Genomic DNA, 144179 nt, shown 5'->3' with positions numbered 1-144179 from the left:
TTATAGAATTTGTAGCTAGACTTGTGGAAAATCTATAAACATCTTACAGAAGATTTTTGATAGGGAAAATCATGCTCACTGGAAAGCTTTTGGGGTTTTTAATTCTTAGTGGAAAGCTTTTTGGGGTTTTTAATGCAGCCATTGATCTCCCCTTCTTAAAATTTAAAACTACAAAGAGCCCATCTGTCAAAACCTACTGAAATACAAACTTTGCAAAAGGTCTAGCCACAATCGTACATCCTATGAAGATTTCAAAATGCATTCTATATCTTCCCTGCAAAAATACTTTCTGAAGAATAATGTTTAACTAACCTTTTTTTATGCTAGTGACCCAAAGACTTTGAAAAACATCCTCAAGAAGCTACTACAGGAACTTCCAATTTAATGAATTTTAACAGCTGTTTCTGCTAGTAGGCCTATAAGTGGAATTTGATTTCCCTTGAGGCGATTTCATTAATTTGTTTTTATTATTTTAGGATAGCTAATGTGCTGTAGCTGGCTGGGCTCTGAACCTAGGAATGGTGTGGGTGACATGGCAATTCTGGTCCTCCTCAGTACTCTGTGGAGGGCTCCTCTTAAAGACCACCCAGGTGGGTGGATGGTGCAAGAGCTAGCATGACTGAGGTATGAGTGGTGCTGCATGTTGCCCCCACTCTGCACTCAGGGGCAGAGCATTCATGCCAAGGACTCTGGAGAAGTGCTAGGGATATCAGAACACTCAGCAGTTTCCTGAGGTGGTAGAGGAATTATTTCCGCTCAGCTTTTTAAGGGCAGACCAGACCACCCCTAAGGTATTTAAGCCCTTACCTGTTGGAACACACTTGCAGTGGGAGGTCAGGAAAGGTGAATACAGCTAGGCTTCAAGAGGACTCAGTTGTGACTTCAGATTCTATATCAGAAAATTAAGGATAACAGCCTCTGCAGTTCTGATTTCTCAGGGCTATTACATATATAAGATTGTGGAAATAAAGGTGAACACATTTGAAAAAGAAATACTTCTATGCACTCAAAAGTTTTCTCTAAGATGGAAATCTAATTTAAAACATACCTAAAAACTGTGTTGTATAGATCATTTCTCTTTCCATACAGAGAGGTTGAGGTCAGGTTTCTCTTTTTATAATTTATTGCCAAACGTTCATTTCAAAGCAAAAGAAGTTAGCATATTTCCTTGAAGAATCTGAACAGTTTGGTCAATAGGAATTCTCTGAGTAATGTGTTTCTAATTTAATGATTCTAGTCCATTTAAAAAATATTTACATGATGGAACAAGTCATAGTATGACCAGTTCAGTTCTTTTGGCCAAATTAAGTTTTTAGCTTCAAACATAATCAATTAAACCAACAGTGATGCACTTGAATTGCTAATTAAAAGTACAAATGGTTGAACTAGTGCATTTTGTCATAAGGACATGGCTTTGTATGTAAAATACATATGTTCATGAGAGTATATAAGGAAAGAATCCAATTGTACAGTTGGATGGGCAACCTATGGTTTGTGTTGCATTACATCTCTACCATAAGTCAAATCCTGAGTTTGTAGGACTGAGAGCATCAAGCCTTAGAAGCCAATTCACTCAATTGTAAGTGATTTCTACATGAGCAAAACAATGCTGTTATTTTCATTTTTATCCCCCTATATGCAAACCTGACTAAGCTTTTGATTATGGTTGCTGACTTTTGGAACAGACAGATCTGGAAAGGGGTGGATGTGTCTACAGATTTCTAAAAATATATTTGTTTTCTAATTTCAAAAATTGTACCTACTCATGGCAGAAAATGTAAAAAATTCAACAAAGCTTGAGGAGGGGAAAAAAAAAAGTCACTCAAAATGGAACTATTCAGAGCCAGCCATTTCTAACACTCTGATACAATTATTTTCTTTTTAAAAAATTTCCTATATTTTAATTTTAAAAATGTGTACTACTCTGTGACCTGTTTTTTTCCTTAACATTAAACTTGTTTACTTGTCCTCCTGATAAATATTTATTGTGTGTCTTTGGTTATGTTTTTGAATACCTACAAGATATAATATTTTACTAACTCATGACCAACAAAGGAGAAAAGGTGTGGTTTTTTCCTTTCTACCATGTGTGTTGCCCTGATTCTTTCAGTGATATAAACTGAGTCATCCCAGTTGAATTTCTAAGAACTCTAAAGTTTGAAGAAGTCATAAAAATCAAGAAGTATTGTAATTGCCATTGTCAATGAGTATATAAAACATTTTATGTTAATCTCTTTGAATTTAAAAAACTGCCAGCTATCATCAGTAAATAGGAAAAGAATCTATACTACAATAAATACCTTATGGCAACAAACTTTCTTTTCTACAATTCTAATAACTTTAATTCATTAAATATTTTATTTTTAAAATGTTTTATTGATTGTGCTGTTATAGTTGACCCAATTCCCTCTTTGTCCCCCTCACCCAGCATTCCTCATTCCCCTCAGGCAATCCTCCAACCTTTGTTCATGTCCATGGGTCATGCATATAAGTTCTTTGGCTTCTCCATTTCCTATGTTGTACTTTACATCTTCATGGCTATTCTGTGACTACCTATTTATACTTCTCAATCCCCTCATCTCTTCCCCTATATTCACATATCCTCTTCATACTTGGTAACCATCTAAATGCTCTTTGTATCCATGATTCTGTCTCTGTTCTTCCTGTTTGCTTTGATTTTTAGATTCAATTGTGAATAGGTATGTGTATATTGCCATTTTATTACTCATAATTTTGATCTTTTAAATAAGTCTCTTGAACATTTCGTATAATAATAGTTTGGTGATGATGAACTACTTTCATTTTTTCTTGTCTGGGAAGCTCTTTATCTGCCCTTCGATTCTAAATGATAGCTTTGTTGGGTAGAGCAATCTTAGACATAGATCCCTGCTTTTCATAACTTTGAATATTTCTTTCTAACCCCTCCGGTCTGCAAAGTTTCTTTTGAGAAATCAGCTGACAGTCTTATGGGAACTCCCCGGTAGATAATTATCTGCTTTTCTGTTGCTGCTTTTAAGATTCTCTCTTTATCATTAACTTTTGGCATTTTAATGATGATGTGTCTTGATATGGACCTGTTTGTGTTCATCTTGTTGGGACTCTCTGTTCTTCCTGGACTTAAATGTCTATTTCCTTTACCAAATTAGGAAGGATTTCTTTCATTATTGTTTCAAACAGATTTCTAATTTCATGCTATTTCTCTTCTCCTTCTGGCACTCTTATGATGAGAATGTTTGTTCACTTGAAATTGTCCTAAAGGCTTCTTACGCTATACTCATTTTTTTTTAATTATTTTTTTCTTCTTGTTGTTCTGATTGGTTGTTTTTTGTTTCTTTATGTTCCATATCATTGATTTGATTCTCTGCTTCATCCACCCTACTGTTGATTCCCTGTAAATTGTTTCTTTCCATTAATATACCCTTCATTTTTGCCTGGTTCCTTTTATTCTCTATAAGTACTCACTGAGATCCTTGAGCATCCATATAACCAGTATTTTGAATTCTGCATCTAATAGAGTGCTCATCTCGATTTTATTTAGTTCTTTTTCCAGAGTTTTGATATTTTCTTTTGTTTGAGCCATGTTTCTTTCTCTCCTCATTTTGGCAGCCTCCCTGTGTTTGTTTCTATGTATAAGGTAGAGGCATTGACTCCCTGTCTTGGTAGTGTGACCTGTAGGCTCCAGTGGCACAGCCTTTCCCATCACCCAAACTAGGTACTTGAGGTACACCCTATGTGTGGGCTGAGTACATCCTCCTCTTGTAGTTGAGCCTTGGTTGCTGTTGGCAGGTCTATGGGAGAGATTTACCCAGGCCACTCAGCTTTAAGAACTGGCTGAGACCACTGACCACCAATCTCCACCCTCCTTGGAGGATCAGCTGTGTAGGGGAAGGGTGTTGGTGCTCTGATGTGTTCTGTAGCTGTCCACTGGGTACACAGGCTGTAAGGTTTCCTGGGTGGTGCAGGTCAGGATTAGCCACCACCTATATTTCTCCCAGGGCCACCCAGTGTGAGCTACAAAGCAATTTTCAGATGGCTGCTACTTGTGCTGGGCTTAAACATTCCCAGGCAGAGCTAAACTGTGATCTAAAACTGGCCGCTGCCAGTGCTGGGCCTAGGGCTGCTCAGACAAAGGTATGAGGCTGGGGGTTGGCCTGTAAGTTGGGTAGGACAGAGCCTCAGGTAAATGGCAGGTCAGGGCAAACAGTATAAGCCAGGTTGATGGAGGCTCAGATATGGCTCCCATCTGCCAGTTCTGTGGCTCTATAGGGGGAGGGCTCAGGAAAGGCACAATGGTCTCTGCCTGCCTTTCTGTCTGGGAGAAAACTGTCCCCCAGCTCTCACTCTGATGCCAGATACTTCAGTTCCTCCCTATATGCCACTGATGCCTTTCAAACTGCTACCCTGGTGGGGCTGGCCCTGAGAGGAGTGCGTTGTAGAAGTTCAGCCTGGGCCCTTTAGGAGGAACTGTCAGGGAATCCTGTAGATTTTTTCACCAGCTCCAATCCTGCTGGATTGACAGCCAGAAGTTATGGGGCCTATCTTCCTGTCACTGGTAACCTGGGCTGGGAGGGTCTGGTGTAGGGCTGGGACCCCTTGCTCCTGATATATCCCTCCCAAACTTTTATCTGCCACATGTGGGTGTGGGACCTGCCCATCTACATCTCTGCATCACCTAGCCTTCTGGATATATGAGGTTTCTTTAGTTCTGTAGTTTCATTTAGTTGTCAGATTTCCATTCAACTCCATTTCTGACAGTTTTGAGTAATCACTGATCTATAGTTTAGTTGTAATTTTGATGTGGCTGTGTGAGGAGGCCTCCATCTCGACCAGAAGTCCATTTCATTACATATTTTATTTAAAATGATTAAAAAGTCATTATGTCCATTTCTCCTTTATATTGAAATAAATTCACCAAACATTTTAGACTTATAACACATAAGACATCGAGCAAGAGGATACAAGGATGAATATGACATGATCCCTACTTGTAAATAGCTCACATTCTAGTGGGGAACCTGGCCATGAATGTAATTGTCTCACCCTTACTTGGTGATGTATTAGAGATAGTAATCAAGTGCTATAGTAACTGAGAGGAATTAGAGATTAAGTCTGAGTAGGGACTGAGAAAAACTTCACAGAAGAATCAGCATTTTAGTTTGTCTTAGAATTACCTAGACACACACTTTGATACCTTGATGTGAGGATTTATATGTAAGTGATTTTACCCAGGAAATGTTCCCAAGAGAGATTTGTACAGAGGTGGAAGGAGTAGGACCAGGAAGGGAAAGAAGCCAAGCACAGGGGCAAGATTTAGGCAAAGTCCAGCAGAAGGTAGCGTCAGCCTGATATTGCAGGGAATTCAGGAGTCTGAGTTCTACCTCAGAGTTGGCCTAAGTTGGAGAGAGTTGTGTTTTCATACCCCTGCACCCATTCATCTGGGATGGAGGGCTGCCCTGAGTATGGGGGTGGGGAAGTAACACAGGACACAAAGTCCCAGGTTCTCTGACTTTTTCCCCATCATGCATAATGACTCCAGTAGATTCAGGAAAATCCTCTGAAGAAAGTCATATACACAGGCAATTAGAAACAAAAGCTGAGAGGCAAGAGGGAAGCACACAGAAACAGTAAAAGGAATCTGAGAGGCTCTAGGTGGAACACTGATAATATTTACTCTAGTATTGGTTATTGAAAGGAAATGAGTAGTGTTTTAACAGATTTGGAAATAGGGAAGGGCATTCTAGATTTGTCCGTCTAACTACATTGTACTCTAGTCACATATGGTTAGTGGCTACTAAATGAACATATGAATGGAGAATATTCCCATCAACAGAAAAAGTTCTGTTGGACAGTGCTGTATCTAGACTGAGAACAGTAAAAATAAAATCATGGAAATGTGAAGGAGCAAATAGTTTAGTGGGGAGATTCCTGGAATACAGGATGTGAGCAAATTGTAAAAAGCTTTGGAATCATTGATCCTTTGATAGTAGCATCTACAACATACCTGTTGTTCAATGAGAGGAACTCTCATTTTTCCTCATTCTTATTGTTACTACTTAAAGGATCCACCTTGAAAACATATATAAAAATTTGTCAGTAGTGCATGTTTGTACCCACTATTGTCTCCATACCTGGCTTTATGCTAGGTCTCTTTTTGCCTTTAGCTGAAGACTTTGTCTGTAATTTGCAATTTGGTCTTTTGGCCTCTCTTTTCCTTTGGCTCCTCCCCAGTCATTTCTCCAACACTAGTCCATTGCTTCCTCTCTCAGCTCCAGGCTTAAATCTTTAATCCTGATTCAACAAAGTTTAGACTCTACCTAGCATTTTGAATTTTCTATCCTCTATTACCAACTATTTCCAAGTTAGTCCCTACATATATATATATATATATATATATATATATATATATATATATATATATAAAATCATATATATATATCTAATATATATATTAGATATATATCTTATATATATATATATCCCCAATGAAGAATTGAGGAAGATAGGAGGTAGATTGAGGCAAATCAAATTAACAGATTCAGGAGTCCTGAGGATATTGGGAAGACTGAGGTAAAAGAGTCAGTGGGGAGAGAAAAATGAAAGAAAAAAACAATGGGAAGATAATTAATGGAATAAAAAAATTTAGGGAGCAAGTTTTAGGAAAATAACCTCTACATTGATTTCTGGGGTAAATAATGTATTCTTCATTAATACTATCTGCTATAAAAGGGAAACCAAGGCTACTGTATTGTTAAGACCTTGTTCCACATACTTCTTGTAGAGTAAAATCTTAACTCTATCCTCTTCTTAACCTACATTTTCTTCTACATATAAATTTATAAAAGAAGAAACTGACAAAACCATAAGCTCAAATCATGGAATATTTTATTTTTAATTAAAAATTTTAAACTGCACTAAAATACACATAACAAAATTTAGCATCTTAACCATTTTTAAGTGTGCACACAGTTCTGTAGTGTTGAGTGCATTTACATTGTTGTGTAACCTGTCTGTGTAACTTCCTCATCTTGCAGAATGGAAACTCTGTACCCATGAAACAGCAGTTTTCCATCAACCTCCACCCCCACTATTGGCAATCATCATTTGACTTTCTTCTCTATGAATTTGACTGCTCTAAATATATAAGTAGAATCATACAATATTTGTCTTTTTGTGACTGGGGCTTACTTCACTTACTTCATGGATTATCCATGTTATAGTATATGACACGATATCCTTTTTTTCTTTTTCTTTTTAAAGATTTTTTTACTTATTTTTAGAGAGAAGGGAAGGGAGGGAGAAAGAGAGGGAGAGAAGCATCAATGTGTGGTTGCCTCTCATACGCCCCCTACTGGGGACCTGGCCTGTAACCCAGGCATGTGCCCTGACTGGGAATCAAACCAGAGAGCCTTTGGTTCATAGGCCCACCCTCAATTCACTCAGCTACACCAGCCAGGGCACTTCTTTTTTCTTCTTAAAGACTAGATAACATTCCATTGTATGAAGACTCTGAGTAATATTCTATTGTATGTACATATCACATTTTGTTTATTCATTCATCTGTCAATAGTTACTTAGGTTGTTTCTTCTATCTATTATGCATCATGCTATGTATATAAATCATGTAATTTTTACAAGTAGATCTTTTAGATATAGCTTGAGCTGGTAAAAATTATCATATTTTTCAACATCATTTAAGACATATATTTAATAATCATAATGGCAACCTGGTAGCCACTTAAAATCATAAAATCATAACAGGCATTTTTGAGGGAGGCAGAATTCCTATTCAGAAATTTTCTTATTTATGTTCTATTTTTAGGGCCTGCAGTCAGAGTGATCACAGATTCAAAAGGCTATTTTTAAAGATATTTAATAGCTCACTCTGCTTTCAGGTTACCATTATTTAAGAAATAATTAAAATATATTCACTATGCTATGATTTCTATAGTAGAGAAAACTAGTCTAATATATTTTAGCATGATTCTCAAGAAATGCACATTGAAACAAGAATTGATTATAGGTGTCTTTTTATCTAACCAGAATATTCACTTAATCAGAACATAAGTATTCCAATGCTAGTGACTCTATTGCGATTACGATTTGTGCTTTGACGGATGTGAACCCATGTTTTAATCAAATGTTGAAAGATTAAAAATGGCATTAGAGTGTGGTAATCTGGAGTAGTGTGTCCTCAGCCAGATGCAAGAACAACATGATTTCAAATAGGTCCTTTCATGGCTGATCTTAACCCCAATCCATGAGGCAAATCTTTTTAGAAAGATGAGGAATTCCTCAGCCAATTTAACCAAGTTCCACCAACCATAATTTTCACTGTTATGAATGCCTTCTCTCAGAATTTTTGTTCCTTTTTTAGGAATCTGTTAAATTGCATGGTGAGGTCTTTTTTGCACCACATACTCATCCAGTCCCAAACCAGTAAAGGCCTCGCAGTGCGTCTGTGTAGCTGATAAATAAGCTCACAAAAAAGCACAGTAAACAACAGAGAGTCTTAATTTTCCAAGTTACAGTGGTTTCTTCAGTGGGGGAGAAGGAATGTGTGATATTGGATGCAAAGCAAATGTCTAGGCATTTAAATGCAGCATCATTTGGGGAAAAATAATTTAGTCAATACTGTTAATTTCATTAACCAAAAGTGATTCTTAGTAAAGCTTGATTCACAGTTTTATTTTTCCAGTCCTTGTGGATTGCCAAGGCATTTATTTTTGACCTGTAAGTCACCCTTATTTTTTTCTCCATCAAGGAGTAAGTGGTTATTATAATATCCTGATCTTCTACCTCTCTGATTAAACTTCTCAATGTAAAAAGCAGCAGGGCTGCCTTCCTGAATAAAGAGACTTGGTTTTATATTTTCTGTATCTCTGCACTTTTTAAAAAGGAGTATGACTGATATGAGAGACCAGGATGAAAAAAATCAGAGCCTGCTGGCAAAGCTTGTGACCATAACCAGCTAGTGTGCATGGCTTCCTACACTAAACCCGGTCCCTGAGGGGATAATATCTGTTCTCTTTCATTCCAGCTCCTTCCAGAGGGATATAATTTTGTCACATGGGTACTGTCCACTAAACCAGCCCAAACAGATGATGAGTTGTATGACTGTGTACATGGGCAAGGGCCTCAGGAGGAATTTGAGGCTGTGGTACACAGTGACCCCAAATGGGGAGAGATTTCCTGGAAACTGAACTTCAGCCGAAACCCAGGAGTTTAAAAAAGGCAAGAAAGTAAATGTCAGCTCATACCACTGGAATAAATTATTGACAGTGGATCAGGGAAAAAAACACACAAAAAACATAGTGATTATCTACACATCCCTATCAACTATGTCTTATTCGGAATTTAATAATATTTCTCCTGAGTGTTAAAATGGTTTCTCAGTGTTCATGTTTCTGTGTGTATGAAAACAGAATATATTTTTAAAAATCTGTGAAAACATAAAATATAAAAAGTTTGATTGTCTGGTTTATTTTCCTGCTTACCTGTTTTGGGTTCACAAATCTCAGTGGGAATTCTGTAAGCAAATTTGTCACATGATTCTTACTGCCTTGAGAAAGGCAAAGGAAAGATACTTGCGAAAGCTGGAGCATATCCGTCATTTCTTTCTCCTTTTCTGTGCTCTGAAGCTATCTAGTTGCTTTCAGAAAAAAACTTACTTTGTTTTGCTTTGGTCAATGTAACTTATGACTCTGTGATTCCTGGCCTACCTATACATATCATTAAAAAACTCTCTTGAGAACATTCAGAAGGAACGTGAGAAGCTGTTATAGAAGCCTTTACTCAGGAGATTTGGATTCAAGTTCTAGCTCAAATACTTAGCAACTTTGTGATCTTGGTTAAACCTCCTACCTTTCTTTGCAATTTAAGGGTAGTGATACCTGTCTCACAAAGTTATTTTATGGATTAAATGGGACAATGCATGTGAAGTAAATTATAACACACCAGACAAGTGAAACACATGATCAATATAAGACATGTAGGTAGGTAAACTCAAAAGAGACAAAGCAAAGGAATTTCCATTCTGGACTTTCAAGTATTGAACTGATATGATGACTATATATATGAGTAACTTCTTTAGAGACTCTAGATATTGTTCCAAGCATGATTTTGTTATCCCCTTTTTAATCCTATGAGGTAGTTACCATTCTCCCACTATATAGATGTGGAAAAATGCTCAGCTGGGTTACTTTGGTTACATTTCTACCAGGTGGTAGAATAAGGATTCAAACCTTGGTCTATAGAAACAAATGGCTTAATGGCCTGCCATCTTTTCCCCTCCTTTCTTTCTTTAAATCATATTTTATTGATTGTTCTATTAGAGTTGTCCTGATTCCCCCCCCCCCCCATCCAGCAACCCCTACTCCCTCAGGTAATGCCCTCACCATTGTTCATATCCAAGGGTCACGCATATAAGTTCTTTGGCTACTACATTTCCTGTACTCAACTTTACAACTCCATGGCTATTCTGTAATGACCTTTTTGTACTTCTTAATCCCTTTACCTCTTCATCCATTCCCTCACACCCCCTTTCCATCCGGAAACCATCAAAAGGCTCTCTGCATCCATGATTCTGTCTCTATTCTTCTTGTTTGCTTAGTTTGTTTTTTAGATTCAATGGTTTATTGCCATTTTATTGTTCATAGTTTTGTTGTTCTTTTTTTAAGCCCCTTTAGCATTTCATATAATAGTGTTTGGTGATGTTAAATTCTTTTAGTTTTTTCTTGTCTTGGAAGCTCTTTATCTGCCCTTCAATTCTAAATGATAGCTTTGCTGGGTAGAGCAATCTTGGCTGTAGGTCCCTGCTTTTCATGACTGAAAATTTCTTGACAATCCCTTCTGACCTACAAGTTTATTTTGAGAAATTGACTGACAACCTTATGGGAACTACCCTGTAGGTAAATAACTGATTTTATTTTGATGCTTTTAAGGTTCTCTATTTATCTTTAACTTTTGGCATTTTAATTATGATGTGTCCTGGAGTGGGACTCTTTACATCCATCTTGTTTAAGACTCTGTGATTTCTGAACTTGCATGTCTGTTTCCTTTACCAAATCGGGGGAGTTTTCTTTCATTACTGTTTCAAATAGATTTCCAATATCTCGCTCTTTCTCTTCTACTTCTGGCACCCCTATGATGCAAATGTTGGACCTCTTGAATGGTCCAACATTTGGATCCTTGCAAATGTTGTCCCAGAGGACAACTATGCTATCCTCATCCTTTTTTTTCTTTTTGGATTTTTTTCTTATTGTTATGCTTGGTTGTTTTTTTTTTCCTTTATGTTCTATATCTTCAATTTGATTCTCAGCTTCATCCACTCTACTGCTGACTACCTGTAAATTGTTCTTTATTTAAATTAGTGTATCCTTTGCATCTGATTGGATCTGTTTTATGCTGGTGATGTCCTCACTTAGTTGCTTGAGCATCCTCATAACCAGTGTTTTGAACTCTGCATCTGATAGATTGCTTACCTGCATTTCACTTGATGGCCTGCCATCTTAACCACAATTCTATACTGATTTCCCTCCAGCTATTTATGATGTAGATTGTGTTCCCAGGAACTCTGTGAAATATCTTGGGAACTCCTGAGGCCATCTAATTATACCACCATAGGTTCTGATGGTTAATTTTGTGAGAGGGATTTATAGAATCTTTAAGATAGAGAACTTAAGATAATAAGAGGCAGCATGCTTTAAGTGCTTATTGTAAGCCAGACATAGCTCTAAATAATGTTTATGTATTATTCATTCAATATTTTTAACTGAACAAAGTAATCTGTTCTTTAAAACCATCCCCACTTTCTGAATGAAGAAACTGCAGTGCAAAACCACAGCTCTCAGCTGGTGAGAGGAAGAGGAGCGTGAACATGGGCAGTCTGGCTCCAGAGGCCCATGCTCTGAATCACTACCCTTTGTGTCCCGTGGTCTGTGAGATGAAAGCATATCCACAGAGTAGTTGACTCACATTACTTGATCCTGAGTAGTATCTTTTAATGTTAATGTCATTGTTTTCAGTTAACATTTACATGTGCAGAAAACATACATATTCATCATCTCATGAGATGCTCTTACACAAAATATAAATCATTTTCCTAAGGCTCTACTATTTGTGAAAAATAAATCATGTAAAAAATATGGCTAAAATAAATTGACCCTATTCTTTTCCCTTTTCTATTCTTAGGAAGCCATCTGAGTAGAGAAAAGAAGTGTGGCCTTTGGAGGGAGGCCTGCTTACAAGCAGACAAACATACTGGCCAAGGCAGAATGTGACCTCAGGTGGGTGGCTTCACATCTCTGAATCTTAGTTGCCTCATTTATAAAGGACAGAATGCATAAAGGATTATTGTGAGGGATGAAGAGATCACTTTGTAAAATATCTTCCCTAGAGTAAAGGCCTAATAAATATTGATTCTTTCCATTTTTTTTGCTGCTATTGAAATACATGCCAGTCATCTAAGCCTTTTTACCTTCTGTTTTGAAAAAAACACCTAAAACTACCAACTTATTTTAATTTCTCAGACTATCTGATGCCTGAAAAGGGTTTTAGAACATTAAAACATTCAGTGATCTTTAGGTATCTAGAGTACATGAGCAGTCTCAGATGGTACCCCAGGCTCCAAAGAGCAGCCCCACGACGACACTTGTTTTCAGATTGTTCTGACCATATCAGTGGTGAATTGGTTTAGCTGACATAAGTTACCTTTATTATTAAAAATGTCAAAATCATTTGTTTAGATTAATGTTCTATGTCCTGGCCTACAGAGTCACACTGTTCAGACTCAGAAGACTAGGTTTTCTAATAACAAATCAGGAGATTGTAAAGGAACGATTCTGGCTGCTATTGCTGGACACACCTTTCACTTGTTTGTCTGTTTTTTAGAGAAACTTGATATATTCCTGGACAGAGAGACATTGCTCTCCAGATCTCTGGAAAATTTGCTGAGTGGGGAAGAACAATTTCCTGAACAGAAGAGGCTACTAGAAGTCTCAAAAAAAGGAGATTCCAATGATGATTTTTGCAAGAATATGACCATCACTATCTCAGAAAACTCTGGAGAAAAAAATTGTCTCATGTGGTATGGCCCACAGACTTTCTGCTTAGGAAGGACTACAACAAGGACTACTTCCTTTTTGTTTCTGGCAAAGTGAAGAAAACTAGATTATAAAAGAGACCCTGCGGGAACTAGATCATTTCCAGAATGAGAAAGAAAGCAGAGCAAAATTGGAGAACTCTCATGCCCTCCAACATGCAAAGATAAAAAGGAAATTAAAAAAAGAAAGAAAATGGCAGAGAGGTTATTACACTACCAGAGATGAAAGATAGAAAGAGGCCTCTAGCCAAAAAAGGGACCTTTATATGCGAAACCAACTTTCCCCAGCTACTGACCATTAGTGTGAAAAGTCAACGTACAAAAGAATTTCTGGGCAGCTTAATGTTGACATTAAGGCTCTTAACTGGTAAAATCAGTTTGCAAACAAAGATGAAATTATCTGGGACTTAATCTACAGTCATAAACCAGATAAACTTTGAATATTAACAAACTGAATTACAGTCAAGTAGAAACAGCAGGCTTCCTGGAACATAGGAAATGGCAGACACCCAGTTAAAGCCAATGCAAAAATAAAAGCAGTGTGAAGATCAAGAAGTGGCAAAACCTCGCCACCTCCCCAGACAACCGCAACGGGAAAATGTTGACACTTCAAAGCAAAACAGTAACTGGACCTCAACACAGTGAGAAATTGTGGAGGTGGGGGCACAGTGGTACTTCTGAGAGTAGGATTGTCTGTGTTTTTTGGTGGAGAATCCCAAAGAAACTAAGTTTCGGCAAAAATGTTTTTAAAGGAAAAATTAAAGTGCTTATAACATTGATTTAGGTTTAAATTACATTTTGGAATATGAACAGTGCTCCTTCCAAAACAGAAATGTCTCAATTCTCAACATTTTTCACATAAAATTCTTGATGAAGTTGAGCAACAAGATATGTCGCATGCACAGCAGAATTTCGAATGAGATTAATCCAGATAAAATTAGAATCTTGAATTATCAGTGGCCAACATGAAAGTAAGAAGGCTACTTAACCAGGCAGAATTTTCCAAACATTCCTTGGTCACAATTTTAGCTATGCTTTAACATGTAGAAAACATTGAAAGAGAAAAATGGAACTCTAAGTAAAAATGAATTAAGTAGGAAAACCCTGCTAGATGAAGAAACTGCCCTTCAAAGTGACAGTTGGCTGGGAGATTCCTAAGAGCTTCAAAATATTGCCAAAAACATTAGGATGCCCTTTGGAATACCAAGTCACATTTTATGACCAAGCTCATTTAACACTCTCTGTCAAAAAGTAGAATTGCTCATTTCAATATTTACTCAGTTGGGGAAACATTTATAAAATGCATGAACTTTAACTTCACAAGACTCAGTTTATTTTGGTGAAAACATTATTATTTAGAGATGCAATATTACACATAAAAATAAATAAACCATGATTCCTACCTACATGATAGTACTATGAGGTGTGCTTGATTTGATTTTTTAGAAAATAGGCTGTTTAAACTTGGACAAGAACACACTCTGAAGAATATAGTTTAGGCAGAGATATTGGTTGAAAAGTACTAAATCTGAGTTTGAGATGATAGTGTGCTCACTGCTATTGGACTTCCCAAAGGACAACCTGCAAGGAAAAAATTAATTAGGTGTGGTAAATTATATGTAGCTCACCCTTGAAATGTTAGAAAGACTAAGGATGTTACAGGGAATGTTTATCTTAGCAAGTTTTCCATATAGCCACATAACTCTTGTCACTCAGTAATATCTGGGAAGTCTACTGCTATAGACTGAATATTTGTGTCCCCCCCCACCCCAAATTCCCAATGATGGTGTTAGGGGCCATGGCCTTTGGCAGGTGATTAGTATATACAGTGGATCCTTCGTGAATAAGATTAGTTTCCTTGTAAAAAAGACCCTAGAGTGCTCCCTCATCCCTTTGTGATGTGAAGACACAAGGAGAAGATGGTCATCTTATGAACTGGGAAGCGGGCTTTCATCAGACACTGCAACTGCCAGTGCCTTGATCTTGAACTCCCCAGCCTCTAGAAATTTGAAAAATAAATGTTTGTTATTTAAGCTAGCAGCCCAAATGGACAACCATAGTCCAGAGTCTTAAAACCAAGCAGCAAACACAATGAAATTCAATTAAGGATGGCTGTATTAATTATTAGTAACTTAAAATAATACCTATTCTTTCTAGCTATCTACTTGGTAGGTCAGCAATTTGGGCTAGGCTGAGCTGGGTAGCCCTTATGTTTGCTGATTTTGGCTGGTGTAATGAGCTGAATTGCATCATCCTGCCACCCTTCCTTTCCCCAACCATTCTCTCTCAGATTTGCGCATTGAAGTCCTAACTGTCAGTACCTCAGAATGTTGGCATATTTGGAGGGTCTTTACAGAAGTAATTAAGATAAAGTGAGGTCATTAGCATGTGCCCTAGTCTAATCTGACTGGTGTCCTTATAGGAAGAGGGAATTTGGACACAGATGCATACAGAGGGAAGGCAACATGAAGATATAGGGAGAACACCATGTGAACACAAAGACAGCTGACAATAAGCCAAGGAGAGAGGCCTGGGACAGACTTCCCTCACAGACCTCAAAGGAAACCAACCTGGACAACACTTTGATCTCAGACTTCCAGCCTCCAGAACTGTGAGAAAATAAGTTTCTGTTGTTTAAGCCACCAATCTGGTACTTTGTTATAGCAGCCCTAGCAAACTAACAAAGCTAGGCTGTCTCTGCAGGTAGCTTATGGGTTGGCCAGGCTGGTGGATCATGGGGCCTTCAGCTTAGGTTTGTGAAGGAACTCGGGTCTCTTTCCATGTGCTCTCATCCTCCAGTGGGCTAGCCAAGGTTGTCCACCTGGCATTTGCAGATTTCTAAGAAAACAAGAGCAGAAAGTTGGAAGGCCTTTTGAGGCTGAGACTTAGAAATGGCACAGTATCACTCTTGCTATATTCTCGATCAAAACAAGTAGCAGGGCCAGCACAGATTCAACAGTTAGGAAAATAGGCTCCATCTTGTGATGGAAGGAAATCCCGGGTATTGTGGCCACTTTTGCCATCTACCATAACAGCCATTTGACACTATGGCACAGATCAGAAGTGTGGGTCAAAATTACACCTCAGTTTTAATTCTGGCAGCTTCTTAAATGGACCTTTCTACCAAAATTATACTGAGGTCGATATTCAAATGACTGGGTCGTTAAAATAATCAATGCTTTTAAGTACATTCTGTCCCCATAAGCAAATAGTTTGTTTCAAGCAGATGCTAACGTACAAAACTGAATCAGGAATTAAAAAAAAATAAAGCAAAACCTCCATCCAACTGGCTGGTTATTTTATGAAAGAAATTAAGCAATTAAGGGGGTCATAATGGGTCATTACTTGTTAAAACCCACCTTTTCCATGTTCTAACTATTAAAAGCAGAGTTTGTTTGCTTTGTTTCAACACAACAGATTGTCTAGACCCTTTTTATCTGTCTTGCATTGATCTATAATTATTTAATGCACTTTTATTGAATAAATATCAATTGAGGGCCTTATTACTTGCAATGTCCCGGTTATACATCAGTAAACAAAAGGGACTCGGTCTGTGCTCTCACAGAACGCCAGTAAAGATGATACTAAGTCCATAAAAGCACCCATAAAAATATAATTACAATTGTAAACATTTCTATGAATATAACATAAAGTGTATGATAAAGGGCCACTCGCTCAATAAATATATATTGGGTGGTTTATTTTGAGCCCGTGAAAGGGCTGGGCATAGGGGATACTCATGTGAATGAGTCAGAGATATCCCTTTCATTATGGAGCTCACTGTCTACAATTAGAGATCATTCAAAGGCCAACTAAGTTAATTAATGAAAAATAAACAAAGACTATTATTACTTGTGATAAATGCTATGAGAAAGCACATTATCAAAGAAAAGGACAAAGGTGAGCTCATCTTTGGAAGCTGTGATTTGACCTTGAAGAGCAAGTGATATTTAAGCTGAGACTTAAAGATGAAAGAAGTTGTCATTTTTAGGAATCGGTCACAAATGTCCAGACAGGGGAAACAGGAGGCACAAAGCCCAGGGGGTAAAAGGTCTTGACTTGGTGGAGCTGGAATCTTAACAAGCTGGAGGGTAATGTGCTCCATAGGGCAGGAGCCAGACCATGCAAGACCTCATAGCACAGGAGAAGTTTGGATTTTACTCTAATGAAGTGGGAAGACACTGAAGGATTTTGAGCACAGAGTGATTTGAGCTGGTCTTAAGAACTGTTCTCCATTCTGTGGACAGTGCATTGAGAGGATTAGAAGTAGAACTAATGAGAACAGTTATTTAGTCACTGCAGTGGTTCAGGTAAAGAATGAAGGCAGCCCAGACCCAGGCATTGGATGGAGAAATAGAGAAACAATGTGGGATTTTAACAGCAAAGTGTGATATGGAGTAGGCAGGTCAGGGAAGGCTTCTCTAAACTGGGATAATGTAAGGTGGTGTGACCCATATGTGAAAGGTTAAGAGAGAAGGGTATTCATGGTGTGAAGCAGGACGAAATTAAAACCTAAAAAAGTCTTAAATTCTAAAATGGTTATAGAATGGTTAATTCTTGTCTTCTCCAAAACACACATAATACCTGTTGTGCGTGGGTCACCGGCCAGCAGTGACCACGGAACGCTGTGGATTGCTCGACAAAACACACGAGAAAAAACAACACATGCACAGAGACAGACTAGTTTCTAAGGGGAAGTAGGGATGAAATGGCCACCCCCCCAGTGGGGAGCGCGCTGATTTACCGTCCATACCTGCTTTTATTAGGCTCATTTTGCATAATAATTCAGGTAAAGTACAGTACTCATTAGGGGAAGTAAGGAACTATAGAAAACAAAAAACTCTGCTGGTCTATTAAGTTGGGGGTCAAAGAGCTGTAAGACTGAGGAACAAACTAACTTCCTCCTAAGACCCTTCTCATTCAACTGAGAGCATTCTAAACAAAGAAGGTTTCACAGTAATTTACATATTCTTTCTTAAGCCTGATCACTCCGGGAAATCCACACTTCTCAGTACCGAGCTGTACCACCCTGTCATTGTTTTAGGCTTAGGTGGAGCAAGGGCACTAGGTAACCAAGAGATAAGGAGATTTTCTTCCAGACGCTGAGAACTCAGACTTTGTCAAAGCCGAGGAGTGAGGGTCCATCACCCCCTTTTGCTGCAGCCCCCCAAGTCCTTCTTTTGGGGGGCCTCCCAAAGTGATCGTGCCTGGCTTAGGTCGTCTCCCCCGTGGGGAATCTTACCCGCCTTTGGCTAACCGACCAAGCTTTTGGGGGTTCAGTTATGAATAAAGCAGTAGAAGCAGCATTCCTGCCAGGAAGATAAGCTTTTATCTCCTTGCCAGCTTACGGTTCCAAGGGCGTTCCCTTAGCCTTAGCTAGGCGGGGGTTTCAGCCTCTGATACCAGTCAGGGCGGTTCCAACAATACCCATGTAATTTAAAATTAAAACAGGACTAAAACACAAAATAGGCGTAAGCAGCTTGTGCCAGATTAAAATTATTCCCACCATAACTATGTTCATACTTTTACCTTTGAACTTTCAAATATCAAATAATTTCATCTGACACTGAAAGTATCAGTATCAGATAGTTTGGCTGATACGGATATGCTGAATCTGTTTGTTTAATCTAGCCTTTAACAAAGACCCTGAGAAAGGAAAGTGGCTGGAAGTTTTAGACTGAGAGTAGGCTTCATTCTGTAGACCTAGGAGCAGTAGCCTGGGGCAGATCGTCAGGTGGTGTGCAAGCCCAAATGAGGGCTGGATTTTAAGAACGAAGAATGATGCAAGACAGCAGGAGAGGATTAGAGGAGCTCAGTGAGGACTACACTAACCCCTGTGAGAAGTGAGTGTGGTTGGATTACAGGTGTTGATGGCAGAGGAGGAAATATTTCCACCAGTCAGAAGCCAGGTCAGATATTTCTGGAGGTCAATTCTGATCAAAAGATGAATAGCTTACCTACTCGACTATTTAAAAAAAACATTTATTTTTGTACCATTTCTCTATTTTGACTGGAGAAAAGCAAAGCTGAGTTACTTTAGTTGGTGCAAATAAAATGTCAGAGGCAATGTATCAGTCCAAAGACTTCTTCAAAAAACTAAAAAATGTCATTATTCTTTATATTTGGAAATTCACTCTTTGTTCTATTTTGATCTGTATGGTATGCTTTTAGGATAGTGCTGTAGATACTGTGGCCTGTGTGTCTCCCAGTGGCTTTTAATCAAACACATTAAAATTCTGACCTGTAATAATTCATTTTTGAATGTGCTGACGTATATTTTCTTTTCACATTTTCATTTTTTACTCTTCTATTAGGCTATAAGCTCCTTTTCAATATTTGAACTTTCTAATTCTTTGGTCCAGAGATTTCATGTACTTGAGAAGAGTAACCCATTTATCTCTGTATTGTGAGCAAAATCATAGTGCATGAAACAGAATAGATGCTCAGTCTGCTTGTGGAATGGAATTTAGACCGTCCTGCCCTCAATGAAGTTGCATGTGACTTGGAAGGTCAACTGCCTCAAAAATGACTCATAGTGTTATAAACATAACAGTATGTCATATGACAGAAGTAGGAGAGAGAGAGAGGAGGACTGTTTGTGCACAAGAGGTGGCAGGAAGTTGCTTCCAGAGGAGCAGGTGGGGAAGGATACTCAGGTGGAGGGAATGTCATGCAAAGAAGTAAGAGGTATTCAGAGATTATGAAGTTCCCAAACCCTTAAATGTGCCAAAATGCACTGAGGAGATGGCAATATAGAAAGAGACAAAGTCTAGAGATAAGCAGGAGCAAAAACATAACAGGGTTTGTAGGTCCTGTTATGGAGTTTGGACTTTATTTGGCAGGCAGTGAGCAGGGGGTAGGGGAAAGTCTTAGCATGGATAAGCTGTCTCATAGCTATATGATAAGATTTGTATTCTGCAAAGAACACTTTGGCTGTATAGTTGGAGCAAGTTCAAGTGCACTGTTAGATGAACCTGATAAGGTCTTAGGGCAATAGAGCAGATGAGAGAAGCCTATGCCATTCAATAAAGCAGAAGCCATGGAAATGGAGAACTAAGATAGATTCAAGAGATTTTCAAGAAGAAATGGATAAGACTTGATGATAGGTATGAGGGGGAGAGAAGCATTGGGAAGATTTTAAGAGAGCTGCTCAATAAGGTACAGAATACAGGACCAGTTGTGGAAAAAGTGCCACCACTGCACTTTTATGTGTAAACTTATGGCACCATCCCTGAAGAATTTGTAATCTATGGCCTCTGTTCCAGAGGATGTTTACATATGTTACATTCTTACGGTACTTAATCCAAACCCAATGTTGACAAAGCCACAGCTTCGTCCAAGGGCAAAAAGGACTGTGTGTGTCGGGCATCTCTGAATCACGTCTTTGCCTCCAGCTTATTGGCAAGCTGAGTCCCATGCAGATTCATTTTTTTTTATTAAAAACTATGAAATATTACCTAGACTCATGCTCAGAAAGTTACTCCTCTCTCTTTTTTATCATTGTGATTTACTTTATCAAAGGCATTATATATTTTTTTCTCTGTAGGTGTTACAGGGAGTGATGTTAGAACAAAAGCAGTGAAATTCTGACTTTACCTCAATAAGGACCTTATTCGTATTTGACTCTACTAACTTCATCATTCCTCCCCTCCCCTCCCCCCTTCTCCTCCCCTCCCCTCCCCTCCCTTCCCCTCCTTTTCTTTTTCCTTTTTTCCAGGGTATACTTTACTCTTTCAGATCTCCCTGTTTTTGCATGTGTGGTTCTTCTCACCTAGAATGTATGCCCAATTAATTTCCACCTAAAAAACTACATGACTTCTCTACTTCTGATCACCAGCACTGTCCTGGGTACTACACAGGTATGATCATGTTTTCATTGACAGCACTGTGATTTAGGCTTAGATAGGTTAGAAAAAGGTCGAGGTGGCATTACAACCTAGCTCTTTCAGATCACAGAATCAATGCTCCTGTTTCTTGGCCCCTTACCAAGCCAAAAATCTTTGTTAATTTTCCTAGCCAACTATTCACTTTTCCTTCCATCCTTCTGTAGAACTTGGCACTGAGTTTTATGCTGACTTAGTATATTTTAATTACTTATTTAGGTTTGTAGGTCCAGTTGGTTGAATTCCACAAGGCAAGAAATGGTTCTTTCCATCTGTTTTAATAATGGCACATAGTAGGTAGCCAAGAAGTATTTGTTGAATGGATTACTGCATGCTAAGTAAATGCATGCATGGATTATAGAGTTTTAGCGTTTTTTATTTGACTTTGAACTTCTAAGAGATAGAGACCTTGCCTTTTTAAATTTTGAACCCCTCTAGTTGAGCAAAAGTTTGTTGTTTGAATGAATGATTTGGACAATGAATGAGTACTTGAAAAAATGATTATATCTGACTAGAAGCCTTCCATATTTTACCAGGTTTTGGAGTAAATGATAAAAGATCATACAAGAAGCCAAAATTTTGTTTAATCTCTGTTAACCTCAGATTAAATGCAGCTAATCCAGCTTCATGATGGGGACTACAAGTTAATTTTCTGATCAAGAAAAATAAAGTATTAAAATCAGGAAACATCTTATTCTTTTTTCATTTATTCATTTACTCATTTATTCATTTACTCACTTATACTTGGGAATTGAAAAGCACCCCAGAGCGGAGTAATTCATAGCCTCTTTGATTTTGTTTTTTTTTTCATTGTTGAAAGCCTGAGTTTGGGGAAGCCAAGTGGGCCATCAGGCTGAGTCCCCAAAACAGCCACTGTGGGAGATGCCTTTGGGACCATAGTATGGGGCTAATAAATTACAGCAGTAACTCTCAAAGGCTGGTCCAGGGTCCCATGGGAATTCCCAATATCTTTTTAGGGAGTCACAGATTAGAACAGTTATTGCATCCACATGGAGACCTTATTTGTTTTTTTGACTCCTGTTCAGTGGAGTTTCCCAGGCATTATGTGACAGGTGACATAACACCAGGCTGAACGCAGGAGTCATGCAAATCCAGCTACTAAAGCAAACATTAAAAAGATTTACACAAACGTAAAACAGTGTTTCTCTTCATTATTTTTTGGAAATAGTTATTTTAAATAAAATTATCTCATTTAATATGTAATGGTTTTATAGTAGTTATTTTAAAATAAATACTTATGAAATGTTTCAGCTTTAATTTTGAATATGATAAATATTGATAGATGAAACCCACATAAATAAAAGTATGTTGGGTTCTCATTAATTTTAAGACTGTAAAAAGTCTTCTGAAACCAAAAATGTGAGAACCACTGAATCAGACAAACATGAACTCACAGGAAGTTTCCAAACCCACAGCCCCTGCAGGAAGTATTGCCTAGAGAGTGTTTCCTTCTAGCTGCTGTGTAGGTTGGGTGTAGAGGCAGTAGGCGAATCACTACAAGTTTAAGACATCCACCCCCTTTTCTCTGTTATTTCTCTGAACCTACTCCCTCCAGAATTGTGATATTACTTCTGCTTCCCCAGAAATCTACAGTCAGAGCCGATATTTAATCTCTGGCCTGAGGCCAAACTCTGGCCTCCATTCTTCCTACAGCAAATCCCTTATAGCCTTTCTCGGGCATCATGAAGCCTCAACTCCTACATAAAATCTGTTCAAGGGCGAGTCATTACAATCAGCTACCGGAGAGCCTGCTGATTATGTAGTTCCTGAAATGTTCTCTCACTAAAGGAGCCATTCAGTAACAAGGAAAGCTAAAATAACTCTTAATCACAGTTGCAGAATTTCTAATAAAACTCTACAGTTAAAAATATTGATCCTCAAACATTTTCACTTTTATTTAATTGCCAAAAACCAAAGTGGTGTTTGCCTCTGGTCTTATAGCTAGGCCTAGCAACATTTATGCATCTACTGAAGAAATATTTATTGACCACCCACTCTGTGTTAGGCATACTGTGTGAAAGTTTGTAAATACCCAGCTTAGAAACCGCTGTGTATCCTGTAGCCAGTCACTGATTAATAGTCACTGAACCTTGGCCTTTATAAAATGAAATAACAAGATACCAGAACAAATTGTGCATAAAGTTTTTATTGTGCTCCATTAACAAAGGAACCTGTTTTAACTGGACCACACTGACAATTAAATTGGTAGTTTACTCCCAATTAAGGTCTCCAAAGGGAAGCCAGATGTGTACATTGCAAAATCAGTTAACAAATAAAGCGGTCAGAGAAAAGGAGAGTATCCAGTAGAATAGGTTAATCTGTGGCTATTCCCACTGGCAAGATCAGAAAATAGAAATGAACAGTGACATCTGACAATGTGCTAAGATGGAAGACTTATGTAGTTGTGCTTTACTGGCTTCTTCATGCAACATGCTGGCTAGATATGAACCTAGAGATGATTTATTATTTGCTGTCTTTGAGCAGATGGTTCTTCCTGGCATTGTGGGGTCAAATGAGCTCACTTAGCCGTATACTGTTTACATAAACCAGGCAAAATTTGAAAAACAATTTCACCTATTGAAATACTGAAACTAAATAGGATTCCCAATTACCCTGATTTCAGGGAAATATTATTGCTGACTGATTAAATAAAATTTCTGGTGTCTGGAAGACTTACAAGGAGGAAGAATTAGTTATAGACAGTCTGGGTTTGGGAAATAAGACAACTGTTTATTTGTAGTGAGGTCCTGATAGTTTAAGTTTCTCCTGAATGGTTACATGAAAAGATATATGCAATGTGGTCCAAACCAGGTTTTTGCTGATGAACTGCCAAGATGGGCACATCATAGCCCATATGTACACGGCATAATACTCTAAAAGAACCAAGTGGAAAAAAATAGCATTCAAGTTGTTTTCATTTATCATCATTACTTTGCAGATAAAGTTGTCACTACTTCTAAGTACAAATTAATATTGTAAAAGTCTTCTAAACAACAAACAAAACAAACCAACAAGCAACAACCAGCCATTATTAACACACAGCTTACATGACTCTAGCTATTGCTAGGAAGCCATGGTTGTTCTTTTTGAGTTTATAGCTTAGGCTGCCATTTATAGAGCTGTTGCTGCATGCTATTTCCATTTATTGGTACATGGCATCTGAGTGCCAAAATAGCTAACCCATCTCTAGTTTTTGTATACAAACTTGTTCCGTGGTATGGAATTATTTCCCAGCATTCCAGAGCAATATTGCCTTCTGACTGCAAGTTGTACTTGAGTAGGTATTTAATGTCATTCCTTTATTAATTGATATCCACTGACTGATTGCCACAATGAAGAAGAGCACATCTTGGCCATGTAGGCATTTAGTGATTAATCCTAAAACAGGCACATGAACATATGATTATACCACTGCCTCATAAAAGCTGTGAGACAGGTGAAACCTCAGCCAGGTTCTAACATTAGGGAAATAGGCCTGGGGGCAGCTCAAGACTGTGTGAGTGGATTTCCAGAGTGCAAGCACATACCAAGCATGTATAAAAAGAAGTGTCTTGTTTGCCCTTCCTGCTCTCCTGCACTTTGCACTCAGCTCCAACACAGAATAGAGGAGACCATCACAATCTCTCATCTTCTAATCCTCAAAATCATATTCTTCTTGCATAGATATTTTCCATTAGGCTATAAGCACATCCTAGCCCTTGGACCCCCAAGCCAGTTCAGACCCTGTGGAACTCTGAGCATTACTGGAGTGGCCAGTAAAAGAGATAGGGCCACCCTCTGGGGTCTTGCCACTCCATGATTCATGGACTAGCAGCAGCAGGATCACCTGGGAGCATGTGAAGAATGCAGTGCAGCATCTCAGCTTCATCCCAGACCTATGGAAGCAGTACCTGTGCTGCATTTTTCCACGCTTATTTGTTCCAGCCATAACGGTCTTCCCTCTGGCTCTGAAACTCATCAAACACCCTCTGGTCTGTTGGCCACTTGTGATTCTTTCTGCCTGGCACATTTTTCTCCTAAGTCATGGATGGTGGGTCTTGCTTCATCATTTAGGCTTCACTCAAATGCTCCTTCTTCAGGGAGTTCTTAGGTGACCTCCACATGCAATGTTTGGCATTCTGTTTTATAGTCTCTATAATGTGTGTCAGTATTGGAAAATATCTCTCTTAATCACTTGTTTCTTTTTTCTCTCTCCTTCCCCAGAGTATTTCTTTTATTGAAAAACTCCACTCTCATTTCCCATCTTCCACGGATGCAAATATTCCAATGGCTTCACTTTGTATCTTTCCATTCATATGTGTTTTTACAAAATGTATACTCCTGTATTTTATACATATTTTTAATTTATCTAATGGATATTGTATTATAATACATATCTCAAGATATTTCGTGCATTTTCTCCTAGATACTATATTTTCCATGTATATCATTTTGCTTTGTGAATATCAAAACCATTGTTTCTAAGTGTTGTATCATATTCTGTGGCATATATCCACCAATAGCATACATATCCATCCTCCTAGGGATGGACACCAAGTACTCTCTAGCCCCTGACCATATCAACACAAAAGAAGCTCCAATAAATATTCTTGAATATACATACCTGTATGAACCTGTGTGAGAATTTCTCTGGGGTATATAATGTACCTGTATTCTTGAATACATATTCTTGAATATACCTGTATGAACCTGTGTGAGAACTTCTCTGGGGTATATACAACTCAGAAATGGAATTGCCATTGGGCTGTACATATTTTTAATTGGGGGAGATCATACAAGATAGCTCTCTACAATGATTCCACTGGTCTCATTTCCTACACTTGATCTAGAATTTAAGTCCCATGAGAACAGGGCCTAAATTTGCCTTGTTCCATGAGTACTCACTGTCCAAGTCTAAGAAAGATTAGGTGACAAGTAAGCTTCCACCATGATGAGAGCTTTATCTAGCTACTGCAGGGTACAGTGTTGGGGTAAAGCACTGAGAATGTAAAATAATGCACTGCATGCTTTCCTTTTATTATATAGAGACAGATATATACAGTATCAAAAATACAGTTATTTTAATTTAAAAAAAATTCTCCCACTCTCCACCTCTGGCAACCACCAATAATCTGTTCTCTGTATCTATGAACCTCCCTGCTCAGTGCCCCAGATTCCACACATAAGAGAGACAATATGTTATTTATCTTTCTCTCTGACCTATTTTACTTAACACAATGCCCTCAAGGCCCATTCATTTTTTCATGAGTGGCAAGATTTCATTCTCTTTTATGACTGAATAATATTCCATTAATATATATCCATTTTCTTTATCACTCTATCAATCATTGGACACATAAGTTGTTTCCAAATCCTGGCTATTATAAATAGTATTGCAATGAACATAGGGATGCATATATGTTTTTCAAGTTAGTGTTTTTATTTTCTTCTGATAAATACATAGACGTGTACCTGCTGGATCATATGGTAATTCTATTTTTTTAAGAAACTTCATACTGTTTTTCATAGTGGTTCCATCAATTTACATTCCCATCCTCAGTGCACAGGGTTTCCTTTTCTCCACATTCTCACCAGCACTGGTTTATTCTTGTCTTTTTTTAAAATTTTAAAATAATTTTATTTTATTGATTTTAGAGAGAGAAAGAGGAAGGGAGGGTGTGGAGTGGGGAGAGAGGGAGAGACACTGGTATGTTGTTCCAGCTATCCATGCATTCATTGGTTGACTCTCATACATGCTCTGACTGGGGATCAAACCCATAACCTCGGCATACTGGGAAAATGCTCCAACCAATTAAGCTATGCGGCCAGGGCTTTGTCTTTTTGATAATAGTCCTTCTAACAGGTGTGAGGTGGTCTCATTGTGGCTTTGATATGCATTTCCCTGATGATTAATGATGTTGAGCATCTTTCATGTACCTGTTGGCCATCTGTGTGTCTTCTTTGGAAAAATATTTATTCAGATACACCTGTTTTTAAATTGGATAGTTTTAAATTGGATAAATTGGATAGTCTTCTAGAAGTTTTATGATTTCAGGTATTATGTTCAAGTCTTTACTCTGTTTTGAGTTAATTTTTGTATATGGTATAGGAGAGTCATCCGTTTTCATTCTTTTGCATGTTGCTGTCCAATTTTTCTAATATCATTTATTGAAAAGACTGTCCTTTCTCCTATACATATTTTTGGCTCTTTTGTTGTAAATTAATTGACCAAATATGTGTGGGTTTATTTCTAAACTCTGTATACTGTTCCACTGATATATGTGCTTAATTTTATGCCAATACCATATTGTTTTAACTACTCTGGTTTTGTAAGATAGTTTAAAATATAGTAATATTTAGCATATTATTGTATTCAGTATACTGGTATATTTGGTACATATTCAGTATAGTAGCATTGAATACTGAACTGAGTTGGTTTTTTTCCCCCCCCCCTCTTTCAACTATTCCAGCTTGGTCTCTGCTGGGCTAGTTCAGGTAAAAAAGGAGATCATGTTCCAAGGTTGGGATAGTTAAAAGAAAAAAAAAAGACTTTAATAAGTGATAGAAACTAGCAAATGATATACCCAGAGAGAAACCAGAACTTACTCAGTCTGGCTTGAAAGCTATGGTTTCATCTCCACATTCCATAAGGAACCCTGAGAAGAAATACTTTTTTTCTTCCTGTTTGGCAGGCTCATGCATGTGCCATAGAGTTTCCTAGACTACGTGGGCCATTTTCATCAAGGTCAAGAGGCCCCTGAAGCCTGCCCTATTCAATTTGTATTGTAACATTCCCTCTCACCTCTTTTTTCTTTGTATTCCTCCTGGTGCCTTTCCTTCCCCAGGGACTCTTAAGAAAGAACATGTATGGGTTATAAAACAAAAAGCAATGAATGAACAAATGAGCTCATAGGTTATCAGAGGGGAAGGAGGTGGGGGAACGACAGAGAGTAAAGGGGGTCCAATATATGGTAACAGAAGAAAGCTAGACTTTGAGTGGTGAGTGCACAATTGTCAGACCTGGGAGCACACAGATATGAGGTTGAACACCTGAAGTTTATAAAATGTGATTAGCTTGTGTTACTTCAATAAGTTTAGTAGAAATTTTTAAAAAGACAGGTCCAAAGAGACTAAATGGAAGCTAACTTTATATTAGCCATCTCCACATGTAATCTGGGCCTCTCTTATGGACTGATGTGTACACCCCCAAAATCCATGTTGAAACCTATCTCCAAAGTGGTGGTATTTGAAAGTGGGGTCTTTGGGAGGTGATTAGGTCATGAGGGTAGAGTTCTCATGAGTGGATTTAGTGTCCTTATAAAAGAGACCCCAGAGAGCGCTTTCTCTTTCCACCATGTGGAGACACAAGACAGCTGTCTTTGAACCAGGAAATGGGCTCTCACCAGACAGTGAATGCTCTGGCACCTTGATCTTGGACTTCTCAGGCTCCTGGACTCTGAGAAATAAATTTCTGCTGTTTATTAACCAAAAACAAACAAATAAACAAAAAAAAACTGAACTGAGTAGCAGTAGGGTAAAGACAAAGAGGAAGGAATTAGAGGGTCAAGAAACTAGAAGTTAGCCCTGGCTGGCGCAGCTCAGTGGATTGAGCACGGGCTGCGAACCAGTGTCGCAGGTTTGATTCCCAGCCAGGGTACATGCCTGGGTTGCAGGCCATAACCCCCAGCAACCGCACATTGATGTTTCTCTCTCTCTTTCTATCTCCCTCCCTTCCCTCTCTAAAAATAAATAAACAGAATCTTTAAAAAAAATAAACTAGAAGTTACTTTAAAGTAAAAAAAGTGAAAAACGCACTTGAGCAAATAATCTTAAAGAATGGGAAGTAGTGGTCACAGAATGTGTTCTTATTGTAGGGTGGGTTCTCTAGAAAACAGGGCATGCGATAAAGCTCACCTCCTAATTCTTTTTTTTAACAGTGATAAAATATACTTTTATTTACTTTGTTGAGTCAGGGAGTCATAAAAAAATTATTATTAAAGTAGGTATCAGGCAAACAGAAAAGTGCTTTAGAAGTCCAGTTACCTTGGAGTTTATTTAAACTAAGAGGACAAGGTCATTATATTTTCACGCAATATATACTTCATTCTTCAAATAAAAATTGTGACAAATAACAGAAAAAATTAAGGAATACTGTACTTGTGACCCATACAAAACACCAACATTTTGGATTGTACATAATTTAAAGAACTGTCTCAAACATTTTATGAAGTACTGTAATAGCCAATACATAGAGGTGTGCCTTAGGTGGGCATAGAAATGAAGTTTAGAAAAGAAAGAAAAAAAACACACTGTAACTACTCAATTTCTTCAAAATTACTGAGCAGGAAAAACATCATTGAACCTCTGTTCTGATTTTACACAACTTCTGTATAGTACCTTGACTTTGCATTCAAGGGCAAAAGTTAAGACTCTCCTCCTCTATTTTTGGTAAACAGCTGCAGGGTAAACTTAGTGGTCTTTTAAATTATTTTATTTAAAAGAGGTCAAGTTTGGCACTTTTATATGATGTCACTAATGTTAATATTTCTTGGGATCTCAGGAAGCTTCCTATTCTTTATAGCTGATACAGTGCAGGCTGGAGCTCCTGCAAAGCCAGCCTCAGGTTTCCCCAGTTTATTTTGTGCATCAAGTTGTGTAACTATCTCATTCACGTTGGCCTCTGGTACCATTCCCCCATCACCAGTTCCACAAGAATATGATGAATCTTGTCTACATGGACAATTGAGTACAGTTAACAGACATTTTCAAAACACTTGTCTAATGTTTCCACAGATACTTGAATTAGATCTAAAATGCCAACTTTGCTTCTTGAAGAATCCACATAGAAGGTAAAATATAATGTTGCATAATATCTATAAATCAGGTTATTGTCAGATCCTCCAATTAGTAATCCTCCTTCTGAATTAGGGGATGCTATCTTAATTAAGCAGGAGTGAGGGAGTAAAGGGAAATAAGGGAGAAAAGGAGAAAGAGCATGTTGAAGGTGGTACTTACCAATGTGTCCTCAGTGTCTCTAGAAAACGAAGATGGTTGCTGAGTCATGCTAAAGCAGCTGAAGTCCAGAAGCACTGCATCTTTGAATAGCTCTTAGGTGGGCAGGAAAGCTGAGCAATTATCTGCTGAATTTTTCCTGGCTCCTGTTTCTCAATGGTCAGTCAGCTCCATGGAGCATTAGTTCTACTGTATTTCTGGGGTGTTTGGAACCCCTCCAAATAGCAGCTAAGGAAGCTAGCACTTCTGTGGGTCCCATCAAGTCAGACCTGGGAGCTTGAACTACTGAGGATCCCTCTGTGATGGGTGTCATGCTGGTGTGATCCTCACTCCAGGGGAGGTTGAGGTTGATGACAACATTAGCTTAGGTTTTACAACCATAAGGCATTGCTATGACTATTGTGTCTGAGAAGCATGTAGGGCTGAGCGGATCTGGGGTGCATATACATTATCTAAATTAATAATTTTAGAAGAGATTCCAGGCATGACTGGGAGTTGATGGCTGAAAGTGAGTGGAGATGAAGGATCCTGGATATGTGGTCTAAGGAGCTGAAAGGTCAAAGTGTTGCATGGATGGTCCACAATGGTGGGATGCCAGATGTGGTGAGTCTAATGCATAGTTAGTGTACACTGGCTATATTATTTAATGAACACCCAAAACTAGAATAAAAATCACTATTTAGAAAAGTTAATGCACTATTAACTGAAAAGTATATGAAAAATAGAAAATTAATTATATTTATATATTGGTCTTTTATAGTAAAATTTAGTACTACCTGATTAATTAGATTATTAATTTCTGATCATGTCATTATTCCAAAAAATTGTCTTTGTTCCAAAAAGAAACTCAAGAACATATTCTAATCTTTTTCTTTAGAAATTCAGAAATGTAAGTACAATTCTTCTAATCAATAAAGTCATGATTTTCTCTATCTCAAGGATTTGGACTTATAGTAGGTGCTGTGAACCATGCCCTCCAAGTATTTACGGTCCAAGAAGGATGATAAAAAATGTTGATAGATAGCCATAATACAAAGTAGAAAGTGATAAATTAATAAGAGGGCTGAGATAAAGTGTAGTTTTGTGGAAGTTTTGAAGAAAGGCATATACTTAGAAGTAATAATTGAAGCTAGAGGAGAGAGAAGGAAAGAGCAGGAAGGAGGAAAGGAGGGAAGGAAGGAGGAAAGGAGGCAAGGAAGGAGGAAGGAGGGAAGGAAGGAAAGAAGGAAGAAAAAAAGAAGAAAGGAAGAAAAAAGAAGAAAGGGAGGGAGGAAATCCTGGGAAAATTTAGAATAAGTGTGAGTAGGGGTAAAGGAGGGAGGACATTCAAGAAGAGCATGGGCAAGAGATTGGTCACCTCACAATGGGAATGCACGTAGGCTCTGGATGCTACCTGGAGGGGCTATGAAAATTTCCCAAATATGCCTCCTCCCCACCAGGGATCAGCAGGGAGGCATTTGAGAAATGAGAGTCCATTGTTCCCTTGGAGAGACAGGAGTAGAATGGAAAACAATGCTCCCAGAACTAGGACTGAAAGATTGTGTGGTGTTAGCAATGAGCTCCCATAGAGGAAGGAGAGACACTGAGTATAGAGTTCTTTCTCAAGCCTCTATTATTTTGGTAAATATGATTTTTGTTTTGTTTTGTTTTAAAGAAAATAGGACAATAGATTGAAAAGTGAATGTTTTTATCGTTTGCTCATTGAAAAGGGTTGAACTATGTATCTTCTGAAGATATAAGAACTGATACAACAAAGTCCCTGCTCTGTAGTTCAATAAGGGGGATGTAAAAGTTAACAAGTATTTGTGACTTGGGGTGGCACACTGTTGTTGGATTGAGGAGAACTGCTATCCTGCAGAATCAGCGAGACTTCATGAAAGAAATAAATGGTTTTGAGGTGAATAGAGGGGTTGTTGGCTGCAGAGAGGTTACAAAGCAGAAAAACTGTGGTGGAAACAATGGGCCCAGTTCCATATCCATGTCGAATGATGCTGGCATCTGGAGGGCCGGAACACCAAAGACAAATGCTGGTATTTATCCTGGGTTAGTTAGGGTTATTCAAAACTAATGTACAGGAAAGTAGGGCACAGTGACCTAAGGTTCTAGCCTTAGTAATTGAAATGGCTGCCCATGGGGTCAGTGTAGTGAGATAAGCATATCAGAAGACAAATGAAAGAAGAAAGCTGGAAAGGCAGCGAAACCAAAGAGATAGTGAAAAACTAGAGTGAGAACCATCAAATGGGTGGTTTTGTCCCTTCATATCCTCAGAAAATCTTCTTCTGGTGACATATGGAAGAGAGCTCATCTTTTTCCTTGGGGTTCTCTGATCAGGGGTTCAAATGGGAGCACAAAGCCTGGTCCGATGAGGAAGCCTGACAGAAGTTTGTGTGCAAGGGCAGTTATAGAGCCTTCTGTGAGAGAATGCATCTCAAGAAAACAGAATTCAGGCTGGATGAACTTGAACTAGAATTTAGTCCTGCAGGGACTTGGGAGTCTGAGTTCAGCGTGGAAGCATTACTATAACCTATTCCCAGCTCAGTCTTTCTGATACAGGTCCAGGTAGGAAAGAGAAAATAGGAAAAACAGAGTGATATCTATAAAACACTGAGGGTGGTCGGGGATTGCTCTGTGTAGCACAAAGATGGGCATTTTACTCTCCACTTTCCCACAAGCTATGTTCAAGTTTGGATATCATGAGAACCCTAGCGCTCTAGTGACAGTGCTTGGCAGAGACTTTGGCACCCAGGGAGCTGAGGCACAGCCGGTGGGTGTTTATTCGTGAGCACAGGTCCTACACTACCAGTGGGCCCAGAGCAGTCTTGCCAAGGGGGACTGGAGGAGGCCTATGTTCCTCAGTAAATGACCAGGAAAGGCCAGTGGGTTTGAGCTTTTCACTGTCTCCGTAGAAGCAGAAGTGGTCAAAATTTTAGCCTCTAGAATTGTATAGATTGGCTCTGTGACTTATTAGCTCTGTGAACTTGATCAAGTTACTTAACTCTTTGAGCTTGCTTCAGGTAAACATAGTAAATGAGGAATTGCATGTACGCCTTTAACAGAGTCAGCTCCCACACACACAGCGTTCCTTCTGTCTGAAGGTGCTTCCTCCTCACTCCTTGCTGACTCTTACTCATCTTAAATTTAAATGTCATTTTTCAGAGAAATCATCCCTGGGCCTCGTCTAAAGCAGACTCTGAATTGTCTATCCCACCTTCCATTCCTACCTTCTCTGTTTTGTTTGGGTGTCAGCTCCTGAAAAAACACAATCCTGAAGAGTTCTGGGGTGAGTGTTGAAGAACTTGGAGTAGTTATCTTAACCCCTCGCCCCCATTTCCAGCATTTAGGCATGGGCATGTGACTTGATTTAGACTCAACACAGCTGAGAAGACACCTCCTGGGAGCTTCTGAGAAAGATTTCCCCACTCTTGAAAAGAAACACACTGTGCCACCTTTGGGCACTGTCAGGATTGGCTGTCAGAATGGGGGCTGTTCCAGCCACCCTGGGAACTTGGGTGGGGCAGACCCAGGTACAAAGCGGCATGTTGGAGATGGGAGGGGGGATAGCAGAAACAGTCTGGGCCCTCCCTGATATCACTGAGCTGCTGAATTCACCAGCTAGAGCCTCTCGACCTTTGAACTTCCAGGAACTTCTGGCCATATAAAACTATGAATTTCCTTACTGCTTAAGGCAATTTAAATTGGGTTAATTATTACTTGCCACCTCCCACATCTAAATTATAATCCTATATTTTTTGCTCTCATATTTTCCTTCATAGCATTTATCACAGAGGGTTTCTTTTGTGTTTATTTGCATGATGTCCCTTTCCCCCACAGGACTATAGATTCTAAACCGGTGAGATCACATGTTGATTTTGTTCCCCACTGAATTTCCAGACTTTAGCACCAGGTCTGAGGCCTAGGAGCTCCTAGGAGCTGCGCAAGCACTCTTGTTGAAAGAATGAATAAAGAGCTCTGAAGTGGTCACTGTTTTCCTCCTCCTCCCCTACTTCCTCCTTGTTCTCTGCAGTTCAGTGTGGTGTTGCCGACAGCACACAGGATAGCTGGGGAAGAACCTGTGCTCCTCTCACACTCCAACTGGTTGGGTGGGCCTGGGCAGCACGACATCAATTTTGGCTTTTAAGTTTTTATCGCCAGGAGCAGCAAGAAAATACATACTACATGGTTGACCCAGTGCACATATATTTAACTGAAATGAAAGATCTGTAGAGCACACTCTTGCTATGTGTAATATACTGTGGTACTTTTATTTTATTTCATTCCAAATATACAAGTTTTGACCTAACATATCAATTTTTGGACCCATTAATTAGTAACTCACAGTTTCTCCTAACACTCTTCCCCACTGGACTAAATGATGTGTATGAATTTTGAAAATCTTTGATTTTATCTTCTTTGCTGTTAAACCACATATAAACATTCAGCCCATTAACTTAAAAGTCCACTGTTACAGTGACTTAACAATGGCTTAATTATTTCCCCTTTTCCTGTGGAATTGTTCCCTATCCTCATCTCCTGTAGTTGGGCTATTTTGAAGCCCTACATAAAATGGCACATATTCATTAAAAAGTACTTTGTATTTTTTCTGTTTTTTTTTCCAGCTAGTGTGTGTGTGTGTGTGTGTGTGCATGCGCGCACAGACACACACACAGACTACATTCGTCCTCCGTTCAATATATTTACGCAGGCCTCATTTCTATGTGTTTAGTACATACTAGTGCAGACCAGTGTTACACGAGCCCCACTGCCACCACGTGGCTTAAAACTCAAGAGAGTTGGGGCCTAACATTCTCCAGGAACACAGTGAAGAATAGACCCTCACTGTACTTCCCATTCCTAAACACTAAACTGCCCTTGTTCTCCTGGATTTGCCAGTGAAATTCCTTGGGAGGGGGCAGGAGGAAAGGGAGAAAGGCACAGGAAGATCTCACAACTCCAGAGCACAGCAAATAATGCGGTGGAGTATACATATATTTAGAAAACCATAGTGTAAGCCTCAGGAAAAAACATGTAATCAAAAGGCGACGGGGAGAAAGCTTGGGTGATCAAGAAAGTTCCCTGCCAAAAGACCTTCAGATCCCAAAGGAAGATATAATATCTTTCCTTTGAAACTTGGTTCAAACCACCGCTCCACATCACGTGAACTGGCAAGCTGGATGCACGTTATGGCTTCAGAGTCCGAGAAGAGCATGTCTCCAAGCTGCTCTGGAATCACATTATCTTCCGGAAGGGCAGTGGTGTGACAGAGGACACGTGCAGGATCCGTGCGCCTGTTTGCGCTCTGGGAGGGTAGCAAGGTGGGAGGCAGCCTGCAGTGAAAACAGACTGGAGGGGCGGGGGAAAGGAGGGGATGGAAAATAGGAACACCTCCCTGAACTTTCCTCTCCCCTCGTCTCACATGCTTGAAATAGAAATAATAACATGGGAAAAAATGCTTACAACCACGATGTTATCTTCCTACTTCAGTTGCCTCACTCCTGAAGGTATAGGGTATAAAGTGCAGACTGCGGCTATTGTGGCCGGCTGGTCTCAGGAGTAGAGTCCACGCTGGTGTGGGTGCGCACGCGGGTGACCCCACTTTTAGGGGGCTCCCTGTTCTTCCACGCCAAAGACCGGGCTGACCCCCGCCCCCTCCTTTTCCTCCTCTCCTCCCTTTTTCCTTCCCCTCCCTCCTTGGTGTCTCCTCTGTACCGGCCCCCGCGGAGGAGCCAGGCGGCAGCACCGACGCCGCCACCGCTGCATCTCCTGCCCGAAGCACGTTGGTCCACGCTCCCCCGGCTCCCACATAGTGGGACCGGCAGTGCGGACAGCCCCGGGGTGGTGGTGCGCCCTGCGCACGCCCAGGGCGGTGTGAGCTGACCTGCGCTTCTTCTGGGCGCTGGAGGCTGCCGGGGAGGGCTGCGTGGAGAGGACGCAGAGACGCAGGGGCAGCCGGGCCACAGTGACAAGCTGCGCACCTGGAAAGTTACACGGCTGTCTGGTGAGGTTCACGGGCTGGGGGCTTGGGCGAGAGGGTGCGTCGGGAGGGACGGAGTAGGGATACGTGTGCGTGTGCAGGCTGTGAAAGTCTCTTCTCTGCCCAGCAAGTCTCTTGCTAGTGCTGTTGGCGTGTGGACGTGTGCACGCGTTTGTTTGCTTGGTGTGGCACCCTTTCTGGGCTTCTGGAGGCAGGGAAAGGCTAGTTGATTTTAAGCAACTCAGCTAGGGCAGGAAGGGGAGAACTCAGCGCCAATGGGCATTCCTCGGGGTTCTTACGCCTTTAGCCCCGGAGCAGCCCTGGAGACTTGCCCTGGGCTGGGGGCTTGGTGCTGCTTTCAGGGCTTGCGCTCCTGGCTCCACTTCTCTGCGCTCTGGGTAGCTGCTGGAAGGCAGTATGCGGGCAAGGACTTTAGGAGTCATTGTAAACTTGTGTGGGTGTCCTGTCGCACTCCCAGCACCGTGAGGCGCTTTCACATTTCTTGCTTTATATTTTCTGGTGACGAAGAAACAAGAGCAAACACATAAAAACAATAAATCAGCCACTTGGGGGATGAGAGAAAAAGCCGTGGGTTCGAGTTTAAGGAAAAACTAGAGATGCAAATCCACAGCAGTAGAATCCAGAGCTGAGACTAGACAGAAACGGCGCAGGCAGAATGAACAGGTAGAAAGGCTTGACAAATGCCTTGGTTTCCGTATTTTTATCTTGTCAACTTAGTTTCCAGAATTGTTTTTTTAATAAAGGAACAGGGCAGCATACACCTGCTTCCCCCCTACATAGTTCCTTTGAAATTATTGTCTCTTTTTTTGCAAGTTTCATCTCTGTAAGCTGACCGTCTCACATACGAACAGTATCTGTTGCCAGTACTCCTGTTGCATTTTATACAGGAGGAGTTAATATCGTAGAAAATTCTCTTTGGAGAGTTGGGGTCCATCCTCTTCAATGGAACATTGTGCATCTAAGAATAAAAGACATTAAAAGATGGCACAGAGATATTTTTTTTCTTTTATGTGCACTATTTCAGTACTCTGAAATCCTTACAAGTAGGGATTACACTATAGACTAATTCAGCCAACAGTGAAGGCATTTGTTGCCTGGATGTTGCCCAAGTCTTTTGACCCCCTATTATCTTAATCTACGCCAGTGATTTTCAACCGGTGTGCCTCCAGAATTTTTAAAACATGCAATACCTGGCTTTTTAGTCAGGGGCACTGACCTCTTTTCCCTTAGATTGCCAAATAAAAAATGACAACACAACAATAGCTGTCTGGTGTGAAAGAATCAAAATTATACCCATTTTTTTGGTCAGGTTGGTAAAATACATAGTACATTTTTTTGGTGTGCTGCAGAATTTTAGGAATTCGCTTATGTGTGCCATAGGAGAAAAAAAAGTTGAAAATTGCTGCCGTAGGCCATTTTCCTGTTAATTCTCCCCTCTTTTCCTATGTTTTTATTTTCTCTGTCTTTACTGGTTCATTATTCTGGTGTTACAAATAATTCTCAAGTTTCCACTATTCAAAAATCCATTTCATGACCCATGATACTGTCTTAGGGTCCCTACTCTGAGTTTCACCTCTTCCCATGGTCCTTTGTAATCTGTTTTTTATCTTAACTTGGTCATGAGAGGCTAAATTCAGTGCCTTTCCCCTCCGATCTCGTTTCCTTCGGTATGTCTATGGGATGTGAACTGTAGCCTACTTACCTCTTGAATATCTTATGCTCTTGGCCTCTGTTATACTTCTTCCTAGATATCTTAATTGTACAACTATTCTTTCTGCATCTTTATCATTTGCTTCTCCTTCTTGTCCTATTCACCTGTAGATAATACCTACTAGTAGCATCTAAATGTACATAATAGAGGCGTTCCTTTCTTTTGTCCCTCAGTGATCTCATCTATGAATGCAACTTAGATTCTTATCTCTATGAAGAGGTCTCTTGCCTTGACCTTTCTTCTTTTTTACTATCTACTAGACATTTTCACCTTGATGACCCACAGACACGTCAAATTTAGAATACGAAAACTCATTACTGTCTCCATAAAGCGTGCTCATTCCCTGGACCTTGGTCCGTGTCATAGTACCATAGTAGCCAGTATATTGTACTCTATTCATTTTTGGGTGCATCAATAAGTTCATAGTACTACCTTCCTCCAAGCTTTCTTAGATCAAAACATTGGAATTATTTTTGCCTCCCTATGTAATTACTACATTTAGAAATTTTGTATTCCTCCCACCATTCACATCTTTTACTGTTAATTCTTTCAGATCCTCTTTCACAAAAGCAGTAGCTTCTTCTTACCCTATCTCTAGTTTTTCTTTCAAGCTTCACATAGTCCTAGACACACTTCCTCTACTTATTGCCAGTCTCCTAGGCACTTTCATCTACTTCAGTCTCTACTTCTGTATCAGTACTTACAAAATATTTTCAGTTCCTTTCTTCTCATTTTCTAGTCCTTCATTTCTCATCACCTGAATTTCTTTTTTTTAAATAACTGGCTAGTTATTTTTTAAAATTTTATTTATTTATTTTTAGAGGGGGAAGGGAGGGAGAAAGAGAGAGAGAGAGAAACATCAATGTGCGGTTGCTGGGGGCCGTGGCCTGCAACCCAGGCATGTGCCCTGACTGGGAATCGAACCTGTGACACTTTGGTTCACAGCCTGTGCTCAATTCACTGAGCTACATGCCAGCCAGGGCTGCCTACTGAATTTCTTGACCCTAAAATTTCCACAGGTCCCTCAAACTGAGTGTGTCCAAAATTAAATTCACCATTTTATTCCTTAAAATCTGTTCCTCATTTTGGTTAGTGACATCAACTCTTAACCAGTTGCTCCAATGGCAATTTCCAATCTTATTATTTCTTCTTATCGCCACTCAAATTCTATAAGCTACAGTCTCTTGACCTCCATCTATGAAATTACATTTCTCTGTGTTTGCCTGTTTATCTGATACAGTATCACCCAAAAGTACGATAGCTGAATGGAGCATCTCCAAATCTGTCAGTGAAAATATAGGATATGTGGCTATTATAAAAATCACCATGAACATTCTGCTATGGAAGGGGTGCTTCAAAGGCACAGCCAAACTGTGGAGTAGCTGAAACTGGCACAAATGAGAAGCTTGTATGACTGCCCGACAAGAACAGATTACTCTCCAGATTAAGATGCTGTGGACAGAGAGAACAAGCAGTATATTCAAACCATGGTCACCAGTCACAAGATCAGATGGACAGGTGCTTTTAATGGTGATAATGATATAAAATTGCACTATTTCACACAAGGAAAACTCAGTGATAGTTTATTATTTTCTCAAAAACTTTGGTGAGTCAAAGTTAAGAATAACACCATATACATGTTTTATATGTTCTTTGGAGACTACTTATAAAAAGCCTGTATAGAACTCCTCTAGTTCTAGACTAAACTGCCCATATCATGAAAAAAATCCATTCCACTTTTCATAATTTATTGAAGGGAGGAAAATTGCAATTATCTACAGCCATAGCTTTTTACCAAACTTCTTATAATGATGTTTTTTCTCTTCTGGCTACTGTGGAGATTATTAATTTTCTTCTTGAGTTCAAGAAGTTTAAGACATTAGAAAAAGGGTGGAACTTTGTCTGGCTGTAATCTGGTCCTCACTACCTCCTATGTGGATGGGTACAATAGCCTTTTGCTTTGTCTTTCTTCCTCCAAACTCTTTTCACTCCATTCCACATTTATTGCCAAGAAAGTTATTTTTTAAAGGACAAATCTGACCATATCACTTGAAAGAAACTTGACCTATGCTAAAATCCAGATACTATAATGTGGCATATGATGAAGTTTTTCAGCATCTTACTCAGTGTCTTACTTTTTCAGGTTTATTTCTCATCACTCTCTACCCATCATGCATTTCAGCCTATTCCCTGACTATGCTGTCAGCTTTCTTGCATTCACTCCTTAGTACATACATTTTTAACAAATAATAGACTTTATTTTTTAGAGCAGTTTTAGGTGAAAGGTGAAGAGAGTTTCCATATATTCACCTAATGCCCCCTTTATTCTTAACACCTTGAATTAGTGTGGTATATTTATTACAATTGATGAAGCAATGTTGGCACATACTATTAATTAAAATACATATTTTACAATAGGATTCATTCTTTGTATTTTACATTTGGACAAATGTATGCACATGAGTGTCCACCATTACAGTGTCATACAGAATAGTTTCACTGCCCTAAAATTGCCTTGTGATACACCTATTCGTTCCTTCCTCACTCTCCCCAAGCCCCTGGCAACCACTGATGTTCTTCCTCTCTCCAAGTTTTGTCATTTGCAGAATGTCATGTACTTGGAATCATATAGTATGTGAGTTTCTCAGATTGGCATCTTTCACTTAGTAATATGCATTTAAAGTTCTTCCATGTCTTTTTGTGGCTTACTAGCTATTACTTTGCATCACTGAATAATATTTAATTGTCTGGATGTACCAGTTTATCCATTCATCCTTTTGAAGAACATCGTGGTTGCTTCCAAGTTTTGGCAATTATAAGGTAAAGCTGCTATAAACATCCACGTGCAGGTTTTAGTGTGAATATATGTTTTCATATCAGTTGGTTAAATGCCAGGGAACATGATTGCTGGATTGTATGATTATTTAGCTTTGCAAGAAACTGCCAAACTGTCTTCCCAAGTGGCGGTATCATTTCACATTCCCAGTGGCCACGAGTGAGAATTCCTGCTGCTCTACATCCTCACCAGCATTAGCTGTTGTCAGTGTTTTGGCTTTTGTAATAGGTGTGTAGTAGTATGTCATTGCTGTTTTAATTTGAGATTATCTAATTACATATAATATTAAACTTCTTTTCATATCCTTATTTACCATGTGTGTATCTTCATTGGTGAGGCATCTGTTTATATTTTTGTCCATTTTTCAGCTGGTTATTTTTTTTCCTATGGGTTTGGACAAATGCGTAAAGACGTGTATCCACCATACTGAGTACTGAGTTCTTTGCATATTTTGGATCTCAGTCCTTTATTTGATGTGTTTTGCAAATACTTTCTTCTAGTCTGTCGCTGTTGTTTCATTCTCTTAATAGTCTCTTTTGCTGAATAGACATTTTTAATTTTAATGAAGTCCGACTTACCAATTTTTTCATGGATTGTGCTTTTGGTGTTTTATCTAAAAACATCACCAAACCCAAGGTGACTTAGATTTTCTCTTATATTTCCCACTAGCAGTTTTATAGTTTCCTGGTTTACATTTAGGTCTTTGACCCATTTTGAGCTAATTTTGTGAAAGATATAAAGTCTGTGTGTAGATTCATTTTTTTTTTTAACATATGGATGTCCAGTTGTTTCAATACAATTTGTTAAAAGAGCTATCCTTTGTCCATTGGCTTACCTTTGTTCCTTTGTCAAAGGTCAGTTGACTATATTGTAGGGGTCTATTTCTGGGCTCTCTATTCTGTACCTTCGATCTATTTGTCTGCTCTTTCAACAGAACCACACTGTCTTGATTATTGCAGCTTTACAATAAGTCTTAAAGTATGGTAGTGCCAGCACCCTGACTTTGTTCTCCTACAATATCGTGGTGGTTTAGTACATATATTGTGAGCAATATGTTTTTCTGCTAAGATGATGTTAGTTTTCTACTAAAATGTGTTATTTCATTGGGTAAATAATATTACAGCAATAAAACAGTAAATTTAATATTTATTAAACACACTATATATCAGGCACTGTCCTCCATGCTGCTTGTGGTTTATTTCATTTAACTACCTAGCAGCTCTAAATAATATGCAATAATATTTTATCTATCTGCCTGTTGATCTATCTATGTGTCTATCTCTCTCTTCTATAATTGACCCTCAACCCTAAAATCATACCCAAATGTACATAAACACTACGTGCCAGTAATTGGGTTGGGCTCTGGTTCAGTATCCTTAGCCATCAAGGTACCATGTCCCATATTTACAGATAGATATACAGACATGTATAAATGTGTGTGTGTGTGTGTGTGTGTGTGTGTGTGTGTGTGTGTTTATATCAGGCTCCAGATGGGTAAAGAGAGAAATAGATATTTTCTAGATCAGAGCCAAGATTTGGTTTCCAACTACTTTAGGGCTGGAGGGAAAACAGACAACAAAGCCTAATTCCTCCCACACTGGCTGCCAGGTGTTCTTCTGCCTGCAAGCACCTTCACAGTAAGTTTTGCTTTTCTTGGGTCTTTTCTAGTTACCTCTTATCTATGGCATTTCCTAAATAATGATTAAATTAATGTAATAATTATTGATAATTTTACATAATTCTCCTCTCTTCTTGCTAAATGCCACCTCTCATTCTGTTCCTCTCTCTGGTCCCAGGCTGCAGAATATTGCCTTCACAATGAACCATTGTTTTTGTTGCTGTTGTTGCCTTCAAAGATATTAGTTGGATCCTTTTGGAATAAGGAGTTTACTGCAATATGTGTAAATAGATAGGGGGCACATGAAGGCATCACCAAGGAGGAGGCCCTGCAGTCCTGGAACCTGGGTTGGGTCATTCATGAAGCTTTCTCATCTCCATCTTTTGGCGGGCTTCCCTTAATAGAGAAGGTTTCCCAGGCTGTTTGTTCCAGAATGATTCCTTCTCCTCCTCTCCCTCCCCTTCCCCTTCTTCCTCCCTCTTTTTTTTAAAAAGAGAATTTTATTTGAAATGAAAATATAGATCCTATCCCAATGACTTCTTTTCTTAATGAGTAAGATCCCCCTCCTCCAGGGGGGATCAGTTTGCATCAAGACCCCCAGTTTGCTAGACCACTGTGCCCCCAGCAATGATCCCCTCTGGGCATTTTCTCACACCAAGACACTAAGTGTCTTGTCTTTTCACGTAGTAGAAGAGCTACTTGGTGCTTACTACATGTTAGGCATTGCTAGTGATGCCTTAATAACATACTCTTCATAATAATCCATATGAGATGGATAGAATTTCCACTAGGATCCATTTCCTAGATTAGAAAACTGAGAATTCTATCTAAGTAATTCAGAGAAGATTACACAGCTGGGAAAGGGCAGATTGTTTTTCTACCCTGGATAGCTACCCTTCATTGTTCATGTTAAATCCTGATCTTTATCTCCAAGCTCATTTCTTTTTACCTTATACGCTGCCTTCTGATTATAAGAATGATTCTAATGACATGCAGTTGCTAGATTGATGGAGCAACATCCTGTGGTTCATTTGTCCTTTTGGCTAGCAATACATATTTGAAAAATAGCTTATCTGTCTTAGTGACTGATACGGGAAACAGAGTGAATCCAATTAGGGTTTATGAAGCCAGACACTCGAAGTTTGGCTTGAGGGACGACAAAATTGAAATGGGTGAACTCACTAAGAAATCAGCCTTAGTATTGAGCCTTTTGGTAACTTACATAGCTTAAACTAGTGACTTGAAAGATGAGTTACTCTCATTTCACCCCTTTTTGGAATTCTAAATAACTTGAAAGATTTATACAGCTTTCAAACTGACTTCATTAAAACCAGAGAACAGTTGGTGTTTTGGGAGAATTTAGCATCTTCTACTTAATTTTGCTTCAGGTTTGTGAAATATTGGTTTGGTATATAATGTTTTAAATGCCCTACATAGAGCAAATATTGTTATAAGCCTTTTCATATTTAGAATTCTGCAACTGTCTTCTGTGTCAAATTTGACTGCTAATTCATGGAGCTATGCCCCTGATACAGTCCATGACAGGCCTTAGTTAACAGTTGTTCAATGAATAACAATGAGTTATTAGTTTTATATTAGATTTAAAGTTTTTGTGTTTAGTTTTGTTCTTTATAGGGCAATTCCTTTCCCCCCAACTCCTCTCCTTCCATCCTTCCTTGGTTTAGGAATGCTTGCCCATGAACCAAAAATGTGTGTCTAGAAGAGGACTCACCACTCATGTTAAAATCTTGCACACTGTAATTTCAGAGGCCTTTGGGGGGTACCCTTCTCACGCCTGCCATTCAGAATCTCATTCCAGGTTATTCTTAGGTCCCAATCTAATGTTTTGTGAATTGCTTATTTGGGATACAAGAGTGTCCAGGGCTACTTCTTTGAATTCTAGTCTCTTCAACCTTTTCATATATTCTTAATATCTAAGAACAGTAAATGCTGCCAAGTCAACAGATACTTAAAGATGAAACCTGCCATATCTTTGCAACATATAAAGGCAGTTCTCCAGAAACTAATGTTGACTAATGACTGCTTTGAATCTCGAAGAATATCTGAGTATTTTAAGATTACTCTTATAAGTACATTTATTTTCTGTGTGTATTATCCATCTTAGGCAACCCCAATTGGCTATTTGATGCATCTGTTTGAAACTTAGAGGCTGTTTTACATCTTTATGTCTCTGTCTTCAGTGTTGTTGAGGTCACGATTATTCTGGTAGAGGTAGTGAAATCAGTCTAAAAATTTCATTTCTCTCTGAGTGTGAAATTTGGAGGGAAAAAAGGACAAGAAGGTGTGGGTATATAATGAGAGATAATTCAAACTGAGTTTGTAAGTGTTATAGTGCTTCTCGGGTTGTGGCTGTCAAAAATGCACATGCAGATGTATGAATTTTAAATGGGTAGCCTAAAAAATACTGGAACTTATCATAATTAATCAAAACAGTACTTTCCAAACTTTTTTTTGTTTTTCTTACATGTGCTTATTACCTGCAGATGATTTATTTTCTATTTTCACTGAATTGACTCTAAAGCTAATTACCTAATTTCATTTCCAGTTAAGCAATGATATCAATGAAACCACAACTTAGTGGTGTCCATTATCTATATTCCTAATGAATGTTAAAATAAATGTATAGCCATTAAACTAAAAAGTATTTCTGAATCAACTAAAATAATTCCTCATAATTCTGATCTGCTTTTCACTTCCCAAGACTCACTGTATGAGTGACCACTTTGGGACCTATGCTGAGCACATTCTTAACAGGAAAAAAATAGAGCATTGTCTTGTACCCTAGGTCATCATTTTTGGGCAACCTTGACTTTAGGATATAAAGTAAAAGATGTAGAAAAATGTCCATGTCTCTCTTCTGCATTTTAATAATCACAACCTGGATTTGATTTTTTTTTAACCGAGAAACCTTATCAGAAATGTTGAAACTTAGCAGGTACACACAGCCAGAGAAAAGTGCTAATAAAGCAACCAACACCGACTCTGCCTCCTCCTCCCACAGAATGCAGATGTGTTACTTTCTCAGCGCAGGAGGGTTTCTTAGTGTAGTCACTGGGGAGCTGTGAGAGTTGTCACATTTGTAAGCCTCTGCTGTTGTAGCTGCTCATTGTGTTTTATCTTTGCCATGCTGACATCCAAATCGCAGCTCTGTTGGGATGCTTTTGACAGCTGTCTGGGGAGAATGACCAAAGAGAACAGTAGGTAATGCAGGCTGTTTGTGTAAAAGGCTCAGGTGTGACACTTGTGCTGGCACAGGGACAGGTACAATGAAACCTGGTGCTAGCTCCCCCTCCTCATGGAGGGATAAAGCAAAGGGATTGATAGCTTTCCCCTTGGAAGCATGGGGAATTTAGTGCTTACTGAACAATGGGACACCTTCATTTCTGCTTATGAAACAGATGGGAATGAGAGGAGTGGTGGGGGGTGTTGGGATATAAAACTCCTCTGGGTAATTCTCAGTTATGTGCCTTCTCTCAGGTCCTTGAGCAAAATGGGAAATGGTTCAGTGAAACCCAAACATCCCAAGCATCCCGATGGCCAGTCCGGGACCCTCACTGTCGATGCTCTACGGAACAAGGTGACAGAGCTGGAGAGCGAGCTGAGGAGGAAGGATGCCGAGATCCAGGAGCGGGAGTACCATCTGAAGGAACTGCGGGAGCAGCTCTCGAAGCAGACTGTGGCCATTGCTGAGCTCACGGAGGAGCTTCAGAACAAGTGCATCCAGCTGAACAAGCTTCAGGATGTGGTGCACATCCAGGGAGGAAGCCTGCTGCAGGCCTCTCCAGACAAAGTGCCTCTGGAGGTCCACCGGAAGACCTCGGGATTGGTCTCTCTCCACAGCAGGAGGGGGGCAAAGGCAGGGGTGTCTGCTGAGCCAACCACCCGTACCTACGACCTCAACAAACCCCCTGAATTTTCCTTCGAGAAAGCAAGAGTCAGAAAGGACTCCAGGTAAGAAGTTCCCACACTCTTTCGACTTGGATGGCCTTAGTATTATGAAACACCTGAGTGCTATTTATTAAGTCTCCTCAGTGGTAAACAGCATACTAATCCTTTCAGATTTGGGGACCAGGGGTGTCTAACCTGTGGCCTTCGGGCTGCGTGCATCCCAGGATGACTATGAATTTAGCCCAATACAAATTGTAAATTTAATTAAAACATTATGAGATTTTTTGTGTGTGTGATTACATGTATTTAATGTGTGGCCCAGGACAACTCTTCTTCTCCCAGTATGGCCCAGAGATGCCAAAAGGTTGGACACCCCTGGGAGGGACTTCTAAACTGGTTTTGCTTTGCAAAATGGTCTCCCTTTAGGGAGAACTTTTCTTTAAAGCAGGAACTATGCTTTACTTGGACTTTGATTTATAATATGTACAACTGAAGTGAGTTTATGAAAGTCATTTCCATCTTCTCGAAAACACTAAGGGAGTGAAGAGTTACTTTTAGGATGTCTACCATCCTCTCTTTCTATAAGAGTGAATTTAGAAGTGTACAAAAATCACAATGAATTATGAAGATGTGTAGCAAAACCACTTCCTAGCATTTAGTCTGCTATGAAAAAGGAATAAGGTGGAGGCTCAGAAGAGGATGAATTCATTCATTTACCTCATAGTTCAAATTGAGCACTATTCCACCTTCTTCCCGCCACTGTTGGACACTAAGTACATATCAGTGAGTAAATAGACACAGAGTCTCTGTCAGGGAGAGACAGTAGATATGGAAACAAGTAAACATTGTATAATTATTAATTGGAACACATGATATGGTGGAAACCACTGTATAGCAGATGGTGTCTGGGATCGGGGAGAGAGAAGGGCAAAGAGGCACCAGAATTGGGATTGTCATGGAGGTCTGACTGAGGAGGTGACCTTTAGCTGAGATCCAGAGGAGAAAAAGGAGTGTAAACAAAGTGGAAAGGGCATTTCTGGCAGAGGGAACAATTGAAAGCTAGAATTAGTTTTTAAAATAAGGATTTCTAGAAGAACATGTATTACACGTAGCATTCTGGTGTGTGTGTTCTGTGCATGTGTGCACATGTGTGTACATTTGTTTTATGGCTGAAGTTTGAATTTCCCAACCAGAAAAGATTGACTAGAAACATCATCAGTCAGGGTCTCCTTCCACATTATTTTAGAATGAGAGTTATTTATTATTTGAAATCAGATATTTTCCTTGATAATATCTTGGTTGAGCCTAGATCTCTCATGTAAAATGAAAGATTCGTGAAATTAAAACAAATTTTAATTTATTCACTGACACAAGTAATATAAATTAAGATAAAACATCTGCTTTGAACAAATAAATGATTAATTTCGGCAACAGATATAAAGGGAGGTTTAATTCATCAATTTGTTGATAGTACTTGATGCAATGAATAATCAATAAATATTTGTTAAGGAAACAAATCATGCTGGATTATTAATTATAATATTCTGTGGTTGGAAGACATCTGATAGTTCAGAAGAATGTTTTTAAACCAAGATTTTTTTATTATTAATTGGTTTAGAAAGGCCTTATTTCTAACCTTTAAAAAGGACTTATTTTTGATGGTGTAAATTCAGAAATCATAAATGCTATAAAATTATGCTTGCTTTTTCAAAAATTGAACATCATCCAGGGTTCTCTTCTGATATATCAGAGATACATGTACATACAGCAATATTAAATATTATGCATTATATTAGTATATATGTATACATAGCACAGTATTTTAATTACCCCCCAAAAATGTTTCAAATAGAAATGAGCTTGTATATCTAGGAGAAGAGTGAGAGAATTTAATAGCACTTTACCTTCTCTGACCTTTTCCCTATATACTCTATCAGATTTCTCCTCTAGAACAAAGATTATGTTCAGTTATTTTGTTCCAAAGATTTATGTCCATGTTGAAGCCAAACACCATTCTCCTGATATTAGGTGGCTGAACAATCCAAAATAAATATGTTTCTTTGTGATTCTTTACTAACTCTATTATAACTAGGCAAAAAAAAAAAAAAAAACAACACAAAAAAACAGCAGTTATACACAGCCAGTTTCTGGGTCAGACCTGCTGTCTATAGCGAGTGAGACATAGAGGAAAGGCATTATAGCTCTTGAATAAGGGTCAGCAGTGCTTCCCATCATCACTGAAAGCAAGCCAAATGGGTACAAGTCTGTGTTGAGGTCATGATGAAGACAAGCTAATTGATTCCTTAATGATAAAGTCCTAAGGAGACCAAACTAGATTATTCATGCCTTAACGTTCCCCGTATGCTTTTATAGGGCCTTGTGGTTCTAAATTGAAAATTAATTAAAATATGGGAACCACTCTTTTTTCGTTGACTGATTTGTACCTCATGTGTGAAGTTTGTGCCTCAAATTTTCTTGCAAAATATCTCTTCTTGCCCCTGGAATAACTGGCTAAACACAAGTGGCATCATCAGTTCAGAGATTTCAAATTTTCCAATTTTTTTAAAGTGCTCAATATTACAATTCATTTTTCATGTCAGTTAGTTTTAATTTTAGAGAAAAGCCATAAGTAAACTTTGGATATTTTTATATATCTTTTATACAGTCTATGAAAAATTTTGTAGGAAACAGTTTTCTAGAAGTTAGATCATTTAAGAAGATGGCGGCATAATTCACTGATAAAAGGACGATGTCAGTGTCCATAGGTTTGGCTCCTTTTCCAAGCACTTCTGTTAGATAGTAGAGTATTTAAGATATCTGTCAAGTTTTTCCTTCAGTTGTTTTTAGGTTCCCATGATTTATCTGTGAACTCTCATAAATTTTCCTGGCTGAATTTATGACTAAATTCATTCCTACTAATACCTGTCAACTACATTTTGGGTAGAGTCCCTCCTCCATCCTGAATTGAAAAGCTAGTGAGGCTTTTCAGTCTTTTTATCTAAAAGGATGTCTCTGATGAATACTTAATGGTGAGCAAGAACATGAAAGCAGACTTAGCCCTCCTCCAATCAACAACAGTGGGGAGATAGGAAGTACTGGCAGAAACCAGAGAATACAATTTGGGGGAATGATAGATTTGGAATTTGAAGATTCAGATTCAGTAATTCACCAGAAACCCTAAAATCCATGCCACAGCAGTCTGCGAGTTTGCTGAGGTCCCTGTGCTCAAATGTACAGAAATGGCAAGTGAGCCTCATCGACTGTCAGGCAGTCTGCTCACACCAGCTCTGCTCTCCTGTATCCACCAGGTGTACTTGTACGTCCTGTTCTGCAGGCGTAGCTCAAACCGGATACATAGTTGCATCTCCCTGCTTCATATGAAGGAATTTATATGCTCCATTGGCATTGGGCAACTCTTGAAATTTGTCTTTTACAAAATTCAAGAGCTGACTTTTTAAGATCAGGTTCTAGAATAATTCAGTACTGTCTACGAGAACCTTGTGCAATGCTGAAAGTGTTCTAGAATCTGTGTTTAGAAGCCAATAGGAAAATGTGGCTGTTGAGCACTGGAAATGTATCTAGGGCCACTGAGCAACTGAACTTTTAATTTTAATGAATTTTAAAATTAAATAACCACATGTGTCTAAGGGTTACTGTATTGGATATTGCAACTTTCCATTATGTGTTTGGACCATAACCTCTATCGCTTGAGGTGGGAATTATGACCTAGAGAAGTTTGGGAAAACTTTATAGACAAAATAAGATTTGTGTTTGGTTTTAGGACAAAGCCACAGAAAATGAGTGTGTGCGTGTCAGATTGAGGTGGGCACAATATGGAATCACTCTCAAGCTGCATTACACCTTTGGTGAATGATAAGATTGTGCAGTGCTTTGGCTTTGTGCCTACTGACCATGTTCGATCCTCAGAAGCAAAAAACTCTGTGGGCACGTGGCCCACATCTCTTATAGGTACTCAGCCTTTTTGAAATGCCATAAATCATGATGAGTCAGAGCACTACAGTGTATCAGTCTGATCTCTGATTTAAATTTATTATGGTGATCGTCAGCAGACTTTAGAGCTAGAACCTCAGAGATTGTTTTATGTGACCCCACTCACTGGCAGAGTGAGGACACGGGTGAAGGGGAGTCACGGAGCTAACATTAGAATCCAAGATTCTTGACTTGGAAACCAGTTCTTTCTCTTTACAATCCTAATGTTTCTAGACTTTTTACAAAAATCAAAGGCCTCACTCAAGGAAGGCCAGTTTGGGTACCAGTCTGCTTTATTTTGACATGCTCTATTGATTGGTAGGAAGAATGATGGTGCTTCCTAGCTTCTTCCAAGCAGAGTTGAACAGAGCTTGCCCATTGCATCAGCGCTCACCGAGGGCCGATCCACAAAGCTCAGACCCATGTGAGAAGAACACAGAGCATGGGTTTGATCCATCTGGTGGCACAGACTGATGTACATGGAGGGGCACAAATGTGTTCCCAAATGGGTACCATGCTTTTCAAGGCTGGGAACTGAATATCACTGGCAAAGGAGGGGGAGAAATCTCTGATAGCATTTCTGTTCATGTCTGACTCCGCCTTGAGCACCAAGACAACCGTGCATCCAGAGATCAGATGTTTTACTGAAATGCAATTTTCTGTTTATGTAGACATTATGTAGGAAACTTCAGCACCAGCAGAGCAAAATTATGAGCTCATGTTGAGTATCTGGTGGAACACAGGCAAATTAATCAGAGACATCTGGCAAGTTGCTAGTCTTCCTTCCCTAAGAAGGTCTGAACTATTGTTTAAAACTATTGTTCTTTCAAAAAGGAAAGATAAAACAAAGACTTGCCATCTGACTTCGGATGTTGACTCTAGTTTTAGAAAGGGCAATTAGTTTCATTTGTCACTCTCACTCCAGGAGCAAAATAGGTAAAAGCAGAAAATGCCACTGAGCCATCTTTTTAAATAAGATGTGGAAAAGGAGTGTGTAAGAATGTGTTTGTTATTATTTGTGCTTCCTTTCTAAAGCAGTGCTGAGCATTTGAATGTGCCTTATAGAAATGTGGCTCCTTTATTGAACAGGAGTGTTTCTGTGGAATAATAATAATAGTTATAATAATAACATTTATGCATCACTAATTCTGTGTCAGGAATCACTCTGAATGCATGACAAATATTGGACCATATATCATCCTCACAACAAACCTCTAAGATAGATACTATTGTTATCAGCTCTATTTTACATATGAGAAACTGAGGCATGCAGAATGAAATAACTTGCCTAAGGTTACACTTTTATATTTTGTTATTTTTAATGTCAGAACCAGAATTCCAAGACTACTGTCTAAAGTCTGTTCTAACAACCCTATATACCACTTTTCCAAGATGAAAGTTAAATAACTCTTCACATTTCAACTGGCAGCCATGTAAAAAATTAAATATGTAATTAGAAGAAGATACTTTTCTAATGCTTTTTTTGGTATAATTTCAAATATCTCCCCACTATTGTTATTTCTCCCTGAAAACTATGCTTCCAGAAAGTGTTGTGTTGGCATTAGTTTGTAGTAGGAGAAATTTTGCTGGAAGCAGGAGGGAAAAAAGTTTTTTCTTTTGTATTTTATGAATTAGTGACTTAGATGTGGCTGTATGAGAGGTTCTAGATCTACAATTTATGTTAAAGATTTTTAAGAGTGCATATCCAGACAATTATCGATCAGATAATTAAAAAAATTTGTACATATGCTTATAAATACTATCGCCTTCAGCAAAGCAAAAAGAAGAAGAAGAAGAAGAAGAAAGGAGAAGGAAGAAGAGAAAAGATCAATTGTGTGGTGGTCTGACAGCCAGAAGATGTGGGTGGAGGCAGCTGGCTGATGTGTCTGGTGGAAGTGATCAGAATGTTTGAAAACAGAAGGTTTATTTTTCACGTCAATAACATATGTGTAATTCCCAGTCAGAACTAGCTAGCTGCTCAGGGATGGGGGGAGAAAACAAGGGATCAGCTAACTGCTAGATGTCTGTTGTTTTCAGTACATTACCTTGTGGAGGCTGGAGATTGACTCTATCCAATGAGTAGGGTTTTGCTTCTCTGTTGTACCCAAAGTGAAATGAAAGCTGGGAGTCAACAACTGGTTCAAGGCCGTGCTGTGGTACCTTCCTGAACCATGTTTCCAATCTGAGTGGACTAATGTCAAAGTGTGTTCTCTGCCACAGTGTGCATAGCCCTTACTGGTGGTACTGCTACAATAGGACTGGCCCCCCTGGGAGTTGGGGTGAGGGGGAAGGGTTAGGTGGTGCTGTTAAACTTCAAAAAAAAAAAAGGAGAGATAAGGAGCATGGAGAAAATGAAGAACCTGCCTGAAATTAAGTGGCAACTGCCTTGACATCTTGAAGTTAAAGAGGTTTCATCAGACTTTCTGAGCCCAGGCACCCAGCCCCTCTTACTTCCTGCCCTGCCTTTTCTTCTTTCTCTTTAGGAGGTAAAGACCCCAGGCCTCTCCTCATTCCGCACCCTCACCTCAGTGCTCTGTCAACCTCTCAGATTATCTCCTGCTTGGTTTATAACCAACCTTTGCTCCACACTTTATCCTCAAATCTTTTAGTCTGTCCTTTGCTAGGTGTTGGGGAAAAGGTTAATTAAGCCTCAGAAAACACTCAGGACTCAAAACTTATTGTTCTGAGTAATAACTTATTGTTCTGAGTAAGTCAACAGCCTAAGTGCTCATAAACATTTCAGGTCTTTCTGGACACTGCCCATTTTCTAGCGAGATTCCAAAGAGTGCAATAGAAACAGAATAGCTGAGACGTCAGTGGCCTTCCTCTTTCTTGTCCTATCAGAAGGAAGCCTTGTCACTTACCTTTGCCTCCTAACAAGCAGTGCAGTCCGTTTCCCGGGGAGCCTCCTTTCTCTTTCTGGAAGCCTGAGCAGTTCAGTGTTTGTCACCTTTTTCTAGGGTTTCCTGCAGTAAAATTTTCTGGAACAGGAAAAGATCTGAAGCTAGGAATAATGTCTTTCAGTTTTTAGCTTCTGGAAGTACTTTTTCTGTGAAAGATACAATTCTTGAAATTTTTATCTTTTGACTAAAACTATTTGCTTTCTTAAAATCTCATTTTAAAATAATTTGTCTCCTCCCCTCCATGTAACTCTTCTTAGAATTATTTGTTAACTATAGATTTTTCAGTACAGTCCTGTTTGACAGGTTTTTTTTTTGTTTATTTGTTTGTTTTAAAGATCTACAGCTGGGAGTGACCAAAGAATATCTTACATTAATTCTTACTAAAGTATGAGTGAATAGGAACTCCCAATTTCCTTTTTATTCTTCAAGGAGAATTTGTTTGTCATGCCACATTAATTTTAATTGGTAAATTTAAAGCATCAGTTTTGATGGCCTTTTTGGGGGGTTGTAGATCAAGCTCTGAGAAATATGAAGGAAAGAAAGACCTGTATGGCTTCTAGTTCCTTCTATCCAGATGAGATGAGAAAAAGATACTACTTGAAATTTCTTAGAAATGGAAACTCAGAGAAACCCAGGTATATTAGTTTTCTGTTGCTGCATAACAAGTTACTACACACTTAGCAGCTTAAAAGAATAGCTATTTTTTATCCCAGCATTTCTGTGGGTCCAGAGCTATTTAGGTTATCTGCTCAGTATTTCACAATGCTGTAGTCAAGGCGTCAGCTAACAGTGTTCCTTTCTAGAGCTTTCCAGTAGAAGAAGTACTTCTCTAAGTTCCTGTGATGGTTGACAGTATTCAGTTCCTTGTGGATGTATGACTAAGGTCCCCAGTTTCTTGCTGACAGTCAGCTGAAAGATACTCTCCCCTCCTAGAGGCTGCTCAGTCCCATACTGTATGTCCCTGTATGCAGGCCCTTTCACAGAATGGCACTCACTTCTTTAAGGGCAGCTAGAGAATCTCTTCACAGTTGGCCAAGATGAAGTCTCACACAGCATGTGCTGAGTGACCTTCCCAACACCATTTCCATATTCTGTTGGTGAGGAACAAGTCACAGGCTCCATCCCCACTCAAGGGGAGGGGATGACACAAGGGTGTGACCAGAGGGGTAGAGATCATGAGGCCGTCTTAGAATTCTGTGCACCATGCCCTTTTGCATCTCTGATTAAGATTCTTGGCTAGAGAATCTTGGCCATATTAGATATGTAAAGCCAAGCATAAAAAGTCCAGAGTCTTCAACACACATGTTTAAAAGCAGCATTATTCACAATAGCCAAATGGTGAAACAACCGAAAAGTCTATCAGTGGATGAATGGGTGAACAAAATGCAGTGGATATATACAATACGATATTATTTAGCCTTAAAAAGGAAGGAAATTCCTTCCTTTCATATGCCAGAACATTAGTGAACCTTGAAGACATTATGTTAAGTGAAATAAGCCAGACTCAAAAAGACAAATATTGTATTTTTCCACTTATATGAGGTACCTAGAGCAAATTTATAGAGATATAAAGTAGAATGGCAGTTTCCAGGGGCTGGGAGGAGGGGGAATGAGAAGTTATTCTTTAATGGGTATGGACTTTCAGTTTGGGAAGATGAAAAAGTTCTGGAGAAGGATGATGTCAGTAGTTGCAAAATAATGAGAATATACTTAATGCCACTGAACTGTGCATCTAAAAATGATAAAAATGGTACAGCTTATGTTGTGTATATTTTACCACAATTAAGTCCAGAGTCCTTAGGCTGACTGGACAGCATACCCCTAAGTACAAGGCTCTGTTTCCGGTTTTATACAGGATGCTGGGAGGAGCAGGAGGGGAGTGGTAAGTTCCTCTCTTCTGTATTTATTACTTCTCGTCAAAAGAAAATAAGATAGGACAAAGTCTTGTGACAAACATTAATTGATTTTTGGTAATTACTTAATAGTAATGGATTTGTTGATGAGTCCTCAGCAGAGGCACGTTCCCTGTGCTATGGGAATATGGAGGGAAAGGGCAGCTTGAAACTCCCTGCATTTTCTTGTTTACAGCTGTAATTCTTACTTTAAGTGCACACTGTAGTCACCTGATGAGTATTAAAAAGTACTGATTTTGGGGTCCAGCCCCCAGGTAGTCTGACTACATTGGTTGAGGTAAGGGCCCTGGACATCAGGATTTGTGAAAGCTCCCTTGATGATTCTAATGTGCAGCAACGGTTGAGAGCCCTTTTGTTATAAGAACAGGCTTCCCTGCAGTTGAATCCAGAAATATCCACTTTGACAGTCGGAGAGCAGTACTCCTTACAGGCAGTGAAAGGAACTATTTACCATTTCTACCTAATTACCATGCAGCACAATGATGATTATTCATATCATTGAGTTTGTCAGATTAACTTCCTTGTAAGTGTTGGTTGTTTTCAACATTTGATTATTAAACTCTGTTCTTCGATGCTCATGGGAATAGGATCATCTGCACACTTTTATGAAAGGGGCAGAGGAATGTTTGTTGTAAGCATGAAGTGATAGGAAACATGATTAAATTACAACCGTGCTCCATTACATGGGCAATAGGGTAAGGGAGTTGACAGGAGAATGTCATGTTCATTTTCTGATGACCAAGGAATGACCTCATCTTTCTCATGCTAGTTTCTCAAATTATAACTTGTGCATTTATTAGGTATTTTTTTCTTGTTTATCGCTCAAAATGTTTTTGGGAGAAGGAAATAGATGCTTCCCCTGCTTACTATCTGTGCCTGTTTCCTAGGTGACTGATGTTTCCACCTCCACTCTGGTCTCTGTACCCATGATTTTTAAAGGAGGAGAAAGGATTTGTGTGTCCTTTAGTATTAATTTTGTGGAGTTCCTATTATATGCCAGACACAATTCTAGGTTTTTGGTGTCAGAATATGAATAAAGCATAGTCACACTCTTGAAGGTCACCGTTTCTTTGAGGAAATTTAAATTTATTGCAATCTTTTGGGATTAACATTATAAGGTGTACAAAGGAGGGAGGGAGCACACTTTGGTTAGTGGTGTTAGGGAAACCTCCATAGAAGAGGTGACCTTGAGCTGGGTTTTGAAGGAGGAATAAACATCAGGGAGACAAAGTGGCCTGACATATTTGGGGGCCTGCAAGTAGTTCAGTGGGCCTGGGGTACTCTGGGCATGGGGAGGCCGGCCAGGCACGGGGGCTGGATTGACAGGAATTTTACCAACACTGTGAAGGGGTCCCCCTAAATAAAAACAGGTGTTAAGTATAGCAGTTTTAGAGCTCTTCTAACTGGAAGGTTTTAAAGTTGCTGGTAACTTGCTTACCTACAACAGGAATATATGTCTCTTATATAACATATTTTATATGCCAGGTGCTACTTTTAGAGCTTTATATTGATAACTAATCTAATTTTCATAGAAATCCAGTGACTTGTAGATTGTGTTATTGTCATTTTAGAGCTGAGAAAACTCGAGATTAAGTGACTTGCCCAGGGTTCCACCATTGGTAATGAGAGAATTAGGAATGAGACCCTGGCATTATAGCTCTTGTAGTCTTAACAAACATGCTTTACAATATGATTTTTACAGGTGTATATAATAAAGCTATGAAGTATCACGTAAGTTAAGTTGCCTTGACCTTTGTGTTCACAAGAAATCCCTGATAGATAAGAGGTGCTGGCCCCTGCTTTGCACTAAGCCTTACGCAAAGAGGTCTGCAAGACACGTCCTATGACCCAGCAAAGACAAATAGTGGCCTCTCGTACATACACAGCACTAGAGGAGGAAGATTGAGGGCCCAGCCTAACAAAAACTAACAAACAAAATAGAAACAGAAGCATGGATACAAAGAATAGACTGACAGGTCTCAGAGCAGAGGGGTGGGTGGAGACGATAAAAAAGCAGGTGAGGGGCTAGCCACAGAACACGTGTGTGTAACTCATAGCCACAGACAACAGTGAGGTGCTGACCAGAGGGAAAGGGGGATGGGTGGAGGTGGGCAAAGGGAAGGAAGATGGAAACATCTGTAATAATGTCAACAATGAAAATAAAGTTTAGAAAAAAGAACTGCCAGTGGACTTTGATAAATTGAACTTCCCGAAGCAATTTAGAGGGCAAGAATTTATTGCTTCAAAGAATGTGGACTAGGTAAATTGGGGGTTTAAAAGGATTATCTGTGCTGCCACTAAAGGTATCAGCTGGAGATCCAACCTATCTGGAGGAACTTTGAACTGAGCACAGCAGCCTGACAGTGCCTCTTTGTTTCTCCATGGTTTTCAGAACTTTTCCCACCCCACAGAAAACCCATTATTATCACTGCCATTTATTAATTACTTGCAGGCACCTTATCTTAGTTAATATGCATAATATTTCTCTGTTTATGATTACCATGCTCTGTTCATAGAGGAGAAATCCAAGGTTCAGTCAAGGTAAGTGACTTCTCCAAGGCCACACAGCTCAGAAGTGTGGGAAAGCTGGGCTTTTAACCTAGGGTTTTCTGACTCCAAAGCTATACACAGATTTCATTTTTTAAGTGAACTTTTTATTGAGTACACAAATCATAGAGTGAACACACCCACGTATCCACCAAACAGATCAGGCAGTAGAACATTACCAACACCTCAGAGGTCCTTTCAGCTCCCGTCCAATCCCTGCCCATTGTCTACCTCAAAGGAAGTCACTGTCAGTACCAGTATTATCATAGAATACTTTCGGCCTATTTTTGAACTTTATTTTAATGGAATTAGTAAATATGTACTCTATAGAGTTTGGCTTCCTTTGTTTGTATAGTAAGATTCACTTACATTATTGTACATAGCAGTCATTCATTAATTATTATTGTTAGGTAGCATTTTATTGCATGACTATACCACAATTTATGAATTTACAACTATTGATGGTCATTTGGTTGATTCTGGTGTTTAGCAATTTTGAATAAAGCTTCCATAAACATGCTTGCACATGTCTTTTAGTATATTACTATGATTTATGATGGGTATATACTTAGGGTGGAATTGTTGAGTAGTAAATTTTTTTATTGAATTTATTGGGGTGACATTGGTTAATAAGATTAGATCTCAGGTATACAATGCTGTAGTACATCATCCGTATTTTGTATTGTGTGTTCACCACTCCACGTCAAGTCTCCTCCCATCACAATTTATCCCCCCTTTACTGTCTTCTACCTTCCCACCCCCTCTTCCCTCTGGCAATCACCACATTGTTGTCACATTTAATGTAAATTGCCAAATAGTTTTCCAAAATGATTGAACAAAATAGATACTTTCACCAGCAATGTGTGAGTTAACTTACTCCACGTTCTTGTTGGCTTTTGGCATTGTCGGTCTTTCTCATTTGAACCATTCTGGCGAGTATGTTGTGGTATCTCACTGTGATTTTGGTTTGCTTTTCCTTCATAATTAACAAGTGTTAGCATCTTTTAAAGTTTGTTATTTTCAAGGGATGTCTGCTTTTTCCCATATATGTGTATCTTTGTGTTGGTCATTTGAAGGTAATGTGTCTCTTTTCTCCAAATGTTTTATAAATTTTCATCTTTGTACTTGGTTTTCAGTAACTTGGTTCTGATGAGACTAGATACAGTTTTCTTTATATATGCTTTGTGTGGAGTTTGTTGTGCATATTGTCTGTGGCTTGAGGTATTTTCATTGATTTAAGAAAGTTCTTGAATATGATACCTACATGTATTGTTTCAGACCAATTTTTTTCCAGTCTTTGGGGGCTCAGATTACACATATGTTCAACTTTTCTATTATGTATATCTCCTGTGTTTTGTTCTGTTGTTGTCACTCTGTTGTCCATCCCAGATTCTCTCCAATATTCTATCTACATATATTCTACTTGCCTTTACATATTCGGTTTCTAATCTTCTGCTATGTCTTACTAAATTTTAAGCCCATTTATTGAGTACCAAGCTTCAGATATTATGTTTCAATTCTAGAATCTCTATTTTGATTTTTAAGAAATATTTGTTTTCTCCACTGACATTCTCCATTTTGTGCTTGATTTCTTTAAACATATCAACTATAGTTATATTAGCACCTATGTCGAGTATGTACAATATTTTGATCTACTGTCTTTCTATTTTTTTATTTTTTCCCTTGCTGTTCATTGATCTTTTTTGTGATATGCCAGGTAATTTTTGATGTCATGCCAGATACTCTCTACAGAAAAACTGTAGAGAAAATTTGTCTTAGATTTTGTGAGCATCCCACAGAAAATATTTACCTTGTTTCTGGCAGACAGTCCAGAGGCAAATCGCTTAATCAGAACAGGGATTTGTTGTTTCAGAGTTGGTTTTCAGCCTTTTTGGGAACTGGCATGGTTTGGTTAGCCTTTATTTTCAGGCTGCATGCATCCCTTTATGTTCCACCCAAGTCCTGGGTGTTTACCAGGATCTCTCCCACATGATGTGTTTTGAACATTAACGTTTCTCTTCCAAACCCTTTGGCTTAGTGCTGCCTACAAATGAGCAAATGCCCTGAAGGGAAAAGTAGAGGTGGATGTCAAGCTCATGTTCTCTTGCTGATATGGATCATCACATCATTACTTTGTTGATAGGTCTCCTATGCTTTCAAACAGATTTGTTAATATATATTTTCACTGCCTTTTGTAGTTGTTTTGTATAAGCAGGGACAGTTTGCTTATACTAGCTGGCCTATCATAGTTTTAGGAGAAGTTGCAAAGTTCACACTCCTAATTATTTCTTCATGCTGCTTCTTAAACAGAAAATTCAATACAAAGACCCACTCCTCTAAGAATTTATAATCTAATTTGGAGAAAAACTCATAAATATAACTTTTTTCTAATATAGAATATTACAGTAAGCTGAGTTAAACGTATCTGGGAGCTCTTTGAAGTCATGGGCCATGCTTAATTAATTTATGACCTAAGTAAATGCTTGGTAAAATTGTTGAATTGAATGGGTATGAATACGAGTACACTAGGATTTTGGAATAGAATAAAAAATTCTGTGAGATACAGTGTCTAGGCAGGATTCATTAGAACATAAAGGATTTCTTGCTAGATGTGTTGGCAAGGTTTTGATGGGTTGAGGGGAGAAGAAGCTAAGTAGAGGAGAAAGCATGTGCTAACCCTGAAGATAAAGTTGACCAGCAGAGGAGATAGTGAGGATACCAGCCTATCTGTGACAAATGATTTTTTATGACTAAGGACTAGATGGATATAATAGGGCCATGTGGTTGGAAAGGGGGAAGACCACACTTCAGGACGCTGTTTTCTTCTATGGGCAAACGGACGGGTTTTCAGAGTGCAGTTGACCCTTGAATAGCATAGAGGTTAGGGGCACTGACTCCCCTGCACAATCAAAAATCAGAATATAATGTTTGACTCTCCCCAAACTTAACTACTAGTAGCCTACTATTGACTGGAAGCCTTAGTGATGACACAAACAGTGGATACACAGATTTTATATATGTATTACATACTGTATTGTTACTATAAAGTAAGCTAGAGAAAAGAAAATATTATTAAGAGAATCCTAAGGAAGCGAAAATACATTTACAGTATTTATTGAAAAAATCTGCATATAAGTAGGTCCATGCCATTCAAATCCATGTTGTTTAAGGGTCAGCTGTACTTCCATGGAATGTTAATAGAAGTCAAGTAAAAAAATAAATCAATAAATAAGAAAGACATTGAGCTTTGGGAAACATTGGTTTAAACAGATTTGTTTACTGCAAGATTTCTTTGAACCTTTAAAGTATGCATTATGAAATTCCAATACAGGGATGTGTGGGCACTGAGGGAACATTTGCTGGAATGATACGTGTTATGAAAGGCCCACAAAAGCTGGGGCTCGGGGGGTATTCACATTTCTCCTACTTGCACTTAAGTGTGTCTAGCAGAAGTATTTTCTCAGTGCTTATTAACTGAATGAATTGATTTTAGTGGATGAAGGAAGAATTAGATGAAGGTGAAGTCAGTTTTTTTGGCAAGATGAACCTGATATGGTGGTATAGGATGGTCTGTAGGGGGATGCTGCTAGAAGCTGAGATACAAAAAAGAAGCTGTTAAGGTTGTCAAGACCTAAGATTTTTTTTTTTTTGACTGGGGTACTGTGGTTGCCATCCTTGAAAATGGAAACCATTGGATAAAAGTGATATTTATAAGGAGAAATGACAAGATTGACAAGAATTGACAAGATTTGGTGATAGATTAGATCACCAAAGTGATCTTCCCTTCTCTGAAGGAAGAGGGAAGTTCTTAAGGTACTCAGAGTCTGGATGGCTCTGAGTATGATGGGTTCACTGTATGGAAGAAGGAATTTCTGTACAGGACTTTGTTCTGTTTCCTTCAGGTAGCCTGATGATCTGATGGATGTGGTCATGAAAGAAGGGACTATTTCCATGACATTTCACCTTATGTATGAGAACTTGCTATGCGGAAAAAGATGACAAATTTTCAAACAATAAAGCTCATGATGAGAGTTTCAGTGAAAAATACATTAAAAATACTCTATTTAAAAATAAATCACACTGAATTTGAGTGAGGGCAAATATTTTGTGCAAAGACTCTTAACCCACAAGGCAACAAGTTTTCTAGTTCATTGATTCTGTAATAGCTACATATAAAATATGCAAATGAAAACATTTGAAGTGTATAGCTATGAAGATTGAGTAATTATTTATAGCTACTTCTTTTCTATAGAAAAAGTAGACTAGTCTAGTATTATCAACTAGTGGGTCTTGAATTTGGTGAATAAAAAGGCTGTGAGATTGCAAAAATAGGTTGTCTAGTCTAGACACACTAAGAGGCAAAACCTAAGCACAGGATAGTGGTAAGGATTAAATAATATATAAAATAACTAGTGCCATAGGCATTATGCATACCTACATACATCAGTGAATGATCTGTGTTGTAGTCTTTAAATACACCTTCTATCTACAACCAGATTTTCTTTCCACCCAAAGTCATCTATTCAGTAGTAGCGCATCTAGGAATCTTGAGAGATGCTACATTTGTGATGAAGGAAATTAGAAGTGATAATCAGCCCTGGTGTAATAATAATTACCAAAAAGTATTCAAAAATATTTTCAAAGATTTTTACATGTAAATGATAGTAGTTACAATGGGCAAGTGTTGGTGGGGCTAGAAAAAAATTTTGTCCTGCTGGAAAAGTTATAAGTAGATAGGTAGTTGTATCAAGACTCAAAATGAAGTGAATCTAAATAACAAAACATAATTTTTATTCATCATAACTAACATATCTTTTCTATTACACTAGTGAGAAGAAGCTCATTACAGATGCTCTTAATAATAATCAATTTCTGAAGAGACTGGATCCTCAGCAGATCAAAGACATGGTGGAGTGCATGTATGGAAGAAACTACCAGCAAGGGAGTTACATTATCAAGCAAGGAGAGCCAGGAAACCACATCTTTGTGCTGGCAGGTGGGTTTCACAGATGTTTCCAGTTATCTGTAACAAATATTTTGCCTATTGTCTTATGATTTTTGCAAACATTTATAGAAATGCAAAATAATTTTCTGTGTTTACAGGAAATATAACAGATCGAGCTCATGAAATAGTAACATTGCTGATCAAATCATGATGACGATAATACTTAACATTTACTGAATACTTTCTGTATGTCAAGCGTCCTACTGAGCACTTCATAGAGATATCCCATTCATTTTCTCATCAACTCTGTGAGGCAAAAGTTGCATCTCCATGTTACTAATGTGGACTGTGTCACAGAGAAGTTAAATAACTTGCCCAGGGCCACACAGCTCCTAAGTGGTGGAGGTAGGACACAGACTCGGTGATCAGGCTCAGGGCCACACTTTGAGTCACAGTGTCACTCACTCAACAACTCCAAGAAGGTGTTTCCATTCAAAATACTCTGCTTTTGTTGACATTTTTAGGTCATTGTACCAGGAAAAAGAAAATGGTTACCTTTTTTGGAGTTGTAAAATACTTTGGCTATATACCATAATTTGAAAGATAATTTGGGTATAGTGTAGCCAACAAATCAAATGGAGTGCCTTAAAATTAAAACTGATGTTTTAGAGCCATTCACATGGCTTTCTTTACATATGATCACTTGAACATGCTTAACATGCTGGGAAGATTATAATGGTTAGATAGGCAAATGGTTTATTTCTCAAATGCATGTCAAATGCATAAATCTTGTAGTGGTACACAAAATCTCTTTTATTTGTCTTAGATAAAGAAGCAAAAATGATCTGAATAGGGCTTATGGCTATTGAACACCCTGTCAAATTCTGAATTGCACCAACTTTTTGAGTTTTAAGGAAAACAGTTAAATTGGCTTACTCAGATGGAATGGTGACTTAAGATATGCTGTGGCCTTCTATTTTGCATTTTAGTTCATGGCAATCTAAGCAATGCTTATACATTTTTTATTTTTAAATTACTTTTATTATAGCCTCAAACTTATATACAAACACAACACCAGCACATGTGGACATATCTTTAAAACAAAAATACCAAAATAAATGTATAAGCTGAATATTAACTAAAATTACAGACTACTAAAATTTAAGTTAACACTAATGTGAGAGATGCTGTAAAGTTCACTAAGTCACTTTTTACAGTTGGTCTCTAAGTTTGGCATGTTCTAGCAAACAAGTGCTAATCCAGTGATCTTGCCACTTCTCAGGAAATGCTTCTACAATTCTGGTTGACTTTGGGTGTTCAGTGTGGGACAGAAGTTGCCCATCTAAACAAATAAGCATGTGTTATTCTATGTATAGTATGTAAAAGGTTGTTTTCATATACTTTGATTCTTTAAACAACCCAGTCTCATAATTATTGATTTATTATTTGCCATCTACATCTTTGTAGACAAACTTAAAATTCTATAGCCCTTTCCAAGTAATTATTTTACCCAAGAAGTGAATTATAGTCTTCATTTATGCAACCTTCAAGATTTTTAAAAATTATTTTATTGTTGTTCAATTACAGTTGTCTACATTTACACCCTACCACTTCCCCCCACCAGCCAAACCCACCCCCCTCCCTTGGTTTTGTCCATGTGTCCTTTATAGTGGTTCCTGAAAAAGCCTTCAAGTTTTTGAGGACAGGTAATCAAGAGTAATTTTTCCCTCTTCCAATTTTTTTCTTGGCCATTTTACTTCTAATCTAGCAGTACTAGAACCTTCTGGCAAGAGAAGATAGGTCATTAAGTCAGTAAATATTTATGGAACCTACTAGGAAAAGATAAGAAGCTCATGTCAGCCCATCTTGTTCCTTTCCAGTGAGTGACTCTGGTGGAAGGCTCGGGCAGAGAGGAGTTGGAGCAGAAGGCAGCATCAATACAGCCATTCTAACCAGGGCCCTAGCACACAGGGAAATGAAAATGGGGCAGTTTATTTGAATAAATTATGTGTTATCTGAGAACTGAATTATCTGATTTAATTGATTGAGCAAATTAATTTGTTAATTAAAAATCTCCCCCTCATAAAATATAGCATCTAATGGTGAATTATATTTAGCATAAACTTTTGATATTCCATATATCTTCAATATTGCTCAAGTCCAATGAGACATAACCAATTAGAAAAAAATTGAAATGCATTAAAATCTATGCTACCAACTTGACAGTACCATTAAGTGTTCTCAATGGAATAGAATTTAGTTGTAATGAGAAATTATTAATTTTTTCATAGTTAATTTGTAGGATTTGGAGCCAAAACAGAGTTCACTTATTGATAGAATATAAATTCTTTCAAAATCAATATCTTTTCTGATTTGTTCACTTCATCTCTGGCACCTGGATCAGTTCCTGCATCGGAACTGCACCATTACTACTCACATCAGATTTGTTGACTGGACGGACAGAGATGATCCAGTGCTACTTAATAGTGAATCAGAAGGAATAATCCTAATAAGAATATAGGGTTTTCTTTGCATACTTTTTTGGTTAGGTTAGGTTTTATTTGCATTTGTTCAGAGGGAAAGGAGAATCGAATCTTCAGGGGTAAAAAAAAAAAAAAGAAGCGTGAAGAGGTACCTGAAGTGCTGCCTCTGCCTTCCTCCAGTCTTTGCCTAAATGAAAATTGGTTTCAACCCCTTTTTTATTTTTCATAAGACTTTATTTTTAGAGTCTTTTTCATTTTATAACAATATTAAGAGGGAAATATACAGGTTACCCATATGACCCTGCCCCCACACATGCATAGCCTCTCCCGTTATCAACATTACTCACCAGAGCAGTACAGTTAAAAAATTTTAATTTAATTTTTGTTCCAAGGATGCACTTATATTAACATATCATAATCACCCGAAGTTCATAGTTTACCTTGGGCTTCACTCTCAGTGTGATTCTATGGATTTAGACAAATGTATAATGGCATATATTGTTCATTGTAATATTATATAGAGCATTTTTATTGCCCTAAAAATCCTGTTTTCTGCTTATTCATCTCATTCACCCCAGCCCTGACACACTGATCTTTCTATTTTTCCATAATTTTTCCTTTTCCAAAATGTCATACTGCTGGAATTGGTTGCTTTCACTTAGTAATATGCATTTAAGATTCCTGTATGTCTTTTCATGGCTTGATACCTCATTTCATTTTAGCATTGAATAATATTCTTTTGTGTGGATGGACCACAGTTTGTATATTCATTCACCCACTGGAGGACATATTGGTTGCCTCCAAGTTTTGGCAATTAAGAATAAAGCTGACATAATGTTGGGAACCGCCCTGACTGGTATCAGGAGCTGAAACCCCCACCTAGGCTAAGGCTAAGGGAACACCCTTGGAACCGTAAGCCAGCAAGGAGACAAAAGCTTATCTCCCTGGCAAGCCTCCAGGTTAAAAAGGTGTGTACACCAATAGATATACCACTGTTTTGCAAAGATTTCAACCTTTCACCCACTTTTTCCCAAACATAAATGTCTAACATCGCTCTATCAGGAAATGAAGGACAATATTTTCTTATAGATTGCAAAAGCTGAACCAGATGCTTTTCTTTCACCTTATATTTTGCTTCTTTAAGAACTTGTAATATACGCAGAAAAGATTTTTGCCCTTTAGATAAGTTACAACCCATGTTTACCTTCCTTCTCCCTTTTTTTTTAAAGAAAAACCTTACTTTTATTTATTTTTAATTGGCCAAAATAAATCACCTGATTACTTTTTTCAAGGCAAATCATTTGTTTTTCCAAACTTGAGAATTAAATTACTATTTACCCAATTATAGGTGGTCTTGAAGAGAAAAATGACCTAGAAAAGAAAGACCTACTTCCCTGAAAATTCAATGCATCCTACGACATGCCCGAGAAAGAGTACGGGGTCGTTGGCCCTTACCTGGGCTGTTAGCGCGCAAATCCACCCGAAGTTGATGCGCTGTCCGCAGCGATGGCTCGTAGCCGCTGGTTCCAAGTGGTCTCGAATGGGGTCCCACCTCTGTGGTCCCAAATCGCTGCCCCACGTTGGGCGCCAGCTGTTGCATGGGTCCCCGGCCAGCAGTGACCACAGAACGCTGTGGATGGCTCGACAAAAAACACGCAAGAAAAAAAAAAAACATGCACAGAGACAAACTAGTTTCTGTGGGGAAGTAGGGACAAAATGGCCACCCCCCCTAGTGGGGAGCGCGCCGATTTACGGCCCATACCTGCTTTTATTGGGCTCATTTTGCATAATAATTCAGGTAAAGTACAGTACTCATTAGGGGGAAGGAAGGAATCATAGAAAACAAGGAACCCTGCCGGTCTATTTTGAGTCAGGGTAAAAGAGCTGTAAGACTTCAAACTAACTTCCTCCTTGGACCCTTCTCATTCAACTGAGAGCATTCTAAACAAAGAAGGTTTCACAGTAATTTACATATTCTTTCTTAGGCCTGATCACCCGGGGAATCCGCCCTTTTCAGCACAGAGCTGCACCACCCTGTCATTGTTTCAGGCTTAGATGGAGCAAGGGAACTAAGGCAACCAAGAGATAAGGAGATTTTTCTCCCAGATGATGAGAACTCAGGCTATGTCAAAGCCAAGGAGCGAGGGTCCATCACCCCCTTTTGCTGCAGGCCCCCAAGTCCTTCTTTTGGGGGGCCTCCCAAAGTGATCGTGCCTGTCTTAAGTCATTCCCCCCTTGGGGAATCTTACCCGTCTTTGGCTAACCGACCAAGCTTTTTGGGGTTCAGTTATGAATAAAGCAGCAGAAGCAGTGCTCCTGCCAGGGAGATAAGCTTTTGTCTCCTTGCTGGCTTACGGTTCCAAGGGCGTTCCCTTAGCCTTAGCCTAGGTGGGGGTTTCAGCTCCTGATACCAGTCAGGGTGGTTCCCAACAACATAAAAATCTGTGTGTAGGTTTTCGTGTGGATGTAAGTATTCCATTCTTTTAGGTAAATACCAAGAATCATGATTGCTGGATTGCATGGTAAAAGTATATTTAGTTTTGCAAGAATCCACCAACTGTCTTCCAAAGGGGCTGTACCATTTTGTAGTCTCACCAACAATGAATAAGAGTTCCTGTTGCCCCATGTCCTTGTCAACATTTGGTGTTGTCATTTTCCTGATTTTGGCCATTCTAATGTGTGTAGTGGTCTCTTTGTTATTTTAATTTGCATTTCCCTATAACGTTTGTTGTGGACCAGCTTTTCATATGCTTACTTACAATCTGTGTATCTTCTTTGGTGAGTGTGAAGGTCTTTGACCCATTTTTCAGCTAGGTTATTTGTTTTCTTAATGTTGAGTTTTAAGAGTTCTTTGTATATTTTGAACAACATTCCTTTATCAAATGTGTGTTTTGCAAATCTTTTTTCTCCCAGTCTGTGACCTTTTTCAAGCATTCTTCTTAATGACTTCCATTTACTAATTCATTTCATTGAATGAGGGCTTAGACACCTACAGAGGCTTTGTAAAGTAACTTCCCTGAGGACACACAGCCAGCGACTAGTCAGAACCAGGCAGTCTGACTGCAGGGCCAGTGCACTTCTCAGTTATGACAGTGTAAACAGCTATGATGTGTTCCCAATACATACAGTAATTAGTGCTTTTTGTACAAGAGAATTTTTTTCATGTATTAGAATGAATTTTAAATAAAATGCTTGCCATTCATGTAACAATGATAATATTCACAATAACTAACACTTACATAGCATTTACTATGTGTGAGTTGTTGTTCTAAGTTCCCTACCTATATTAAGTTATTTATATCTCACAACAAATGCATGAAGTAAATATTATTATTTCCATTATGGACAAGGAATCTAAAGGAAAAACGATAACTCTCTCAAGAGTAAGTGGCAGCCCTGGCTGGTGTGGCTCAGTGGATGGGGCACCAGCCTGGGAACCAAAGGTTCACTGGTTCAATTCCTAGTCACGGCACATGCCTGGGTTGTGGGCCAGGTCCCCAGTAGGGGGCGTGTGAGAGATAACCACACATTGATGTTTCTTTCTCTTTCTCCCTCCCTTCCTCTCTCTCTAAAAATAAATAAATAAAATCTTTTAAAAAATAGAGTAAGTGGCCAAGCTGGTACCAGTCTGCATTTTTAACCACTTTAGTATATTGAGAGTCATAAGATATCTTAACTTTATACATTGTGTTCTTTCTGTTTATTTTTTAAAAATTTATAGAATCCAAGCAGATTTTGATTTTTTTTAATTCTACCTGATAGAGGGACGAGTAGAGGTGTCCCAAGGGGAGAAATTGCTGCCATCCATTCCTATGTGGACCACGTTTGGAGAACTAGCCATTTTATACAACTGTACAAGGACTGCGTCTGTGAAAGGTAACTGGAGGTGAAATGTTATAGCTTTAAATTGTTATACAATGTTAGAGATAATCTGGCTGAGTCATTATTGCATCCTAATTTAGTCTTTTTGGCTCCCATTGTGACCCCTATACTCTTATTAATAGGAATCCTATGCTCATAGAAAGATTTATATTAAAGCACTTGTTTAAATAATTCAGATTTAAAGGAACTTTCCCATCAGGTACCTGTATGTAAAATACGACCATGGCTTTCAGCTGAATTATTCCAGTTTTTGTTTTAATTATCACTTTTTTTTGTTTTTGCCATATAGATACCTGCTTTTGGCTCATTCAGAATGTTTGCTTTCCATTGTCTATGAGGTTTCAATCATATTATAAACCATAAAAATTAAACCAATGAAAATGTATAACTATCAAAAAGGATGTGAATTAACTAATGAGAGTTCTCATGAATGACTTTTGAAATTAGTTTAATTGCTTCTCTTTAAGGTTCCTGTTTTGACTTTACTCAATCTTGAGTTTTCTTCTGAGTTACTTTGATGAGCTATTTCTCAGTATTTGGGGCTGGGTTCCATGTCTCAGCACAGCTACAGTGTTAGGTGAACATACAGGGTCAGGGCTTCATTCCAAACCTGAATCAGAATCTCTGGCAATATATGTTTAACACAAATGTCAAGATGATTCTAATTCACACTAAATTTTAGTAAACCAGAGCTTTGGATTTTGATCTATTTTGTAGATTTTCATTACTCCTTTTAAAAATAATCTTACAACCATAATTTCATATAGATATTTTAGAGCTGGTACTTCTGCTTCTCTTCCTGTTTAGATTTTGTTCTTGCTTTTAAATTCTTTCCTATAAAAAAAGAAGTAACCATAGAGACCCTTAAAATATATTGGCTCTTTTTAGCAACAATCTCTAAACAACAGAAAAAGACATAAAAACATATTCATATACCCAGAGATCTTTAACTTTCAATTATCTGCGTGTGAATTCTCCTTCACTCTTTGGATTAGCCACTGGCTTTCTCTTGTATCACTGCACAGATCTCAAATACAGCCTGATGATGCAGTGCTTAATTGGGAATTACAAACTAATTTTAATATCATTTTTAGCAAAACATAATTAGAAAGAAAATCTTTTGCTCCTCACTTCCAAACCACTGTTCATATGAAAGCCAAAAATGATTTTATAAAATTACCACTATTTATATCTCTGCTTCCTTCCATTTGCATGTTTAAATAATGCATTTTCCAAGAAATATCATTTTATGAGAACATATTCAAATTTATTGATTAACATTTTGGAATGTTTTCTTAATGTGGGGCTAAATAATACTTTATTACTTTCTTGATTTTTTTTTCTAAAGCCATTACCAATGTGAAGACTTGGGCACTAGATCGAGAGGTATTCCAGAATATAATGAGAAGGACAGCTCAAGCTAGAGATGAAGAGTACAGAAACTTCCTCAGAAGGTAAGAGTAACACATTTGTGGGAAGAACAGAAGATGGCGTAGCAATTTGGTGGATATGTTGGCCTTGTCACCATAATTATTTCACAATAGCTTCTCTTTCTTAAGCATTTTCAACATGACTCAGCCAGAAATATCTCTGTGCAGTAAATGCTACTCTATATAATATTTAATTCATATTAGTTTCATGAAATTACTCATGATTTATTTCTCCTGCTACTTTGCCCATGTATAGATGGAGTCACTGTATATAGTATAGAAAACTGCAAAAACAAAACAAAAAATCCTAAAATATTCACCTGGGTTACTCAGTTGACTTCATAAGATATTATATAGTTTGGAAAAGGATAGCAAAAGATAATCTTTCTCATAATGCTTTGCTTAGAATAATATTGAAATTATTCTATTTTACTCTTCTTGCTTGCTTTATCAGAGGCAATCTTTTTCTCAACTGCATAGTTGCACCATCTTCTGGATGGCTGTATTTGTAGCAAATTAACATGCCAAGAATGTTACAATGCTTGCCATGATATCGTGGACTCTGGGAACATGCTCATCATACTCATTTTGTGAACTGTTCCATACCTCCAACTATTTGGACACATTAAACTATAGAGAAAGAAATACCTAAGTAACTGAAGAAGTCAGTTACACATTAAAAAGATTTTTGGAAAATATGTTTCTTATTTAAATGAGTTCCCTGTTTTGTTTTTCTTTGTGCCAGTTTTGACAGTCTCTGAAGCTGCAATACATACTATAATGAGCTGTTACCTATGATACGTGGAAATAATAAAATGTATGGCAAAAATAAACTCTAAGTTCTTTTTAAGTATAGTGATTTTATCTTGCAGATATAGTGTGCAGAACCAATGATTTTAGGGCTGTACAGTGCCTCACATATAGTGAAGACTCAATAAATATTGAACACACACAGTGTCCTAATCAATAGGACACTGAAGGTGTTAGGGTTTCTCATGTAGAATCTTGCTGCTTTCCTCTTCCAGAGTCGATAATGACTCCTGGCAGAGAGCTGCAATAATGACAAGTAGGTGCTGCCTTACTTATGCCAACCAGTGCCTTAGTGTAGGTGATCTCAAAATTCAACAGCTGAGCAACACAAGTCAGCATTTCAAGCTAATGAACCACACCTATGCAAGGGAAAAAAAAGGGGGTGGAGGTAAGTAAATAAACCAGTGCTTGTGGGTTACATTTAAATATCTGAGATAAAACCTGAACCACCAGGCATAGCAGTTCATTCCCGTGAAGTCTAGTGTGTTCTGGCTTAGTGAATTTACTAGTACATATTCCTGCCCCCTTTTTTTTCTTTCCTTCCTTCCTTTTGTTATCTTATTCATTCATTTATTCAACAAATACTTATTGCCATGCCCTAAACATGGTCAATTTTGTAGTAATCAGGATAAACCTGATCTTTGCCTTGATGGAGGGGAGACAGACAAAAGATTTTTTTCACATCCATTTCCTCACCAATCCCCAAAGATAGTGGTTTACAGGAGGGATTTTTCACTAACATTGGAGATCCCAGTGTGGAGCAGAAATGGGACTTTCACGATGGGCATGTGTTAATTAATGACATGTTCTGGTTACACTTTTACCTTTTCATCAATAAGGAGACATATTAGAGAAATACATTTTTTTTTCATAACACAGAGTAAGCCCTTTCTTTTTCCATTTAAATCTTTTTATTGTGAAGTATGCTGTGTATCTAAAACATACATGGTACACATGTAATTTTAATACAAGATAACAAAACTAGCACCAGCAAGCTACTGTCTGACCCCGGAAGTAGGAAGTTAGTAATGTGGTTCTCATGTGCTCCCCCATGTCACTTCTAACCTCCTATGCCCCTCTTTTTGGGGTAGTCTATGTTTTGAAGTTCAGTACTAATCATTCCCTTGGTATTCTTTATTATTGTGTCTATGGCTTCATTTAGCCTATTTTTGCACTTCATTAAAATATGGTGTTATTTTTGCAGCTCAGTATTTTTTGCTAAGATTTATCCATCTGGTTAGTTTAGTCATTTCTCCTGTTGTGGAGTTCTGATACCTGCTCTGCCACAACACACTGGTCTGCTCTGCTCCTGGGTGTCCTTCCAGTGTCTGGCAATCACAGACGGTTCTGATGCACACCTTCTCACATGCATCTCCTGGCTGTGTGCCTCTCTGTGCACATGTGCAAAGGGCTGTCTAAAGCTCCGTTTTCAAAAATCAGGTCCAATCATGTATTTTGAATACCATCTTTTTTTCCTTAAGGATGTCAAATTTTAGATGGTAAGAAAGACATTTACTTTACAGAAATTTTATCAACCATCCTGAGTAAAAATGGGTGAAGTAGAGGGGAAATTTCTCTAATAGAGCAATTTAATTGTCTTGATTGGTTCATCATACTAGTGGAATTTCTGATTTTTTTCCAAATAAGTTTCTGTATTCTATTTCATTTTCTGTATATTATTTGTAAAAATGTTTCTTTTACATGCTTCTGGCCATCATTAATATGAAAAGGCAATATAACATAACTCATCAGAGATCATTTTCATGCTAATTCCTGCATTCTCCCCTGAACTCAATCTTTACTTAATTACAAAGATTTAGATGAAAATCTGATCCTCTTCTGGAAGCAGAGCTTCCCACCCATGCTTGTAAGAGATATTGATATATGGAGAAAAATGTATTCTCAGAAGTGATTCATTTTGAAAACCAAAAACAAATATAATTTTTTTTTTATTCCTCAGACAAAATTTGATTTTTCCTTTTATGGTAGCTTACTGTTTTTATTTATTTGTCTATGATAAATGTCTGTGATTATATATGCTCACATAATTTTAATGTATTTGAAATTTAGTTATTTATGTGTGATATATTTTGAGGTGTACTTGGGAAAATTCAAAAGCACATTTTTTAAAATGCATGTAAAGATTTTTGAATCTACATATAGGTATATATTTATAGATTAATTTTGGAAGATAAACGTTTCTTTTTAATTTTGAAGTGTATCGTTACTGAAGAATTTACCTGAAGACAAATTAACCAAGATCATTGACTGCTTGGAAGTGGTAAGAAATTTTAAAGCAAAAAAATTCATTTTTAAGAGGTTGTGTAATCTAGTTATTATTAACACTGTAAATGAACAAAAAGAAAAAGATGTTAGATCACCAGTCTACAGAGACCAAGAGCCATTTTCTGTTGTGAAAAAACACTGGGTCAGTTCCCACTGAATTATGGGGCTGCCATAGCTTCAGATGACGCTTCTGAAATGTATGAAACAAAATTGAATTTGCATGTGTAAATTTGGTTTACATATTTTAACCTTTTTAGTGTATTTTATAAAGCTAATCTGCCTTACTCAAGAGGCATTTGATTTTCTGCAATTAACATCATCATCTCTTACAGAGTTTTTATATTATAAAGAAGTCAGTGATGCATAATTAGGAAATAGAGTTCAGAAAAGGTATATTGGTGCTCTTGGTGATAGGCTTCTGAATCAGGGCTGTAAAACATTTTATACTTGAAAACTCTAGGCCATGAAAATACATTAGGGAAAAAAACTGCACTTAAGAAGCACTTTATTTCAACATCTAGGGGGAAAAAACGGCATGTTGGAATGTGTTCCAAATCTCATATTAAGTGTCACCCAGATGGTTGGTTCTAGTCCAAGACTAGTCAAGTCTTTTTGTGAATAATGCTTTTATGACATTTACCTTGGGGTCTAATGATATGCATTACATGAAAACCTTCAGATTTCAGAGATTAAAATTCAAAGCAAATAGCCTCTGCATAACTTTTCTGGGGGGTTAATTTCATTGAAACCAAAATGGCGTTTCCGGAATTTAAATGTAAGTAAGGAATAGTTAGTTAAGGAGTCAAACGCAGACTCTAAGCTTTTATGAAGCTATTTTCAGCAGGAGACAAAAAGAGCCCCTAAAACCCTGCAAGACTGATTGTTGACAGATTCATGCCTCTGTCAGTCACAATATATGATGTAAACTAATATCTGTTGAGAAGGGAGCACTGATCATCTAATCGTTAAGTGTAAGTGACACCAGTAATGTTTCCATTTACAAGTCATGGACCCCATCCAGCAGTTTATCAAGGACAGGCCACGATGACACAGTGCTTGGCCTTCTGTCCCTAGGGTGTTCAGTTATGAAGTCATTTTCAAGAGGACTGCTTGCCCTGAATCTCTTGGGATTTTCCTAGTGTAACATAACCCAGTCACAGATGTTACAAATTAATAATTCATCCTAATTTCTGAGTGTTTTTTTAAACTAGAGAGGCCTTATATTTTTTGTTAGCTGAGGAAAATCTGGTTTTAATATAATACTAATAGAGTCGATTCACCAGAGGGGAATTCCATGCTGACAGCAAATATTAAACTTTAGTATCATTAAAAATAAATGGTAAATTAGACATATTTATAGCAGCCACAGGCAACAGCTACAGAATATATAGATGGGGTCGGGGGGCTCAAATCCAGTATTAATTAACACACAATTCAAGTTTGAGAGTCTCATCTTTTAAAGCACTCTAGAAAGGCTTTATTATATCTCAGCATTTGCAGGCAGCAGCATGGTTTATAAAGAACTCTTTATTCATACCTGCCAAACACATGTGACTTAGTAACATGTGAAAATTTTCAAATGCAAAAAGTGATTAACAAGGGAGAAATGGAATCTGTGTAACTCTGAGAAAAGCACACTAGTTAGCAGCATAGCTTGGACTTAGGACCCACCAGCACGGCCTGGACAACATCACTAATGCATCAGTGTTCGGATGGAGCGCCCGCTGAGCCTGGGACCAGCTGTCCCACACACTGGCTCTGTAATCTTGGTGAAAAAACAGGTTGAATCTGGCAGGCTGTTTAGAAGTTGATCTGGGAGTATTTAAATTTTTATGCAGGGACCAGGAAGGAAGATCAGAACTTCCCATCACCAAGCAGTTGATCTGATGTGTTGTTTGTTAAAACCTTGACTGTCGAACTCCTAGACCAAATGGCCCCAACTGTGTAGGGTTCCAGTAGCATCTCTTGCTTTAGGTCAGATCACCCAGAACACTCAGCCCTGGAGGCAGATGTTGCCTGTAAGTTTCTCCTTCCATTCTGATGTGGAAAGGAGAGGGAATAGTACCAACATATTCACTGGTATGCTTTAAGTGTTAACAAATGAACATCATTTGCAAAGCAGTGAAACTATTAATGATAATAAAAATGATAATGTGACTTCTGCACCTGGCAATGGTTTAGCACAGAGAGGAAGGAATTTCTGCTCCCATGTGTGGTGGTCAATCCAGAGAACATGGAATCTGACTGTGGTTGACGGAAAGTCACCTAACTCTGTTTCAGAGCTTTGGAGTTTCACCCAGTGACCCTCTGCACTGACTCTGACATGCCATCTTTCACGAAACTGGGGGTGTGGTGGCAGTGAGGTGGGGTGTGGTTTGTGAAATGTCCTAGTCCTTACTCAGATCACCCATGGTGCTGCTTAAAAGACAAATTTCAAGGTACCACCCACACTTACAGAATCAGAAATTCTGGTGGAGTAGGGGCCCAGAAATCCACACTTTAACTATGTGAGTCGTATGCTTGCTTATTAAAGTTTGAGAAGCACTAGCTTAAAGTTATGAACAGAATACCTGTACTTAGAGTTTGCCACAGTCTGCCTCTTCATTCAGGAATTTTCCCTTTTTCTTTAAATCCTGTTTTAAAAGTCTAGTCTTCCTTATAGTTCCTGCTAACACATGCATAAGTCAGAGGGTTTCTCACTTTAATGATTACATCTAGAGCCATGAGAAAGTCGAGGTAATCGTAGATTTTGCCACAGTTTATGAGCCAGGTAGTTAAAGGTGGGGCAGCTAGGTGTTGTAGAATGTTTACTAATCTAAGGTCCAGAATTAGGGTTTGTGGTCAAGCCTCTGTCACCAGCAGCTGTCAGGTAATTGTGGGGTCTTCTCATCTATAAAAATAAGGGGGCAGTGGGCCTCATATCTATGGGCTTTTTCAATCTTTTAGTTACAGAATTCTATGTAGTTGGCTTACCCAAGTCAGAGGGATTACTGTTGGGTTTTATTTCATAGGCTCTGGTTACCTGGAATTAAAGCAATGAGGCACTAAAAATTGATAGGGTCCCCTGATCCAGGTATGTTGGCTTTAACATTTCTAAGGTGTTTTAACTGTTGTCCTTGTGCAAACAAAAGGTTGCTAGTGATGACCAAAATACCTGTGTACAGTTTATTAAGCAATGAACTTTGGTGCACAGCCACATGGTGCGTGGAAGGGAGTCATGTGTGTGTGTCTGGTTGCATATTCTCAATACTTGTTTCTGTCCACACCCTAAAGACTCTAAGAAGATCCTAGGCTTTTTTCTTTGTCTTTGTCCTTCATACCTTTGGTTTTCTTCTGGTTTTATATATATATTTTATAGATACTCAGGCTCTTGCATTTTGCTAGACTATCACAGAATGAACATTTTTTTACCGTTAAAAAAACTCTTTTATCTTTAGCTGTTGCTGCATGTATAGTTTTCTTCTGACCTCTACCTCTCATTTTGTCCTGGTATTATTTCCTTATTTTTTCTGCTTGACATACACTCGTAGGTACTCTTTGGATTTATAGAATCTTCTTCTTCTTCTTCTTCTTTTTTTAGAAATAAGTTAAATTCTGTCTGCTTATATGGCTAAGGTTTTTCCCCTTTTGAAAAGAATTACCTCCCAGAAACTTGTATTTTAAAAGATGACCCAGATAAAAGTTCATAAAGAAGACCAGATGTTTGCATCTCAAACATACAGGGAAAGAAATGGAAGCACCTCCAAGGAGGACTTTGGTTTCATAAAGCTAACTATCTATAAACTTTTTGAGATGACTAGTTAGAATCTTCTTTTAAAAAATCTTTTTCACACTCTGGGGCACAACTCAATAGGTCATAAAAACAATTTAGAGGAATTTTTTTGTATCAGAGTAATATGTATAAATATTCTTTTGAAAGACATGTTTCAGTTTCATACAAATGTCTTTATATGTTTCTGCTTACATGTATTTGGATGTGCATGTAAAATGTATTTCTAACTGTAGGTCAGAGTGAAAAAATGGTTGGAAACCATTACTCCACAGGATAGGGTCTATGGCTTCTTGGTCCTCTGAGGACCCCTTTGCAACGTAACCACAGGACAATAACCACACTGTTTGCATTTCTCTTTTTGGTCTTGGTGACCACCTGGCTAGACGGGTTGCACTCCCCACTGACAAACACTGGCCAGTCTAGCATCACAGCCAGTACTCACCACTATATATTTTTGGTCTGACCTACATCCACAGCCTTTTCTGATCTATGAAGTTACTGTCAACAAACTGGGAGGTATTATTTATCTTCCTCCCATGGGTTAGGGTGACAAAGAACCAACCCTGGGGAAAATACCACTAAGAAGGTTGTCCCTTAAGAAACAACAAAGCTCTTTCTTAGTGTTCCTTTTCAAACTTCTCCCCTTTTAACTAAACTGATTGACAGGAATTAAGGCTGTGCATCTGCACACACCAGAAGTCTTTATAATACCTGAAAAACAACCTCATGGCACTTTAGAAATTCTCCACACTCCTCTGCTCCATGTGGGAGATGATACCAGGAGAGACTGAAGAGCATCCTGAGACAGGAACGTCTAACATGCAGTTTTAGTAAAGAGGATTGAACGTGATGTAATGAAGATGACTGGACTGCAGTGTGGTGCTCATTTCCTTAACCTATAAGAGTCATGATCATCTCAAATGTAAAATGTATGTCACAAAGGCTTGTGATAAAGCTAAAATGTGAAAGATGAAAGAATTGGAGTAAGCAAACTGAGATGCAAAAAACTCAAAATACTATTTTCCAACTAAAATAAAAGTTTGTCACTTGCTTACATAACAGTCCAAATAAGATGGTCCCTTTTGGATCCAAAGAATTATTTAGGAACCCAAGCTGATCTCTTCCAAGAACTCTCTTGGCCATGCCATTATGATTGAGGGAAAAGTAGGAGGACCCATGCCTGAAGTGGTTCATGGGCCTGGAGTGCAGGAGGCACACATAACTTCATCGGGGAGGCTGAGGGGTGCAATTTACTGTGGAAGACTTCAATGACCAGCTCATGGCCTCTTTCACAGGAATTACCAGTCAGCAGGTGCCTGGTATGTACCAGATATGCCACCAGGTTCTTTAGATACAGTATGTCACCTGGTTCTCCAACAATGTTAAGTGTGGTGGGTAATACAATCTTAACTTTACAGAAAAGGAGACTGAGGTCCAGAAGATTTAAGTAACAGCTCAGCAAACGATTATCATCCTCCTTAATGTGGCAAACATTGAGTTTTTACTATTTTCAAATGCATTTAATGTTTAAAAAAAGGACTGTCTTTAGTTGGCTTATTGTGGTAGATAGAATGGACCCCCCCCAAAAAAAAAATGTTGAGATACTGATCCCTGGAATGTGGGAATGTTTTATTATATAGCAAAAGGGACTTTGCCAATATAATTAAGGTTATTGACCTTAAAATAGGAAGATTATCCTGGATTATCTAGATGAGCCAAATATAATTATACAAACCCTTAAAAGCCAAGAATTTTGTGGCCAGAGTCAGAAAGATGCAGCAGAAGTGGAAGTCAGAGAGATTCCAAGTGGAAGAAGAATTCCACATGCCATTGCTGGTTCTGAAACGTTGGAGGTTTTGTGCAAGAACGGATGGAGAGAGACCTCTGGGACAACAGCCAGCATGGATGTGGGGCCTTATCCTACAACCACAAGGAACTGAATTCTGCCAACAACCTGATTAAGCTTAAAAGCGGACTTTCCCCCAGAGCCTCTGGAAAGGAACACGGCCCTGCTGACACCTTGAGTTCAGTCTTGAGACACCCAGTGCAGAGAAATCTGCTTGAGCCACACTCTGCCTGAATTTTCTGACACAGACACAATAAGTGCGTGTTGTTTTCAGCCATTAAGTGTGTGGTTATTAATTTCAGCAGCAGTAGAACACTAAGGGGGTTCTCTTCTCTAAATCTTTGAAGGTAGATGTTCTTATTTGAACTCTATGGATTGATGGAAGTGAAATTCACAGCAGAACTAGGATTTGAATCTAGCTCTGTCTGACTTCTAATACTTTTCCCCTATGATGTCATTCTTCCTTCCATGAGAGGTTGAAATGTATTGTAAAATGTACATATGTATGTAGTGCTATGTGACTCAAAGGTGTGTTTATTAGTATTAAGAGTGACATTGATTCCATAAATGTAAATAGGTTTTAAGGGTAAATAACCAAAAACATACTGAAATACAGTAGACACAACAGTTTTATTTGAATGTTACTGTCAAGTCTAAAGGAAAAATAAGACAGATATTATATTATTAATTATGCCTTTTAAAAAAATTAAAGAGGCCCATCTGTGCTTGTATAAATGATTAAGAGTTCCATTTTAGATCTGTGACTCTGAGACAAAGGCACATTAAAGCCAAATGGGGTAGACAGTTTAATCCATCTTTAATATTTTCTAAAAGACTGAATTGTTTGCTCTTTTGGTCTGGCAAGTGGATGAATTACCTTTCCCTGCCCAATTTTTTTATTATACACATATATGAGGGAAACAGAGAAACGAGTGACAGTTTGAGATTTTATGAGGATAAACCTACAGTGAAGAACAGAATTTACATGTCAAAGATTCTGATGTCAGTCTTTTATAATGATAAAGCTTTGGAAAAAGTTCATATGAAAGAGCTACTTAATATGTACATACAATTTTCCCAGCCTTTGCTCTTCAAGGAATTAGAAATGGAGGCTGATATTCCCAATATCCATTGGGGATAATATTTTCAGTTTATTAAACAATTATTTGTTCTTTTTCTAAACTCTAGCCATAGCTACAGTTTGTTGCAGATCGCTAAACAGTTTATATTCTGATTATTTATGTTAAAGCCCACCTGTATAAAAGTGATTATTGCTCTGTTCTCATTTTCCCCCATGTCTTCAGTCTCCATGCCTGAAATTGAGTAGTTCAGGCAATTTTTTCCTGTGAAAGATGCACATAAATGCAGACAATAATGCAAAAGTCTCTTCACTTTTCTGCAGTTGACAACTGCAGTCTTTTTATAAAAAGAGATTATAGTTACAATAGAAGGAATTAAATAGGTATGGGATTCTCATTTCATAGACACAAAGAGTTCTGTTTCAGTTATATCTTCATTGGTATGTCTCCACTTGATCTAACCTGTTCTTCTCCTCTCATCCCAATAGGAATACTATGACAAAGGAGATTACATTATACGAGAGGGCGAGGAAGGAAGTACCTTTTTCATTTTAGCCAAAGGAACGGTAAATATTAATTGTAGCTTACTTAAAGTAAATCAAAAAGTCTTTTCAAATCAGTTTGCCACAAACACAGCAGTGCTCTGCATTGCAATTTAAGAAGCCTCCTGCACTGAACGGGCAAACAAGTTTCTGCTCAGAAGAGTCCTGTGAGGTTCAGTCTGAGCACTGGGTCTGGGGGGCACAGACAAGACAATAGTTTCCTAGTAACCTTATCAGGTCACTTGATTTGCTGTGGACCTCATTTTATCGTGCATTAAATGACAGGGTTGTTTCCAAGGTCCCTTCTAGCTATGACTGTGTGATTTTCAATCAGCCTAGAAGTCCAAAATCAGAGCTGGAACATTTTCCCATCCAACAGATTAAGAGAGCGATGGTCAGGCATCAAGCTATAGAACAGTCTGTCTCAAGACATCAATTCACATACAATAGCTTAAGTTGATCTAGATGCTGATGAAAATTTTATACAATATAGAATTGCACTTTTTTCTTACCCAGATAGGTGTTGAGTGGATAACATATTGCCAGTTGTTCCTAAGTTGATTCTTTACAATGGTCCTCAGAGATAAAAAGCATTTGTCAAATACTGAAGGAAAGAGTAATTGTGCACCTGTGTCTATAAACTGTCAGGTTTTTAAATATGCTCTCTCCTTCATGGAAAAGTTCATCATCAGTGAGTCAGGCACTGCCCTTTGTAAACTGGTGTGTGATTGAACTTTAAAGGGGCTCTCAGTGAAGGAAAAATTTAACAAAATAGTTTCAAACCTCAGAAACTCTTCAACCCTCAGAACCACCTTTATCATTCCTGTCTAACCTGGGCCCTGCCCTTTGACAGAATTCTGGCTAAAAAATTATTTTTTAAAAAATATTTTTTAATTCATTGTGACTTAGATAAGTGCTAATCAGAATTTCAGCATGAGGCAACCCTTGTAATCATCTTGAATTGAAATATTTCTAACCACAAACAGGGAAGAGTGGAGTTTTTGCGAGGCTCTGCCATGGGGGCTCTGAAACCTGCCTGCACTGTGGATCGCAATGACCCATGGACGTGTGTGGGCCCTGCTCCACACCCACATTTTTCATTCAGTTTTAGAGGATTCACAGGATTCAATGAGTCAGTTACAAACACCAGATACAGAACTCCTGATACTCTGGCTTATTCTTCATTAATTTGTCAACTCTATTCGTCATTTTGAGACAAAGTTCCCACAGGACCATTATTATTTGCTCTGACTATCACTAGGAAAGAGTAGACTTGCATAAAAATGTTTCTACACTTTTAAAAACATTTGGGAGGTGGGGTTTGAATAGAGGCTCCTCCTCATACAGAGAGTGGAGGCATGTGATTGTGTTAAACCACGGGATTTCTCAGTGCATCCAGAGTGTCCCAACCACTGCAAAATTTCTTGTTCAATAAAGTTTGCATAGAGCTGCAGGGTGTGGCTACATGGATATGTGCTCAGATTCTCTTTCTTTTCTTCTCTCTCTTTTTAACTGTTTGACATAATTTAGGTAAAAGTCACCCAGAGTACAGAGGGCCATGATCAGCCACAACTGATAAAAACTCTGCAGAAAGGAGAATACTTTGGAGAAAAAGCTCTTATCAGGTGAAATTATGAATTTATGTACCACACTAAAGCAATTATCTATTTTGCATGTACAACTACTCATCTAGAGTTGTCATATTGAGCTTCCAAATTAATGACAGCCAATGTCTGGGAATTAAAGAAAAATTATAAAATTCTTATGTGCAGGAAATAAGTTAGAAGGTCATGAGTTTGTTAGTGAAAACAAGGTGTTTTAGTTTTAAAAAATCAGAGTGAGCTTTAAAAAATCAAAATTATCATTTCCTCTTAAGAACAGGTTTTCAGTATTTCCACGGTTTGAAATATTGCCATTTTCCCTCTTAAAAAAAAGTCACATGATGACTTTACACATTTTGTGTGCTTTTTAATCATTGTGACAAAACTGCTATGTTTTTAAGAATTTTCATCAGCTCATTTTTGCAAGTTTTAGAAAAAACTGAAAATAGTGTATTTGAAATTTCTGCCTGAACCTTAGGCCTTTTGAGTTATGAATTTATTTAATTGATCTAACTTATGAAAGAAAATTTGAAAAGGTTAATCAAGTGGCTCAGGAGACACTGTGTACTTCCTGGAAACCAGAAAACCACCTCGAGTCTGAAGAATTACATTTTCATAAATGTAAATAACTTTATACAAAAATCAAGTTAAAGTTTTTAGAAAAACCATTTTTTTGGAGTTTATACTTGTTCTTAAGCAAATACTTGAAATTAGTTAAGCAATCCTTTATATTTTATGTTATTACTAAATGCTTTCATTTCATAAAATAAATGAAATAAAATCACATGCTCATAAAAAGGAGCAGCATTTCTCTTCATTTATCTCCCTCCAACTTTTGTCTAGAAATCTCCAGTTTTGCTTATTTGTATGTAAAGACAGAACAAAAAATGTTCATAAATTGATATCTGAAGAGAATTTTTATTATTTAAAAATCATAAAACTATTATTTTTTAAAGAAAATCAACTATTTAAAGTTAATGTTATGACTATTATATAAACAATTTTAAAATGAATTTTAAAGACAAGTTGAATTTTTTGTTCCCATTCTCTAGCTGGTAATGAACATGTTTCGGTAATAGGGAAAGTGTCCTTTTTTGTTCATTTGTGACAGAATAGGATACATTCATATAATATAGTTACATAATGTCATTATTCAAGACTTCAATGTATTTGTTCTTAAGATTTTCCAATTATTCTTCTCATAACTTCAAGCAAAATAACTTAAGTTCAAAAGTGCAGAGAACTTCATAAATGTATTATAGAGTCAAAATAGCTTTTGAAGGGAACTATATTGCCTTATTTTGCTGAATCTGAAGTAATTTATGTTGTATGTTGCAGCTAGCCAATAATAGTGTTTTTTTATGAGAAACATGGCAATTTATATTTAATGTAAACACCCCACTCCCCAAAGCGTTTGAAAGCATAAAGCTAAAATCAATGAGGAGAGTCAGATACAAATATATTTTACATTTTTGTGCATGTTATGCTATTGCTTCTCAGGGCCACGGACTGTGACACAATATCCCTTACATCCTGTATATTTTCATGACTCGATATAAAGTAGTGCAAGGAGTTCTTTCAGAATTTTATGTGCAAAATAAATCCATGGCACACAGTTATTACGAAAGAAACATGTGATTGACACACATCTAATACTTACAAAATGTCTGCAGAGAGTATTTCTAGTCAAGATGATGACACTGACAAGGGAAAAGGATGCCATACCTCTTTTTATCTGAACTCACAAATCAAGTAGTTGGACCACGTCCCAGATCGCATCTGTATCTATCTATCTATCTATCTATCTATCTATCTATCTATATATATATATAGATAGATAGATAGATAGATATGTGTACACTTACAAGTTGAGTACAAGCTACCCAGCTCCCAATTCAAAATCTCATCAAACTTTTTAGTGTTTTCACTAATGTCTTCTAACAAAGACCCTGTAAACTTGTCAGGGACTCTGGGTCATGTCACAAAATTTCTTGATGCCAGTTATAGGGATGGGGAACTTTGGAATGTAGAGACAGCAGGCTGCCAAGGTTTCTCTGCCCCATCATTAAAGGACGATGAAAGAACTATACTCTGTGGGATTCATCTTTTGATGCAGTTGCTTAGAGCAGTCTCAATATGCTTATTACTCCAGATTACCTTGAATGAATCTCAGAGCACTGGCTACCATATGGGTGTACCTGTTTTTCAGTGTCTTTAGTTTATAACTAACAGAGGGAGGAAACATTAAATAAAAGTCTCTAAATACTTTATCCAATACTTGACCTATTGGTGTGCATTATGTTACTAGATTTGCCATCATTAGATTACATGCTGTAATTCACTGTATTTCAAATATCAATTGTAAGATGCACCATTATATTATATACCCTGAGAAAGAAAGACATTGCCGTTAATTACACTATGACTCACCACCAATTGTAAGACATATTCTGATTTTAGAGATTTTAGTGAAAGATGTACATTTTGTATTCTATGAAGTGAAAGCATTTTAGTGTTTTATTAATTCATTGGGTAATAGGGCATTAAAAACACTTTCTTTGGGTTTTATTCTTGATTGGTTTATTTATGTTAATTACTTAAATGTTTTTCCAGTAAATTTCTATGATCAGTTAATTTCGTTTTTGCCTGCCTATTCATTAGCAATTCCCATCTGATCAGAGGAGAGCAGTTTTATTTTGGCAGGCACAAGAACACAAAGAGATTCCATACATAGTCGCAGTCACTGATTCTTCTGCATTCCCAGGACAGTTATCTTTTTCCCCCTGAATTTCTTGTACACATAATCTTTACTTGGAATATATTTCAAATCTTTCTTGGGGGAAGTGGGGAAAGGAGGGAGTAGAGCTTATGATATTTTTAAAAAGCATAGTATCTGGAAAGTTTAAGTGATGATGTTTTACAAAATAGCAAGTCCCCTAATAAAAATAGGTGTTTAATTTCTAACTGTAGAAAATTGACTTCCCTCTTTTTGTCTGCAGTGAAGATGTCAGATCAGCTAACATTATTGCTGAGGAAAATGATGTCGCATGCCTCGTTATAGATCGAGAGTGAGTATACTGATATTGTTGGAGAAGGCAGGCTCCTGTCACCTTTGAAGATGTGGCCTTCTGTTATTCCAAGGCCCCATCTGTCTTCTCATTCATCACCACTTGGAAATATTGGCCAATCTTCAGCTGCAAGTATAGTCTATTAAAATTCATGGGAAGGAACTGGGCCTTCTGATCTGAATCTGTCTTTGGCAGTGGCAGATGCTGGCAGACTAAATATTTTGTGTGCAAATTTGTACATAAATATCAGCAATAGATTTAAATTCTCCATCTTCCAGAGAAATAAGCGTACTAGTCCTCATAGATTTTTCCCATAGAGTTAACAATTTCATAATTTAATTCTAAAATTCTCTATGCAGTCAAAAAATTTTAAACAAAACTGATGTCTCTCAGGCAAAATATAAAATACTAGTAATGATATATATTTCTAGAGAAGTTTTAATTTAACACTTGTAGTAATTTGCAAGTGATCTGTGTCAGTATTAATCTCTAGATAGGTTATTTTTAAGAATAAGTCTCATTTTGTGCCCTTAACTCACTTCAAATTATGTGTGAATTTAATTCCTTGTCTATCTCACTAATCAGTTGAATATTATCTACTAATATTAAAGGAAAATCAAACATACCAAAGTTGGGTCATTCTATAAGAAAAGTTATAGTGTAGTCAAAGAAATAGAGCATACTCATGTGAAATATTAACAAAAAATCATAAGAAGTATCACAAAGGAGTATGTAATTGGTTGCTAATGGAATACAACATGTGTTGAGTATAGAATCATAGAGCTTTAGAAATGGAAGGAATGTCAGAACACTTAAAAATCTTTTTATTATGGAAAATTTTAAATATTTTTAAAGTGTTATTATGGACCTCATAATGCAGGTTCAACAATGATGTATTAATGCCTTATTTATACCACTTCACCATCCCTCCCTATTTTCCCCACACTATTTTCAAGCAAATCACACACATAAAATGATATCACCTATAAAGTTAAGTAGCATCTCTAAAAACTAAGTATTATTTATAATGCATTACCACAATAACATTAACATACCTAAAAAGTTAACAATAATTCTTTTTTTCTTTATTATTTCCTATTATATAACATCGTATTTGTTTCAGGTCTACAACATAATGATTCAATATATGTCTGTACTGTGAACCAATCACCACAGTAAGTCTGGTTGACATCCACATGTAGAATAATCTCTCCTTTACAGTTAAGAAAAGTGAGTTCCAGACCAGCTAAAGGACTGTTCCACTAGCACCATCTGTGATGGAGCAGGGACTCCTGCCCAGGTCTCCCCGTTTCTTTCAACCTGCTTTACACCATGCCATTTGGCTCCCATAGTATGTGTTCAGTAAGAGAAGCAATCTGTAGAGTATTTCCTTTCCACTGTCAAAAAAAAAAAAGACTTGATAAACCTGAACTGCAAGTCAGAAAACTACAGAAATATTTTTTCTTCTGATAGCTTCCTTGCTTTCATAAACTTGAAGGTTTCACTATATAACTTTTAATAACTATTCTACATATTATGGTGATACTAACACACATAAATTATTGAAAACAATTTACAAAGCCTTGAATAACCACAGAAATAGTCTTTTACAAGCTTAAGAAGAATGTCAAGTTGCAATGGTAACTATCAGCACAGAGCTTTTAATTTAATTTAATTTTATTTTATTCATTTAGAACATTCAACCAAACAGTTGGGACTTTTGAAGAACTCCAAAAATACCTTGAAGGCTATGTGGCAAACCTGACCCGTGATGATGAAAAAAGACATGCGAAGTAAGTGGAGGAATATTTTCCTAAACGGGGTCTGATCACAGCAGTTGATGAAGAAGGGGACAAAGGGATGTGATTTACTATTATAGTAGCTTTTATTGTGCCTTCATAAGAAAGTTGGGGGGAATTCTTTTAAATTGTGTCCCACAAAGAGGATGTCACTTACCACTACTGTGATTGTGTCAGTCTGTAAGTTGGAGCTCCTGATTTGGGGTGATAAGTAGTGATGGCAAGGTGAAGTTTCCTGATAGCAGGCCTTGGAAAGGGATTCTTCACATTGTCTGGTGCCTTCACTCATAAGGACAGTAATTCAGAAGCAAAGCTTCTGTTGCCCGTGGAAATCAGACAGGAATGTCAAGGCATTAGAGTAGCCCATTCTCTGATTTCAGGTTAAAAACTAGTGGTATAGTCAGAATTATTTCAAATATGAGGGACCTATTGTCCAATTAGGTCCCTTGGTGAGTGTGTGTGTGTGTGTAGGAAGGAGTTGGGTAGGGGTCTAAATGTAGCAATACTGATAAGAAATTTTCTGTTTGAAAGAAAAACCTACTTTGTAAAATTAAATTTATTTTAAAATCCTTTGCTATAATATTTTGTAGAGTGAACACTTAAGCATATATCCACCAGAGAGTACAATTGAAGGTGAAGAGTCAAAAGTTCTAGGAAACTGACATTTAAGTTAAATTCAAGCATTTGATCAGGACCTTATATGGGTTTTTTGTTTTGTTTTGTTTTTGGCAGGGAATGTATTTTCAACTTTTATGCCAAAGGCCTTTTGTCATAACAATAATTTATGAATATTTAATACAGAGCAGTAAGCCTTAAATAAAAGAGAAAATGAGTATTTCCAAATGACAATAGCTAGATAGAAAGTAGGAAATATATATTTTATGTTTCACAAAGTAGTTACTCTGGTTCAGTCATAGAAAACTTCAAGATCTGACAAAAATAGCAAAACACAATGTGACTCTCAGTGTGGCATCTCTGGTTTATGCAACAAAGCAAACAGCTCTCAGGTTCTATTTCCTCTCACTGACTCTTCTTTTTAACAGCTTCATGGAGATGTATTTTAAATACCACACAAATCACTCATTTTTACCTCTCATTGATGCAGTTTGATTTTGTCTATTTCTTACTATGTATGTGCATGCCAGATTTTGTTTGTATGTTCTATTATTTTATCCCCTGATGTGGCTCAATCTGATCCTATAAAAGTTGAAATAGTGGCAAGTGTAGGCAGTCATCACTCAGAAATAATACTGTTGTAAGTATGGAAGTTGTGTGTGGCATGACCCCTGCTTGACTAAGGAGGTGTGTGTAAAGTGTCCCTTCTCTTTAACAGGAGATCCATGTCTAACCAGAAGCTGTCCAAAGCACTCTCTCTGGAGATGATTCAGCTGAAGGAGAAGGTGGCCAGATTTTCCTCTTCATCCCCATTCCAGAACCTTGAGATTATTGCAACACTGGGCGTTGGTGGGTTCGGAAGAGTTGAGCTTGTAAGGGGTTTACGTTTCAAGCATCTGAGAGAAGCCTTTGACTTTGTTTTGCTTTATATTACAGTATATCTTAGAGGAACATATGAAATGTTATTGCTATCATAAATGTTGCTTTAAATTGAGAAAGTACACTTTTCAGTTTATTTGTTGTATAGTGGCAAATCTGTGCTAGTAAGTAACTTAGAGCTGCTACTTCAAGCTTCTTCCATCACATGCTTTTGCAAATTTTTTTCATGATGGTATTTATTGGAAAATGTACCACGCAAGCATTCCCAAAGACTATAAAACCTTAAAAATGTATTTCCTAACAGCAAAATGTGTGTATATGTACACTCATGACACATTCACTCTCTATATACTAAAGAAGAATGTGTCCTGTGCAAATGCCATAGAAACAAAATCTTCAATATTATATATATATATATATATATATATATATATATATATATATATATATATTTCCATCTCTGAAACTACTTCACTACCATGTCTCTTTTTTGGGCTTTTATTATTCTATTTGTGGGTTGCTCAAAGTTCTTTATCAGAAAAAAAGAAAAGAAGATGAATGCAAGGGGATGTTGAAGAGCAGCCTTCTGTAGTGTTGGTCAGGACAGCTGGGACTGTGTGGCCTCACTTCAGCTGCATCTTCCACATGGCCACCTCTCTGAGCTTTAGGACCAGCTTCCCAGGAGGAGCGGAGTGGTACCGTCGGATCAGGTGCTGGGAGGAAACTATGGAATGGAGATCTGTGACCTTCTTAGATACAGATGGTTCTGAACCTTTGGAAATTACCAAGCCCTTCTCTGACCTGCAGATTTTTAACAATTCTCTGTACATTAGCCTCTGGAAACTATGCTGACACTTCCATCTGCTGGATAGCCCTGGGCACAAGCAGATCTGAAATGTTGCCATGAGACTATGGGTAGTACATTTTGCATGAGTCAATACTTCACCTCTGATGGGTGAGGGGGGAAGTGATGATTTCTTAATAGACCAAAGACTGTTTGTAGTGTTTCTGTGTCATATGGAGAGGGGAGGGCAAGGTCCATCTGCAGTGATATGGTTCACCAAAGATCTTGCCAAAAGGACTGGATTAATAATGCTAAGATTTTTTTTCTATAGAGAATTATAATTGAAACAATAATTTCACCTTTAATTTAACAGTCATAGGCACCACTAATGGTAAATGTGAGAAAAATATGGGATGCAACCATTTCTGCACAATTTTATTACTTGTCAAATGTAGTCTGCTTATGAAATTTCAGGCCCATCTGAATACCTATTAATGTCTTTACAAATTTCTTTTTAAGGGACTATTCTGTCTGTCCATCCAGAGCAGTGCTCTCCAATAGAACGTTCTGTGCTGATGGATATGTTCTATACCTGTGTTGTCCAAAAGGGTAGCCAGCCACCAGCTAGAGATGGTGGTTGAACTTTTGCAATGTGGCTAGTGCAACAGAGGAACTGGATTTTTATTTTAATTAATTGAAAATTAAATAACCTCATGCAACTAGTGGATATTACATGGGATAGTGCAAATATAGATCTTGATTTCATATGTTTTGTTTTGAAAAATCAAAGAAGAATGAACACTTTTTGACAGTCAGTTCTGGTCAAAGCTTGTCACGTCACTTTCAAAATTGAATAGATTTCTAAGCATTGAATCTTTTAACTAGAGCTTTTCTCTTCCAGTTTCAATACAAATATTTTAGAATCATGTTCCAGATATGTGAATTCTTTTAGAAATTACTGTGAAGGTGTAGTGTATACAGGTATACATACCCCTGAGTAAAACTCAGTTCCCAGAGAGATAAGTGGTTAAAACTTACATACTATTTTAATGTGAAAGAATTTTAACCTCTATTAGTTAACAGGTTTTGTACAGATGTTGTCAGTCTTTCCTAGTAAGTGAATTTTGAGGGATCTTTCTCTTCCTACATAGGTTAAAGTAAAAAATGAGAACGTTGCTTTTGCTATGAAATGTATAAAGAAGAAGCACATTGTTGATACTAAGCAACAGGAGCACGTCTACTCAGAAAAGAGGATCCTGGAAGAGTTGTGTTCTCCCTTCATTGTGAAGTAAGTCAGCATTTAGCTTCCAGAACAGGATTTCAGTCTCTTTCCATGAGTGTTTCCATGCAAGAGGAGGAGGAGGCTGTACTTGGAACACTCCATCCCAGGCACAAACAGAACACATCAAATGTTAGAAGTTTGAGATCTGGAGTAAAGCATCCAGATCTTTTTATTCTTAAGTAAATATCAGGAGAGTGTGTGCGTGTGTGTGTGTGTGTGTGTGTGTGTGTGTATGTATAAAATTAATTCAGAACTTGGGAAGCAAGAATTCACTGGAAACCCCTTGGGGAGACTGCTGCTATTGAGCTTCTGCAGGAAGTGGCATTTGGACACATGTAGGCTGCCAAGGAGCAACAGACCGTGGTTCTCGAGATGCCTAGAGGCTGAAAGTTCCACCTTCTGATAGTTACTGTTCTGTCTGCAGCTATCATCAGAGCTGGGAAGAGAATTTATTATTCTAGGCCATGGCTGTCTTTGTTTGTGAATTCTTGGGTTAGTGATGTAAGTCAATTTGTATTTTCTTATTTGACTTTAGTGTAGCTTTAGTGACTTCTGGGTGATATAAAGTGTCCTTTCAGGGAATACAATTTATACTTTTGGATCAAATGCCTTGAAAGAATCTTTTGCCAACCCATATTCCTATTTTTTTCAATATTAAAAAGGAAATGTCATCCCAGGCAATGCTGGTAATAGGGTTATCCAGTTACCTTTATATTAACTATGTCCTAAAAGGACATCCCCCTCTTTTTTTAACCAATAATTCATTAACTATGATGAACAGCTTCAGTGCATGGATTAGGTTTTGTTTATTCCCTCATTTCCAATTTCCAGCTCTTTACAAAGTTCTTGGCATATAGTAGAGTTATCATGATATTACAAATAAATATTAATGGCATTTATTGAGAAATTAACATGTGTCTGACACTCTTCTAAGAAATATATATATTATATACATAAAAATTATATGTATTATTTTTAAAAGTTGTATTTATTATATATGCAATATATAGATATGAATATTTTAAATTGATATGTGGTTAGTATATCAATAATATCTAATACATATATAATCAAATGAATACATATATTCATTTGATCTTCATAATAGATCAGTGAGGTAAATGTTCAGAGTGACTGATCAGGGATTCAAGCCTAGGCAGCTGGTTCCAGAGCCAGCACTGAATCAGTGCTAGATTGCCTTTGCTTTCTGGACATGATTGGCTGCTCTGCTGTCTGCTCTAGCTTGGGCATGGTGCTAGAGAGAAAAGGAGGTCTTCTGATTAAGACCCAGAGACTATTTTCACCTAGTGTGGAACTATGGTACCCTGCTCAGGTCCCACATCAGGATTGAGGCTGTCATTCCCTCAGATTCTGAGTGTGCTGCTAGCTGAGGACTCTGGCTCAGTCCCTCTCTCACCATTGCTCTTAGACAGAGAGAAACCCCTTGTCCAAGGTCATGCTCTCCCTTCCAGGTACATCCTACATCCAGTGATGGCAGAGCTCCTTGAAGCTGGGGCTTTTGTTAAAACTAGATTATAGCCCAACTCTCCCTCTGCCCAAATCTGCTTATTCCTCCCCAATGGGTACTGTTAGAGAGTGTAACTTCCACTAAACTTCTTACAAACCTCTGTCTCACAGTCTGTTTCCTGAAACCAACCAGAGGATATAAGACATGACTGTGAATAACTGTTACTCAAGGCAGATCTTAAAAGAGATATATGCAGAGGTCTCTGGGTTTTTGGACGAAGGAGAGGCCATGTTTGGTAGGTGGGATAAGGAGCTGGTTTATCAGGAAGGTGGCCTCTGAGCTGGGCCTTGAGGAGTGAAACTGAGTTTAAGAAGTTGTCTGTGGGTAGAAGACAGTCTAAATAAAGGGTCCAACATGAGCAAAAGCAAGGTAGGGAAGGTCACAGAGTACTCAGGTAGAAGCCTGGTGTAGCCATGGGATGTTTGATAGCAGAAGAGGACCAGTGTTTAAAATGTTATTGATAATACCCTCAAGTAACTTTAGAGAGATTTAAAAACTAGATTCCTAATAATAACCGTATTTGTATCCATCTTCACAGATTGTATCGTACTTTCAAGGACAATAAGTATGTATACATGCTTCTGGAAGCCTGCTTAGGTGGGGAGCTGTGGAGTATATTAAGAGACAGGTAATGAAAGAAGATTATAATCAATAACTTGCGACTGCTCACAAATCGCCTAAAGCATGCTACATTCGTCATCATTTAAAGAGACATGAAGTAGTTGAGATATGATTCTAAGAAAATATTATCATTTGATAAAATAGTAATAGTGATTATTTTCTTAGCCAACATTATAATCATGTCACAGGCAGCCTGTAAGGCCACTATTGTTATTCCCATATTAGGGGTTAAAGAATCCCAGGCTTAGGGACAGTGTGACCTATTCAGGGTAACATGTTCATTATGACATGGTAGATATAAACCCAGGTGCTTCTGATTGTGATTCCCTAGAAGGGAGATAAAGAAAACTGGGGAGTGATGAAGCCTTTTCTGAAACCAGAGTAAGATGCATGCGAAGATTCAATTTTATAAAAGGGAGAGTTTCCACACAATCAAACACACCGATTTTTCCTAAGCACCACCTGTGTACAACGCTCCATCATAGACAGTTAGGGGTTTTCTAGACAATGCAGACTTTTCTAACCAAAGGAGTAAAAAGTATAATCTTTTCCTCCAGTGAGTTTATTTGGGGAGATAGTGTATGGGATTTTAAAATATTTCATTATTTAATGTGAAAACTACATATGGCAAAGAAATTGGCAGTTTGTAATTCAATGCCAGTTGATTGTGGTAGATAGTAATCTTGGAAGAGAGGACTTGACTTAAACTCTAAGGAGGACCAAACGTGGAAGGGCAAAGAGGAGGGGAAACTGACATAAGATGCAGCGGAATGTTGGGATAGAATCAGGTCTCTGTGGATGATGAAGAGCAGGATTTGAGTAGAAGACAAGGGCAGCAGAAGAGGAGATGGAAAGGGAGGTTTGCAGTAGGTTATAGGGGTTAATGGCAGGCATTTAGACAGTATTACCTAGGGCAGTGGTTCTTAACCCTGGCTACTTATTACAGTCACATGAAAATCTTTTACAAAGTAAAAAATGCTGAACCCTAACACTAAAGATTAGGATTCAGTTCATTTGGATAGGTCCCAGTGAATAATTTTTAATGCTTCTCAGGCAATTCTAATGTACATTCATGGTTGAGCATCACACACCTAGGCAATAAGAGACCATTGAGCATCCGAGTAGCCAGGGTTAAGAACCCGGATGAATGTGTTGTGTTAGGAACATGTTGGATGGATTTGAATAAGGAGAACCTGGAAGGAGAAGAAGACTTCCATGACACTGCAAAAGCATTTGCATCTTCCATCCTTGTGTCAGCAGGCAAATCTGTTTGGAAAACATAAATCTATTTAGAAAGGGGAACTTCTACTTCCTGTTAGGCATTGTGCCTAATCCTCAAAACAACAATATTAAGTAAACAGTAAACCCATTTCACAGATAGGGCTCTGAGGCTCAGAACAGCTGGAGAATTTGCACAAGGACATAGCGAGTGGAAAAAGCCAGTCTGTCTCTCCCCAAAGGCACATCCTCCTATTCCACCATGCAGCAAATCACCACCACATCCTAACAATCAGTACCTAAGCATACACAGTGCTGACAGAGGGCAGCTCTAATATCATCAAGGTGCACTAGATAGGAAGGAGTTATGGTTACATGCTTTACAAACAGGAAATGAAAATGATCGCTTGAGTCATTTTTCAGTCAAGCAATCAATTACAAACGTCTGGTTCAAACTTGCTATTGAAATGGTTGCATTTTCTCCAGCATTGCATATCTCCATAAATGTCCAAAAACCTTTCTTATTTTTCTATTTTATATGTTCATATGCAATTAACAGAAACAATTGTTTGTATATGGACATTTTACTTTTAGTTAAGTGGTTCTTGTTTGCATCTAGTATCCCCCTGAATTTCTTTGTGATCTGACTCATTGGCAGTATAAAGCCCTTCTTAGTGTTTTGTCCTACAAAATATCTGTGTTGCATAAATTTACCAATGCAGACAGCAGAGATGTATTTCTAGAGTATTAAGAGGAAACATGGTTTTGTTGCAGAGGCAGCTTTGATGAACCCACCTCCAAGTTCTGTGTCGCTTGTGTGACCGAAGCATTTGATTACCTGCATCGACTAGGTATTATCTACAGAGATCTGAAGCCAGAAAACTTAATTCTAGATGCTGAGGGCTATCTGAAATTGGTAAGACAAATTCTCTAACTTACACTATCATAGGAGATATTTCAAAACACAAAGTTGCATTGTAGTCACAATTTTCTTTTAATTTTAGTACACCTGCTATTTCCATTTTGGGGGATAGGGCCTTTGAAACACAGGGAGCAGTGTTACAAACATGTTTTTTTGGTCTAGGAATTTAATATTTCTACCATATCTGTAACTCCTCCTAGGGATTTATATAATAGAATGCCTTTAAAATTGGATTTTTTAAGTATTTTTGTTGAGTAATTTTAGCTTGGTTTTAATAGGTTCCTGCTACATATAGGGAATGGCTATAAGGGGTAAGGGAAGAAGAGTATATGGCTTCTGCCTGAGATATCCACTGTCTCTATGTAGAAAAAAGATGCACATATGAATGTTGGTAGTTTTGGTTTTTTGGGTTTTTTTTGAAATCTTGTAAAGTACATCCAGAGTTGAGAATCACAGCACTAGACTACAGGTTCCTTGGAGACAGAGACTTTTCTTGCTATCCATCTTTGTAATCCTCGAATGCCTGGCATAAACCCCCTTTTGTGTAACACTGAAGAAACAAATGCTGCTGTCACATAGACTGCTTCTAGTGAGAAACAGTATTAGAACTGGGCAGTCTTAGTTTAGGAGAAACCAAGGCACTTCGGACCTCAGGAGGGAATCCTATCCGGATGAAGCACCTAACTGAGTTTCCCGAGTCTGTTTTGTCAGTATCTCAAGGGCATTAAACCATCTCTGAGCTCAACATTTACAACAATATTAAAAGTTTGTCACATCAGAACTTTTACATATGGACATAATAACAGCTACTACTTAGTGAGTCATTGACTATGTGTGAAGCTACTATGCTAGACATTTTGAAATTAATATATTTGACAATTGATGAGATAGGTTTTCTCATCCATAGGTTACAGTATATCATTTAGTGTTAGGAATCAAATTTATTATGTGTAATTGCTAAGCGATTTCTCTTCCTAGCAAAGGAGTAAAATAAAAGTCCTTTCATGTGAAATATGGCTAACTTCCAAGAAACATTTTGATCCATTCAAGCTTTATCTTATCCATGAAAGACAGCCTTGAGAATCGATGAGGTTCTCACACAAGGTCTCAATCACTCACTTTTCTTCTTCACAATTCCTTCATTGGCTGTGCCTCTCACAGCCCTTTAGGGAAACCCATTGGTGTCTTCCAGAAGTAAAACCTTCATGAGGGATGCAGATATCTGTTTGATTCATTTCTTTTTTCTCAGCCATTTGTAAAACCTTAAACAGCATATTCAGTATTTATACTCATAGAGGTCAACAAATATCTCTCTTGTTAGTCATTGCTATTCATCCTACTAACTCATTTGCCAACCAGCAAAATGAAGGTTAATAACTAAAGCCTTTAGAGAATAAAAAGTAAATGTTTCTAGCTATGTATTAAACTAGATATGGTGGAATCTTTTCACTACAAAATGTCTAAAGCTACTGGATGAAACGCAAAAAGCAGTATTACATGCATGGCTGTTTATAAAACACTATTGGGATTCTCCTGAGGCTAGGAACCAAGCTTGAGCAGTCACATAGGATGGAACTCAAGCACTGAAGCTGCTCTCTTGTGGGCGCCCAGCAACCCTAGGTGGACAAGAGGCTTGCTTTTTTATGAGCTGCACTCTCTGGGAATAGGAGACCAAGTTTTGGACCAGGGCAGTGTGGGAAGTTGAAACAGAGAACATTAATTGCACAGAGCCAGGAATCACACAGAGTACACTCTCAAGGAAACAGAAATCTAGAAAAAAATATCTAATGCATAAAGACAGAGTAAATGCAAAAACAAACATGCTTTTCTCATTATTAGACATTTGGTAGAGGAATAGAAGAGTCTTTTCTAGGAATTCTTGGCCACAGACTGGTCTTCATGGCTCTTGGGTGCCCAGCCTTTGAGGATGGAAATACCTAAGCAAGAATTTAAATGAAAATGGATCCATGTTGGTAGCATGCCCAAGTTTCCAAGAATCAATATATATCCTCTCTGAAGAATGTACTCTCAACTCAGGACACACAGAACTCTCAGAGATAAAGTTCCAGGGAATGTGAGCTCACATTCAAAAATAAAATTTAAGATGAGGGAAAAAGATAGTATAAACATTATTTAGCCTACACATAAATGTCTCAATATTGAAATAATGAGATGAAGAACGTAAAATAAATACATCTAATGCCTTTTAGAAATAATAGGGAGCCCTGGTTGGTGTGGCTCAGTGGACTGAGTGCCAGTCTGCAAAGTGTCGCTGGTTCAATTCCCACTCCGGGCATATGCCTAGGTTTGCAGGGCAGGTCCCCTGGTGGGGGCATGTTTGAGGCAACTGATTGATGTATCTCTTATACATCAACTTTTCTCTCCCTTGCTTCCTCCCTCCCCCCCCTCTAAAAATAAATAAATAAAATCTTTAAAGAAAATAACTGGGGGGATAACAAATAAGGAGCAGTCTCAAAAAAGACCTTACAGGTTTAAGAAAAAAACTAACAAATAAAACTTCTATTAAGAAATTAAGAACATAATATTTAAATTAAATATTCAATTGAAGTTTTCATTAATGGTTGGAGTAGCTTGCATTGAACTAGCCTTGCTAAGATTAATTATAATATATGTGTAAAGATGTGTAAATACCTTGGAGAGCAACAAAAAGTAGCCTTTCAAACTCTGAAGAAGGAAACCACACTAAGTCAGATTGACATTGACACAGCTGTTTAGAGCTCTTCATTTCAGGACACTTTTTATTGTAAACTGCAGGGGGATAAAACTTTAGTTGACATTATATAACAGTGAAATATTCAACTTTTTTTCAATTAGATTGTGAACAAGACAAGAATATTTTCTTTTAAGTTTTTTTTAACATTGTAAGAGAGGTCTTAGCAAATGAAATAAATCAAGAAAAAGAAATGAAAGACCAAAGATTAGAAAGGAAGAAATTAAAAACAGGAAAAACCCATTTTTATTCGTGGGCAACATGATTGTTGATATAGAAAAGCCTAAAGAATTTACCAAAAAAGTACTAGAAAGAATAAGTAAATTAAACATGATTACAGCTACAAAGTCAGTATACAAATATTCTATTTTTATATACTAATAGTAAATATTTAATAAATTTAATCAAATATTATTTATAATAATATCAAAAGTTATAAAATAACTGAATAAATTTAATATGTAAAAATGTTTAAGGGCTCTACATTGAAAACAGCAAAATATTGCTGAGAAAAAATAATTACATAATAAGGTATGCTATGTTCATAAATTGGAGAGAAAATTATTATATATGATATCAGATATATTTTAAGCATACAGTAATCAGGGGTGTGTGATAATAGTCTAAGGATAGACAAATAGATCAATAGAAAGGAATAAAGTCCAGAAATAGACACATATATAGTCAACTGATTCAGAGCACAAGGGGAAAGGCTAGTCTCAACAGGCGTTGCTGAAATGACTGGATATGCATATGTGCGGGGAATGAGCATGACTGCCTCCTCACACTGTCTACAAAAGCTAATTCAAGGTGGGTCACAAACCTATAAAGCATCCAGAAGCAAACATAGGGTAATATCTTTATAACATGGTATAAACAGAGATTTCTTAGTAACCTTAAACGTTCAGGCTGCTATAACAAAAATACCATAGAGCAGGTGGCTTAAAAAACAAACATTTATTTCTTACAGTTTTGAAGGCTCAGAAATCATCATCTAATCAAGGCTCTAGCAGATCTGTCATCTGGCTAGACAGCCTATAGACAGCTGCCTTCTCACTTCTTCACACGTGGGGAAGGGGAGAGAGAGGGAGGGGAGAAGAGAAAGACAGAAACAGAGATAGAGATAAGCTTTCTCTTGTTTCTTATATGGGTACTAATTCCATCATAAGTGCTTTATCCTCATGACCTAATTACCTCCCAAAGACCCTGCCTACAAATAACATCACACTGGAAGTTAGAGTTTCAATATATGAATTTGGCGGGGCCGGGGGTTGGGTGGGTATAAACATGCAGTCCATAATAATTGGACTTCATCAAAACTAAAAACTTCTGATTCTCAAAATACATTGTTGGTAAAATGAATAGTCATACCATAGAGTGGGAAAAATATTTACAATATATGTTTATGACAAAGGACTTGATTGTATCCAGAAACATATAAAGAACATATAAAGAACTCAATAGTAAAAAGACAACCCAATTTTTAAAATGTTCAAAGCTCTTGAAAAATCATTTCACAAAAGAAGACATAAGAATCATCAATAAGCCATACCAGTAGTCATCAAGGAAATGCAAATTAAAACCACAAAGAGGAATCATTTTATATCCACTACAATGACTATAATTTACAAGATTGACAGTACCAAGTGTTGGTGAGACATTCTTCTAAATTTCTAGTGGGAAAAGAAAATTATAAGCCATTTGAAGAATAGTTTTGTCAGTTTCTCATAGAGGCAAACCTACACCTGTTCTGTGACAAGAAATTTCTCTTCCTGGTGGAAATTTCACTCCTTGTATGTTATTTATCCAGGAAATTGAAATTACATCTTTAGAAATCTTGGGCAAGAATGTTCATAACAGCTTTATTCATAAAAGGTCCTCAAATCAGAAATAGCCCAAATACCCTTCACCCATTGACAGCATAAACTTGTAGTAGGGTGTTCAGCAACGGAATGCTGCGTAGCAGTATTAAGGAATGCATTGCACAGCAAGCGACAACATGAGTTTTTTAAAAACCATGTTGAGCAAAGGAAGCCAGACACAAAAGGATATCTTCTCTGTGCTTATACCTATTGACTTTCTAGAATAGATGGTAGAAATAAATATAATTGTTGCCTTGGGAGGGTCATGACTGGAAAGAGGTTGTGAGGAGACTTTCTGAGATAATGGGAGCATCTATATTTTGATTATATGGTAGTTATACTTACATGAGTATGACCTATATTAAAATTCAGTGAATTGTATACCAATAATATGGACATTTTATTGCTTATAAATTATACACCAATCTGAAATAATGTAATAGGTTAAATAGCAGATGATTCACACATAAGTAGAAAAATCAGTAAACTGAAAGATAAATCTAAGTAATTGACACAAACAGTGCCTAGAAACACAGAAAGACCAAAAATAAGAGAAATGAGGTGACTTGAAGAATAGAGTGAGAAGTTCTTAAAATGTTTTGTTGAAGTCCAAGATAAAAATAATATATCTCCCAAAATAGGAACATTAAGTTTTTACATGATGATATCAAAGAAAGGAAATCAATTAAAATTTTAAAAATAGGAAGCAACCACTAATAAAAATCATAACTCATTTCACTGAAATTTTAAGAATATTTCAAAATAACTGAAGTATCCATGGAGAAGAAACTTGAATGAATATTAATAAACAGGTAAAAAATGTGAAGGGATTAAGCAAAGAAAAGCAGACCCAAAGGGAAGGGACTGGGGGGAGCGGAGGTGAAAGAGGGCATTGGAACTGTTTGGGTAGTGAGCACACAATGCAGTGTGCAGTGATGTGTTACTGAGTTGTACTCTTGAAACCTGTATGGTTTTATTAACCATGTCACCCAATAAATTAAATTAAAAAACAGAATATACTACATACATATCACCACAAGTGAGTTGCCGATAAAGTGACAGCTAGAGTAATGCGCATAGCCTTAAAAGTTTCAACTAGGTGAAACAGAACAAGTGGGTACAGCTGCCTGGGGCAGCAAAAGCCAAACTCATGAGAGAGGTGTTGGTCCAAAAGGAAAGAGGCTTGTATTTAGGTGTTGGATCCGGAAGAATGGTGGACTCCCGTCCCAAAGTGCTTCTTGCCTTCCTGTGCAAGCCCTTGTATGGTTCTTACAGGGGCTGGGGGTGACTTTTTTTTCCTATCCTATCATCCTGCTAGCTTTTGGCATGTTCAGTTTACAAATCTCCCCGTACTCCATCTTGGCCAATGGGGGAGGCTCTCCAGGGCTCCCTGTCTACAATATCAGGGTCAGAGGGCAGTAGGAGGATGCAGGGCCCACCATCAGGGAGCTGGGGAATACAGCAACCCTCAATCCACCTCCAGATGCTGGACATGGTGGCTGCACATGTGGGGGAGCTGGTTGGATTCTCCTGGGCACACCTGGATCTGGTGCACCCCATCCTCTGTGCAGCCTCCCTGTGGCTCACACCTCTGACTTACTGTCTATAGTAACTTAGGAAGAAAGGCTAAAAATTAATGAGCTAAACATCCAATTTAAGAAGGTGGAAAAGGGGAAAACCAAAGAAAAGAGAAGAAAAAATAAAGTTAAAATATGAAATGATATGGAAATTAAAAGAAAGGATATGGAAATTAAAGGAAAGCGTTGGTGTTTTCAAAAGATTAATAAAATTAACAAATCTGTGGAAATACAGATTAAAAGTAAAAGAGAAGAAGAGATACAGATACATACTATCACAATTGAACATAACAGTTAAAGCAGAGATTTATGTGTAGTAGAAAGTATTTGGGCAACTCTACATTATCTTATTCTATGAAGCTAGTATAAACTTGATTCTCCAAAGGAAATGCCTAAGAAAGGCAAATTAATGTCCAGTATCATTCATGAATTTAATCCAAGAATCATAAGCCAAATATGAGCAAACCGAACACTACAATGAATACAAATTAGGATAATACATCATAATAAGGTTGGATATACCTCAGGAATGCAAAGATTTAATATTAAAAAGGGACCCACGGACAAACCAAAGGGGAGTAGGATTGAGGGTGGAAGGTAGGGGTCAGTGGGGCAATGGAGAATGGTGGGGGGGATGGAGACCACTGTACTTAAACAACAATAAAAAAATAAAACAAAATCCTTGAAATCAGAAAAAAATCCCAATAAAATAAGTCACTGACTTAATAGATTAAAAAATAAATGATTATTTAATCACCTCAATAGATACAAGAGAATTTTTCACACACTTTTGCATTTAGTTAGGATAAAAATCTCTTAGCAAACTAGGAATATAAATAAATTTTATTAACTTAATGAGAGATACCTGACAAAAATTTAAAACAAACATTTTACATAACAAAACATTAGAAGTATGCTCTTAAAAGTCAGTGGGATAAGCACTTGTATTCAGTATTTTACCAGAGATTCTACCCAGTGCAGTAAGATATGAATAAAATCAAAAGATTAGAAAGTAAGTAACAAAATATATTTCCCCATGTGATATGATTAACTCTACAGAAATCCAGAATCTAACAACAAATTATTAAAATCAAGTAGAGAGTTTAGTGTGAGTGCTGGATGTAAGATTAAAACACAAGACCTCAGTGTAGTATTTTTAAATACCAGGAATGTAATTGATAAACAGTTTTCATATACCATTTACAAAAAGCAGAAAAATACAATATATAAGTAAATGTATAAGGTATCTAGAAATAAATCTAACAAAAATCTAAAGAGTTTTAAGAAACTTATACACATTTATAGAAAGATATTAAATGATCTCACCTTTAACAGGAACCTAAACAACAAAATAAACAAGCAAAATATAACCAAAGACACTGAAATAGAGGACAGGCTGACAGTGTTCAGAGGGGAGAGGAGAGGGAATTTCAGGGGACAAGGGAAAGGGTTTACAGCAACAAGCATAAAGGACACATGGATAAAAAGACTTGGGGTGGGTGGTAATGGGAGGGAGGAGGGGAGGGCTGGGTGGGTGGGCTGGGATGGGAGTAAAAGATAGAAAATTGTACTGCAACAATTAAAATAAAATAAAATAAAAAGATGTAAATTAATAGGCTCATTCTCTTTTCTCCTGGGCTCAGTGCTAGACAGCACACCCCAGCCTTCTTTCTGCTGGTTGTGGCATGTGGCTCCGTTCTAGCTAGTGACATGGGAGCTGACTTTTGTGCACCACGCTCAGGCCTGGGCTGCTGATCTCTACACAGTCTTTCTGGCTTGTGGCCAAAAAAGAGCAGATTTGAAGTTGGCAGAGCCATGAGATGGAAGGAGCCTGCATTCCCTGGCCCACTGTTTGGAGGAGAGCTCCCTGCTTCCCAGGAAAACCCATTATGTGAGGAAGAAGAAAATTAATGTAGAGCTTAAAGCTTTTATACTTTCTTGGATGTGTGTGTTGTAGTAGCTAGTGTTACCCTAACTGAGAAAGATGTACTGGGTTTAAAAATAGGAAGACTCAACCTCCCAGACATATCAGTAGATATGCAAGTTGATCAAGTTGATCTGCAGGTTTGATGTATTTCCAGTGGATTTCCAGCAGAGGAGTTCATGAAGCTTGGCAAGCCAATTCTAAAGTTTACGTGGGATGACTAAGAGCAAAGAATTGCCAAGACAGTTCCAAAGGCATGAAGAACAGGATAGGAGGACCTGTAATGTCAGAACTAATTATAATGCCATAGCTAAAACTAATTACTAATGAGGGAGGGAATGTAATTAAAACCACAGTGATTTAATACTTACAGAAGGTAAAAAATAAAAGTTGATACCACTAAATGATAGGACTTAGAGAAATGGAAACAGCTGGGTGGGGCAAAAGTTGCTTTACAGTTGTTTGTATGGAAAATAATATAATAATTAATAAATAATAAAAGAATAAACTCTGTGTCTCACATACTCACAACTGTAAACCTACTCTTGCCCACCCAATGCATTTGACAGTATCTAGTAGAGTTGAAGATACCACATCTTTAACCCAGCAATTTTACTATGTTACACATGTCCACTAGATAACATGCAAAATGAGGCTAATAGAAGCATGTTTGTAATAGTGCACACCATTAGATAGAATATGAATGTCTGACAATAGTGAAGTGGAAAAAATAATCATAGTGTGTCAACTCAACGGTGTCTGATGCAGAGTGAAAATACATGTACTGCAATATGGATTAAATTCACAGAGATGATTTTAAGTGAAAAGAGGCAATTTGATCAAGAATAGATAAAAGATTATCTAAACATTTTAAAAATGAGAACTATGTATTATTTAAGAGTATCAGATTTGTGGTAAAATTGGAAATGAATACAAGCAAATGATAAACCCAAAACTCAGGGTAGGACCCCGTGGCATCAAGCAGGAGGACACTACGGGAGAAGCACAAAGAGCTTCCACATAGGTTCTGTTCTAATTTTTTAGCTGGAGGGGAGTGCAGGGGACTTTTTATTCTCATGTTTTATAACTTGCATATGTGTCCCAGTATTTATCTGTTACAAGGATTTCCTTACTTAAAAATGAAAGTAGTCATTGGCTCTATCTATATTCTTTTGCCAGACCACTATTAGCTGTTCTTATTAAATGATAAAAGCTTATTAAATTAAGCATTTCCCACCAATGCACTTAACATATGCTGCTTCTTTTCCTTTAAATAGTCTCTACTTCCTCATCAATTTATTTATTATGGGAATGTTCCTTGTGGAACCTGGTTCAAGTGTCACCTCAAACATCCATGACCTTCCTAAATTTTAATGTTCTCATTTTTAACATTAGGATAATAGTTCCTAGCTCACAAATTATAAGGCTGTTTTAAAGATTACAGATATCTTATTAAAACTGATATTAATAGTAATCTATTCAGATGTTTTTCACCAAACATGTGTTGAAATGTGTGTACAAAGTGAGTAAGATATAATACCTGTTCTCAAGGAAAGGGATCATCATACAATTAGACCATACTGCCATAAGGGATGGAATTATGGAATATAAACAGTGCTAAAGAACCTTATAGGAGAAAAGAAATAGTTCTGCAAACCCTGCTCAAGGAAGTGGTGGTATAGCCCTGGCCAAGTGTCTCAGTTGGATGAGCATCATCCCCTACAACAAAAGGTTGCAGTTTTGATCCCTGGTCAGGCCACATACCTAGGTTGTGGGTTTGATCCATGATCAAGGCATATGTATGAGGCAACCAATTGATATTTCTCTCTCACATTGCTACTTCCCTCTCTGTGTCTCTCCCTTCTTTCCCTTCTCTATAAAAAATCAATAAGCATGTTGTCAAGTGAGAATTAAGGGGAAAAAAGAGGGGGTAATATATATACACCTCTAATGATTTTTTCATAATGATGAGCTTCTAATGATTTTTTTGTTTGTTCATGTGTATGCAAAGTTCCTCTTCACCTTTCCCACTTCCTACTAAACACTCCCAAGTATTTCAGGTTAGTCACCATGCCCCCATGAAGAATCATAAGAGATTCACCCATCCCATACCTTAACCACCCTCGCTCTCACTTCCATCCAGGGGAAGCCATCCACTGTTGCCTGTTGGCAGACAGGATAAACAGATTCCCTTTTAGCCTTGTCTAGACTTGGGCAAAGTAAGTGTCCTAAAAATGCCATGTAAATATTTTTTTGGAATGGTATGTCTCTCTGAATCATCTGGCTTAATTAGACTGGTCATTTTGATTCCATTTTTTATGTGACCAAGAAAACCAATATCTGACAAATTTACTGACCCAGAGAGAAACTTCTCGGAAAAAGCTAATACTTACTGGACTCCAGCTCCTGTAAGCCACAGTGCTAATTTTTCTATTACAGAACGATGCCCTCACCACTACAGATTTAGAAACAACTTAAAACCTTCTGGTTTATTCAAATCTTTGGATACTTAATGGGGATTTAATGGAGAAAAAAAAAACCTATGTGCAGCTTCTCCAGAGATTCTTGAAAGCTCAGTTTACTAGTAGAACTTTTAAAAGGGATATGTATTTTCTTGTCTTCTAGAATATCCCTTTAAAAAACATTAGTCAGGCCTTGCGTAACCCTTCACTTAATCCTCTAATGGCCTCTTAGAAAAAAAAAATCTAAAATTCTTTCTGTGGTTTACCAGATCACTACCTATGGCCCAGCCACACTGGCCTTCTTGTCTGTGTTGAACTTGCCATGCATGTTCTCAAAGGCCAGGGGCTATGTGCTAGCTCTTCCTCTGACAGAATCACTCTTGCTCAGATGTTTACTGAGCTCTCTTAGCTTACTCAGACCTCTGCTCAAATGTCCTCAAATGCTACCTCCTCAGAGAAGTTTTTCCTGATCATCCTGTTTAAATAAAGTACAGTTCAGATCTCTTTCTGTAGCTAATTCTTCTGTATGTTTTTTCATACTGTATGTCACCATCTGACATTAGTATGTATGGTAGATTTTTTATGCCTGTTCTCTTTCTTTTAAATATAAGTTCAAAGAGAACTGGGGTTTGGTCTCTATCCTGGTGCTTGGTACCTAGTGGTGTTTAATAAATGTTTGCTGAATAAATAAAGGAAAGAGCTTATATTTCTGTTGCCTAGAAGGGATAGGGTTAAAAAAAAAGACAGGCTTTGTGGTGCTAGCCATGGTGGTACAACACAGAGGCAGTGTGAATTTTTATAGAAAATATATAGAATTTGCCATCAGAATATCTTGGCATATTAGGCACATGACTGGGTAGGTCTGAGCATCAGTTTCCTCTGACCAAATAGATTAGACCAAGGTTGATAAAATCAAAGGCGATAAAGAAGTAGTAATTTTTCATGAATCTTAAAATTATTGCCACCTCTTTGGTCCGCCACCTTTTTTTTCCCCTTAATCCTCACCTGAGGACATGCCTATTGATTTTTTAGAGATGGGGAAGGAACAGAGAGAAAGAAAGAAACATCGATTGGTTGTCTCTTGTACATGCAAATATTACAAGAAAACTCCAGCTATTCAAATTAAAATTTACAACTTTTAGAACTAGAAGAACTCTCCTAAACATCTAATAAATTTACAATCATTCTTAAAAGGAAAAAAGTGCAATGAAAAAATGAGTGAAAAGCTGTTATAACAAAATATATTTCCACATACACATGCATTAAAAATGCAATTATAAGCATTGCTTTCTTGTCTCTTAAATTTTAGTCTTTGTAAAATTAGCTAGGATTTTCATAATGGTTCTTTCTCTGAGGAATAAGCAGATACTCCAATCTCAACTGGTTATAGATTTTAATTTCTTAATATCCCCAGCTATCCATTCTAATCCTTGTAAATCATTCTATGTAGGTAAAAGAAAGCAATAAAATCCCACTTCAAATTAGGTTGTTTCAATTCCCTTTTTCTAAGAAGGAAATCATTGCTGTTGTGTGATAAATGCTAAAAAGCATTAGTAAAAACTTAAATGTCTAAAAGGTTTACTTAAGGTAAAAGTGAGTATTTTTAGCATTTGAATAAATAAATGAGGGATGAATTTTATAGTTCACTAACACATACTTTCCTAGGTAAGGTCCTATTTTGATATGCTAATCTTACTTATTTAGGGGTTTAGCCAAGATCATTACCATACTATTGAGAGAGTGTGGGTAATGAAGCTATTAAAATGTGCATGTTGAAACCCAGGTATAATTTGTGTGTCTGTTTACTTCAGGGAGGTGGAGAGCATTTTATTAATAATATCAGTAGGTATTGGAGATAAAAAGTATGTGCTAAATAACCCCCCATGGAAGGAAATTAACTGTTTGTTTTGCAGGGCAGGGTGTCAGTAAGCCATATATACTGCCTCAATTCAGTGTGCGGGTCTTCTGTTGCTCCAGCCTTCTTTCCTGTCTCTTTTCTGTGCAGAGTTCATTGAATAGAGTCTCAGAAAAGTGGAGTGGCCTATTCTGAAAGGACAGAGGAGGGTAGCAAAGACTGTAGAGCCCTGGCTGGTGAGGCTTAGTGGATTGAGTGCTGGCTTGGGAACCAAAGGGTCATGGTTTGATTCCCAGTCAGGGTACATGCCTGGGTTGCAGGCCAGGTCCCTGGTGGGGGGCACTTGAGAGGCAACCACACATTGTTGTTTCTCTCCCTCTTTCTTCCTCCCTTTCCTTCTTTAAAAATAAGTAAATAAAATCTTAAAAAAAGAGAGACTGTAAAGAATTTTAAATGTCTCTTCTTCTCAACAATAGTCCTTTCCCAAACTCTCAATTATGTTATTATTTTTTCTTCTATATATAATGGAGCTTTTAAGTCCATTATTTCACCCTTCTGTTCTCTTCCCAATGAGCACCACCATTGATTTGAAAATTATGTTCGTCCCTCTGGCCCTGAGCTGCTTCACGTGTGTTTTTCTGTTCTTCCCTTGCCAAAGCATTCCTCTAAGGGCTGTGGGTATAGAAGTTTGTTCACAGAACTTTCTCCAGTGTAATTAGATTTATGCTGGGCCCTGTAAAAGAATAAACAAGGGGGTGTGTGTGTGGTGTGTGAAGGAAGGGTGAGAGTGTAGAAAGAAAACTGGAGAAGTTAGGGGGACTATTAAAAAGGAACATGAGTTTTATTGTGTCTGAAAATTTTTTGACATTGTTTTCCAGGTTGACTTTGGATTTGCTAAGAAAATAGGATCTGGACAGAAAACATGGACATTCTGTGGGACCCCAGAGTATGTAGCTCCAGAAGTCATTCTCAACAAAGGCCATGACTTCAGTGTGGATTTTTGGTCCCTGGGAATCCTAGTTTATGAGCTCCTAACGGGCAAGTAAGTCCTTCATGTTGTGTTCAGCCTCTTCTTCAGAGAAGTGCAAAAATAAGTAACTAATGATAGAAATTATATGTATATAATTTAAAGTTTAATGTGATGACTTTTCCTCTTTACATCATTTTACATATGGTATTCTTGCTACTTTATAATGTGGAGAAAAGACTCAGGAGGGTAAAATAAAGGAGTAAAGAACTCTATGGTTTACCTAAAATGGCAACGTCTATTATTATAGATACTGTAACAGAACAAACAAGGGGGGCCTGGGACGATATACTATTATTGAAAAAAAAGCCCCCAGGTCCGTCATGTCCGCTGCCCGAGGAAAGACGTCTCTCAATGCCAGAGATTCGTGAAAAGGAAAGGAAATGTTTATTTAATGCTATACAAACTTAAAGTAGTGACCTAATGTCTTTATCAAAAAATCCTAAAGTCCCTTAAAAGACCCACAAACAGACACCGTCCTTCCTTCCTTCCTCCTTTGCCCAGTCCAGAGTACCGTATCTCAGGAAAGGAAATAGAAGTCCACAGCTCAGGCAGTCCTCTGGTTCTTCCCAGTTAGTCCTCCATCTCGACTGGGAGACCTTCCTGGGTTCCCAGCACCCTCAGCTGAGTCTCCGGGGTTTTTTCCAAAATCCGGTGGTGGTTCCCCCTTCTAAAGTTGTGGGGGTCCCCACTCTGGCAAAGGCATGTGGTCTTCTCTCTCAGGGCCACGGGAGTCCCCATTCTACCAGAGCTGCGGGAAGGGAGAGTCCCCACTCTGTCCAGGCTGCGTGGTTCTCCCCCAATGGCTGCCATGTCTGGGTTTAAATCTCCGCGCCAATCTTCTTCTGCAGCCCCATTTCCGACTCCTCCTACACTCGGGCACACTTGCCCTCAATCTGCTGTCTTCTCCAGCTTTTCTGGTCGCCATCGTGGGTCTGGGCAGGTGTGACACCATGTCCTGGAGCCAATCTTCTCCGAGCTCCCACGCAGGCGCTGTAACTCAGGGGACCTGCCCCGCAGTCCCATCTTGGGGGGAGATCCCTTTCCATCCCCCTGGCCTTGAGCCTGGCCATAGCTATTTAGCATATTTAAGCAACCAGCCAAAGGCTATAGGTATGTTAAATGACCATGCCATGGATTAGCTGCAAAGCTGCCCTGCATGTTCTTGCTCTGTGTGCCCCTTCTCCCAACTCACACCTGTGGGGGAAGAGGTGAAGACACCTTAAAATTTCCTGGACACCTTGAGTTCTGGACCCCATTTCAAATGCCTATTTGGGATCCCCCCTCTTGGCTGCACCCTGTAACAATACCATATTAAGAATGTGCAGGTTTTGAGAATCCAGAATAAGAATAAGAAAAGGAATTGAAATTATAGGCTATGTTATTGTTTCTCCATATATATATATATATATATATATATATATATATATATATATATATATATAATTGAGAAAATCATGTTTCAGTTAAATTCATTGATAAATTAAACTAAATTTAGCTATGTTCTTTTATCTTCCCTAGAACACATTAATCAGAAATGCTAAGAGAAAGCAACATTGCTGGAATTAAACTCTATTTCCCTTGTCAACTGCTTTCTGGAGGTGCTAATTAATAGAGAGCTGACACAGCAGGGGTTTTAGCAGTCAGAATTGAATTGTCATTCTTAAAGAAATTAAAGGGCTACATTAATGAATCCAAGATTCCAAATATTCAACATGCATGCACATACATATTTATATGCATGCACATGCACCCACATACAGATGTAGGCTATATGTAATATTAACTCATATTTGTAAAGCATCTTACAGTTTACAGAGCACTTACAGGTATATTATCTGGGTTAGTTTTCACAAACTTGTGTAGAAATGAAAACAGGAATTTTTATTATTTTTCATAATTTAAATATTTATTATTATTCTGTAATTTAAATTTCATAGATTAGAGTACCAGGGAAGTGAGCTACCTGCCTAAGATTGGGGATTTGATCCCAGGTCTGCTAGCTCTGAATGTGCTGCATTTTCCCTGCATACTTGTCAGGCAGTACCACACATGGACATGGCCACTGGATTCTGATCAGTTCTCCTCCCAGTTTTGTGCCTCCACTTTTCATTAACTGATTTGATCATCCTCATAAACCTTTATAACCAAGTGTTCTCAGTCTTAATTTCAGGGAGGATTTGCATAATGGAATGGCATAAGAAAACACTGGAATGAGCCCATCATTGATGGAAATTCAAGTCTTAACCCATACTTAACACTCAGAATCTCCTCGAACTTTTTACACTACAAATTTCAGTGTTAGGTTACCTGTGACTACATTCTACATCCTTGTCAACATGCAAACAGATGTGAAGGATTATTTTATATTATCTGTAATCAATCCCAAATATTCATTGCTTAAGATTTTGAAGGAAAGAAGAGAAAAACATCCAGATTGTCATTCAGAGAGAAAGTTGCTTAAGGTCTGGTGACACAAGGAATTCTACTTCGTGAATTTGTGTTCTCATCCTTGAAAAATTTTGTTCACTGTATTTCTAAGAGATACATGATGGTTTCTGTAGGTAACTAGAGAATAAACATTTCCATTTTCACCAGCTGGGATAATTATTAAAGGTGTAGGGAAATAAAATGAGGGAATAAGGAAAGGCAAATAAATAAAAAAAAAAACTATCTTGGAGTTACTAAGGTGGTTTGAGGTGTCATGAAAAAAGTTGAAAAATTGTTTTTGTAAAAGTTTTCAGGGCAGGGCACAAGAAAAGTTATTTTTATTTTTTAGGTATATTTTATTGATCATGCTGTTACAGTTTCCCAATTTTTCCCCTTCGCTCCCTTCTACCCCTCACTCCCTCAAGCAATCCCCCCACCATTGTTCAGGTCCATGGATCATAACTCTAAGTTCTTTGGCTTCTCTAATTCCTGTACTGTTCTTAACATCCCCCTGTCTATTCTGTACCTATCAATTTATACTTCTTAATTTCTGTACTTTTTTCTTCATTATCCCGCTTCCCCTTCTAACTGATAACCCTTAAAATGATCTCTGTATCTATGATTCTGTTTCTGTCTGCTTGTTGGCTTATTTGTTTTTTAGATTTAGTTTATAGTTGTGAATTTATTGTAATTTTAATGTTCATAGTTTTGATATTCTTTTCCTTAAATAAGTCCCATTAACATTTTATATAATAATGGCTTGGTGATGATTACTCCTTTAGCTTTTCCTTGTCTGGGAAGCACTTTATCTGCCCTTCCATTCTAAATGACAGCTTTGCTAGATAGAGTGATCTGGGTTGTAGGTCTTTGCTTTTCATCACTTTGAATACTTCTTGCCAGTCAATTCTAGCCTACAAAATTTCTTTGGAGAAGTCAGCTGACAGTCTTATGGAAACTCTTTTGTAGGTAAATACCTGCTTTTCTCTTGCTGCTTTTAAGATTTTGTCTTTGTCTTTAACTTTTGGTGTTTTAATCATGATGTGTCTTGGTGTGGTCCTCTTTTGGTTTCTCATGTTTGGGATTCTCTGTGCTTCCTGGACTTGTATGTCTATTTCCTTCATCTTTTTTAAATGCCCTGAATTCTACAGTCAGGAAGTAAATGAAAATGAAAAAATAATTAAAAAATAAAACCAAACCAAAATATAATATATTTTTAAATATATAAAAGAGTTGAAAATATTAGAGCAATATTTTTGTTTTCTACCTCTTTTTATTCACAAGCAAAACACAGGTTATTTAACAGTTAGTGCACTAACCTTATTACAAGTTTATTACCAAGGATAGGGATTCTCAATATCAAAAAGGTCTCAAGCATGACCAAGAAACAGAGAATAGTTAATGAAAATCATCTTTATTTTTCAAATGTTAAAGGACATAAGAAAATAGATATTAAAGTGTTTATAAAAGCAAAGTATATTCATTAAAATATTATTTAAATTAACTCCCAGTGCTTACTTACTCATCTTAGCAACACTTTTCTTAAAATACCCTCTTCACAGGACTTTCCTTTCCCCGTTCATTTTCCCACACTGCTGGCTCCATCTCAGTCTTGATTGCTAAGTCCTTCTTATCATTCTGACCTCTCATTATTGGGCCACTTCAGTTCCTGATCTCTGTTCCATCTACTCACTCCCTGGGTGATATCATCAAGTTCCATGGTCATAAATCCTGTCTGATGACTCCTCAGAGTCATACCTCCAGCCCTAACCTCTTCCACAAATGTGAGACTCATAAATTCAACTGCCTGCTTAGCATCTCTATTTCATGTTCTGAACATAACTCTTGATTCCTCATAACCTGCTCTGCACTCCTAAACCCCCTCCCTACACTAGTCTTCTCTTAGTCAATGTTAGCTCCATTCTGTAGGTCAAAAGACTTGATCATCATTCTTAAATTCTATCTACCATATGCCACATTCACCTCATCAGTGAATCCTGTTGGTTTAACTGTCTAAATAAATCCAGAATCCAGCCACATCCCACCATCTTCACCACTACTGTCCCAATCTGGGCTACTAGGCCTTTCTTCATCCATGGCTATCACCATCAGAGTTTCTGCTTACTCTGGCTTCTGGAAATCAGATCATTTGACTCAAAGCATATTCCCAGGTCCTTACCATAGCCTACTAGATCTGTAAAATATTGTGACCATCCCTTACATCCCTTTCTCCTGCTTGCTCACTCCACTAGCAACAATGTCATCCTCATTGCTCCAGGTTTTCCTGACTCATGGCCTTTATACTTGCTGTCTTAGAATCCTCTGACCACAGATGGTCATTCACTCCTTGTCTTCATTCTTACTTCTGCTCCACTGTCAACTTGAGAGAGGCTTCTTGTTTCTATTCTGTCTAAAAAAATTGCACCTCTCTCTGTCATTTTCTGTCCCTCTCTTTATTTTTCTTTTTAGTAATTATCACCATCTGACAAATTACTTGTATGTGTAAATATGTATGTATGTAAATTGTTAAGTGATGTGAAATTAATGAAATGATTTTTTCTGCCATGTTTCCAGATTTGTCATGAGACAACTAATGAGAGAGGGGGAAGAGTTAGGGAGGGAGGGAGGGAAGGAGGGAGAAAGGAAAGCACAAACTTAGTTATAAATGTGTCTCAGACCCTGGTCCCAGTGTTCTGTTCTGTTTTTTCCCTAGCCCACCCTTTTCTGGGATTGACCAAATGATGACCTACAATTTGATTCTCAAAGGAATTGAAAAAATGGATTTTCCCAGAAAAATAACAAGACGACCAGAGGATTTGATTAGGAGACTTTGCAGGTGAGAATGACAGAAACCTCTTGTTTCTGGGGGAAGTGGAAAGGTTTTTTGTTTGTTTTCACATATTTTAAATTAGGTGTATGTTTACCTTTTTTCCTTTTACTTTTATCTGTAGCTAAATTTATTTAAAATAAAAGCATCTTCTGTTTTGCAGTCTGTGCTGGGAGTTTGAGTTTACCTTATGTTTTAGAATCACAGTACCTACTTATAATATAAAAGAGATTTAAAATTTTCAGGTTGCTTCAGAAATCATCTTTATCCATTATAAAGCAAAATGGAACCACAAACCTCACTTTAATAAAAGGATAATTAATATATAATCCTATTACTTTAAAAGAAAATCAGCAGTGATGATAAAGTGTTACTGTATGCCTTCTTTCAAGCTTCAGTTTTTTAAAAAGTATTCCTCTGGATTTATTTTATGTTAATATTATTTTTTTAATATTTTATTTATTTATTTTTAGAGAGAAGGGAAGGGAGAGAGAAAGGGAGAGAGAGAGAAACATCAATGTGTGGTTGCCCCTCATGTGTCCCCTATTGGGGACCTGGCCTGCAACCCAGACATGTGCCCTGACTAGGAATCGAACAGACAATTCTTTGCTTCACAGTCCAGTGCTCAATTCACTGAGCCACACCAGCCAGGGCTTATTTTATTATTATTTTTATTGAGATATAATTGACATATAATATTATATGAGTTTCACATGTATAATGCAATGATTCGATATTTGTATACTCTACAGAATGATTACCACAATAAGTTTAGTTACTATCCATCACCATACAAAATTACAATTTTTTTTTCTTTTTGTGATGAGAACTTTTAAGATTTACTTTCTTGGCAGCTTTTAAATATGCACTACAATATTATTGACTATAGTCACTGTGCTGTAAATCACATCACCATGACTTATTTATTATATAATGGGAAGTTTGTACCTTCTGGCCCCCTTCACCCATTTTGTCCATCTCCACTTCACCTCCCCACTGGCAACTGATGTTGTGTTCTCTGAAGCTACGAGTTATGTTTTGTTTGTTTATTTGTTTTCTTTTAGATTCCATATATAAGTGACATCCTACAGTATTTGTCTTTCTCTGTTGGACTTATTTCACTTGGCCTAATACCTTCAGGGTCCATACATGTTGTTATAAATGGTAACATTTCAAATATTTCATTTTTATGTCTGTCTGTCTGTCTGTCTATCTCACATCTTCTTTATCCACTTATCCATTGATGAACACTTAGATGGTTTTCATAGTTTGTTTATTGTAAATAATATTGCAATAAACATAAAGGTGCATATGTCTTTTTGAATTAGTGTTTTGACCTTCTTCAGATAAATACCCAGAAATGAAATTTCTGGATCATATTATAATTCCATTTTTAATATTTTGAGGAAACTCATATTGTTTTTCATAATGATTGCACCAATTTACATCTCTAACAACAATGTATGTACAAGGGTTCTCTTTTTTCTACATCCTTGCTAATAATTATTTGTTGACTTTTTGATGATAGCCATTCTAATAGGTATGAGATGAAATTACATTGTGGTTTTGATGTGCATTTCCCTGATGATTAATTATATTGAACACTTTTTTCGTGTACCTGTAGGCCATCTGTATGTCTTCTTTGGAAAAAAAGTGTCTATTTAGATCTTCTGCCCATTTTAATTGGATTTTTGTTTGTTCCTTTTGCTATTGAGTTGTATGAATTCTTTATATATTTTGGATGTTAACTCCTTATCAGATATATGATTTGCAAATATTTTATCCCATTCAGTAAGATGCCTTTTCATTTTGTTGATGGTTTTGTTTTCTGTGCAAAAGCTTTTTAGTTTGATGTAGTTCCACTTATTGTTGCATTTGTTGTTTTTGTTTTTGAAGTCATATCTAAAAAACCATCACCAAGAGTAATGTCAAGGAGCTTACTTCCTATGTTTTTTTTTCTTTTAGGAGATTGAGGATTTCAGGTCTTAGATTCAAGTCTTTAATCCATTTTGAGTTATTTTGTGTGTGTGTATGTATGATGAAAGATAGTGGTCTAGTTTCATTCTTTTGCATTGTGGCTATCCAGTTTTCCCAACACCATTTATTAAAGAGACTGTCCTTTCCCTTGCCTCCTCTGTTATAAATTGTCCATATATACACATGGGTCTATTTCTGAGCTTTCTGTTCTGTTCCATTGTTCTATATGTCTTTTTTTATGCCAATCCCATGCTGTTTTGTTAACAATAGCTTTGTAATATAGCTTGAAATTAGGAAGCGTGATGCCTCTAGTTGTGTTCTTTCTCAATATTGCTTTAGTTATTTGGGGTCTTTTGTGGTTCCATACACATTTTAGGCTTGTTCGTTGTATTTCTGTAAAAATGCCCTTAGGATTTTGACAGGGATTGCATTGAGTCTATAGATGGCTATGTGTAATATAGATATTTTAACAATATTAATTTTTCTAATTCATGAGCACAGAATATCTTTTCATTTGTGTCTTCTTTAATTTATGTTATCAATGTCTTATAGTTTTCAGTGTACAGGTCTTTCATCTTCTTGATTAAACTTATTCCTAAGATATTTTATTCTTTTTCATGAAATTGTAAATGGGATTTTCTTAATTTCTCTTTCTAATAGTTTGTTATTAGTATATAGAAACATAAGAAAAATTTTAATCTCTGTTTTATTTATTCCATTCCGATCTTTATTATATTGATTTTGTACCCTTCAACTTTACTGAATTTGTTTATTAGTTCTAACAGGTTTTTTGGTGGACTCATGAGGGGGGTTCTGTATATGAAATTACATCATCCATGAATAGTGACAGTTTTCCTTCTCTTGTTTCAATGTGGAGGTATTTTCTTCCTTGCTTAATTACTATGGCTAGGACTTCTAGTACTATGTTGAATAAAAGTGGCAAGAGCAGACATCCTTGTCTTGTTCCTGATCTTAGAGGAAAAACTTAAAGCTTTTCACCATTGAATATGATGTTAGCTGTAGGCTTGTCACATATGGTCTTTATTATGTTCAGGTACATTCTCTCTATATTTAATTCTTTTTAGGGTTTTTATCATAAATGGATATTGAATTCTGTCCAGTGCTTTTTCTGCATCTGTTGAGATGATCATATGATTTTTGTCCTTCATTCTGTTAATGTGGTATTTCACATTGATTGACTTGCAGATGTTAAACCATCTTTGCATCACTGGAATAAATACTACCTGATCATGGTGCATGTTTTGTTTGCTAATACGTTGTTGAGGATTTTTACATCTATGTTCATCAGGGATATTGGCCTATAACTTTTATGTATGTGTGTCCTTGTCTGGTTTTGGTATCAGGGTAATACTGGGTTCATAAAATGAGTTGGGAAGTATTCCCTTCTCTTCAATTTATTGAAAGAGTTTGAGAAGTATAGGTATTACATCATCTTTTGAAACAATTAGTAGAGTTCACCTTTGAAGCCATTTGGGCCTGGGCTTTTGTTTATTGAGAGGTTTTGTTTACTAATTGATCCTCTTATTAATGACCAGTTTATTCAGATTTTCTTTTTTTGTGTGATTCAGTCTTGGAATATTATATGTTTCTTGGAATTTGTCTATTTCTTCTAAGTATGTAATTTGTTGCTGTATAATTGTTCATAGCAGTCTTAAGATTCTTTTCATTTCTGTGGTATCAATTATAGCTTCTCTTTCCATTTATGATTTTTAATTATTTGAGCTCTTTTTCTTTTTATCTTGTAGAACCTAGCTAAAGATTTGTCATCTTCATCTTTTCATAGAACCAGAGCTTAGTTTTGTTGATCTTTTCTATTGTCTTTTTAGTCTCTATTTCATTGTCTTTGTTTTTGTTTTTTTCTCTGATCTTTATTGTTTCCGTCTTCCTACTAACTTTTGGCTTTGTTCTTCTTTTGATAGTTCCTTTGGGTGTAAAGTTAGATTATTTATTTGGGATTGTTTTGTTTCTTGAGGCAGGCCTGTATCACTATGATTTTCTCTCTTAGAACTGATTTTCCTGAAAATCAGTTTCTAGATTTTGGTAAGTTGTATTTCCATTTTCATTTGTCTCAAGATATTTTTTGATTTTTATTTGAATTTCCTCATTGACCCATTGGTTGTTCAGTAGTATATTGTTTCATCTCCACATATTTATAATTTTTCCAGTTTTCTTCTTGTACTTGGTTTCTAGTTTCATACCACTGTGGTCAGAAAAGATGCTTGATATGATTTCAGTCTTCTCTAAATTTATTGAGACTTGTTTTGTGCCCAACCATATGATCCATCCTGTAGAATATTCCATGTGCATTTGGGAAGAATGTGTATCCTGCTGCTTGTGGATGGTGTTTCCTGTAAATATCTATTAAGCCTATCTGGTCTAATGTGTCCCCTGGGTGGACCACACATGCCTGCTGTTTTTAGCAAGTAGTGGGAGAGTGTGGGGCCAGGACTCACCTGCTGGCTTTTGTCTGGCTGCAGGAAAGCTTTGGAGTAAGGTGTGCTCTCTGGCACTGTCAAGGTAGAGGGAGAGTGCAAAAATGGCACCTGACAGCACCTCCATCCAGAGAGAGTCTCAACAGGCCCCTGCCTCTCCAGTGGACACTTTAAGATTAGCAAATGCATTTCCTTTATGTATATAGCCTATGCACTTTTCAAATTGCTACTTTTGTACTGGTCCTGGGGTAAATGAGTCTGTGTGCCAGCCCTTAACAGAAATATATCAGTTCCCTACAGCCCTTTAAGCCTCCTAAATGTGAGCCTTGTTTATTTTCAGAGCTAAACATTTTGGGGGTTCATCTCTCCATTGAGGCTCCCAAGGGTTGGGCTGACTGATGTTGGGTATCAACCCCTTGTTCCTCAGGAAGAAGATTTGGATTTTTGAGATCCCTCCTGATTGTCAGTTGCCATACTAGGGGTAGAGTTTTGGGTGAGACTGTGTCTCTGTGTCTCCTACCCACTTTGATGTGGCCCTTTTACCATATGTTGTGAGAGAGTTGTTAAGCTACTTTTCAGGTCTTTTTTCAGAGAGAATTGTTCCATATGTAGTTGTAGATTTCATGTGTTCATGGGAAGAAATGAGTTCAGGTTCTTCCTACACTGCCATCTTGGAGCATGCCCTGGCTTTATTTTAAATCACTCCAAATTTCTATTTACTACTAAAAATAGCTTATTGGAGAACAGAAGAGTTATGTAATTTTGTTTGAATGTTGTTGCTGTTTTTCACACATTTCAACATTTTTTAAAGCATTAAAAACTTTCTAATATAGAACATGAAACCTAGCTATGGGTTGCCAACAGAAATTTGTGAGTGCTTACAGGTGAGATATAAATGATTACCTACAGCTTTCCCTGATTTTCTCAGCAGAGTTCGTAAGGTAGCCCTATCCTGTTCTTTTACATATTTATCTCTGGTACATTTAAAGCACTAGAAGGTATAAAAGTATAGATAGACATATAGATGTAGTTAATTACAGATATAATTATAGATATATATGGATATATATTTCTAACTCTAATTTGACTGTGGCTTCCCTAGAGAGGGGCATGTGTTTTTTATCTCCCTCTACTTCAATGCCTAGTCTGTGAATATTATTGAGTAAATGAATGAATGAATAAAGAAATGTTAAATTTTAATTTAAAATTTACTCAAGCATAGTTATTATAAACTGTTTTAAAAATATTATCATTTTAGGCAAAACCCAACAGAAAGGCTGGGAAATCTGAAGAATGGAATCCATGACATTAAGAAACACAGGTACATAATTACTTCTTTGTCCAGAAACATATAAAAATTTATAGAAAATGATGGTGATCTTGAAGCTTCTCTCAGTAAACCATAAGGATTTCTTTACAGACTCTCAGTTTTTAGCTTTTTGGTGCTTTATATTTAATTTGTATTTTACTAGATTCCGTCACAATAATCAATCTCAAAATGACTTCTCTAGATCTGGAAATTCATATCAAGAATAGATGAAGTTTAAAACAAGTTATAAAATCACATCTTCAAGTTATAACAACTTAATTTTTATCCACTGCTATCTTAATTGTTATTTAAAATATCAACTTGGAGTCTATAAATGGATTGTTCTAATTTTCACATTTGATTTGTGATTAAAGTAAAATGTAGTTATTGTTCTCAGTATTCAAGAGAATAGCTGAGCTAAGTTAGCCACTAAATAGTATTGCATTTTGGTTTTTTATTAATATTATATATTAATATTAAATATAATTTTTCTTCAACCAGCATTTCAAAATCTGAAACCTCATGTTGTATTTTACATTTTTGGGTGAAGTACACTGATTTCCACAAAACTTCAATCTTTTGTCTCTATGCAGTAATCTAACATGAACCTTTTCAGTTCTGTGAATTTCTGAATTTGTCATTTAGAACCACAGATAATTTCTGTAAGATATCCTTTCTTAATTTGTTACATATATGGAAGTTGAAGCCTTCAGGATTGTTTTTTCAAATCAATGGCTAATTAAATCCCGCAATCCCCAAGATGTTTTAATTTTGCTTATGATTTGCACATATAATATACCACCTATTGCTAGTACAAAAAACAAACGTGAGAATTTCATTATTGAAAACCTTTGAGCACACTGACGTGTTCACTTTCAGAAATGAAAACACCTCTCAGTATTGCATTCCTCTCTGGATTATTTTTACTGAAGAATTAAGGGTGCATCAATACAGTGTGAGAATAAAGGGAGAGATGCTGCTGGGTAGAAGCACTGCTCATTTTCCAAACATTGGCAGTGCAGCTGCCAGCCCTGCTCTATCTATTCATGAGTTTTCTTGAAATAAAGCCATGTATTCAACATTGTCAATTCAGAGTGGGCTCTGCCTGAAGGGTGTATTAGGGAAGGAGAGAGGGAGGGAGAGAGAGAGATACACACATCTGTGGGTTTTATAAACATGAAAATGTTTAGAGTATTTTGTTGTTCTTTGTCATCTTTAGGATTGCCTTCAGTGTAAAGTTTATTATTTGTCTTAGGTTCCAGTTTATCTTTCTTCCTACAAGCTGTTACCACAATATCTTATCTCATTATAACAGGACACATAAATACACCATTCATATGGAACAAACAAGTGCCCCATCAATTAAAGTTATCCTTTTAATATATTTCCTCATTTACTTCATTATAGAAGCATCTTCGTGTTATTCGTTGGGGTAATTGGGAAATAGAGTGATAGCATTGTTAATTGGCTCCAGTTTTATTTTGTACTTCTTATTTACTTGAGGCTCATTTAAATGTAGCTGTCAAATTGTGATTGGGTGTGCATACAAATTAATGCCAGAGAATTTTCTCACCTCAGCAGGGTAATGAAGAATTTTTAATTTTCTTCCCTGTAGGGATTAATTTGCCCATGCTTTTGAACAGGCGGGATGTTTTTTGCAATATGTCTGGATAGTCAGATTACAATGTGTAGGGTAGAGTTCACTACTAAGAAGTGCCAGATTTACACAGTGATTTGTGGTGAGCTCAGAGGCATCAAACATTATTTTATGCTAATTTCATAGTGTTTTTAAGATAAAAAGTTGGCACAAGGAGGCCTGAAGAATAGATCTCTCTGCCTTCAAATAGGAGCATTCCAAAACCTTCTATAAGTCCCCAAAGTTTATAGCTATCTACCCAGTATGCTCTTGGAATTAAAAAAAAAAACTTAAAAATTTGTCATCAGACTTCACTATTCTTCTCTAAAAAACTTTTATATTTTTCTTAGAGAACTATTCCCTTTAACTTTGCATTTAAAACAATACAGTAAAACATGGCACATTGTTATATGTTTGCCCATTCTGTCTTAAATCATCTTCCCTAAAAATAGAATTCCTCCCTTCCCTATTTGTGAGCTAACTTACAAACTAGGCACCAATTGTGTCTCCCAACACCCTTCTGAAAAAAAGAGATAATATACTTGTAGGGTACAATTAAATCTTTCCTGCTAGGTAGAGAGATAATTTGTTTTGAGTGTCTTCACATGACCTTTAATATTTCTAGTCTTTAAAATTACTTTCAAAACTAGCTTCTACAAATCTCCCAAAAATGAAGAAGCAATTTATGTGCTGTTGCTGCTAATATTTCTTTGGTGAATATTTTTTGCACATGAGTGCATGCTGGCACTCACATCACTTAAAGTGTGGTTAGTGTCAAAAGGCCAAGTGCTAAGTGAATAGCCACTCGTGTTAAGTAAATATTGCCACAAGTCAAGTTGTAACAAGTACTCAGCAAGAAATGCATAGGCTCTTTGATTCAGTACAGTCACAGTAATGATTTTTATTAATATTTATGAAGTCACTTCTGGGAAGAGAGCATTGTAAAATATATTAAAAGGAATTGTGGCAGTGTTTGGTGGTAAAGGAAAAGAATCCACAGAACTGTGAGCCTAGAAATCCCTAAAAATGGAACATCAGTCTGTGCAAAGAAGCTGATGGGTGGATCAAGGAGAGGACGCCTGTGGTTTCTAGCAAGGATGGGGAAGCTGCACAGCTGGGTTGCTGTCTGACTTCCACTCTTTGTCTAGTGTCTCAGCAGCTTATACCAAAATGGCATTTTGGGTTAAGAATAAAACCTGAAATGGAATGTACTAGAACCAGCCCTTTCTGGTTTTTGTACTTTTTCTCTTGCTAAGCTTAGACTTGGAATGGGAAATCCAGTCAAGGACTGAACCAACACCAACAGCAGGGGTGAAGGAGATTGAGAAGGGTGGAAGGGCCTCGTTTCTGGTGTGGTCCAGGACAGGGGAGTGCGACAGCCTCCTAAAGTCTCCCTTGCCTTCAGTATCACACCTCACCACCCTCTGTCCCATGCTGTCCCCTATTGCCATTCTCCAGATGTCAGCCTTGGTGTGGAACAAGGAGTGGAACAAAAGGGAAATCTAGGCTCATTACTGGGGAGTGGTAAGTGCTGCTGTGAGGTTAGTGGGCAGGGGTTTAGTGTGAGACCAGACAGCTAGCACACTGACCACATTGCTGTCAGGGAGCAGACAACAAATTGGATTGACAGATAGCTGGCATGCTAATAGTTTTCAGGCAAGTAATATTTCTCTGTACTTTCCTCATTTCTCAGGTGGTTAAATGGTTTTAATTGGGAGGGACTGAAAGCTCGGAACCTTCCATCACCTTTACGAAGAGAGGTATGGTATCTACTGTATTACCCTCATAATTTTTTGTAAACAGATTTTAAGGATGTGTATGTTTGTGTGACAGGTTTCAGATTTTTTAAATAGTTTTTTAAAATTAAGTCAAAATGCCATAACAGTTGTGATTACAGGGACTAAATGGTATTACCTGTTTAGTGGGCATTAGCTCAGCTCTCAGGAATCAATTACATATAAATCTAAGATCTCATGTTGTCAGTGTGTTAGGCTGACAGATGGCTCTAGAAATATAGTATGAACCATGCAGGTTATTTGAAATTGTCTAGTAGTCATGTTAAACAAGGTGAAAAGAAATAGGTGAAATTAATTTTAATTAATATCCAAAATGTTATAATTTCAATAGATAATGAACATAAAATATTAATGAGGTATCACTGTTATTTTTTTATACTAAGTTTTCACAGCCCCAAGTGGTTACACTCTCAGCACATCAGTTTGGACTAGCTGCACTTCAAGTTCTTGGTCACCCCATGCGGCTGGTTGGACAGACAGCTCTAGAGAAAGCAGAACATTTGTGAACTTAGGGGGAAGGATGACCCAAGAATGACCTGGGTCAACACCCTGCAGATGTCATGCTGTGCTCTCACTAGAGGATTTCGGAGACCTGTGTCTCCCCTTGTGTATTTTTAGATTGACCTCTGAATTTTTTCATACGTTTAAGTTGTTGTGGAGAATATAATTTCCAGAGGGCTGGAAATAATTGAAGTTTTAAAGTAATCCGCTGCTGTTACTTTACCCCTTTGAAAATGTCCAATGTAACATAAGTATCACTGAGATTTGATACCAATCAGACATTGAAAAACACAGATAGAAAATTACATCGTACCTTTTTCTCTCTGAATTTATATTTCCGTATCACCATTCCATTTTCTTTCAAAATGTCATTCTAATATAAAATATTTTTATGTTTGGCAGTCTTTAGTCAATTGTTCTTTAAATACCTTTCAATTATAATTTTATAAATTTTAAAATTTCTGTGACAATAGAATTTCTTTGGCAACACAAATATTTCTTCTGGATTCAGTTATAATTATACTTTTATAGCATTCAGTATCAAACAACATAAATGTATTATAAAATTTTGGAGGTGTTATTAAACAGTTTTTGTAAAGATAATATTTAATGTGCCTGTGGATAAATTTTATTTATTTAAAAATGGACTCAGATGCCACATCAATTTTATTCATTTTAAAAATTATGTAGATGCAAGTGGTAAGAGTTTTGTTCACATACATAAATACGTGAGAGTGGAGGGTTTTATAACAGCAATGGCTCTTTGAACACCTCTGAGTGATCTTCCCACTCTCCCCAAAACACATTATGATCTATCATAAATAGTATTTTTAATGATCTGTCAGCTGATAATTCAATTAGATACTTCTTACATTTGTTGGAAAGTAAAGACTTGAAAACCACATAATTTGCAAAAGAGTCATTTCACTCTTTCAAGAGTCATTAATATTTTGAATTGTTCCTTTGTTTGGCATTCTGGAAATTTTATATAGTCAATTAACCATAAAAAATTCAAGGTTGGTAAGAAACTTTTATCAATTGGAAGGAGGATTCTGGAAAATTTTTCTTTTTTAAAGTATCTGCTGTCATTTTTTCTTTTAGAAGTAAAAGGCCAGGTAGCTTCTACTGCATGTAATCCAGCGACCTGACCCATTTGGTCCAAAGGGGAGATCTCATGAGGCTGAGAATATGACTCAGAAATGACAATTGGTCACCTTTTCCTTATATGTAACTTACCAGTAGTCGCAGTTTAACGTTGGTGGTCAGACATGGAAAGCATCACCCGAATAGAAGAGCATGCTCAGTCAACATCATCCTCACCTTTGCTTTAATCCTTTCCCCATTAGCTCAGTGGACCCACAGATCACAGCTACTTCGATAAGTATCCTCCTGAAAAGGGAGTGCCTCCAGATGAGCTGTCAGGCTGGGATAAAGACTTCTGACAGAAGGAAAAAAAAAAAAGATGAAGACTGCCTGTCTACTACAGAAGAGGACTGGGAGCACCAATAATCCAGTACTGATGATTTCTCTCTTTGGAGTATTAGTATATCTTTTGGAAGACCACTGGGAAAAGAAATCCCTGCCCATGAGCTGGGGTGGATGATAGTAGGTACAGAGGTGGTTCTGAATTATAATGTCTTATTTAGATGCTGTGAGTTATTCATGTATCTGGGTTTTTTTTTTGTTTTGTTTTTGTTTTTCTCAAGTGTTGAAGGCTATTCTATTCTCTTCACAGTCAGAACCATTTTTGTAGAAGGGGTGCAGTGTTCTCTGCAATCTATTGCCCTATCCCCATCATATCCCTCTCCTTGGAGTCCTAATAAGGTTTCATAGTGTCTTGCCCATGAACAACTCAGTCATGCAAATGGTTTCAAGAAGAAAGGTGAATTTTGGAAGATTTCAGCTGCTCTCAACAGCTCCATGTAAGCATTATGGCATCTAAAATGAACAGTTTGCAGAAATCTTGGGAGTCAAAAGAGGCTGTTGACTTTTACATGCATTCAACTTAGAAATGGGTTAATGTGCTTCTGATGTTAGTCTGGGGAAAGGGAATTAGCCTGTGACTCCCTAAAATAAATGACTTCATTAATCCAACAAGGTAAATATATTCTATTGAAGAACTTAAAAAATAAACAAAGCAAAAAGTACTTTTTGTTCTTCTGTGACCAACTGTGATAACTTGGAGACTTTTCAAAGCTTTGTTAAAGGTGGTTTTAATGTAGAATTGTGTAATGGGCTTTTGAAAAGGTTTTATCTTATAGATTAAGTATTTTTACAATCAAAGTAGAAATCATGAGGGAAGAAAATGGTGAAGGCTTTTCCTTCCCATTAAATGTTAAGGAAAGTAAAGTCTGATAGGTAAGGTTGCTGACTTGGAAACTCTGAGATATTTCATCCTCTCCTGTGATTGTTGCTATTAATAAACCAAGAGTAAAGATTAAGCACAGTTAATATTTAATGAAGATCCCATTGGTAAATGTTGATGCACTGTAATCACTGTAGACATTAGATTGTTATGGCAGGCAAGGTGCTAGAGAATGTTGGGACTTTAGAAGTGAAAGGGTCATCTAGCATCTGCCCTCCTCCTGTCTCCTCCACACAGTCTTCCAAATAACCAATAGAGTAGTTTAATAGCTTGGGCTGGCAGTACCCAAGAACTGTACTAGGAAATGTCTCTGTGTATCAGCCAGGATCACTTCCTCATCCTCCTTTCAAAACAGATAGGAAGCAGACTTTCTCTGTATCTTTTTTACCTGGGAGAGTAAAAATACCATTAAGTTAGTACACTATTCAAACTTCTGGCTATATTTTCATATCCAAATTTCCTATGGGACCAGCATCTTCTACCCACACCCCACCCATATTTTCTCCATTCAGAGAGAGTCAGCTATATGCTTCCTAAAGGTTAAACCAGATGAGAGAAGCGCCACACAAGAAGGTGCATCCTTAACAAATTGAATTTCCACATTTAGAATCCTTTTGCTAAACCAAAGAAATTTTGTTTCCTGGAGTAGTATTTTTAAAGATTATGTATTGTACATAGAAAAAACATTTTTAATAGGATAAACATAACCTGCTTAATGAATTTCTAAGATTTTTAAAAGATTTTTATTTGCATTTGGTTTGTAAGCACTGTATGTTTTTCCATGTATATATTTTTAAATTACTCACCAAAATGTAGGTAATTTATGTATTGGGTCGATATTAAAATTGTACAGTTATAATAGCAATGATATTCTTAAAAGAGATCAAGAGTTGTAATTCAAGAAAGACTTGCATATATACAAATAAAAACTAACTTAGTTTACTACAGATAGTTTGCCTGTGACTGGCCATATCCATATGTTATATTCACGTGTGATTTTATTGTGTTTCTTTAGAGCATTTTAGAAAGATGAAGAGATGAGAGCTTGAACTACCATATAATCCCCATTTCACTATTTCCTAGCTAAGTGACTTTGGCAAAAAGACTTCATTTCTTTGAGTACTGGCTTCCTCACCTATAGAAAAAGGCGCAGTGAAGTAATATCTACTTTAGAGGCCTGTGTGAGGATTAAATAAGCTATCTAGAGCGTTCTTTGGTGATGTCTGTGAAATAATCAATGCTACATAGAGGGGAGCTACTGCCACTATCTCTGTTAGAATTAAAAGGCCTTAATAACTTTTTAGTGCAGAACCTGATGTATCATTTGTATCTGTATGCACAATTGTATCCATTAAATCCATTATCTACCTTTTCTTTCTCTTTTAAATCATGACATAAAAATGGTTGATCAAGAGCTGATGTATAAGTTAAAGAGTTAACCCTTACCAAAATGAAGTGCTTTATTAAGAGCTCACTAAATATATAAATTCAGTTTTTTATGAATTAAGGATATATATTTCATTTCTTTCTTAGGACATACAGGAAATTATCCTACTATATACAAACTTATTATATTCCTAATTGTTAAATCACTCTTACTCTTGCTTTTCTAGGTGCAAAGTTAATTTTTCATTCTTGAGGGTCTCCTTTGTCGGTCCAGCTTTTCGTAATTGTAATTGCTTAACCTTTTCTCCAAATTTAAAATGTCTGGAGGGAAGAGGATGTAGTGGTGAAAAGTAAGAGATCTGGTATCAGAAAGGTCTGGGTTGAATTCTACCTCTGTTCAGATTTGCGTGACTTTGAAAAACAAACCACATCCTTATTCATCTATCACTCAGAGATGCACAAGGAAAGCTTTTAAACATTAGCCAGCATCTAATTACTTGTAGGTCACTGAAAATAACCCTTTGGAAATGGATACGTACATTTATTTCTTATGGCATAATAATAAATCCATGCTCTTTATTGTCAGGCATTGTACTAGGAATATTTGCATCTATTATTTTGTTTGCATAAGATTCTAAAATAATTATAAACACACTGACTATTGACTGCTTTTAAAGCTAAATATAGACCTCAAATACACATTTCATTCACAATTTATCTGTGATGTTTTTACGTGGCTCAGTTCCACTTACTGTGACTATGTAACAAATTGCCCCACAATTTAGTCACTTGAAACAATCATTTTACTATTCCTCTAGATTCTCTGGGTCAGGAACTTGAGCAGCACATGGTGAGGATGACTCTTCTCTCTGCCAGAGTAGCTGGGGCATCAGGTGGAGAGACTCAAAGACTGGGTTACTCAATGGCTGGGAGCTAGAATCACCTGAAGGTTTGTTTACTTACATATCTGGAGCCCAGGCTGGGACTATTCAGAGACTGGAACAGCTGGATCAGGCTGCCTGTACATGTCCTTTTCTTGGCTAAGAGTCCTCCCATCATGGTGTCCTTAATCCAGTCAGTACTACCCTTTATGATCCAGCCTTGGAGTCACCCAACATCGCTTCCATCGTACTCTGTTGGTGGAAGCACAAGCCCACGCAGATTTGAGAAGAGGGAATATAGGCTCCATTTTTTAATGAAGGGAGTTTCAAAGAATTAGCAAGCAAGTCTTAAAACTGCCATGGCCCACTTTCTGGCCACCAATTACCTTACTGCCGTATACAAAATAAATTCATTCTCTCCATAGATAGAGCCTCCCTAAAAATGTCATCTCATTATAGCATCAGGGTCCAGGAACTCACCATATAAATTCATTCAGGTGGGGATGAGGCTTCTCAGGTGTAATTCCCTGGATATATTCTTTTAGGTCTGAAAGCCCAGCAATGAAGTAGAATTAAGTCATCTACCCTCACACTCACAACATAGAATGGGGAGGCAACCCCAGGAGAACCGCAACAGATCACTGCATTCAGTGAGGGGGAGATGGGAGGCACAAAGGGGTCACTGTTCCATAGAATTCCAAAACTGAGTGTGACACACGATACCATTTTTACTCCCTGTGAATTATGCTCTGTAGCTCTTACCTTGTAGAATCTGGGTTCTGCCCTCTGAGCCATTGCTATTTTTTTCCAAGATGTGGCTGGTATTTACAACTGAACAGACTTCTTAGCCTGTTTTCTACTTGTGAATGTTTAGTGGTAGAGATGCATCTTTTTTTTATCTCCATCCCTTTATCCCAAGTTGATACATTTCCTTTAAAAACTTTGTGAGTTTCCTATGTATGAATTCATGATTCACTTCATTAGACAAAAGCTATGCTCATAAATCTTTTCTCTGATGATGTTGTGGGAAAAACGATTCTTAGACATTCTGTTTTTTAAAAGAGAGGGTATGCATAGCACATGCTTAAGATATTCAGAAGGCCTTTGGTCTGTTAGGAAGGGTGTGGCAGGCCCCCATGATTCCTGCCTATGGTATTCATGCCATTTTATAATCTCCTCTCCTGGAGTGTTGACTGAAACTAATGACTTCCTTCTAAGAAACATAACATAATAAAATTGATAGGATATCCCTTCTCAAGCTAGGTTACAAAGTGATCTGTTTCTGTTCTACTTACCCTTCTTGCTCTCTCACTTGCTTGCTGTGATGGCAGCCATCTTGCCGTGATATGACCTCTCTGTGGACAGACCCATGTGGCAAATATCTGAGGGAGCCTCTGGCTACCAGCCAACGAGGAAATGAGGCCCTCAGTCCCACAACATGGGATGTGCTGAATCCTGCCAACAACCACAGGAGGGAACTTGGAAGCAGATCCTCCACCAGTTGGGCCTGCAGGTGAGACTGGAGCCCTGGCCAACACCTGGAGTGAGAGGCAATGAGCCACAGGAGCCAGAATAACAACTCCCAAGTTCTGGACTCACAGAAACTGTGAGATTAGATGCTGTTTAAAATTACCTAGTTGGGAAGGAAAGACAGACATGAAGTAGGGGAAGCGAGAGCAAAGTGGACATAAGAGGACAAACTGGAATTTTGAGGAAAATCTGAATGTGTGATGGCAAACCAGAACCCATGAGGACCAACTGGAACTTGAGTCTGCCTTTCTTGGTTTCCAGCACTAGATGAAATGGGTGGCCTTCAGAATAAGTCTGCATGTTTCACATATTTCTAGCTTGGGATTTTACAGATGCAGAAGGAGCAACACGACTGGAGATGGAGGCACCACAGACCTGGCTGCTGCCCCTCACCAACAGATGAGCCAGCAGACCAGCAGCAATGTGCATGGACTGTAATGGTGCTTGGTCTTTCCCTTGGCCTCCAGAGTATAATTATGGCTGCTACTCACTTCTGCATTTCAGGTCTCATGCAAATTTCTCTTGTAGCAAAGCCGAACTCAGAAGCATACAGAGAAGGGAATTCTGGAAGACTCATTTATGGCTTAGCTAAACTGACACAGGACAAAGTCATTCAAGTTCAAAACTAGTGAAATATATAATATGTAATCATCCTAATATAATTTATTTAGTTTTAATTTTTAAATAATGAGGTTTCCTTCTTCTCTTTCTGCCTAATATTTGTCAAAGTGTATACGGAGCACAGGCCATATGACTCAGTTGAAGGCAACATAACAATCTGTCTCAGGTAATTTCGAGACAAGCTCTAAATTGCATTAGAGCTGAAGCATTTCTTCTTTTTTAAAAAAGATTTTATTTATATATATTTTTAGAGAGGTGAGAGAAAGAGAGGGAGAGGAATATCAATGTATGGTTGCCTCTTGCACAACCCCTACTGGGAAGCTGGCCTGCCATCCAGGCATGTTCACTGACTGGGAATTGAACCAGTGGCCCTTTGGTTCACAGGCTGGCACTCAGTCCACTGAGTCACACCAGCCAGGGAAGAACTGAAGCCTTTTCAATGTTGGAAGATATAAAACCAAGGTATTTCACTTTAATTATTGGTTACTAAATTAGAAATGATAATGAAACATAACATGAAATTTGTTTTTATACATATAAACTTCCTCAGCAAGGAAAAAACAAACAGACACACACTGAGAACAAAAAAAAAGGCAGAAGAAAATATGAGGTGATCAAAGAAGAATACCAGGAACGCATTGATCCCGAAACTAAGAAGAGAAAATGGGGCTCACTTTTGAGGGAGATGGCAGAGAGCCAGGTGTCATGCTAGAACACACGCTGACTATGAGTCGACTACCCAGTCCTGCTCATTTAAAATTCAGGAAGATGCTCAGATTGCTAAATGGATGTAAGATGTAAGCCTGGAAAGCTGCCATTTTCTACATTCTGCTTGGTCAGCCCCTTTTAAAATCTGTGCTCAGTTTTGCATTTAGGAAGGATAGTAAAAAAATTAAAATATTCCCAGAAGTACTTACCAAGTCAAAACACCAGTCAAAGCTAAAGAAAGTAAAGTCTAATAAAAATTTAAAAAATATATACATATTTTCTTTTTGAGGACCCAGAAAGATCAAAAGGAGAAGGAGAATCTTCTTATTCTAAAGGATAGTGAATATGAAGAAAAATACTTTGCCCTGGCTGGTGTGGATCAGTGGATTGAGCACTGGCCTGCAAACCAAATGGTCGCCGGTTCAATTCACAGTCAGGGCACAGGCCTGGGTTGTAGGCCAGATTCCCAGTAGGGAGGATACAAGAGGCAACCACACACTGATGTTTTTCTCCCTCTCTTTCTTCCTCCTTTCCCCTCTGTCTGAAAATAAATAAATAAAATCTTTAAAAAATATTTAATATATATCTTCATTGATTCATTCGACAATTATTTGTTGAGCACTGTTCCTGGTACTATATTAGGTGCTGAGGATCCGGCAGAGGGACAGAGATCACATCCTAAATACGCCCATATTTACCAGACAGTTAGGTTAACACGATGATCTTCAGGTGGTATGATCATGAATACTTTTTGTGTATCTTTATTTTCTAAGGTTTATACATTGAATTTATATTTTGTCATAAAGAACAAAATTGACTTTAAGAAGTAACTCTGAATCAGAGAGAAAAGCTAGATGCCAGAAAGGTCATTAGAAAAAGGACTGTTGAACATCAACTACGAATTTCCCTCTGTCAGGTCAGCTCACAGCAGCAGACTGGTGAAGCTCTCAGGTCTCTCCCACACGAAGCCCACATGCTGCAATTCTTTTAGAGACTCTTTGTTCCTTACCGCCCCTTATTTCCGCAATTTCTCCCTTACCCCAGGGAGAGTACCTCCTGACACCAAATTCTCTCTGCAAAAGGCATATGCATAATTAATTAACTGTTTGACTAATTCTCTCAATAAATATCTGTGTGAGTCCTTGTGCCAGGCACTGGTGTTCAGCAATGAGCAACATAGACAAGCTCCCCACCATGATGTGTATAGTATACAGTTGACCCTTAAACATCATGGGTTTGTAAGTCCACTCATTCTCAAATGTTTTTCAATAAATACTGGTACTATTTTTGATGTATGGTTGAGAGTCCAAGGATGTATCGTGCCTACTGTATTCATCGATCTATGCCGTTTTATATAGGCACTTGAATATCTTCAAATTTTGGTATCCATAGTGGTCCTGGAACCAAGTCCCCACCAATAGTAAAGGTAGTTAAGTTTTAATTGAGTCAAAAGTTGTGAGGGGCTTTTCAACAGCATAGGAGTTGGTGCCCCTAATCCGGCATTGTTCAAAAGTTAACTATAATTGCAAGACAATGACTACAGTAATTAAACAAATGGAGAGCATTATAAAACTTAACCCAGCATAAAATTTGGATATGCATACAAAAATATAAATTAAGAAAGAAGTATCTGTAGCTTATCTCATTTCCTTTGAGCCTTTATTTAGTGGATAGTGTAGGCAGAGAATTAGAAGTATCATCTAGTTTAAGGTTATTCCAATCAAATAATTTAAACAGCCTCTCTAAGGCAGTGGTTCTCAAATGTTGGTGGGTATGAAATTTAGATGCCCATCCCCCCATTCCATTCTGAGGAGCTTGGGCCTCTGGGCTTTAAGCATCCCTGTTTGTTCTGATAAACTACGAGTATGAGAACCATTGCTGTAAAAAACGTTGTTTCCCTTAGACAAACCTGTTTTTAGACAAACCTACTTTGATTTTCATTTAGCTTCTTTTTCCATTGTATCACTGACCAAGATGGAGGATGAGTCATGTCTCCAAAGCCAGTTATCTCCTTAGTTGCTGTTCATTTGATGTTCATGGCAAAAGTTTATGGCTGGAGAGGCTCATCATCTGTCCTCTGTAGGCAGGGTTGGGGCCCAAGGCCACCCTCGATGACTCAGTTTCTCCTTTGTTACTGCTGGCATTAAGGACTTAAAAGTTTGACTGTGGTCTCTTTTAGCTCTGAGACCTGCTTTGCAGAACTTACAAAGTCACCTGTTCCCTATTACAGGAATTCCCTCTGATAAGCCAGACCTTTAGAGAATTACAGGTCCTATTTTTACAAGGGAGAAGCCAGGGGACTCAGGATAACTGTAGTTCAAGGCCTTGAACTGGAGGCTGTACCATGCTCCCAAGGTTACTATGCTGCCTCTGCTCTAGGACAGCCTGTGATGAACCTCAAACACAGGAAGAAGGGGCTTTATCACCACCACCCCTCTCCTCCCACAGTTTCCTGAAGGTAGAAAAGATCTGGCTTTTTCTTCTTTCTCTTCTGGATTCCCCTTAAACACATAAAATTCTCTGGTGTCTTCCAAGAAGCCAGATCCTTTATAAGCTAAAGGAGATAGAGAAATTTTTTTCTAAATATTTTTATAATATTTTTTAATTTTAATTGTTGTTCAAGTACAGTTTTCTGGATATAGAGGAATTTAGATAATTTTCTCTTAAGACCAAAGCTTGGCTTTTGAATTTCAAAAGCTTAATGTTACCTAAGACTTTCTCAGTAGGTCCCTATTGGAACTAATCCTAATTTGCCAGTAGATGATTCTAGAAAAAAACAAGATTTATTCTCAGGAAGGCAAAAATCAGATAACGTTAATAATGTAAAACAGGATTATTTCCATTTGCAAAAATAAATACACACAGTGATAAACTCGAGTCATTCAACTAAACAGGATAATGTGATAGAGCAGGGCTGGGAAGTGGTACCGGCTTTGAATAAGTGGCAAGGAAATGCTTTTCTGCCTCGGCGACATTTGAGCTGAGACCTGAATAACGGAACGGAAACAGCCTTGAGACAGACTACTAAAGTGTTCCAGGCAGAGAAATCAAATGCAAAAGCTGTGGGGTATTAATGAATTAGGCATGTTTGGGAAACAGAAAGAAGTCTTGTAAATTTCCAAAAACAAAAATGAGAGCTCAGAGAGGTAGCAGGGCCAGATGATGAGAAGAACCTCACAAGCCACAGTAAAGAGTTTGGTTTTTATCCCAAATGAAATGTGAAGCCATTTGATTTTTTTGTTCTTTTTGGAGCCAGGGAGGAACTTGATCTGATTTATGTTTTCAAAAGCTCGCTCTGGTTGCTGTGCTCTCAGGGATAGATCAGGGAATAAAGAAAGCAGGTAGAGCAGTTGCATTATTTAATTCAGGGGAAAACTAATGAGAGCTGACTCAGACTAGAAGGTCAAGTGGGTCAAGAGAGAGAGGTAGATTGGGGTTGTATTTTGAAGAGTCAACAGGAGACAAAAAGAGAAAGCAAAGCAAGGATGGTTTGGGGGGTTCTCAATGTTCCAGGTAAACAAATAATGTGTATACAGGTATATGTATGCGTATGTATGCATATGCAAGTGTATGTATGTATATACATATTTAATTTAAAAGTACTCTTTTATTTTTAAAAATTATTGATTTTAGAGAGCAGGGGTGGGTAAGGGAGAGAGAAAGAGAGAAACATCTCTTTGTTGTTCCATTTATTTATACATTCTTTGATTGCTTCTTTTATGTGCCTTGATCGAGGATCAAACCTACAACCTTGGCATTGTGGGACAACAGTCTAACCAACTGAGCAACCTGGCCAGGGCTACCCTTCTTCTAAGAACAGTTTGAAGACTGTGATCTGAGTTATTTTTCAGGGTGAATTGCCAGCTGTTGTTGATTACAACTTCACATGGTGAAATAAAAATAGGAAAAGGATCAACATTTTAAGTACTTACATGCTAAGTGGCAGGCAGCATGCTAAATACTTCATAAATGTTATCTCACTTGAAATTTATGCCTCAGATTTATGAAGTTCTCATATGTACTATTTAACAGATGAGAAAACTTGACTCTGGAAGGAAAAGAAACTAATACTCTTCAAAAACTTATTCAACCAACATTTTTTAAGGATCTATTGAGTGCATTGTAGTCATAGTTCATGGTCCAAATGGGAAACATTATTACCAATACTAATGATACAGAGAGATCTGATCAGTTCCCTGGGGAAGAGTAGGGAGGGACCACAGGGGGAGGTTGCCCGAGGCAATGGTAAACAGTCTAGGATAAGATTGACTAAGAAGTTACACACCTCCTGAGTGCATGGAATTCTGGGCCAGAAAATTTGAAATAAAAGAAGGGTAGAGACTGGCTCTTAGGTTCTCTTCCTTGAGGATGCCTGGGTAATCGTGATGCAGCTGCCTGTGTTTCCCAAAGGACAGCATTTTGGATAAAGAAACTCTGGGTGCAGCTTAGGATTGGGCAGGCCTGGCAGAGGGTTGCAGGGTTATTCTCTTTTGGGTGTTCCAGAGGGGATGGGCTCTGAGGCAGAAGCCTGACATTCTTCTAAAATTGTGTAGCTTTTGTATACTATGTTATTTTAGTTTGTAAGCTAATCCTATAGAAAAAAGATAATTAAACACGAACAAGAAAAGTGATAGGAGAACTCAGGTGTTAAAGAGTTTAGCCTTAGTTGATAGGCCTTATTTATTTTAGATAGAGGGGAAAGGAAAGAGAAGGAGAGGGAGAGAAACCTCAATGTGAGGGAGAAACATCAATCGTTTGCATCAGGGGACCAAACCCTCAATCTAGGCATGTGCCCATACAGGGAATCGAACCAGCAACCTTTCTCTTTGCCAGATGACGCCCAACCAACTGAGCTGCACCAGTCAGGTCTCAGCCTCAATTCTTGTTAGCTCCACCAGGTTTGGGCCATCACATTAAATCTCCTATTTTTTTTCATAGAGGATTGAATGACTTTTTGTATCTATGTTCTGCATTCATGGTATGCAAGAATGAAAATATATGAATAAGATAATTTTTAGTGGTAATAAGAGTGATAAGTATATATTCAAAAGAATATCTAAGGAAGTCACCTACAAAGTCGTGTAATGAAACAGTTTTTCCTTTAATCCAACTTCCCTTCAGATGGAAAGGGCAACCTAATGTTTTATGAAAACATCAGAAATTCATACAAGCCAAGTTAGAAAATATAGACTAGTCTGAATAATAAGCAATACCATTTTGGTTCAAAATAATATTCTATCAAGAGAAAAATATACTTTCTTGTAAACCGAGGGGATGTCAAAATTTTTGGAGTAAGTGTATAGCCTCCCAAGGAGATTTCTGTAGACATGAGGGCAGCCCTCCTTTACAAGAGTAAGTTCTTGTGTGTGTGTGTGTGAATGTGTGTAAACAGGCTTTTATCTCTCTTCCTCAGGCAATTTTAATCAGCAAGGCTAAGGGGAAGAGAAAGAGGTTTGGGGAACAAAGGTAGATTCTCACAGCCCTGAGAGAACAGAGAACAGGATAGCCAGATCCGAGTAAAGTTCTATACAGAAGAGAGGCTGATGGGCAAAATGCCACTGTTTTCTGGAAGCCCAAACCCTGTGTTCTGTGACATGCCCATGAGAAAATGTTAAGAATGAGGGCTGTGGATCCAGACAGCCTGGGTGTGGCCTCCATCTCCAGGAGTGACCAGAGGTAACGAGAAGAGTAAGTCCTAACATGCTGGTTAAGTATGGGATCGCGTAACCCTGCTCACACCTTCTTCTTCCACCACGTACCAGATTTTATGCATCTTTCTCTTTTTACTACCTGAATTAAATCTCACTGCCACTACTAATTTTTAATCAAACTCCAGACATTCATGTTTTCTACCTTTACTGTATTAGAAGTCTTGGTACTTGTTAAATATGGCTAAAACATAATTCCTCATGTTTCATCCCTCAAATTCTGCTCCTCTTCCCACTTATCTGTGGAGAAGGCCAAACAGCTGCCAAACTGGGCCTCTGTGGTCAACTTGCTGTATAAAGATACAACTATAGTCCTGACTGGTGTGGCTCAGATGGTTGGGCATCCTCCCAAGGAAAAGGTCGCTGGCTGGTTGATTCCTGATCCCAGCACATGCCCTAGTTGCGGTTCCGTCCCTGGCCAGAGTGAGTGCAGGAGGCAATTGATCGATGTTTCTCTCTCACATTGATGTTTCTCTTCCTCTCTTTCTCCTTACCTTCCCCTCTCTCTAAAAAGAAATAAATAGGTAAATAAATATTTTTTTTAAATGATACAATTGTAAATTCAACACTTTCAATGTAATACTCTATATAGGACTCTGGTATTATCTCTCTCTTCCTTCTTTACAACACCTTTCTTTTAAATCAAACTTCCACCCCTCTGCTCAATTCCTCCTTACAAATGACTACACCACTTGCTTTATTTTTAATATCACCCCTGTAACTAACTGTAACTCTAAATCCCTCCTTCAGACCAGACTTCACTGCTGAACTCCAGGCCAATTACCTTTAAAAGTATCCTCCTAATTTTTTTAGTTACCACAAGCTCAGTTCAAAACCTGAGAGATGTCCCTTCTGCATCTCTCATCTCTCTTCCGGCTAACACCATCTCCTGCTTGGATTATTTGAACTCTTTAGAATTGTTCTCTTTGCCTCCAGCCTAGATTTCTGTCCATTACCATTTGGATTTCTGTTGGATTGTTTTTTTCCAAAACACATTTAATGACAGGAAAGCAGTTTGTCTAAACTCATTGTGCCTAAAAGCACCTCTCTCAAATTACAGTTAAGTTTTATGTTAAATTAAATTTTGGATAAAGTGTTTTTAGATTCATCAAAGGGATACTTGTCATATTCAAAAGTAGCTTGGAAAAAACTAGTAAGCACACAATGCAACAAAACCAGAACCAATAATAGGATAAACCTCGAGCAACTATTGAGTAGAAAATTCGTTATTTTTTTTCAAAATGGTTCTGAGCTTTAAAGATGACTATAAAATAAAAGTCATGGCAGAGATCAGTAAGAAATCAGCAATACATTAAAAGAAACTGTAGAACATAGTAAAATGGTACTCAGAGGAAAACATTGTTCTTACATGAATTTTTTAAAATAGTATAAGAATTGAAAATAAATAAAATACATATTCACCTCAAGAGACTAGAAAAAAGAAGTAAATAAATGTAAAGGAATTAGGAGAAACTATTTTATTGATTAAAGCATTACTTAATAAAAAATAATCTTAGATCCTTACTACAAATAAAAGTTGATTTTTTAAAAAAATCATCACCACAAAAAATATGGAAGGTCAATCCAGGTGGAAAGAGAAAACATAAAAAATGGTAGTACTAAGAATAGGAACAACTACAGACTTGGATTAATTTAAATGAGAAAACAAAAAACAAATGTAGATAACAATAATATCTAAGAGTGTGTACATCACTAAAAATCATCTCATGATGAGGCATCTGAATTGACCAGAAAGAGGTAGTAACTGGTCAGTCAGTCCAGCTAAGTTAAGAGGAATCAGACAATTCCTAGAACATTTAAACTCCTTCTATACAGAGAAAAGTACTTCCCACTTTATTCGCTTAGCAAGTATAACTGTGATATTGAACTATAGTGTGTAATAAAAAAGTTCATGAGTCTTATTTATAAAAATAAAGGCAAAACCCTAAATAAGATATCAGTAAGATCAAATCCAAAACTCCCAGTATATTTCAAGATTCATTCATTGTAACCAGATAGAGTCTGACTCAACTATTTGGATATGTTTTAGTGTAAAATATAAGATTAATGAATTAATGGAAAATATATGTAATCATATTGATAGATAACTTAAAAAGATTAAGATTCAATTTGGAAAAATATCTTTGCCAAAGGACTAAGTATTTTTCAAAAGAGCCTGAGAAAATTGCGTCTGAAGTTGATCTGGGATAGTACATACAAAAGAATAGTCAAAAACTTAAAAAATAAGGATGTTATTACTGTCTCACATTTGTGAAGACATTTACAATTTCCCAACCATTTTCATCTGAGTTATTAAATTTGATTTAAGATGTAGACAGCACCTGAAATGCTATCCACCTAGTTCAAGCCACTATTATCATGTATCTAGATTATTGAAACAGCCACCTTGCTGGTCTCCCAGCTTCTCCTTCTCCCCCATCTCATCTATTCTCAAGGCAGCAGCGCAATGGGTCTGGTTAACTGTAATCCGGACAGTATCAGTTCTCTCTACAAAACCCTACGATGACTTCTCATTTCATTTAGAGGAAAAGCCGAGATCATTCATTCCCTGAAGCCTAACGTGTGACCTCCCCAACTCCCTGTCCCATTTCTGTCACACGCCCCACTTCAACCACAATAGCCTCCTGCTCTTCCTCAAACACGGCAGTTATACTCTCCCTTTTCCACAGGTCTTTGTAGGAATGTCTTTCCCCTGCAAATTATGTTCTTTAGATTTTGATTCAAACCTCACCTTCTCCATGTCATTTTTCTTGATGATGCTACTTAACATTGCTAGTGCCTGGTACTCTTCATATTCCTCTGCTCACGACTTTATTCCATAGCATCTACTGCTCTCTAAGATAATATATATTTCATACATATATTATCTACATTCTTTTTTTACTTTCTGTCTCCCTGCAGTAGAACGTAACCTTGATAAAGACAGGTACTCTATTCCCATTGTCTAGAACAGTGCCTGTATAGGTAAATACTCAACCAAAATTTCTAAGATGAGTTCATGAATGTACGAATACATTAGTCACAGATGAGGTAACTGAACTCAGAGGAGTGAAGTAACTTCAACCATCTTAGCAAAACTTCATTAAACCTAATGAAGTTTTCAGACTCCCTAATTCATATATTTCTCCAGAATATTCTTTTACCATTATGCTTCCCCATTTGTGTTTATGTTTGCTGGCTCAGGGAACTGCAGGTAACTACTAAAAGCTGCAAATTTAAGAAATATTCATAGCATAGAAAAGGATGGCAGTTACAAAGTTTGCCATGTCCTCTTTGAAACTAAATCATAAATAATGCCACAACAGACACTCCCAAATATTGTAATGAAAACATTGTAATTGAACATGAGATCAAGAAGAATTTCATTCTAGAGCCATTTGGCATTATATCCTTTAAATTAAATTCAGGTGAAACTATTTCTTGATTTCTACTCGCCCCCTACCCCCAGCTTTTTAATGTAGCAGCATTCCCTCCCCAGAATCTAACAGCTCACAAGCTCAGAATGCTTTGGGGGCAGAAATATCAGGCCGAGGACAGGGATGCACAGAATACTACTTGTCTTTAAACACGATAATGATACAGGAGAGAGAGGAGAGAAGTAGATGAGGGAGGGGGAGCCAATGAACATCTAGATGCAACTTTAAAATTCCACCGAGGAGCTTCACAAAAGATAATTAGTTCACAAAAGAAAGAAAAAAGAGAGAACCCTTGGATCTCCAACCTTATCTAGAATTGTCTCCAACAGAAACAATGGCCAACCAAGAGCTGTGAGTGGCCGTGGGTAGTACTCGGGTTAACCCGAGGTCATTTGGTTCGCAGGGAAGCCAGGATGCACTTAAAGCTTGCAGTCTTGTCTCTTCAGGCTAATAACTGGACTCCCTCTAGTGGTCAGAATAACAAAATGGGGTCTGGCCTCTTACATGAAGAGACTTTAACTCAGAGCGGACTGGTCCTCTTGAGATTTGACTGCTGCTGTTAGAAGGTCTGCAGGTGACTAAACAAAATGACAACAGTAACAAAATACAAAGCCCCTAGGCCCTTGGGCTCAGTAATTAGTTCTGATTACTATTTCATTATTATTCAGTTAACTAAAGGGAATCGTTAAGAACAATAAATTAAAATATTCTTGTTAGAGGAGAAAAAGGCTTAAGGGGACTGAACGGTATTAGAAAAAATATGATAAAGATGAAATTAAAAAATTAAAATGAGGTGTAGAATATACCCCAGAAACAAAATAATAAGGCTTATTTGCAGTGTAAAAAATAAAAGGATTGATAATTGCTGGTATGCGTGGGCCATGGATGAAATGGGCTTTTATACCCAGATGATGAGAGTGTATGTTGCTAATCTACCTGAAAAAAGCTTGGCAATGTGAACTAAAATGGAAAAGATTCCGTTTTTAGGGGTTTAACTAAAAGAAACAACTGGATGAACAAATACACAACAATTTACTTGGAATTATCTTCATTGTGGTATTTTATATAATAGCAGAAGAAACAGCAAAAGATAACAAACTACCAAGTCTGGATATTTTTCTACTTGTGAGTGGTAAAATGATGGAGTATAAACACATAATAGATTATTATACTCTAGTAAAAATTGTATAGATCCACATTTATACCTTAAAAATAGTATGTTAAGGTGAAAATAGCTTACAAAAGAATATATAAAATATGCCACAATTTTATTAAAATAGTAAATTGTGTGTGTATATGATTTACTATGGAAAAACATTTGGAAAGATAAAAATCAAGACATTACTAATGTTGTCTCTCGGTGGTGAAGTTACAGACAATTTTCATTTTATTTTTATACTTTATTGCCTGTATTTTTCAATAAACTGATTAATCAATTTTTTTGAAGACAGAAATAAAACCTGGGCAACTGGGGTAAATTTCCCTGAAAATCTCAAACCACTCCTTCCACAGTGTTTCCTAATCTGAAAGCATAACTTCCTGATTCGGTTTATAGTGCTGCAGAGGTAAATAAAGGGACTAGCAAGAGAGATGTGTCTTTTCACAAACCATAAAAGTTCCATTTCATTGGGGGGAAATTCTCCTCAGATCTCTCAGGCACTACATTAAGGCTCCATACGGAAGCAGGTAAAAAGGAACCTAGCAGAGAGGCAAAGTCTCTGAAGGAGGTAGGCTGATAGATCCTCCTTTGCTTGCAGTCCCCTCCCTCCACGTGCTGGTGCATTTGCTGTGGTCAGAGGAATCAAGGGGTCAGAGATGAAGAAACAGTCGACGAGAGCTAAGCCTGGATGAGGAGAAGGTGAGCGGGGCTAGGAAGACACAGGCCTTTCATGGGCTCAACGATGCCCACAGGCCTCCTATCTCTGTACTTATAGGCCAGGTGCTGATTGTCTCCCATCCAGCATTCAGTATGTTGTCTGCAGCTTTCTCTGAGAATAGTCTTCTCTAGTCCTGATTATCGTTGTCAAACTTACTCCATCTGCTGCTGCAAGGAGCCAAGACCATGTGTTCAAATCCTAGCATTACCATTTAATATCTTTGTGATTGTTGGACAAGTAAATGAATTCTCTAAAATTTCAAATTCCTCATCTGTGGAGCAGGGATCACACTATTGTGATGGGTGAGGTGGCCTAAGCAGAGCACCTAGCATGATGCTTGGTGCATAGCATTCCAGAAACAAAAATTAAGCCATTCCCTGCATATTAAAGCAAAGCAGGCATGAACCTCCATCGAATGTAATTCGGGTGACCATATACTCGCCAAACAAATGAAATTGCTTTTGAGATTAGAGGCAGGGGTGGGTGGTGGGTGGGGAGATACTTTAATTATGAAGACACTAGATGCAGCCTGGGAACTGGCCTGGGCAAATTGAGATGGGTGACCATTCTGGTTTTCAGGTTCTTAATTTGATTCTCTTGAACTGCACATGGTTCATAATGGTTGGTGCTTTACTATCAGCACTGAATCTGGATGACTTCCTAATGGAAAGTGGGTTGGCCTAATCTGATGATACCCTGAGTACATATCTAGTGTGTACGGATGTTGCATTACTATTATTTTCTTGCCCAGCAGTGTTCCCATGGTGTGTTATGTGACTTTACATCCCCAGTGCCTAGCATATTGTACATGCTCAATAAATATTTATTGAATTTACGACCAGATGCCCTGGAGCTATTAGTCTCAGATGCCAGGAAATGCCTCCTGCACTTTCTGGATGGTTGCTGGCAGTAAGCCCAGCTTTCTAGTAGCTGGGTAATTGCACTCTGACGGTCAGCTCAAGGCAGCAGCAATCATCTCTGCTGCCTGGTGGGTCAAGCATAGAGATTGCTGACTGCTGTTCCCCATACAATGTAGTAGGAATCCCCGAGGTGGGAAGGACACTACCTGGCTTTCTTGGAATGCTGTGGTGTCACTCTGCTTGGTTACCAAACATGTGTTGTCCACTAGACTCTGAGCTCTTTGGGAGCAAGCATCAACATCGTCTTCTTTTTGCTTGTATTCCCAGCTTTTATAGAATTGTGCCCAGCACAGAGCTCATTAAATATTTGTGAATGAGTAAATAAAAATGGTAATAATGAAAAATTATTTTAAAAGAATCAAAAATGGGAAGAGCATTGTAATTTGCCATATCAATTTAGAAAATTCACTTATCATCTTTGGGCCTTTTTCACTCTCCATAGAATAGGAATAATAACATCTCACAGTGCAGCATCACATATGCCAGTCATCATAATAAATTGGGAGCACTTAGAATAAGCTTGTCAGTCATTGTAGCCATTGGCTTTGGATTCAGATGAATCAGAATTCAAAAGTTTGTCTTCCTCCTATTAACTGTTAGAGCTTGAACATCTACTTAGCTTCTGTAAGTCTCACATTCTACTGTTATGAAGATTAAGCTAGATGTTGTGAAAATAAATTTGTATTGTCTATTGTTTAATAAATGAAATGTTATTATCAATATTATTATTCACTTATAGTTACTTTGAGGTCTTAGAATTCTATGACATTTGTTTCCATTATCTATATATCACCTGTAAAGTGAGAGTACTATTAATATTCTTATTCACAATTTAAAAACTAGGAAAATTTATTAGGTTTTGATTGTTGGGAATTGAAAAAAAATTGATAGACACAAAGCATAGAAAGCAATAATAACTAAAAGTTGTATAATACTTTATGGTGCACAAAGTATTTCCACAACCACAAGATTCACAACACTGGAATACACTATGGACTGTTGGTAGATTTCCATGCATTACTGTGGGTTGCATTTATTTCTCGCTGTATTATTTGGGAGTTCCCATGAACACTAAAAGCCATGTGTAACTCATTTACCTGGCTGATTTAAGAGGAGTTTGATAGCTTCCAAAAGTTTCCACTCTCTCTTTCCTAGCCAGAAAATCAGAATGCAGGTGCATCAGAGAGACTGGAGGGAGTTTAATATAGATTTGTTGGGTGGGGGACAATATTTGGAGAAACACTCTCTGTCACTCTGTGTGCGTACACACACAGGAATCTTTGTCTGCATACTGCACATGAGGGAGGTCACGGAAGGAGGGGAGCTTTTCCTGAATTCAGTGAGACAGAAACTGTGACAAGGAGAATCAGGACCATTTATTCTGAGCCAGGGAAGAATTTCAAAGCAAGTGCTTAGAACTGGTTGCTCTCCAGTCTTTAGGAGTCTCTTATTTGCAAAGCCTGCCACTTATTCAATCAGAATTTATGAACATTTCTCAACCATAACAGTTTATATGTCTACATGTGACTGTATTATCACCTTGATTATTTATTTCTCAGTTTCTATTTTAAAAATCT

The 144179-nt window shown here is 37.6% G+C and overlaps 1 protein-coding gene across 4 annotated transcripts; it reads left to right on the top strand.

Moving 5' to 3' along the window:
• The first annotated feature begins 35317 nt into the window (after nt 1–35317).
• On the top strand, nt 35318–126481 carry PRKG2 (protein kinase cGMP-dependent 2). 4 transcript variants are annotated; one of them, XM_045858269.1, is made up of 20 exons: nt 35318–35989; nt 42089–42170; nt 45650–46123; nt 62243–62409; nt 68604–68717; nt 70072–70177; nt 73181–73244; nt 80435–80512; nt 82019–82113; nt 85089–85157; nt 86852–86950; nt 88290–88443; nt 90386–90522; nt 92583–92672; nt 94658–94799; nt 108095–108258; nt 113384–113506; nt 119186–119248; nt 122566–122632; nt 124516–126481. In XM_045858269.1, exons 3-20 carry the CDS (start codon nt 45663–45665, stop codon nt 124609–124611), a joined length of 2289 nt encoding a protein of 762 aa, XP_045714225.1. In that variant the 5' UTR covers nt 35318–35989; nt 42089–42170; nt 45650–45662; the 3' UTR covers nt 124612–126481. The 4 variants fall into 4 exon arrangements, with proteins under 4 accessions (XP_045714225.1, XP_045714226.1, XP_045714224.1 ...); XM_045858270.1 differs by lacking the exon at nt 42089–42170 and having other exon boundaries at nt 88290–88356; XM_045858268.1 differs by lacking the exon at nt 42089–42170 and having other exon boundaries at nt 35320–35989.
• The last annotated feature ends 17698 nt before the right edge of the window (nt 126482–144179 follow it).

This window comes from Phyllostomus hastatus, unplaced genomic scaffold, assembly GCF_019186645.2.
Source record: "Phyllostomus hastatus isolate PE091 unplaced genomic scaffold, TTU_PhHast_1.1 phas_scaffold_1674, whole genome shotgun sequence".
Classification (NCBI taxonomy): Eukaryota; Metazoa; Chordata; class Mammalia; order Chiroptera; family Phyllostomidae; genus Phyllostomus; species Phyllostomus hastatus.
Note: the sequence above shows the minus strand (reverse complement) of the source record. Positions and strands in the feature narration are given on the sequence as shown.

Coding starts and splice junctions, on each gene's coding strand:
- PRKG2 (XM_045858269.1), top strand. CDS start 45,663: ATGGGAAATGGTTCAGTGAAACCCAAACATCCCAAGCATCCCGATGGC. Junction 62,410..68,603: donor CCACATCTTTGTGCTGGCAG/GTGGGTTTCACA, acceptor TCTACCTGATAG/AGGGACGAGTAGAGGTGTCC. Junction 94,800..108,094: donor CTGAGGGCTATCTGAAATTG/GTAAGACAAATT, acceptor ATTGTTTTCCAG/GTTGACTTTGGATTTGCTAA.